The 120,885-nt window shown below is 47.3% G+C and overlaps 1 protein-coding gene across 1 annotated transcript; it reads left to right on the top strand.

Moving 5' to 3' along the window:
- Positions 1–5,190: 5,190 nt before the first annotated feature.
- Positions 5,191–119,261, top strand: UBR4 (ubiquitin protein ligase E3 component n-recognin 4). Its single transcript, XM_056544678.1, has 105 exons — positions 5,191–5,364; positions 13,541–13,638; positions 14,845–14,948; positions 15,218–15,347; positions 17,226–17,365; positions 17,639–17,738; positions 18,004–18,145; positions 18,666–18,790; positions 18,864–18,988; positions 19,071–19,130; positions 19,666–19,853; positions 20,716–20,819; positions 22,600–22,736; positions 22,861–22,978; positions 23,856–24,040; positions 24,127–24,286; positions 24,366–24,451; positions 28,878–29,047; positions 30,096–30,378; positions 30,542–30,668; positions 30,913–30,992; positions 31,076–31,204; positions 31,287–31,469; positions 31,556–31,678; positions 34,233–34,572; positions 36,243–36,340; positions 36,445–36,602; positions 36,684–36,896; positions 37,751–37,852; positions 37,934–38,034; positions 38,971–39,169; positions 39,391–39,579; positions 40,201–40,264; positions 40,344–40,535; positions 41,362–41,432; positions 42,134–42,281; positions 43,466–43,690; positions 43,776–43,946; positions 44,034–44,216; positions 44,896–45,054; positions 45,138–45,290; positions 45,869–46,096; positions 46,178–46,335; positions 46,813–46,984; positions 48,202–48,403; positions 48,492–48,655; positions 49,473–49,689; positions 52,824–53,040; positions 53,785–53,848; positions 59,550–59,684; positions 59,767–59,941; positions 61,519–61,659; positions 61,748–61,869; positions 63,484–63,595; positions 64,078–64,208; positions 64,334–64,511; positions 64,815–64,919; positions 65,179–65,316; positions 68,163–68,331; positions 68,555–68,651; positions 68,731–68,838; positions 69,561–69,677; positions 70,650–70,859; positions 70,982–71,131; positions 71,732–71,959; positions 72,033–72,111; positions 73,562–73,771; positions 73,854–74,022; positions 75,893–76,037; positions 76,757–76,842; positions 77,112–77,199; positions 77,287–77,480; positions 78,215–78,454; positions 78,539–78,677; positions 81,186–81,311; positions 81,399–81,527; positions 82,755–83,098; positions 83,187–83,277; positions 84,238–84,322; positions 85,299–85,426; positions 87,581–87,710; positions 88,397–88,554; positions 88,662–88,771; positions 88,856–88,997; positions 89,124–89,205; positions 90,845–91,018; positions 91,197–91,318; positions 92,381–92,578; positions 93,565–93,645; positions 94,069–94,156; positions 94,246–94,373; positions 94,800–94,907; positions 95,006–95,125; positions 96,429–96,619; positions 98,838–99,011; positions 101,056–101,155; positions 106,519–106,737; positions 107,171–107,284; positions 107,796–107,938; positions 108,092–108,217; positions 108,307–108,501; positions 111,732–111,956; positions 115,379–115,469; positions 116,565–116,727; positions 118,574–119,261. The coding sequence occupies exons 1-105, from the start codon at positions 5,240–5,242 to the stop codon at positions 118,636–118,638; spliced, it is 15,426 nt and encodes a 5,141-aa protein (XP_056400653.1). The 5' UTR covers positions 5,191–5,239; the 3' UTR covers positions 118,639–119,261.
- Positions 119,262–120,885: the final 1,624 nt, after the last annotated feature.

Raw genomic sequence — 120,885 nt, forward strand, 5'->3', positions numbered from 1 at the left:
TAATAAATAAAACCTGGTAATTGGTGGAGTCTCGGTGGTCTCTGCAGTGATTGGTGCATATCGTCCTATATCTTACACATCAGCCTCTGGGGTCCTGGGGAGGGAGAGGACATACTGGTTGTTACCCAGCTTTTCTCAGAAACGGAATGTAAACAGCAGCAGCCAGGGGGTGTATGGCATGGTTCTGCATCAAACAGCGGATGTACAGTGAGGTTCTGCAGCAGAAGTGGGATGTTCGATTAGGTGCAGCAGGCAGGGGATTATGCAGAGGTTCTGCAGCAGACACGGGATTAGGTGAGGTTCTGTGTGTGTGGGGGGAGGGGGGGCGGGATATACACTGAGGTTCTGTAGCAGCCAGGGTGGACTTCCGTGAGGTTCTGCAGCAGACGGGGGATTATGAAGAGGTTCAGCAGCAGACGGGGGAGGGAGGAGGTAATGAAGCAGCCAGGGGGGGATGTACACTTAGGTTCCAAAGCAGTTTGGGGGGGGGGGTGTACAGTGAGGTTCTGCTGCAAGCGGGATGAGCGGTGAGGTATTGCAGCAGCTGGGGGATGTACGGTGAGGTTCTGTGGCCAATTAGGGAGTCACTCTTTTGTCTGTAATCTCTTGTGATCAGGATCCTCACTCCTCATAGACTGTAATCTCTTGTGATCAGGACCCTCATAGACTGTAATCTCTTGTGATCAGGATCCTCACTCCCCATAGACTGTAATCTCTTGTGATCAGGACCCTCACTCCTCATAGACTGTAATCTCTTGTGATCAGGATCCTCACTCCTCATAGACTGTAATCTCTTGTGATCAGGGTCCTCACTCCTCATAGACTGTAATCTCTTGTGATCAGGACCCTCACTCCTCATAGACTGTAATCTCTTGTGATCAGGACCCTCACTCCTCATAGACTGTAATCTCTTGTGATCAGGATCCTCACTCCTCATAGACTGTAATCTCTTGTGATCAGGACCCTCACTCCTCATAGACTGTAATCTCTTGTGATCAGGACCCTCACTCCTCATAGACTGTAATCTCTTGTGATCAGGATCCTCACTCCTCATAGACTGTAATCTCTTGTGATCAGGATCCTCACTCCTCATAGACTGTAATCTCTTGTGATCAGGATCCTCACTCCTCATAGACTGTAATCTCTTGTGATCAGGACCCTCACTCCTCATAGACTGTAATCTCTTGTGATCAGGGTCCTCACTCCTCATAGACTGTAATCTCTTGTGATCAGGGTCCTCACTCCTCATAGACTGTAATCTCTTGTGATCAGGACCCTCATAGACTGTAATCTCTTGTGATCAGGACCCTCACTCCTCATAGACTGTAATCTCTTGTGATCAGGACCCTCACTCCTCATAGACTGTAATCTCTTGTGATCAGTGTCCTCACTCCTCATAGACTGTAATCTCTTGTGATCAGGATCCTCACTCCTCATAGACTGTAATCTCTTGTGATCAGGATCCTCACTCCTCATAGACTGTAATCTCTTGTGATCAGGGTCCTCACTCCTCATAGACTGTAATCTCTTGTGATCAGGACCCTCACTCCTCATAGACTGTAATCTCTTGTGATCAGGGTCCTCACTCCTCATAGACTGTAATCTCTTGTGATCAGGATCCTCACTCCTCATAGACTGTAATCTCTTGTGATCAGGACCCTCACTCCTCATAGACTGTAATCTCTTGTGATCAGGACCCTCACTCCTCATAGACTGTAATCTCTTGTGATCAGGATCCTCACTCCTCATAGACTGTAATCTCTTGTGATCAGGACCCTCACTCCTCATAGACTGTAATCTCTTGTGATCAGGATCCTCACTCCTCATAGACTGTAATCTCTTGTGATCAGGACCCTCACTCCTCATAGACTGTAATCTCTTGTGATCAGGGTCCTCACTTCTCATAGACTTTAATCTCTTGTGATCAGGACCCTCAATTCTCATAGACTGTAATCTCTTGTGATCAGGATCCTCACTCCTCATAGACTGTAATCTCTTGTGATCAGGACCCTCACTCCTCATAGACTGTAATCTCTTGTGATCAGTATCCTCACTCCTCATAGACTGTAATCTCTTGTGATCAGGATCCTCACTCCTCATAGACTGTAATCTCTTGTGATCAGGACCCTCACTCCTCATAGACTGTAATCTCTTGTGATCAGGATCCTCACTCCTCATAGACTGTAATCTCTTGTGATCAGGATCCTTCTCATAGACTGTAATCTCTTGTGATCAGGATCCTGACTCCTCATAGACTGTAATCTCTTGTGATCAGGACCCTCACTCCTCATAGACTGTAATCTCTTGTGATCAGGATCCTCACTCCTCATAGACTGTAATCTCTTGTGATCAGGATCCTCACTCCTCATAGACTGTAATCTCTTGTGATCAGGACCCCCACTCCTCATAGACTGTAATCTCTTGTGATCAGGGTCCTCACTCCTCATAGACTGTAATCTCTTGTGATCAGGACCCTCACTCCTCATAGACTGTAATCTCTTGTGATCAGGATCCTCACTCCTCATAGACTGTAATCTCTTGTGATCAGGGTCCTCACTCCTCATAGACTGTAATCTCTTGTGATCAGGACCCTCACTCCTCATAGACTGTAATCTCTTGTGATCAGGATCCTCACTCCTCATAGACTGTAATCTCTTGTGATCAGGATCCTCACTCCTCATAGACTGTAATCTCTTGTGATCAGTGTCCTCACTCCTCATAGACTGTAATCTCTTGTGATCAGGATCCTCACTCCTCATAGACTGTAATCTCTTGTGATCAGGATCCTCACTTCTCATAGACTGTAATCTCTTGTGATCAGGATCCTCACTTCTCATAGACTGTAATCTCTTGTGATCAGGATCCTCACTCCTCATAGACTGTAATCTCTTGTGATCAGGATCCTCACTCCTCATAGACTGTAATCTCTTGTGATCAGGACCCTCACTCCTCATAGACTGTAATCTCTTGTGATCAGTGTCCTCACTCCTCATAGACTGTAATCTCTTGTGATCAGGACCCTCACTCCTCATAGACTGTAATCTCTTGTGATCAGGATCCTCACTCCTCATAGACTGTAATCTCTTGTGATCAGGATCCTCACTCCTCATAGACTGTAATCTCTTGTGATCAGGATCCTCACTTCTCATAGACTGTAATCTCTTGTGATCAGTGTCCTCACTCCTCATAGACTGTAATCTCTTGTGATCAGGGTCCTCACTCCTCATAGACTGTAATCTCTTGTGATCAGGACCCTCACTCCTCATAGACTGTAATCTCTTGTGATCAGTGTCCTCACTCCTCATAGACTGTAATCTCTTGTGATCAGGACCCTCACTCCTCATAGACTGTAATCTCTTGTGATCAGGATCCTCACTCCTCATAGACTGTAATCTCTTGTGATCAGGATCCTCACTCCTCATAGACTGTAATCTCTTGTGATCAGGATCCTCACTCCTCATAGACTGTAATCTCTTGTGATCAGGATCCTCACTCCTCATAGACTGTAATCTCTTGTGATCAGGACCCTCACTCCTCATAGACTGTAATCTCTTGTGATCAGGGTCCTCACTCCTCATAGACTGTAATCTCTTGTGATCAGGGTCCTCACTCCTCATAGACTGTAATCTCTTGTGATCAGTGTCCTCACTCCTCATAGACTGTAATCTCTTGTGATCAGTGTCCTCACTTCTCATAGACTGTAATCTCTCGTGATCAGGGTCCTCACTCCTCATAGACTGTAATCTCTTGTGATCAGTGTCCTCACTCCTCATAGACTGTAATCTCTTGTGATCAGGGTCCTCACTCCTCATAGACTGTAATCTCTTGTGATCAGGACCCTCACTCCTCATAGACTGTAATCTCTTGTGATCAGTGTCCTCACTCCTCATAGACTGTAATCTCTTGTGATCAGGACCCTCACTCCTCATAGACTGTAATCTCTTGTGATCAGGATCCTCACTCCTCATAGACTGTAATCTCTTGTGATCAGGACCCTCACTCCTCATAGACTGTAATCTCTTGTGATCAGGGTCCTCACTCCTCATAGACTGTAATCTCTTGTGATCAGGGTCCTCACTCCTCATAGACTGTAATCTCTTGTGATCAGTGTCCTCACTCCTCATAAACTGTAATCTCTTGTGATCAGTGTCCTCACTTCTCATAGACTGTAATCTCTCGTGATCAGGGTCCTCACTCCTCATAGACTGTAATCTCTTGTGATCAGTGTCCTCACTCCTCATAGACTGTAATCTCTTGTGATCAGTGTCCTCACTCCTCATAGACTGTAATCTCTCGTGATCAGGGTCCTCACTCCTCATAGACTGTAATCTCTTGTGATCAGGACCCTCACTCCTCATAGACTGTAATCTCTTGTGATCAGGACCTTCACTCCTCATAGACTGTAATCTCTTGTGATCAGTGTCCTCACTTCTCATAGACTGTAATCTCTCGTGATCAGGACCCTCACTCCTCATAGACTGTAATCTCTCGTGATCAGGGTCCTCACTCCTCATAGACTGTAATCTCTTGTGATCAGTGTCCTCACTTCTCATAGACTGTAATCTCTCGTGATCAGGGTCCTCACTCCTCATAGACTGTAATCTCTTGTGATCAGGACCCTCACTCCTCATAGACTGTAATCTCTTGTGATCAGTGTCCTCACTTCTCATAGACTGTAATCTCTCGTGATCAGGACCCTCACTCCTCATAGACTGTAATCTCTCGTGATCAGGGTCCTCACTCCTCATAGACTGTAATCTCTTGTGATCAGTGTCCTCACTCCTCATAGACTGTAATCTCTTGTGATCAGGATCCTCACTTCTCATAGACTGTAATCTCTTGTGATCAGGGTCCTCACTCCTCATAGACTGTAATCTCTTGTGATCAGTGTCCTCACTCCTCATAGACTGTAATCTCTTGTGATCAGTGTCCTCACTTCTCATAGACTGTAATCTCTCGTGATCAGGGTCCTCACTCCTCATAGACTAATCTCTTGTGATCAGGACCCTCAATCCTCATAGAAACATCACGTGACACATCCCTCCTTTCACCACGTGAACTGTCAGGAATGGCCCGATAGGACAGATAGCATCACATGACCTTCGATCTGTCACAGCTCTGCTCTCACACCAACCTGCCACACAGAAGATGGCAGTCAGAACCGGATGTCACATGTTTACTCTCACGGGTAAAGTCTCACGTCACTTCCGGTAGAAGCTCAGTCACTGTCTGAAGGAAGATGTCGTCGAGCGGTGGCAGCTCGGGCCCCGGCTGGGATGTGGCGGTCCGGCCGCTCCTCTCCGCCTCATACTCGGCCTTTGACATGAAGGAGCTGCCGCAGCTGCTGTCCTCGGTGATAGAGAGGTGAGGAGCCGGGGGAGAGGGCCGGGGGGCCCGGGGCCCAGACAAGCTGTGTCACCGCGGCCATGACAGGTGCGGAGCGGCCCTGACAACCGGGAGCTGGGGGCTCCAGACAGCGTGACGTCATCCCTGACCCCTCCCACCCTGCACCCCATCCTTACCGGGGGTCCCAGGCAGAGGTGTCACCATGACAACCGACATCCTGGACCCTCAACAGCTCCTGACAACCGGGGGCCCGACACAGTCATCCCTGACACCCCCCACCCTGCAGTGGTGACACCCCCAATACTGACTCCCCCAAAAAGGCATATCTGACCCCCTGAACATCTCCTTACAACATGGTGCTCTCCGTATTACCGGGGTCTGTGATCACCCAGCACCCTGAGCCCCCATCACCCCTGACCCAGCACCCTGAGCCCCCATCACTCCTGACCCAGCACCCTGAGCCCCCATCACCCCTGACCCAGCACCCTGAGCCCCCATCACTCCTGACCCAGCACCCTGAGCCCCCATCACTCCTGACCCAGCACCCTGAGCCCCCATCACTCCTGACCCAGCACCCTGAGCCCCCATCACCCCTGACCCAGCACCCTGAGCCCCCATCACTCCTGACCCAGCACCCTGTGCCCCCATCACCCCTGACCCAGCACCCTGAGCCCCCATCACCCCTGACCCAGCACCCTGAGCCCCCATCACCCCTGACCCAGCACCCTGAGCCCCCATCACTCCTGACCCAGCACCCTGAGCCCCCATCACTCCTGACCCAGCACCCTGAGCCCCCATCACTCCTGACCCAGCACCCTGAGCCCCCATCACTCCTGACCCAGCACCCTGAGCCCCCATCACTCCTGACCCAGCACCCTGAGCCCCCATCACTCCTGACCCAGCACCCTGAGCCCCCAGCACCCCTGACCCAGCACCCTGAGCCCCCATCACCCCTGACCCAGCACCCTGAGCCCCTATCACCCCCCTGACCCAGCACCCTGAGCCCCTATCACCCCCCTGACCCAGCACCCTGAGCCCCTATCACCCCCCTGACCCAGCACCCTGAGACCTCATCACTCCTGACCCAGCACCCTGAGCCCCCATCACCCCTGACCCAGCACCCTGAGCCCCCATCACTCCTGACCCAGCACCCTGAGCCCCCATCACTCCTGACCCAGCACCCTGAGACCTCATCACTCCTGACCCAGCACCCTGAGCCCTCATCACTCCTGACCCAGCACCCTGAGCCCCCATCACCCCCTGACCCAGCACCCTGAGCCCTCATCACTCCTGACCCAGCACCCTGAGCCCTCATCACTCCTGACCCAGCACCCTGAGCCCTCATCACTCCTGACCCAGCACCCTGAGCCCTCATCACACCTGACCCAGCACCCTGAGCCCCCATCACTCCTGACCCAGCACCCTGAGCCCCCATCACTCCTGACCCAGCACCCTGAGCCCCCATCACTCCTGACCCAGCACCCTGAGCCCCCATCACTCCTGACCCAGCACCCTGAGCCCCCATCACTCCTGACCCAGCACCCTGAGCCCCCATCACTCCTGACCCAGCACCCTGAGCCCCCATCACTCCTGACCCAGCACCCTGAGCCCCCATCACTCCTGACCCAGCACCCTGAGCCCCCATCACTCCTGACCCAGCACCCTGAGCCCCCATCACTCCTGACCCAGCACCCTGAGCCCCCATCACTCCTGACCCAGCACCCTGAGCCCCCATCACTCCTGACCCAGCACCCTGAGCCCCCATCACTCCTGACCCAGCACCCTGAGCCCCCATCACTCCTGACCCAGCACCCTGAGCCCCCATCACTCCTGACCCAGCACCCTGAGCCCCCATCACTCCTGACCCAGCACCCTGAGCCCCCATCACTCCTGACCCAGCACCCTGAGCCCCCATCACTCCTGACCCAGCACCCTGAGCCCCCATCACTCCTGACCCAGCACCCTGAGCCCCTATCACCCCCCTGACCCAGCACCCTGAGCCCCTATCACCCCCCTGACCCAGCACCCTGAGCCCCTATCACCCCCCTGACCCAGCACCCTGAGCCCCTATCACCCCCCTGACCCAGCACCCTGAGCCCCTATCACCCCCCTGACCCAGCACCCTGAGCCCCTATCACCCCCCTGACCCAGCACCCTGAGCCCCTATCACCCCCCTGACCCAGCACCCTTAGCCCCCCATCACCCTTGAGCCAGTACCCTGAGCCCCCATCACCCTTGAGCCAGTACCCTGAGCCCCCATCACCCCTGAGCCCCCATCACCCCTGAGCCCCCATCACCCCTGAGCCCCCATCACCCCTGTACCCAGCACCCTGAGCCCTGTACCCAGCACCCTGAGCCCTGTACCCAGCATGAAGCAGTCACTGTCCCTGGTCATACATGATGCTGCAGTGTAAAGTATTTGTTTCTCAGTGAACATAGAGATTGTGATTCACCTGTCATGTGACCTCGGCCGTAGAACGGATCCTGGGAGATGGGACGTGATCCTGATTCAGACTGTAGATATACGACCTGTTTGTTATGGTGATCACCGGGCTCCTCACCGGAACATCCCGACCCTGAGAGGTGTGGGTCACAGTACTGGGATGAGGTCTGACTCCCATCATCCTCCATCACTATGTCTGACTCCCATCATCCTCCATCACTATGTCTGACTCCCATCATCCTCCATCACTATGTCTGACTCCCATCATCCTCCATCACTATGTCTGACTCCCATCATCCTCCATCACTATGTCTGACTCCCATCATCCTCCATCACTATGTCTGACTCCCATCATCCTCCATCACTATGTCTGACTCCCATCATCCTCCATCACTATGTCTGACTCCCATCATCCTCCATCACTATGTCTGACTCCCATCATCCTCCATCACTATGTCTGACTCCCATCATCCTCCTCCATCACTATGTCTGACTCCCATCATCCTCCTCCATCACTATGTCTGACTCCCATCCTCCTCCTCCTCCATCACTATGTCTGACTCCCATCATCCTCCTCCATCACTATGTCTGACTCCCATCATCCTCCTCCATCTCTATGTCTGACTCCCATCATCCTCCTCCATCACTATGTCTGACTCCCATCATCCTCCTCCATCACTATGTCTGACTCCCATCATCCTCCTCCATCACTATGTCTGACTCCCATCCTCCTCCTCCTCCATCACTATGTCTGACTCCCATCCTCCTCCTCCTCCATCACTATGTCTGACTCCCATCCTCCTCCTCCTCCATCACTATGTCTGACTCCCATCCTCCTCCTCCTCCATCACTATGTCTGACTCCCATCCTCCTCCTCCTCCATCACTATGTCTGACTCCCATCCTCCTCCTCCTCCATCACTATGTCTGACTCCCATCCTCCTCCTCCTCCATCACTATGTCTGACTCCCATCCTCCTCCTCCTCCATCACTATGTCTGACTCCCATCCTCCTCCTCCTCCATCACTATGTCTGACTCCCATCCTCCTCCTCCTCCATCACGATGTCTGACTCCCATCCTCCTCCTCCTCCATCACGATGTCTGACTCCCATCCTCCTCCTCCTCCATCACTATGTCTGACTCCCATCCTCCTCCTCCTCCATCACTATGTCTGACTCCCATCCTCCTCCTCCTCCATCACTGTCTGACTCCCATCCTCCTCCTCCTCCATCACTATGTCTGACTCCCATCCTCCTCCTCCTCCATCACTATGTCTGACTCCCATCCTCCTCCTCCTCCATCACTATGTCTGACTCCCATCCTCCTCCTCCATCACTATGTCTGACTCCCATCCTCCTCCTCCTCCATCACTATGTCTGACTCCCATCATCCTCCTCCATCACTATGTCTGACTCCCATCATCCTCCTCCATCACTATGTCTGACTCCCATCATCCTCCTCCATCACTATGTCTGACTCCCATCATCCTCCTCCATCACTATGTCTGACTCCCATCATCCTCCTCCATCACTATGTCTGACTCCCATCATCCTCCTCCATCACTATGTCTGACTCCCATCATCCTCCTCCATCACTATGTCTGACTCCCATCATCCTCCTCCATCACTATGTCTGACTCCCATCATCCTCCTCCATCACTATGTCTGACTCCCATCATCCTCCTCCATCACTATGTCTGACTCCCATCATCCTCCTCCATCACTATGTCTGACTCCCATCCTCCTCCTCCTCCATCACTATGTCTGACTCCCATCCTCCTCCTCCTCCATCACTATGTCTGACTCCCATCCTCCTCCTCCTCCATCACTATGTCTGACTCCCATCCTCCTCCTCCTCCATCACTATGTCTGACTCCCATCCTCCTCCTCCTCCTCCATCACTATGTCTGACTCCCATCCTCCTCCTCCTCCTCCATCACTATGTCTGACTCCCATCCTCCTCCTCCTCCTCCATCACTATGTCTGACTCCCATCCTCCTCCTCCTCCTCCATCACTATGTCTGACTCCCATCCTCCTCCTCCTCCTCCATCACTATGTCTGACTCCCATCCTCCTCCTCCTCCTCCATCACTATGTCTGACTCCCATCCTCCTCCTCCTCCTCCATCACTATGTCTGACTCCCATCCTCCTCCTCCTCCTCCATCACTATGTCTGACTCCCATCCTCCTCCTCCTCCTCCATCACTATGTCTGACTCCCATCCTCCTCCTCCTCCTCCATCACTATGTCTGACTCCCATCCTCCTCCTCCTCCTCCATCACTATGTCTGACTCCCATCCTCCTCCTCCTCCTCCATCACTATGTCTGACTCCCATCCTCCTCCTCCTCCTCCATCACTATGTCTGACTCCCATCCTCCTCCTCCTCCTCCATCACTATGTCTGACTCCCATCCTCCTCCTCCTCCTCCATCACTATGTCTGACTCCCATCCTCCTCCTCCTCCTCCATCACTATGTCTGACTCCCATCCTCCTCCTCCTCCTCCATCACTATGTCTGACTCCCATCCTCCTCCTCCTCCTCCATCACTATGTCTGACTCCCATCCTCCTCCTCCTCCTCCATCACTATGTCTGACTCCCATCCTCCTCCTCCTCCTCCATCACTATGTCTGACTCCCATCCTCCTCCTCCTCCTCCATCACTATGTCTGACTCCCATCCTCCTCCTCCTCCATCACTATGTCTGACTCCCATCCTCCTCCTCCTCCATCACTATGTCTGACTCCCATCCTCCTCCTCCTCCATCACTATGTCTGACTCCCATCCTCCTCCTCCTCCATCACTATGTCTGACTCCCACCATCCTCCTCCATCACTATGTCTGACTCCCACCATCCTCCTCCATCACTATGTCTGACTCCCATCATCCTCCTCCATTACTATGTCTGACTCCCATCATCCTCCCCCATCACTATGTCTGACTCCCATCCTCCTCCTCCTCCTCCATCACTATGTCTGACTCCCATCATCCTCCTCCATCACTATGTCTGACTCCCATCATCCTCCTCCATCACTATGTCTGACTCCCACCATTCTCCTCCATCACTATGTCTGACTCCCATCATCCTCCTCCATCACTATGTCTGACTCCCATTTCCTCCTCCATCACTATGTCTGACTCCCATCATCCTCCTCCATCACTATGTCTGACTCCCATCATCCTCCTCCATCACTATGTCTGACTCCCATCATCCTCCGCACTCCCTCACACCTCCGCCCGTCCAGACTCGTGCGTCGTCGCTTATTATAATGTTTCAGTAAACAAATTCTCTGGCGCAGATCCACGGGGTGACGTCTCCGGGATATTATTACACGTCCGGGCTCCAGACTGATACATTGTAACAAATGGTCAGAAAGATTATGTCTGCTCCTTCACAGAGAATTGTGTAGACTGGATACAATTGTAGCAGACCCTCAGCTGTAGGTGCGTACAAGACTTTTCAGCAGCCGGCGGAGCTCTTGGCATTGGGGAGGAATTTGAGATTTAGATTCTGTTCACATTACAGAAATTCTGCTCAAATTCTGTTCTGAAAAGCTTACTGCAGAATTTTTGCAGAATTTGAGTGGAATTTCGTCGGAACTTGTTTGTGCTTAAAACACAGAATTCTGCCAAAGTTCAAAGTCCCATTTAGGAGGTCGGTGGGATCCCGCCTGGAATTCCACAAAATTTAAAGACCTGTTTAATGTTTTTGTGCAATCCGGAAAGCAGAATATCCTCGGTGGTATTTCCGTTCAGTTCGATGTGCAGTAAATGTTGCAGAATTTTCTGGTGAAATTCTGCATGCAAATTCCACGGTGTGAACATAGCCGTATGGCTCGGTCTTATGGGAAGATTCTGTTGCCGTGAGTGGTCGCTATGGGCAACAAGGAGAATCTTCCTAAGAGAATATCGTTCCTAAAGGTTTAAAAAGTTGTTAGACTGGAGACCGGCTCCTCATTCTTGTCCTGGTCCTGTTTGTTTTTTGGGGGGGGACATCTGTGGTTCAGGTCAGGGGGGCCCCTACTTTTTCTCAATGTAAATGTTTTGGTGATTGTAGAACAGGGACTGGTGGTTGTGGTCCTGCCAAGACCGAGGGTTGCGCCAGACTTGGCAGATTAACCCTGTAGATGCCGCAGTCAGTAGTGATCACAGTGTCTATAGGATTGACAGGGGAAGGCAGCTCCCCCTATCGCCCATTGGCAGTACTGCACTCTGATCGTGGGGTCTTGATGGCATTCGGAGGCCAAATCTCAGCCTTCGGGGTCTGCGAGGTATGGAAGTCTGTGAGGCCCATATGACAGGTATAGTATACAGCGGTACATGTACTATTCTTGCCGTCATGTGGCTGTAGCTTCCAGTCCCCTAAGGCAGTATTTTCCAAACAGCGTGTCTCAAGCTGTTGCAAAACTTCAACTCCCAGCATGCCGTTGGCTGTCCGGGCCTGCTGGGAGTTGTAGTTTTGCAACAGCTGGAGACACGCTGTTTGGAAAATTCTGCCCTAAGGTAAAAAAAAATGTAAATATTTAAAAATGATATATAATTAAATAATGAAACATAAAAATAAAGCCCTATATTATCACAAAATAATGAAAAATTAAAATCAAAATAGGTATCGCCGCGTTCGTAATAATTTATACTGTAAAACTATAACGGTATTTATTCCGAACAGTGAACAATGTAATAAAAAATAAAATCCATGCCAAAATTACTTATTGTGGTCACCACAAATAAAGAGGAATAAAACCAATCAAATGGTAGTGTGTACCGCAAAAAAGGTACTGATAAAAAGCACAACGTGTCCCGCAAAAATTAAGCCCTTACACAGTCAGCCGAAAAATCAAAGAATGTGGCAGCACAACATTTTTATTTTTTAAACCTAAATTGTATTTATTTTTTTTGTAGCTCTAGTTCTTATTATAATTTTATATATATATATATTTTTTGTAGCTCTAGTTAGGCCTTATCTTGATGTCACTTAAAGGGGTACTCCGGAGCTAAACATCTTATCACCTATCAAAAGGATAGGGGATAAGATGTTAGATCGTTGGGGTCCCGCCGCTGGGGACCCCCGCGATCTCTCCTGCAGCAACCCCGTTTTTCAGCTACACAGAGCAAGGATCGCTCTGTGACTGATGATGGGTGGGGGACAGAGTATAGTGATGTCAGGGCTCCGCCCCTCATGACGTCACACCCCGCCCCCACAATGCAAGTCTATGGGAGTCATGTCCCCTGCCGCCCGCACCCAGCACTCTTAATGAACGTTGGGTGCTGCACAGAGATAGCGGGGTTCCCAGCGGAGGGACCTAAGCGATCATACAGCTTATCCCCTATCCTTTGAATAGGGGATAAGATGTCTAGGGGAGGAGTACCCCTTTAATGGGAGCTATAGTGCTGAATGCTCAGAAAAGTGACACGTTTCCTCCACTCCCATTGAAGTAAATTGGGGGGGGGGGGGGGGGCTGGTTGGGCAGTGATCCTGCATTTTAGAAGCAGAAATCTGCACTATTTTTTCCTGTGTGAACAGTCCCTTACAGTGGTTCTATAGATTCATCAATGTGTAAGTTTAATGCGTTTGCAGCGCATTTCTCTCCATGCGGATAGCTCTTGTCTGCACTGAAACATTGATACAACTCATCAGCTGTGAAATCAGGACAGGTTCAGGAGGAGTTCTCTGCCCCTCACTCAGGCGTCTATTTCTCTGATTAATTGTTTCTCATTTCATCTGTGATTTACTCTGATTTAATTTCTTTTCAGTGAATCTGAGATTCTTCACCATGACAAACAGTATGAACCGTTCTACTCGTCATTTGTGGCCCTGTCCACTCATTACATCACAACAGTGTGCAACCAGAGTAAGTGTCCCTGCTGTCCACTCATTACATCACAACAGTGTGCAACCAGAGTAAGTGTCCCTGCTGTCCACTCATTACATCACAACAGTGTGCAACCAGAGTAAGTGTCCCTGCTGTCCACTCATTACATCACAGTGTGCAACCAGAGTAAGTGTCCCTGCTATCCACTCATTACATCACAACAGTGTGCAACCAGAGTAAGTGTCCCTGCTGTCCACTCATTACATCACAACAGTGTGCAACCAGAGTAAGTGTCCCTGCTGTCCACTCATTACATCACAACAGTGTGCAACCAGAGTAAGTGTCCCTGCTATCCACTCATTACATCAGTGTGCAACCAGAGTAAGTGTCCCTGCTGTCCACTCATTACATCACAACAGTGTGCAACCAGAGTAAGTGTCCCTGCTGTCCACTCATTACATCACAACAGTGTGCAACCAGAGTAAGTGCCCCTGCTGTCCACTCATTACATCACAACAGTGTGCAACCAGAGTAAGTGTCCCTGCTGTCCACTCATTACATCACAACAGTGTGCAACCAAAGTAAGTGTCCCTGCTATCCACTCATTACATCACAACAGTGTGCAACCAGAGTAAGTGTCCCTGCTGTCCACTCATTACATCACAACAGTGTGCAACCAGAGTAAGTGTCCCTGCTGTCCACTCATTACATCACAACAGTGTGCAACCAGAGTAAGTGTCCCTGCTGTCCACTCATTACATCACAACAGTGTGCAACCAGAGTAAGTGTCCCTGCTGTCCACTCATTACATCACAACAGTGTGCAACCAGAGTAAGTGTCCCTGCTATCCACTCATTACATCACAACAGTGTGCAACCAGAGTAAGTGTCCCTGCTATCCACTCATTACATCACAACAGTGTGCAACCAGAGTAAGTGTCCCTGCTGTCCACTCATTACATCACAACAGTGTGCAACCAGAGTAAGTGTCCCTGCTATCCACTCATTACATCACAACCGTGTGCAACCAGAGTAAGTGTCCCATCTCTCCTCATTACATCACAACCGTGTGCAGCCAGAGTAAGTGTCCCTGCTGCAGACCTTGCAGTGGCTTCATCATTCAGGAGCTAATGCAAGAATATAACCAGTTAGAACAGGTGCAGAACTAAAAGCACCAGCATGCCTCTGTTAATTGATCTGTACATTATATGAGGTTCTACACTGTCATCTTTTCTCTTTACCCCAGTTCCCAGGAACCAGTTACAGTCCGTAGCGGCTGCCTGTAAAGTCTTGCTTGAGTTCTCTTTGCTGCGGCTGGAGAGCCCCGATGAGGCCTGTGCTGTGTCTCAGGTGGGTCCACGTTTACCCTTCACTTTTTATATGGAGGCAGTGTGGGGGAGGGGGGTCTCCTCTGTTTATCTGTATATAAATCAGATGCCTATTGATTTCCGCACTAAGGTCAATTACATTTGAAAATGGTTGATGGATGAGGTCCGCGGACATCTGATCTTCTTTACTCTGGTTCAGTTATTTACATACAGACTGGACACAATATCATCTGTAATGTTGTAGAATATTCTAGACACAATATTAGTGCAATTCTTACATATAACCTGCAGAAGCATCTGATCCTCCTGATCAAGGGCCTGTGTACGGGCAGCAGCCGCCTGGATCGCACAGAGATCATCACTTTTACTGCAATGATGAAATCCTCCAAACTGCCGCAGACGATACAGACGCTCTCTGACGGTGAGTGGGAACGTTTACTGACTTTACAGTTCTACACATTGTTGGCATTTTTTTTTTTTAGGCTCGAGCAGATTTTCGTTTATTCCTCCTTACCTTTTTAGAGCCATAACTTTTTTTTTAATATATTTTTTAATGTGCACATCCCTTGTTTTTTCTGACACCAATTGTACTTTGTAATGACTTACTTCATTTTTCCATAACACATACTCTGAAATCAAACAAAAATATGGCGGGTGTATTTGGTATTGATTGGATTGACGGATTAGAACAGTCATAGGTTTTCCAAGTGGCTATAGAATTATTGTACAGACACAGTTAAATGGCCACTATCTCAAACATTTAAGTTTTTTGTTCAATTCAATAGATCGCTATAAAATAAGTACATTTCTAAATACATTCAATGATTTTTTTCATTAATTTAACTTAGAAATTGCTTGTATAAAAGTGGCCACTAGGGGTCCTCACAAGAGACCCACGCTGACCCACACTCCTGGCCCGTCGGAATACAGCAGGTGAGGGCGGGCTTTAGAAGGCTCTGTACGCGCTCCCGGCCTGTCTCTCAGCACAAGGAGAAACAGGGAGGCATGTATTCCCGTGCCGGGCGCCGTGCTGCAGCTGCTCGTCCATCACAGGTAGTGTCTGGGGCTATAGCTCTATCCCAGTCAGGGTACACGATTGGCTGTGATTTGTAGTCCCATTATGCAATATGTAAGAGGAGCAGAGTATTATATATATTTATTATGCTCTGCTCCTCTTTCATATTGCATAAGATATTGTGTGTAGGGGACTACAAATCCCAGCCAGCCGTGCAATATGTAAGAGGACCAGAGGCTGAGGAGATCCAGAGAGGGAAGGGTTACAGAGCAGTGATTGGCTGACTGCCAGGCTTGCTCCTCATTGACATACAGTGAGGGAGGAAGTTCAGTCATGTATAGTGAGGGCAGAAGAGGGACAGCCCCCTACCTGAGAGAAGATGAGAATCCAGACTGCAACTGATGTTAGCTGTTTTTATTGGAAATATAGGGGCTAAACACATAAAATTTAGATGTACATGATCAGGGTGAGGTACTGAGTAACACATACGTTTTTTATTATTTGGGGGAGATAACAGGTACGCTTTAAAGGAGAGCTCTAGGATGTAACAACTTATCCCCTATCCGAAGGATAGGGGATAAGGGACCGTTGGGACCCTCCGCGATCTCCCGCACTGCGCCCCGACACTCTGCTTGAATGGGGCATGTTAACCACCGCACAAAGCTGCAGCCGCCATGAACCGCCATGCAGCTCTATGGCAGAACTAGAGATCGCCGAGAGCAGTGCTCCGGCTCTCCCTTAGAGCTACATGAAGGGGGCGTGTTGGCTGCAGCTTCATGCGATGGTCAACATGCGCCATTCAAGCAGAGTGCCGGGGTGCAGTGCAGGAGATTGCAGGGGGTCCCAGCGGTCGGATAAGTTGCTACATCCCAGAGTTCTCCTTTTTAAGATAATCTCTCATCGGTATCAATTGCAATAACCTGTTGGTAGAGGTGAGTAGTGCGGGTGACACTGATGACAATAACTACCTGTCCCCGATTCGTAGTCCCGTTACCTTATTTATTTGGGCAGCAGGCTTGGTGCGCAGGCAGAGCTTCAGTAGTGCAGTGACATCACCTCTGCTACTTCTTTGCTGGGTCGCTCGCAAGCAGGTGCAAGGAAGCAGCAGCGGTGACGTCAGTGTGCTTGTGAAGCTCCGCCCATGCACCAAGCCTGCTGCGTGAGCGAGAAAGATAACGGGTACACAGAACTATGGATCGGCGGATCAGATGGTCCTTACATAGTGAGATAAGGGTTTTACTATATTGGGGATGTCTTCTCACCTCTTCTCTCTTCTGTCCATAGTCGAAGATCAGAAAGAAACAGCTGTTCTTCTGAGTCCTGAGTTGCGCCAGAAAGAGGTGAAAATGAACTTTCTTAACCAATTGACGTCTGTTTTTAACCCCAGAGGCTCCTCGTCGTCCTCGACCTCCTCACACACACAGGTCAGTAATCTTCCGGCAGCTTTAGTCCTTAGTATTGTAAAGTGACATTCACTCTCTCTGGGTCTCTCCTTTTTATGTCCTAAACATCCAGCTAGTGTTTTTAAAAAGAACAAAATAAAATGTAAACCGATTTAAATTTGAGATTGTTTTTACATTAATTTTTTATATAAGTCACCTAGATTCTCCAGAATCACAATTAGTAAATCAGTTGAGTTTTTGCTTTCCTTAGTTTCCATATATCTTCTAGTGATCAAATACATTTTTTCGAATTAGGTGGAATCAGAGGTGGATGACACAACATCAGAGCAGGCGTCTGCAGCGAAAACAAAGAGCATATTTATAGCCCAGAACGTGGCCAGTCTCCAAGAACTGGGTAAGATGCATCCTATGCAGATGGACTCATTGCCTCTCATAATATGACAACGTTCTAGATCAGTGGTCTCAAACTGTGTCCCTCCAGATGTGGCAAACCTTCAACTCACAGCGTGCCCGGACAGCCGTTGGCTGTCCGGGCACACTGGGAGTTGAAGGTTTGCCACATCTGGAGGGCCACATTTCGAGACCACTGTTCTAGATGGTAATTATGTCACCTGGGTCATCTTGTATATGTAATTTCTGTGTATCTTCCTGTGCTGTAGGTGGATCAGAGAAGCTGCTTAGAGTTTGCTTGAACCTGCCCTACTTTTTGAGATATATTAACCGTTTCCAAGACGCAGTGTCCGCCAACTCCTTCTTCATTATGCCTGCAACGGTTGGAGATGCCACAGCCGTCCGTAATGGGTAAATAAGCAGCTGTTGAGTGTTCCATAAAATTGCTTAAAGGAGTAGTCCAGTATTAAAAAAACATCTAACCAATCTAAGGATAGAGGATAAGTTTCGGACCCCCTGCGATCTCCCGTATGGGGCCCCTGCTCTCCGGCCACGTGTCGACCACCACACGAAGCGGCGGCTGACACATCCCCTCAATACAGGCCTATGCAGAGCCGGAGATTGCCGAAGGCATAGAGTTGTATTGAGGGGGGCATCAGCCGCTGCTTGGTGCGGTGGTCGACACTACCCCTTCCCGTGGACTGCCGGAGCCCCATGCGGGAGATTGCGGGGGTCGCAGCAGTTGGACCTTAGGGGATACGTTTTTCAAGACGGGAGATCTCTGACGAAGAATAACTTATCTCCTAGGGGATAAGTAGGTCTAAGGATGATGATCAGTAGCACTGTACACCTCCCATGTGTTATACGGCAGTACATCATTGAAGAGTAATGTATACAGGTTGGGTTAATTCTCTGTCCTGACTCTTTACAGGTTTCATTCACTTGTGATTGATGTGACTATGGCACTGGACACTCTGTCTCTGCCTGTAATGGAGCCACTCACCCCTCCTCGGCTAAAAGACGTTACTCTCCTGGCCCTGAGCTGCTTATATGCAGGTAAATGTAGCTTCTCCTCAGTTTTGCTGCCATGACCCTTACACAACCATAACCACTTATTTCGTTTGTGAAGGTGTCAGCGTTGCTACATGCATGGCAATCCTCCATGTTGGGAGCACTCAGCAGGTGCGGACCGGATCTACAAGCTGTAAAGAGGAAGACTATGAAAACGATGCTGCCACCATTGTGCAGAAATGTGTAAGTGTGCGGTCATTGGGCTGTCAGCTGTGCATGGTCACTGCCGGATTAGAATATTAAGTATGCTTCATCTTTGTTACAGCTGGAAATCTACGAGATGATTGGACAGGCAATAAACAGTTCTAGAAGAGCCGGTGGAGAGGTAAGAATTGTGCGCACAACCTGGGTAGGTTCTAGTACACAGCCGATACTCACCTAGCCGAGCTCTCTATCTATACAGACTAGTTCGATTACCTATAGTAATCTGGATAGGGGATAAGATGTCTGATCGTGGGGGTCCCACTGCTGGTTTAGAGAGTCGGGTGCAGTGCCGGAGGCTTGTGACATCATGGCCGTGCCCTGCTCGAGATGTTACGGACACGCCCCCTCATTGCAAGTCTATGAGAGGGGGTGTGATGGCTGTCAAGCCCCCCCCCCCCCATAGACTTGCATTGAGGGGGCTGGCCGTGACCTCACGAGCGGGGCATGACTGTGATGTCACGAGCCTCCGCCCCGCATCGCCAGTCGTCCTGATGTCACTGGATGTCTGGGGTGCTGCAGCCAACATCCAGGGACCCCCCCAATCAGACATCTTATCCCTTATCCTTTGGAGTAAAATCCTTTTAAGTAAAAAAAAAATAAAAAAAGAAAGAAAATTCTTTCCAGTTTTGAATTGTCCAAATTTTTGTTTGTTTTAGCACTATCAGAACTTCCAGCTGCTGGGGGCCTGGTGTCTGGTGAACAGTCTGTACCTGATCCTCAACCTCAGCCCCACCGCCCTGGCAGACAAAGGGAAAGAGAAAGATCCACTGGCAGCGCTCAGAGTCCGAGACATTGCCCGGGCAAAGGAAGGGGTGGGCTCCCCAAAGCTGGGGCCTGGTAAAGGGTGAGTAAGTCATTATTTATCATCATGGAATCTTTTTCTCACATTCATAAGGTTAACCCCTTCACATGTGTGTCACAATGTCAGGAAGTGGAGTACAGAGAAAGTTCAGGTGCTGAACCCACTTCACACACAGCAGGTGTCGGCTGTTAACTACAGCCGACTCCCAACCTTAGTGACTTTGTTTTAGGAAGTCACTCCAGAACCCAGCTGTTTAACTTCATTTATGATAGTCAATGTGATTACAAGATGCAAGGCGTTAAAGGGATACTCCGCCCCTAGAACTCTTATCCCCTATCTAAAGAATAAAGGATAAGATGTCTGATCGCAGGGATCCTGCTGCTGGGAACCCCCACTATCTCCTGCATGCCACCCCGGCATTCTGAACTTTTAGCTACGAATGCTGGGTTCAGGGCTGTTGGAACTGATGACGCACCTCGCCCTCTTGTGGCATCACACCACCCCTCCTCCATTCATGTCTCACGGCAAATATAGTGTGATGTCACGAGGGGGTGTGGTCTGACATCACAACCCCCGCCGTACGAACCCAGCGTTCTACACATAGGGGGAGATTTATCAAAACCTGTCCAGAGGAAAAGTTGCCCAATTGAAAGAAAGAAGCGATCTGATTGGTTGCTATGGGCAACTTTTCCTTTGCACTGGTTTTGATAAATCTCCCCGATACTGTTAAGAATGTTGTGTGCTGCACAGAGATCGCGGGGGAGGAGGGAGGGACGGCTCACAGCGGCAGGGACCCCCACAATCAGACACTTTATCCCCTATCCTTTTGGTTAGGGGAGATGTCTAGGGGCGGAGTACCCCTTTAACATGGAGACCTACTGAACGTCTTTTCTTTTTCCATTAGACACCAGGGTTTTGGCGTCCTGTCAGTCGTGCTCGCAAACCATGCTATCAAGCTGCTCACCTCTCTCTTCCAAGATCTGCAAGTGGAGACCTTACACAAGGCAAGTCATCTGTCTGCGGTGTCATTTATCTATTACAGGAATGAGGAACGGGCACAATGAGTCCCTTCAGAATCTGAACTTGCAAGGGGGATTCTGTTTCATGCAAATACTTTTCATCTTTTAATACAGAATTTGTATAATTTCTTTGTACTTGTAAGTACAATGCAATAATTTGAATAAATAGATGCATTCAGAGGTGTTTATTGCCTTTAATTATATAATGAAAACTTCTGTAACCTTCTTATATACTTTTAAATCTTAAACTTTTTATCTCACCGTTGTCAAGATGTCTGTTCTTCACACATTCATGCACAGCTTCTTGTGGAGTTATTTGATGTACTTTATTAAACCAAAGTCAGAAGTGGATCCAGCAAGAAGTAGTAGAAGTCATTTTATATAAACCGTTCATTTAGAATTCAGTCTTGGCTCTGGCTCCAAAAAGAAAAGAGCGTAAAACTGCCACTAGCTGCAGGTGAATCCTCCCCCTTTTAAGTGCCGCTGTCACTTAGATACACTTTTCACTTGTTTTGACACAGACATGTTAAAAGTTTTGATCGGTCTGGGTCTCAGACCCGGAAGAGCGCTGCATTGCTGTTCACCTTCTGGCTCATAAATTGCTTTGTCTTGTTGCTCCATTATAAGTCTATGCAGCAGCAAGACAAAGGTCGCTATGAGCTGGGCAGTGAATGGCAATACTGCACACTACTTTTGGCTCATTCTTCTGATCTGTGGGGGTCTCAGCACTGAAAACTTTTGGCGTGTCCCTGTGACATATAAAAAGTTATTATTGGTGTCCATTTAGGCTTTGTGCCCATTGAGATACATTTTTAGCCTGTGAATATTAACAAGGTCTTTTGGTATTAGCTTAAAGCGTTACTGTCATTACAAACATTTTTTTAAATGCTTAAATCAGTGTTGTAATGTGCCTTAAGACCTGCATGCATAATAATATGCATGGGTTAATATGTAAAATATATTTTGATCTATGTATCACTGAAATTAGTCTTTCTGAATTTTTCTGAGAGGCTGGGGGTGTTTCCCCTGTAGTATGATGAGCTTCTCCCCCCCCCAATTATTAGGTCTGCACAAGCATTTTTAGATTTGCAAAGCATACTGCCTAAATGAATGCTCTATATAACTCTAATGCAGCCATGTGAAACTATATGGTGAAAAGAAAAAAAACTGCATTTTGTGCAAAAATAAATTAAACAGCTTTGTAACCAAAGTGCCTGCTTTTTATAACCCTGAAGCAGCCGTGTGAAACCTATATGGTGCAAGGACCAAAAAGGCTGGATTTTTAAGGTTCGTTTGCAAAATTAAAAAGACAAATACCCCCTAGTGGCCATTTTTTAAATCTTTTTTTCACATCTTTGGCGATCAAAATTATATTAGGAAAATGCTTAGTTTAAGGAAATACTTAATGGGAAAAAAGTTGTTTCTAATGACAGTAACTCTTTAAAGGAAAATGGTCATCCTGTTCACCCACGCTAAACCCAATATACTGGATTATAGTGTGGGTGAACAGAGGGCAGATGAGGGGTCACTGACTCCTTTATGTACCTTTTTACTCCCACTATAACCCAGTGTATTGGGTTTAGTGTGGGTGAGCAGGATGTCCATTTTCATTTAAAGCAAGCAGAGGTCCTCAAAATGGTGGGATGTGATCAGTCTATTACAGAGTTTGTCAGTCTGCAGTGAAGCGCTGACTGGCTTGGCTCCGCTCAAAAATTTTAAATAAACCTTAGTTACTATCAAAATGTTTATTTCTTTATTAACACAGCAAGCCTGGGATAAAGACGGACCCCTGGCCGAGCTTAGCATCACCGCTCAGAGCACGTCCACCCAGAGAATACAGAGGCTCATTGATTCCGTCCCTCTGACAAACCTGCTCTTCACAATCCTATCCACCTCCTATCGAAAGGTGAGATTTATTTTTATTTTTTCCCCTAGAAAGATACTAATTCACATTTTGAAGCGGAATTGTTGTAACATGTGACCAGGGAGACTGTGGTTAAACGTGTTCCCTTTATAATCTCCTTTTATAGGCCTGTGTCTTACAACGGCAGAGGAAAGGCTCTATGAGTAGTGATGCCAGCGCGTCCACAGATTCCAACACTTACTATGAAGATGACTTCAGCAGCACAGAGGAAGACAGCAGCCAAGGTAACTTTGCACCTCTGTGTCTCACATTAGCTGTCACTATAATGTGACCCTATAGCAGTGTTTGCCAACCAGAGTGCTTGCAGTTGATGCAAAACTGCAACTCCCAACAGCCCATGGCTCGCCAGCGGTTGCAAAACTACAATTCCCAGCATGCCCGGACAGCCGTTGGCTGTCCGGGCATGCTGGGAGTTGTTGTTTTGCAACAACTGAAGGCACCCTGGTTGGGAAACATTGCTATGGATCATTGATCTCCAACCTATGGCTCTCCAGCTGTTGCAAAGGCTGTCTGGGCATGCTGGGAGTTGTAGTTTTGCAACAGCTGGAGGCACCCTGGTGTGGATACATTGCTATGGATCATTGATCTCCAACCTATGGCTCTCCAGCTGTTGCAAAGGCTGTCTGGGCATGCTGGGAGTTGTAGTTTTGCAACATCTGATGGTACCCTGGTGTGGATACATTTCTATGGATCATTGATCTCCCACCTATGGCTCTCCAGCTGTTGCAAAGGCTGTCTGGGCATGCTGGGAGTCGTAGTTTTGCAACAGCTGGAGGCACCCTGGTGTGGATACATTGCTATGGATCATTGATCTCCAACCTATGGCTCTCCAGCTGGGTGCAAAGGCTGTCTGGGCATGCTGGGAGTTGTAGTTTTGGAACAGCTGGAGGCACCATGGTTGGGAAACAGTGATCTATAGAAATAATTAGCATTTTAATTGCTTTCCAGCCAATTTCTTACTTCTACTATTCACCTCCTGTGCAGCATTCAGAGTTCTACCAGTTGTGAATTTAGCCCCAACCGGTTGTCCATTTTGTGACCTATAAGCCGACCTTTCCCAACGTGATATTTTCCTTTTAACGTGTTATTTTGTTCCTGCAGATGATGATAGTGAACCCATCCTGGGTCAGTGGTTTGAAGAAACAATCTCTCCAACTAAAGAGAAGGTGCCCCCACCGCCCCCACCACCGCCGCCTCTCGAGAGCTCCCCCAGAGCCAAAAGTCCGAGCAAACAGAACTCTGCTGGGAACGGCAACATCTTGGCCAGTCGCAAGGACCCAGAGCTGGTATGAATAGTTATTGTTTTTGTTATGGAATACCCTTCCTATCAGACCGTGTTCACATTGGTGAGTTATCTCCTGCTTTTCTCCAGTTCCTCAGCCTTGCCTCCAATAGCCTGAATTTCATCACCAGCTGCATGCTGAATTCTCGCAGCAATTTCATCCGGAACTACCTTAGTGTGTCCCTGACTGAGCAGCACATGTCCAGCCTGGCCTGTATCATCAAAGACGTGGACAAGGATGGACTCAAAGGTGCCCGGTCATAACATATAAGTCTACTTACCTTGCTGGCTGTAAGTTCCTTCTCAAACTTATTTTCTTCTTCTTGTAGGTTCATCAGATGAGGATTTTGCAGTCGCTTTGTACCAGTTTAATCATTGTTTGGTGACTTCTGATCTTCAGTCTCCCACACTACAGGTAAGTCAACAGCACCACATTATAATCTGTGCTGAAGAGTTTTTATTCTTACAGGGGCTTCACTTTCAGAGAAAGTTCACTCTCTAGATTTTTGCACTAAATATCTGTAGCAATTAGAGATGAGCGAATTTACAGTAAATTCGATTCGTCACGAACTTCTCGGCTCGGCAGTTGATGACTTATCCTGCATATATTAGTTCAGCTTTCAGGTGCTCCGGTGGGCTGGAAAAGGTGGATACAGTCCTAGGAGACTCTTTCCTAGGACTGTATCCACCTTTTCCAGCCCACGGGAGCACCTGAAAGCTGAACTAATTTATGCAGGAAAAGTCATCAACTGCCGAGCCGAGAAGTTCGTGACGAATCAAATTTACTGTAAATTCGCTCATCTCTAGTAGCAATATTTGTTTAAAGGGGTCTTCCGGATAAGAAAAAAGTAACACACTGGTGCCAATAAGTTACACAGATTTGATGTTTACTTCTATTTAATAATCCTAATTCTTCCCGTACTTATCAGCTGCTGTTTGCGCCACAGGAATTTGTGTAGTTTTTTTTCAGTCTGACTACAGGGCTCTCTGCTGCCACCTCTGTCCATTTCAGAGTAGGAACAAATTCCCAAAGCATACCTCCTGCTCTGGTTAGTTCCTGACACAGACAGAGGTGGCACCAGAGAGCATTGTGGTCAGACTGGAAAGAACTACACAACTTCCTGGGAGCATACAGCAGCTGATAAGTACTGGAAGGCGCAAGATTTTTCTATAGAAGTAATTTACAAATCTGTATTTTCTGGCACCAATTGATTTGAAAACTTTTTTTCCCCTCCGGAGTACCCCTTTTATCATGTGGATTTGCTTTTGGTTCGCTAGAGATATTACACTATCACCCCTACATTGTAAGAGGTGAAAAGCTGAACAAAAAATTGACATGTTGCGGTGTAAGAATCCGCACTGCCGGTCATTTTCCATTTCACATTGAGTTCTATGTGGATGAGCTGCTGTTTAGAATTTTCAGAAAACTGGCTTAACCTCTTCAGGACATAGGACGTATGGATACGCCCTGAATCCCGAGTCCTTAAGGACCGAGGGCGTATCCATACGCCCGTGGGAATTCCGGCCCCCACCGCTAGCCGGTTGGGGACCGGAGCCGGATGCCTGCTGAAATCGTTCAGCAGGCATCCCGGCATATCGCCCAGGGGGGTCATTATGTCCCCCCATGTCGGCGATCGCCGCAGATCGCTGGACAATTCGGTCCAGCGATCTGCGGCGATTCCGGGTCAATCGGGTCTCCGGTGACCCGGAATTACTGGCTGTTCGGGGCCGTCTCTGACGGCCCCGAACAGCCAGAGCCTGCAGGGGTGAGGTGGCACTGGTGCCACCTCACGATCGCCCTGATTCGTCGGCCGGATTACCGGCCGACCAATCAGGGCGCCTGCTGCGGGTGTCACTCCCGCACCCGCTCCGCCCCTCTTCTGGAGGACGTGAGCGGGTGCGGGAAGACGACCCCCGATGCTGGGGACCCCGATCCCCGGCGCCCCTGTTGGGATCGGGGCCCCAGGAGCAGCTGCGGCGGCGGGACTGACCTGCAGCGTCTGGATCGTTGGAGGTGAGTGACAGCCTCCTGCTGTTGCTTAGCAACAGCTCCCAGCATGCAAAAAGGGCATGCTGGGAGCTGTAGTTATGCAACAGCAGGAGGCAGACCACCACAACTCCCAGCATTCCCTTATGGGCATGCTGGGACTTATGGTTTTGCAACAGCTGGAGGCACATTCTTTCTATGGAAAAGTGTACCTTCAGCTGTTGTATAACTACAACTCCCAGCTTGCACAAACAGCTAAAGTGCATGCTGGGAGTTGTAGTGGTGCATCTGCTGGTTGCATAACTACAACTCCCAGCATGCCCGTTGGCTGTCGGTGACTGCTGAGAGTTGTAGTTTTGCAACAGCTGAAGGCACACTGGTTGTGAAACTCAGAGTTTTTTTTTACCTAACTCAGTGTTTCACGACCGGTGTGCCTCCAGCTGTTGCAAACTACAACTCTCAGCAGTCAATGTACACCATGCACCGTACATGCTGGGAGTTGTAGTTTTGCAACAGCTGGAGGCACACTGGTTGTGAAACACTGAGTTAGGTCACAAACTCAGTGATACATAACCAGTGTGCCTACAGTTGTTGCAAAACTGCAACTCTCAGCAGTCACCGACAGCCAACGGGCATGCTGGGAGTTGTAGTTATGCAACAGCTGGATGTCCCCCCCAATGTGAACGTACAGGGTACACTCACATGGGCGGAGGATTACAGTAAGTATCTGGCTGCAAGTTTGAGCTGCCGCAAACTTTCTGCTGCAGCTCAAGTTGCCAGCGAGAAACTACTGTGAACCCCCGCCCGTGCGACTGTACCCTAAAAACACTACACTAACACAAAAAATAAAATAAAAAGTAAAAAACACTACATATACACATACCCCTACACAGCCCCCCTCCCCTCCCCAATAAAAATTAAAAACGTCTGGTACACCACTGTTTCCAGAACGGAGCCTCCAGCTGTTGCAAAACAACTCCCAGTATTGTCGGACAGCCGTTGACTGTCCAGGCATGCTGGGAGTTTTGCAACAGCTGGAGGCACCCTGTTTGGGAATCACTGGCGTAGAATACCCCTATGTCCACCCCTATGCAATCCCTAATTTAGGCCTCAAATGCGCATGGTGCTCTCACTTTGGAGCCCTGTCGTATTTCAAGGCAACAGTTTAGGGTCACATATGGGGTATCGCCGTACTCGGGAGAAATTGTGTTACAAATTTTGGGGGGTATTTTCTGCTTTTACCCTTTTTAAAAATGTAAAATTTTTGGGAAAACAAGCATTTTAGGTAAAAAAAAAAAAATTTTTTACATATGCAAAAGTTGTGAAACACCTGTGGGGTATAAAGGTTCACTTAACCCCTTGTTACGTTCCCCGAGGGGTCTAGTTTCCAAAATGGTATGCCATGTGGTTTTTTTTTGCGGTCCTGGCACCATAGGGGCTTCCTAAATGCGGCATGCCCCCAGAGCAAAATTTGTGTTCAAAAAGCCAAATGTGACTCCTTCTCTTCCGAGACCTGTAGTGCGCCAGCAGAACACTTTTCACCCCCATATGGGGTGTTTTCTGAATCGGGAGAAATTGGGCTTCAAATTTTTAGGGGTATTTTCTGCTATTACCCTTTTTAAAAATAAATTTTTTTTGGGAAAACAAGCATTTTAGGTAAAATTTTTTATTTTTTTTTTACATTTGCAAAAGTCGTGAAACACCTGTGGGGTATTAAGGTTCACTTTATCCCATGTTACATTCCCCGAGGGGTCTAGTTTCCAAAATGGTATGCCATGTGGTTTTTTTTTGCTGTTCTGGCACCCTAGGGGCTTCCTAAAGGTAACATGCCCCCCAAAAACCATTTCAGAAAAACGTACTCTCCAAAATCCCCTTGTCGCTCCTTCCCTTCTGAGCCCTCTACTGCGCCCGCCGAACACTTTACATAGACATATGAGGTATGTGCTTACTCGAGAGAAATTGGGCTACAAATACAAGTAAAAATTTTGTCCTTTTACCCCTTGTAAAAATTCAAAAATTGGGTCTACAAGAACATGTGAGTGTAAAAAATGAAGATTGTGAATTTTCTCCTTCACTTTGCTGCTATTTGTGTGAAACACCTAAAGGGTTAAAACGCTGACTGAATGTCATTTTGAATACTTTGGGGGGTGTAGTTTTTATAATGGGGTCATTTGTGGGGTATTTCTAATATGAAGACCCTTCAAATCCACTTCAAACCTGAACTGGTCCCTGAAAAATACTGAGTTTGAAAATTTTGTGAAAAATCGGAAAATTGCTGCTGACCGTTGAAGCCCTCTGGTGTCTCCAAAAGTAAAAACACGTCAATTTTATGATGCAAACATAAAGTAGACATATTGTATATGTGAACCAAAAAAAATGTATTCGTAATATCCATTTTCCTTACAAGCAGAAAGCTTCAAAGTTAGAAAAATGCTAAATTTTCAAATTTTTCATCAAATTTACGGATTTTTCACCAAGAAAGGATGCAAGTATCGACAAAAATTTACTACTATGTTAAAGTAGAATATGTCACGAAAAAACAATCTCGGAATCAGAATGATAACTAAAAGCATTCCAGAGTTATTAATGTTTAAAGTGACAGTGGTCAGATGTGCAAAAAACGCTCCGGTCCTTAAGGCCAAAATGGGCTCCGTCCTGAAGGGGTTAAAGCTGCAAGTGACATAAAAGAGAAAATAAAAATGTGCCCCCTCATAAATCCACTCTGCGCTGGTGGTCCTCGCTGTGCCTGTGGCTATGACCTCATTGCCTGCAGCATGTGACCACTGGGGCCTGTGCTTGGCTGCAGTGTCACGTGATTCCCCAGTGAAGTTTGCTTCTTTTTTCTGTTCGGCAGAGCGCTCTTCTGCAGCACCTTGGAATCGCTCCTCTCGGTGAGGGCCCTTGGCCCCTGTACATCCATCCCCAAAGTCTTTCCGTACTGTCACGTCTCCTGTTGCTGTATCAGCACAAGGCTAGCATCCAGGGAGAACCAGACGTACCAGAATGTCTCCGTGTATGGGAGAGGTAAGTGCATACTAGGCTTCTGTAAATGTAGGAGACTGGATTCTTCTGGTGCGGGTCCCTCTGGACATATAACAGACATGTGATGGTTGGAAATATACCGTATATACTCGAGTATAAGCCGAGTTTTTCAGCACGATTTTTCGTGCTGAAAACACCCCCCTCGGCTTATACTTGAGTGAACTCTCCACCTGTCAATCCCTTCTCAGTGGTCTTCAACCTGCGGAACTTCAGATGTTGCAAAACTACAACTCCCTGCATGCTTGGACAGCCATCGGCAGGTTGAAGACCACTGTGGCCCCCCCCCCCCCCCCTTTTGTTTTGTACTCTCCTCCCCTCGGCGGGAAGTTAGGGTGAGCTGGTCTGGGCCATCTATGCTGAAGGGACCGTCCGTGGGGGATGGTTAGTCGTTGCGGGTTGTCCATTTTCACGGGGGGGGGGGCCCCCCTCTTTTCCACTCCGGGCCTGGCCCCGTACTAGTGACGTTGCCTTGACGACGACGCACAGGGACGTTGCGCATTAACGTCCCTGTGCGTCGTCATCAAGGCAACGACACTAGTCCGGGACATGCCCAAAGCACGGAGAAGAGGGCCCCCCGGTGAAAATGGACAGTCCGCAACGACTAACCCTCCCCACCGGATGGTCCCTGCAGCATAGATGGCCCAGACCAGCTCACCCAAGGTGAGTACAAAACAAAAGGGGGGGGGGGCCTGGATGATGACTAAGGCCGCAGTGGTCTTCAACCTGCGGACCTCCAGATGTTTCAAAACTACAACTCCCAGCATGCCCGGACAGCCGATGGCTGTCCGGGCATGCTGGGAGTTGTAGTTTTGCAACATCTGGAGGTCCGCAGGTTGAAGACCACTGATGAAGGGATTGACAGGCGGCGTTGCGTCTTATAGTGGAGTCAATAACTTTTCCTGTTTTTTTTGGGGTGAAATTAGGGGCCTTGGCTTATATTGGGGTCGGCTTATACTCGAGTATATTCGGTAACACATATATTTCTGTCAGATTGTTTCCACTTTGTTTATCCTGTTGATCTTTCATGTAGGTTTGTTGGGACCCTGAAGCAGAATGCCCTCCAGGGCGTGGTACCAGGAGACACTGAAGATGTCAACGTGGATCATCTTCAACTGCTGCTCCTGATCTTTCACAATTTATCAGAGAAGGGGCGCCAGAGTATCCTGCTGCTCTGTATACAGACACTGCAGGACTTGGCCAGTAACCTGGAATCCCAGTTACCAGCTGTTCCCCTTCTCCTTGCAAGATTGCTCCTAGTGTTTGACTATCTCTTGCACCAGTACTCTAAGCCACCCCTCTACCTCTTTGAGCAGGTATGATTTTGGATTAATTTAATTAATTAATTAATGATGTGCATTTAATTTTTTTATTGGGGGGGGGGGGGTAGACACTTCTATGGCTGTAATGCCAAGGCTGTTTTCTCACATTTTATAGTTTTTCCTTTATGTTGATTTTTCTATTTTTATTTTGTCACAGGTGCAATACAATCTTCTTACACCCCCCCTTGGCTCTGGGGCATCACATGACGGGACCGGTCGCACGTCTGCTTTGTATTACGGATTTAAAGAAGTGGAAGAAAACTGGACAAAACACTGCACAACAGGTAAGAGATAATAGAATGGAAATTTATAGGAACCATTACCCCGGCTGTTGTAAAACACAGAGGAGGGTCAGCCGGCCCACCCCTTGATCAATCAGATCCTTGCTCTGGCAGGAGGTGCTACTCTTGCTCCTTCGATGTCAGATATGGAGACCAGTGGAATGGGCGGCAGTCTCCAAGGGTGGGCCATGGGCTCAAGGAAAAGCATTTACTAGTGGGTGTAATTTATGTTGAGTTTGTTTGTTAGATTCGGCCCCACAGCCCCGATTTTACAGTATCCTCACTCAGGAGGCCTCTGAAGATGACCTGCATCGGCTGGATAGTGAGGTGAGGACTTTCTCCTGTGTCCTGGATTACTCCATGATATAGATAAATCTTACACCATCATTTCTTATTCGTATTTGCTGCAGGTGTGTGAAGTCCTCTTCTCCCGAGTGCTGAAGTACGATGACCTGTACACCGCCCTCATTTCTTTACTGGCGGCTGGATCCCAGCTTGACACAGTACGGAGGAATGAGAATAAAAGCATCACAGCCCTGGTAAGATCTGTCATGGGGGTTAGTAAAGAGGTCTCCCCTTTCTGTCTCATGAGCTTATGAAATGTCTTTGTTTCCCCATCAGGAGGCTTGTGCCCTTCAGTATCACTTCCTTATACTGTGGAGGATTCTGGGAATCTTACCACCCTCCAAGCACTACATGAAGCAGCTGTCACACAATGTGTCTGGCCCTAGTGAATGCGAGATTCTTCACACCTTGCGTTGGGCGTCTCGACTCCGAGTCCCATCATACCTGCTCTGGATAAAGGTGAGGGGTAGAGATGGTCTCCACTACTGTCTTGACTGTATAAGTAAAGATCCTTTTTGTGATTATCCTCTGGTATTTGTCTTTAGGATCATCTTGTGAAGCAGGGAATGAAACCAGAGCAAGCAGCGTCACTGACAGAGCAAACCTCAGCCAAATGCAGCACTATCAAATATGATGTAGAAGTGGCCGAAGAGTACATTGCCCGGCAGGTGGGTTGTTTTATTCTAGTTTTTATTTACAGTCGTATGACTTTTAGATCCACTCGGACATCGCGGAGAAGCCGAGATGTCTGAGTACACTGCACATGCGCATCGTGGCTGCCCTGTGATGTCAGAGTGCACTCGGCGACTCGCAGGCCCCCTGTGTAGCTGCTCGTAGCAGTGGATTGTCTCTGTGAGCAGGCCAGGGCATGGGGGGGGGAGGGAGGGTGGCAACAACTGGAGGCACAAAATGGGTCAGGTCACCAGCAGATCCGCAGCATTAAATACGCTCTGGATCTGTTAGATGTGACTTTAACCTTTAAGTACGGCGTCCATTTTAGGACATCTTCAGTCATCAGCTGTACCTTCGTCCTCTGTCAGGCAAAACAGCGTCCTGCCACTTCCCTCGGACCAATCTCCATCAGGCGTCAGCCGCAAGTCCCTCCTCCCTCCTTTGTCATCCTAAAGTCTCTCATCCAAAACTCTGTCATCCCTCAGACGAAAAATCTTCCTGCCGTGTAGCAGAGCCGAGTCAGTGTCGTCTCTCTGCTATACGGGATCTGCTGTACATGCTATTCAATGTCGGCTCGGCTATACAGTGCTGTGCAGTGTCGGCTCTGCTATACGGGTTCTGCTGTACATACTATTCAATGTCGGCTCGGCTATACAGTGCTGTGCAGTGTCGGCTCTGCTATGCGTCTGAGGGAGAATCGTCTGAGGCATGACATCGTTTTGGATGAGGGACTTTCAGATGAGGGAGTTGTGGCTGAAGGATGACGACGATTGGTCCAGCGAGGAGGCGGGACGCCGTTTTGCCGGACGGAGGTACGGCTGACGACTGACTATGTACTAAAATGGACACCGTACTTAAGGAATCTGTCACTAGGTGTATGCTGCCCTGATCAGAGACTCTGAATACAGTAATAGATCACTGACATGTAATGCAGCCATTCTCCAGGGTGAAAGCCCAGATGAATGGCTGCTGAATGACAGCTGACCCGCCTATATGTGGGCAGCTGCAAATCAACGGCCCTTGGGCAAAGGGAATGATCCTTGTGTATATCTAGGACTACTGAGTGTGTACCTAATGGAAGCACTGCTTCCCTGCACTTGGGGTCCTCGACATCATTAATGTTTTAAGAGGAATGTCTGCACAAAACCATGTCCCAGTCATGCATCGTCCCTATATAGTGTTATCACCCCATAGGCAGAGTAATTGCAGGACACCTATAGGGAGCACATGACAAAGAGCCCGGGTCAGCAGGAAATGATCCATTGGTCTGAACCTTCAGTTTGATGTTTATTGTACTGTGGATTGTGCACGTTGCTTATATTGATTTTCCATATACAGTGATCCCTCAACTTACAATGGCCTCAACATACAAGGGTTTCAACATACAATGGTCTTTTCTGGGCCATTGTAACTTGAAACCAGACTCATATGCTATGGAATCTGCGAAACGTGTCAATGGCTGGAAGAACCGACCAGTCAGAATGGATATTTCACTGGTAAAACCCGTGTATTCCTAAAGTGCATGCACTGACTGGTGTCTGGTAGCGCCCCCTACAGTACAGGGAGGTATTACATGTTCTGTATTACTGAAGCGTATGCACTGACTGGTGTCTGGTAGCGCCCCCTACAGTACAGGACGGTATTACATGTTCTGTACTCTTTACCTGTATTACTGAAGTGCATGCACTGACTGGTGTCTGGTAGCCTCCCCTACAGTACAAGGAGGTATTACATGTTCTGTACTCTTTACCTGTATTACTGAAGTGTATACACTGACTGGTGTCTGGTCGCGCCCCCTACAGTACATGGAGGTATTACATGTTCTGTACTCTTTACCTGTGCCAGGGTTAGCTTCTTCTTTGGGCATCAGGTGAGGGCGACTCCATTTTCCTTTTTTTTTTTTTTTTTTTTTTTTTTTTAGCACATTGCGTGTTCTGTACAGGACCCTGAAGAAGCTTCTGTGCGCTACATAGACCAGGGTTTCGCAAAGAGGTTGCCTCCAGCTGTTCCAAAACTACAACTCCCAGCATGCCTTTGGCTGTCCGGGCATGCTGGGAGTTGTAGTTTTGCAACAGCTGGAGGCACCCTGGTTGGGAAACACAGAAATAGAAAGTGATTTACCAGAAGATCTTTATTACTTTTATATGTAAGGATTTGCTTTTTCTATATTAGTTATCTACTTATTTTTCTTTAATCCTCAATTTTTCCTATTTTTGGATGACATTTTGGTGGCTTCAGAACCAATTACCAGGTTTCCATAGAGTTATGGTCTCAACATACGATGGTTTCAACATACAATGGTCGTCCTGGAACCAAGTAATATTGTAACTTGAGGGACCACTCTACTGATCCACATATCGGAGAAGAAACAGAGCCGCTCTAGGAAACTCAGGCCTGAACAATTTGGTGCTGAATTCCCTGCAGACTTCTGCAGATTTTTTGTGGAAAATGTCTGTAATAAAACTACTGTGTGTGAATTTGCCTGTAACAGTTCATCTGTGTGGTAATATTGGGGTTCAACTTTTAATTTGTCTTGATACTTTATTCTAGATCTCAACTTATTGCAGCTCTAATGGATACACGTTTGAACAGCTCCGTAAGGGGCCCAACCTGCAGTGTATTTACACATTGGATGCCATGATCTGCAAAGTGCAAGTGTCCCTGGACGAACATTTCTCTAAGCTGTCAGCCGAGACCGATCCCCACAAGTCTTCTCAGGTCGCCAAGAACCTCCTGCCGGCTGCGTTACAGCTCCTAGACATGTACGCCTCTCTCACCCGCTGTTACCTGCTCCGAAGCCTACCTGAGGAAGGTATCGAGGAGAAGAAGCTGCAGGGCTACGCTGCTGTCATTGCCATTGGATCTTCCTGCTGCAAAGCAAACACGCTGGGTAAGGAAGTCAGTGGGTGTGATCCACAGCAGTACAACCTGGTACATTGAAAGTAAATAGAGATATTACTAGTTAACCAGATCCATCAACGGCAGCTGTAAGTCCATGCAAGTAGCAATATGTTTTTTTTTTTTTTTTTTTGCTTAAACGAGTAAAGAATAAGAGTGTAAATTATGTAATAGGCATATAAGTGTGTGTAAAATACAGCATTATCTTCTGTTTTAATATTTAGGGCAGTGTTTCCCAACAAGGGTGGATCCAGCTGTTGCAAAACTACAACTCCCAGCATGCTGGGAGTTGTAGTTTTGCAACAGCTGGATCCACCCTGGTTGGGAAACACAGCACTAGTATCTGCCCTGTCGTCTGGGCCTCTGCTGTCACCCATACCTGATCTCTCCCCCCAGTCATGGGTCTGTGCACCCTCACATCATGCCCCTAATACCTGCATGTCCTCAGAGCTGCTGTTGCCGCCGCTTCTGATCCCTGACCAGATAATAATCTTGTGGACAGGTAATGGTGTCCACTCCCTAGTATATACAACTCCCAAAGAACATAAGAATAATAATAATGGGGGGGGGAGAAAAAATGAGGCGCTAATAAAACATAGCTTTTAATATATAGGTTAAAACACACTGATTAAACAAAGTGATGTATAGATAAGTGACAGGGCAAAAATGTCAACCCTGTAACTAATGATAGACACAAACAAGGCTGTTAAAATTGCATATGTAGAAATTGCCCCACAGATGCAAAATCCTAATTAAATTGTATGCTGGTAATAAATAATTAGATAGAATTACTAGCTCTGCCCAACGCGTTTCAGCACATTGTTACATGTGACCTCATCAGGGGCTAACTGGCATAAAAAAATACAGTCATTGCATATAGTAATTAACATCAGGGGTAGCTTGATACAATAGCAACCCCTGAGAAGAGCGTGCTGGATGTCATGCACTAGTACTCTATACAGCATAAAGATGACAGGACCCGGACGCAAACAGTTATGGCGTCTATCTGGGATAAATCCTAGCGATGTGTGTATAACCTGCAGTGGCGGGGAGCCTAGCGTACAAGCCGGCTACTAGCACACAATTCTATCTAATTATTTATTACCAGCATACAATTTAATTAGGCTTTTGCATCTGTGGGGCAATTTCTACATATGCAATTTTAACAGCCTTGTTTGTGTCTATCATTAGTTACAGGGTTGACATTTTTGCCCTGTCACTTATCTATACATCACTTGGTTTAATCAGTGTGTTTTAACCTATATATTAAAAGCTATGATCCCTGACCAGGACAGGAATCAGCACCCTCGGTCAGAACGGCAGGACATTTTCCAATAGACAGCATATACAGAGCCATTTCCAGAAAGTACTGACTGCACCCTGCTCCCCTACCACCCCTGAGGTAGAAAGGCACAGCACGTGTAACAGAAGCTTTGCAAACCAAACGCCAGTCTTTCTCTGGGTGGCGGCCAGATCTGTTTGTGGGTTTGCCGTATGACGGCTGTCGGGGCAATATCTGACAATCCAGGTGCCAGCACACAAAACCTGGCACCTGGGATTTGTCGAGCCCTGCCATAGGACCAAAAAAATAAATAAATATATATAACCAACGTTGTATGACCAAGTATTGAATACCTTTGATTACTAATGGTCTTTCCTCAGGTCCCGTATTGATTCAGAATCTCCCTACTGCTGTGCAGACTTTATGTGAGACCTGGAACAACATTCACACCAATGAATTCCCCAGCATTGGATCATGGGTAAGCGGCTCTTGATGCTGATTATAGGATGTTGGTTGTAACATCTTTGGTTACTGTAGATTGTACTGAACAGTTGAATAACACTATAATGTCTTATTTTGTAGCGCAATGCCTTTGCCAATGATACTATTCCATCAGAAAGCTACATTGGAGCCGTTCAGGCAGCCCACCTGGGTACATTGTGTAGCCCCAGCCTGTCGCTCGCTGCTTCCCTCAAGCACGTACTTCTGTCTCTGGTTCGGCTGACGGGCGACCTCATAGTGTAAGTCCTTCTGCAGTATTTCAAGTGCGGTTTATGCAGCTTTTAAAAGATGTTAACCTGGATTATTTTATTTATGTTCAGATGGTGCCCAGAAGATCTGAATTCTCACCAGTTAATCCAGTCGCTGCTTCCTCTTCTTCTGGAGAGCAGCACTGAGAGTGTTTCTGAACTCTGCAGCACGTCCCTGGAGCGAGTCCTCGGCCCCGCAGAGTCCGATGAGTTTTTGTCTCGGTTGTATGAGAAGTTGAACACTGGTTGTTACAATATCCTTGCCCACCACTCTGACCCAAGCAGGTAGGTTCTATAAGAGGATACGTTCTTGATATAAGACCAGACACTTGTACTGTGCTGGATACTGGGGATGTGCAGCTCAACAAAAAAGATAAGACAGAAGAACCGTGTGAGGTTATAGGAGTCCTCCGCCCCTAGACATGTTAGCCCCTATTCAAAGTATGGGGGATAACATGTCTGATCGGGGAAGGTCTGTCCGCTGGGCATGGGGCTTCCATGATCGTGACACCATGCCACGCCCTCTCCATTCATGTCTATGGGAGGGGGCATCAGGGCTAGTAAACAGCTGTCACGCCTCCTCCCATAGACATGAATGGAGGGGGCGCAGCGGTTGTGATCACTTAATCAGGCACGGAGCGGAGTTCGCTCAGTGCACTGGATGACTGTGGTGGGAATGGATAGGGAATAACACATACTTTGGATAGATGATAACATGTCTAGCCACGGAGTACCTCTTTAATTGAAAGGCACTAAATACCAAAGTACCTGATACATAATCTAAACAGTCCCAGGTTCTGTCTGGTTGGTTATCTGGTGAAATTTAATATAAAGGATGACACACGGATCACGAGTCAACAGTCAAACAGTCAAAATACAATAAAAAATTATGGAACAAAAATAATGAAAACAAATCTAAACATATATTAATAAATAAAAAATAAATAAAAAAATGTAAGGAAAAGAAAAATAAGAAAAGCAGTAAGAGTATTAAGTATGTTTGTATTAATACTCTTTCAGATTTTTCTTATTTCTCCTATTTTTTTTTTCCCCTGTTTTTTTTATTTATTTTATTTTGATTGTTCTCGTGGTCTGTAACCTTCTTTTTATGCATTTGTTTACCGTGCTCTCTTCTTTAGTGGCCTGGATGAGTCTATCCTGGAGGAGTGTCTGCAGTTCTTAGAGAAACAGCTCGAGAGCAGCTTGGCTCGGAAAGCCATGGAGGAGTTTTTTACGGAGAGGTAAATGTCCTGACAGCGTGGACGTATTGAGGGTGTGGGATTGGGATTTGCGGCTTATTGTGGTGTCCTTGCTCCGTATAGAGGTGAACTGGTGCAGATAATGATGGCGACTGCAAATGAAGCGCTCTCTGCCAAATTCTGTAACAGAGTCCTGAAGTTGTTCACAAAACTCTTCCAGCTAAGTGAGTAATGTTCTGTGTTTTATTGGTTTACGGTAGTCCAGAGAAGGACCTGTGGCAATTGGTGTGCCTCATCCACTAAAGCAGTGTTTCCCAACTAGTAAACCTCCAGCTGTTGGAAAACTACAATTCCCAGCATGCCCGGACAGCCGTTGGCTGTCCGGGCATGCAGGGAGTTGTAGTTTTGCAACAGCTGGAGGCACACTGAGGTTGTAGAACACGTCACCCCCCTATTGTGTATTGTGCTATAGGATAGTGAAGATATAGTCCAGCAGCACTCGCCAATATAAAATCAGCAAGCTATAAAATGTCATGGCTTGCTGGATTGCTGAATATATAGGGATGTATATTGGTGAGTGCAGAGCAATTGAAGCAATCTGATTGGTTGCTGTAATCAACTGGTCGACTTTCTGGTTTGTCATATCTTCCCCTAGAGTCTATACAGGGTCACTGCAGGGCACGCCTGGATCCAATGTGCTGCTATTTGTGTTCATTTAACCCTCTGCGGTCAGCCGCCCTGCAGTGACCCTGTATAGTCTCTAGGGGGAGATATGTCAAACCTGTGATTGTGATCAGATTGTGTCTTACTGCACATTAAATTATATGTGGATTGTGCCGTCCCAGTCACTTGGTGGAATTTCGGCTGCTTCCAGGATTCTGTAAAAATATAAGACCTTTCTTTAAATTAAATAAAGGAATAAATATACATGTGTGTGTGTGTATATGTATATATGTATGTGTGTGTGTGTGTGTGTGTGTGTGTATATGTGTATGTATGTGTGTGTATATATATATATATATATATATATATATATATATATATATAATATTGTATGTAAAGTGAGAGATTTGACCTTTCTGTATGTAGAATAATAGAGAATAATTGAAGACACTTTTTTCAATGTATATATAAAATAATTTCTCTTTACACTTCAAAAGCTGAGAAGAACCCAAGCCCCAGTCTGCTGCGTCTGTGCGGGACATTGGCGCAGCTCGCCTGTGTGGAGCCATCGCAGCTTCAATCTTGGCTCGTCCGTATGACAACTCCCCCTCCTAAGGATTCTGACCAGGCTGAGATAGTCCAGGAGAACAGACAGCTCCTCCAGCTGCTCACTGCATACATTGTACGAGAGAACAGGTGTGTCTCGCTTACTCCATAGAGCAGTGTTCCCCAACCAGGGTGCCTCCAGGTGTTGCAAAACTACAACTCCCAGCATGACTGGACCGCCGGAGGCTGGTGGGAGTTGTAGATTTGCAACAGCTGGAGGCACACTGGTTGGGAAACACTGCCTTAGCGTCTTATCTTCTGTGTCTTTCAGTTGATCATTTATTGATGGTTATGTTTTGTATGTCCTGTAGCCAAGTCGGGGAAGGTGTGTGCACAGTGCTTCTCAGCACCCTCATCCCAATGGCCACAGAGCTTTTGGCTAATGGAGATGGGTCTGGCTTCCCAGAACTCATGGTGGTGATGGCCACTCTGGCAAGTTCAGGACAGGGTGCTGGGCATCTACAGCTGCACCGCGCTGCAATGGACTGGCTGGCAAGATGGTGAGTCTAAGACGTTTTATTTATTTTATTCTACCTACACATTAGCCAATCATTGTAGTCTATGCTGCACTAGATAAGCAAATAAAAAAATCCCCAATGTGCTTCTTCAAAGCGTTATTGTCATTAGTAAAAAAGCAAAAGAAAAAAATAGGCTTAAACCAGTTTAGTAATGTGCACGAAGACCTGTATGCATAATAATATGAATGTGTAGATATGTAAAATACCTTTTGATATATGCATTCCTGTGCTCAGTCTTTCTTAGTCTTTTGCATTTCTCTAAAGGCTGGGGGCATTTCCCCTAGAACATGATGAGCTCCTCTCTCCCCTGTCACAAGTTCTGCACAAACATTTTTACATTTGCAAAGCATACTGTCTAAATGCATGCTCTATATAACTGCAATGCAGCCATGTTTAGCTATATGGTGCAAGGACAGAAGACAAAACCTGCATTTTAAAAAAATTTAAAAGACAGAGACCCTTAGTGGCCATTGTTTAAACCCTTTTTTACACATCTTAACAGTCAAATGTTTTAATGAAGTATCTTAGGAAAATGCTTAGTTTTTCAGGAAGTATCATTTAACATGAATGCCAAGCAAATCACGTCCCATCTTTCTCTTCCAGTAAGAAATATTTATCCCAAAAAAATGTTGTGGAAAAAGTGAACAACAATGTAATGCATGGAAAGGTGAGAATTGCACACGTTGGCGTCTATCATTGAATATCCTGTTGGAAGAGACAAGTTGTAGCGCTTTCTTTTTCTTTAGCATGTCACCATCCTGGAGTGCACGTGTCATATAGTGTCCTACCTCGCGGATGTCACTAATGCATTGAGCCACAGTGCTGGGCAGGGACACTGCCACCTTCCCGTGGATGGAGAAGAGCGAGCGATCGAGGTGGACTCTGACTGGGTGGAGGAGCTGGCTGTAGAAGAGGACGATTCCCAGGCTGAAGATTCGGTACGTCTGGTGTATATACTTACTGTGAATTATATTGTATATGTGTTATTGGTCAATACGGAGGAATAAAAGGAGAGGATTGGGGCCATACTATTTTTCTTCTTGGCTTTTTTTTTTACCCAAAGATTGACTGACGGCATTAGTGGCTCCTCAGCCATGACTATCCTCTGATCTTTCAATGCTTGAGGCCAATGTTATCAAGACATTATATCTAAGTAAATAGGAAAAGTTCTCAGCTCAGGCTAAGTTCACACTGCCATTGTTCTCCCAATCTTTCTGGATCCGTTCGGTTCTTTTTATTTTTTATGTTCAACTGAGACCGCAGATTCCCAGTGGGTCCCATTGATTTGAATGAGGTCCATTGGGGATCTGCTGTTTTACAGGAGTTTATTAGAGAGAAAAAAAATATAGAACATGTAGTATTTTATTTCTCCACTCTACTCCCGTCCATATACTGGAGCACAAGCGCAGTGTGAATGAGGCCTTAGCGGGGAGTATGCCGAGGGCCAGGCCAATATTTTCGTTCAGCCAGCTCTCTTGTTAAAAAGTTCTAAAAGTTTTATTTTTAACCCATATAAAATTATTTGTATTAATGGCAGATAAAGTACATGAAACATAACAAATAGCTCAGGAGAAGGTACCCCTGATACATCTAACACGTTTCAGGTCGTCCAACCCTTAGTATTTGTAATTAATTGTATTAAATAATCTAATGGCCGACGATCCCTGTTTATTCACGTTACATTGATTGCCAAGTAGTTCATAGGAAGCAGCTTGTATAGCGTTCTGTGCTTTTCTGACAACATGGCTGTATCTTTAATTCTAGGATGAAGATTCTCTTTGTAACAAGCTGTGTACATTCACAATCACTCAGAAAGAGTTCATGAATCAGCACTGGTGAGTCTATTACCTATGGGTTGTTATCATCATGAACGTGTGTGTATCCATCTTCAGGCGCATCTCGCCCAGTAGACTTTAAAGGGGTACTCCGCCCCTAGACATCTTATCCCCTATCGAAAGGACAGGGGTTAAGATGTCAGATCACAGGGGTCCCGCCGCTGGGGACCACCGGGATCTCTGCTGCAGCACCCACCTGTTGTGGCTTCCAGCAGCGCTGGAGGCTCTCATCCTAATGCCTCACGACCACGGTGACGTGAGATCGTGATGTCATGACTCCGCCCCCGTGTGACGTCACGCCCCACCCCCTCAATGCAAGTCTATGGGAGGGGGCGTGATGGCTGTTGAGGGGCGGAGACTTGTGTTGAGGGGCGGATACTTGTATTGAGGGGCGGGGCGTGATGCACACGGGGGCGTAGTTGTGACGTCTCGATCTCACGTCACCGTGGTCGAGAGCCGAAGCTTCCAATGTTTCCAGAAGCCGCAACAGGTGAGTGCTGCAGCCGAGATCCCGGGGGTCCCCAGCGGTGGGACCCCTGTGATCTGACATCTTATCCCCTTGATAGGGGATAAAATGTCTAGGGGAGGAGTAGCCCTTTAAATGTTCTTTTTTTCCATCTACTTGTGGAACGTTTATGGTTATTAGGCAATAAGAGACAGGCAGTAAGCAGCTATACTGACAAAGAATTTCGGCTTCACAGGTATCACTGCCACACCTGCAAGATGGTGGATGGGGTCGGTGTGTGCACGGTCTGCGCCAAGGTCTGCCACAAAGACCACGAAATTTCTTATGCAAAATACGGCTCATTTTTCTGTGACTGCGGGGCCAAAGAAGATGGCAGCTGCATGGTGAGTCAGTGTCACAATTATACGTGTATTATTTATACACACCTTTCATCATTATGTTAACTTCCTTATAAGGTGATTTCCCACACTGTCCCCTGTCTTTACATCCAACCTGATTACTGAGACCCCCACTGAACAAGAGTGTACTCCATTTTGAATGGAGTGGTTTTCATACATGCACACTGCGTCTCCATTTAACTCTACATCCCCCACTCACCTTACTATGTTCCCCCGTTGCGCTGATATCGATGTCCCGTTTTCCGGTCCCCGACTTCATCCGCTTCCTTTAAGTTGAAGAGTCACGTGACACTCGGCATATAACCGCCCGCAGCAGTGTCCCCCTGCGGCCGGTGATACGCTGAGCGTCCCGTGACTTTGACTTAGAGGAAGCGGAAGAAGTCGGGGACCGGAGAATGGGACAATCGGTATCAGCGCAACGGGGGAACGTAGGAAGGAGAGTTAAAGTCTTTTTTTTTTTTTTTTTGGTTTGCTTAGCAAACCGGCCACAGAGGGTTAAAAAAAAAAATTGCATCAGAGTACTTCTTTAATGTGCAGAGTTGAACAGACTGAAGAAGCAAAGCGCTGAAATGAGGGGACTCGGGACCCCCACTTTTGTCAATCGAGGTCCCAACAGTTAGACCCCATCATTCATTTAGCATTGTTTCCCAACCAGGGTTTCTCCAGCTATTGTAACTCCTCCAGCCATTCTGGGAGTTATAGTTTGCAACAGCTGAAGGCACCCTGGTTGGAAAACACTGCTCTACATAGCAAAAGGATGGCCAAAAATGACTGAAAATGAGTAATCTTCCAGTCTTTGATATTGCGATAGCAGAGCAGCGGTGCATACCTTGCCATACCTCAGTCATTGGCAGCAAATTTTGGGATATCTTTTGGCTGTGTAGAGCAGTGTTTCCCAACCAGGTTGCCTCCTACTGTTGCAAAACTACAACTCCCAGCATGCCCGGACAGCCTTTGGCTGTCCGGGTATGCTGGGAGTTGTAGTTTTGCAACAGCTGTAGGCTCCCTGGTTGGGAAATAATGCTGTAGATAGAGGATGTTTATTTATTTATTTTTTTTTTTATTTTTTTTTTTTTCCCAGGGAAATCCAGCTATCCAGCGACCTGTATGATAAAATGCAGAATCTATAATTACTCTTCACATAAATAAAATCTTGTATTATTCCTTAGGCCTTGGTTAAGAGAACTCCAAGCAGTGGTATAGGATCCACCATGAAAGAATCGGCCTTCCAGAGCGAACCTCGCCTGCCAGAAAGTGCCATCCGACACCCTGGCTCTGCTCTCACAGACAAAGGCAAAGTGACAATCAGTGACGGCAAAGGGGACGACGAGAAGCCGAAAAGGAGCAGCTTGTGCCGTAACGTTGAGGGCTGCCGAGAAGAGCTTGTGTGTCAGGTGAGGGGGACGTCATGTGACCCCTCTTATCCCTTGTGGTGGTGACAATGTTTTGTACATAAACATCAAAATGTCTTTCTTGCAGGCAAATGTTTCATTTGCACCGTTGATTCTGGATATGTTGAACTTTTTGATGAGCGCCGTACGGAACAACTTCCAGCAGGCTTCGGCGGTGGGGAGTAGTAGTCGAGCTCAGCAGGCGCTGGACCAGCTGCACTCATTGGAGAAAAGTGTGGAGATGACCGACCAGCTGATGGTAAAGATCACCTAGTACGGGCAGAATGGGACCCCAGAGAGGTGACGGGTCCAGATGTCATTTTGTGTCCGTTTTTGTTCACTGCAGGTCCCGACTCTGGGCTCACAGGAAGGAGCGTTCGAGAACGTAAGGATGAATTATAGCGGCGATCAGGGCCAAACCATCCGACAGCTGATCAGTGCTCATGTACTGCGCAGAGTGGCCATGTGTGTGCTGTCCTCTCCTCACGGCAGGAGGCAACATCTCGCTGTCAGCCATGAGAAGGGAAAGGTGAGCGTCAGGGTTGTGTATATATAAACAGGTGATCGGAGGCCGGTGGGTGGAGGTGATGGTGCACACAGAATCCTTGAAAGGGTACTCCGCTGCTCAGCGTTTGGAACAAAATACTTAGAGCCGGTGCCTGTAGCTCGTGACGTCATAGCCCGCCCCTCATGACGGCTGTCACGCCCCCTCCCATAGACTTACATCGAGGGGGTGTGGCATGACATCATGAGGGGCGCGAGTCTATGACGTCACGAGCTCCTGGCACCGGCTCTAAGCATTCGGAACATTTTGTTCCAAATGCTGAGCAGCGGAATACCCCTTTAAAGGAGTACTTCAGGCTTATCCTGTAGATAGGGGACAAATGTCTGATAGCGAGGAGTCCGACTTCCCGCGTTCGTCCGTTGGCTATCCTGGTCTGCTGGGAATTGTAGATTTGCAACAGCCGGCGGCACTCTGGTTGGTAAACACTGGTCTGCAATGATTCATTGCTTATCAAACCCTGAGCAATAAGCAGTAATGGGCCTGTATATGTTGTTGTATGTCGCAGGCCTCCCTTATGATCCTATCACTGCCCTTCTGTCCCTGTAGGACTGTGAGGCTTTAACTCTGGGCTGAATTATAACTATTGGTCCCTTATTTACTGATATCATTTTATGATTTCCTCCTTTATTCTTTTCTTCCTCAGATCACAGTATTACAGCTCTCAGCGCTGCTGAAACAGGCAGATTCTAGTAAAAGGAAGCTCACCCTGACACGTCTCGCCTCGGCACCGGTCCCGTTCACAGTCCTTAGCCTCACCGGGAACCCCTGCAAAGAGGATTACCTGGCTGTGTGCGGACTGAAGGTGAGTTCATTGGGACATGTTACTAACCATAATGAACACAATTGTTTGTTCCTCATCGCTTCCTTTCTCTTACCGATTCCTAGGACTGTCACGTCCTGACGTTCAGCGGCTCAGGATCTGTTTCCGACCACTTGGTCCTCCATCCCCAACTCGCCACCGGCAACTTCATCATCAAAGCCGTCTGGCTGCCCGGATCCCAGACTGAGCTGGCCATTGTTACTGCTGACTTTGTCAAGGTTAGTAAAACAATATGGAAGCAGTTAGGGCTGCAACGATTAATGTTATCCATAAAAATGTCAACGATTTGCATTATTGCTTGTAAGGGGGCGTGGCCTTGAGGGTTACAGGGCGTAGCTTAGTAACATACTATACTTACTATACTTAATACGTTCTCTGCCTTTTAGCCTCTGTCTGCCACTAAATGTCCCCCTGGTGCAGGGGGGCGCTTCTCCCCAGCAGGGACACTCATAGGTTATCCCTTCAGGTGATGTCTCCTCGTGTTTCTCCCCGTTAACCCTTCAGTTGCTGTCCCTTCTTTTCTCCTCTGTTAACCCTTCTGTTTATGCCCCTTCACTCTTACCCTCTGTTAACCCTTCAAGTGCTGTCCCCTCTGTTAACTCTTCACAATGCGGTCCCCACTTCTTCCCGTCCTCCTGTTAACCCTTCCCTGGTCTCTAATCCCGGTTTATCGAATCAATATTTGGCCAACTAATGGATTTTTACAAATAATCATTCATTGCAGCCCTAGAAGCAGGAGAAATTGTAAACTGTGATGAGGATTTTATCACTGATAGTTATGAGTTATCTCCCTCAGGTTTATGATCTGTCGTCGGATGCTCTAAGCCCAACCTTTTACTTCCTGCTGCCCAGCTCAAAGATTAGAGACGTCACCTTCCTGTTTAATGAAGAAGGGAAGAACATTATAGTGATCATGTCGTCTGCCGGTTATGTCTACACTCAGCTGATGGAGGAGTCCAGCAGTGCCAAGCACGGGCCCTTCTATGTCACCAATGTTCTGGAGGTCTCTCATGAAGACCTGAAGGTCTGTATAGTACAAAGAATCATGGATCTGTTATTTCCCATCTGTTCATTCTCTTTCTGACACTGTTGTCCTCTCTTATAGGATAGTAACGGGCAGGTCGCTGGTGGAGGTGTGTCTGTGTATTACTCTCATGTACTCCAGATGCTGTTCTTTAGTTATTGCCAAGGCAAATCTTTTGCTGCCACCATAAACCGATCATCAATGGAGATAATTCTGCTTTTCCCCATCAACATAAAGAGGTGAGATGACACTATTTTTTGGACCTTATGGATGAATGTGTTCCAACCATTAAGCCTCCAGTTGTTGCAAAACTACTACTTCCAGCATCCCTGGACAACCAAAGGCTGGAGGAACACTGGTTGGAAAACAAGGATATGGTGGCTCAGGAAAGGTTTACATAGCTGCTCTGCCATCACAATATCAAACACAAGCAGATGGCTCATTGGCTATGATTTTTGGGGCAGCCTTTGACTATTTTTAGATCAGTGTTTCTCAACCAGCGTGCCTTCAGCTGTTGCAAAACTACAACTATCAGTGTGCCCAGACAGACTTTGGTTATGTAGAGCAGTGTTACTCAACCAGTGTGCCTCCAGCTGTTGCATAACTATAACATCCAGCATGGCACCCTGGTTGGGAAACACGGATTTAGAGGGAGAAGGGATAATTCTGGGTGCTTAGCTTTTCTTTCCTCATTGATTTTCATCTTTATTACACAGCTCCAATGGAGGAAGCAAGACCTCGCCGGCCCTCTGTCAGTGGTCTGAAGTCATGAACCATCCTGGTTTAGTTTGTTGTGTTCAGCAAACTACAGGAGTGCCTCTTGTCGTCATGGTCAAACCTGATAGTTTCCTCATTCAGGAGATAAAGACTCTTCCAGCAAAAGCCAAGGTAACAATGCTCAATATGGATTTCCTGCTTAATATTGTCTATGGAGCCTTGATAGTGGAGTATTGTGAAGGCTAAAGCTACGTAATGTCATTGGACTGCATGTGAAGTTCCAGGACAGACTGCTTATGTCACATAATATCATGAGGATCATGTCTGACCCCCTCCAGTCCATTGTATGCTTTCCTGTGGGGCAGCTTAATGTGAACCACAGGATAACATCACTTTAAGGGAACAAGAGTGCAATGATATAGTAGGTGAATCCGTACACTGGTTAGGTGCAGTTAGAAACCTCCCCTGACGCACGCTATATCCTCTGTGAGCAGATTGTCTAATGGATCTCCCTGCCTCCAATCACGAGGAGACAGAATGAAGCTGCATCTTATAGGATACACGGATACTCAAAAGTGTATATATAGTTAGGGGGACAGTTCTAGGTCACTAATCTATTAGTCACTACACTTAGCTATGAACCCCCCCACCCCCATCCCTTCTCCCATCAGAAGCATAATCAGAAATGTAAGCTTTTAAGGATAACTGCGGCATAAATTGTGAGGTCCCCCTGTGCCTGGGCTGCAAAATCATAAAAAACAAACTTTAACTCACCTTCCTACTTTCTATGTTGTGGATATATCTAAATCCCATTCCTCCAGTACTGCTGGCTTCTTAGGCTTGAAACGTCACAGTGTTGGCAGTGTATCGCCAGCCGCAGCGATGTCCCACCTCAGCCGGTGATAGGCTGAGCGCACTGTCATGTAAGGAGCCCGGGCCCTGCCTTCTCCCTGCTGCCCGGGCTCCTTACATGACAGTGCGCTCAGCCTATCACCGGCTGAGGTGGGACATCGCTGCGGTCGGTAATACACTGCCTGCACTGTGACGTTTCGAGCCTAAGAAGCCAGCAGCACTGGAGGAACAGGACGCTGATATCTCCGCAACGGGGGAACGTAGGAAGGTGAATTAGTTAGTTTTTTTATGATTTTGCAGCCCGGGCGCAGGAGGACTTAAAAAATTTATGCCACAGTTCTCTTTTAATAGTCGTATCAGAGGGGGAAGAATAAAGATGGCAGACGACCCATGTATGCTGCAAATCCTAAAATAGGCATACACAAGCAACTCCCCAAAAAACACATTTAATATAAATGCAGTAGTGCTTCTCTAACTATGTTAATTTTTGTTACAACATCTAAGCATCAACATGGCTGTCAACCCCTTGTTTGCAGATTCAGGATATGGTAGCAATACGGCACACAGCCAGCAATGATCAGCAGAGGACAACCATGATCCTTCTCTGTGAAGATGGCAGCCTGCGGATCTATATGGCCAACGTGGAGAACACCTCATACTGGCTCCAGCCTTCCTTGCAGCCCAGCAGCAGTATTGGCATCATGAAACCTGTGCGCAAACGCAAGCCGGCGGCTGTCAGTGAGTAGCTTTTACTGTCTCCTCTGCGTTGTAGCTTGAGCAGCAGTTTCTTTGAGGTTAAATGCAGTGATTTCCTTTCCTTCTGAAGTGACACGGGCCTCCAGTCAGGTGACCTTTCCCATCGATTTCTTCGAGCACAACCAACAACTTACAGATGTGGAGTTTGGTGGGAACGACCTGCTGCAGTTATACAATGCCCAGCAAATAAAGCATCGCCTGAATTCTACTGGGATGTACGTGGCAAACACTAAGGTACACAAAATAAATCCTCATATGCAGAATAAATACAGTGACCCCCCCCAACCTACGATGGCCCTGACATACGATCATTTCAGCGTACGATGGTCTCTCAGAGGCCATCGCATGTTGAAGGCAACATTAACATTGGATGCTTTTGTGTCGGGGCCATAGCATAAACAGCTATCAGGCAGCGCAGACTGCTTCAGCTGCCGCCGGATAGCCGTTTACGGTGCCCCGTGTGCTCCGGCGATGGTTTCCTACCTGCCCTCGGGGCTCCGGCGCGTCCTCTTCGGGATCCCCTGCATCATCGGCGCTCTCCATTGTCGTCATCACGTCGCTGTGCACGCCGTCCCGTCATCCAATAGGAGTGGTGTGCGTAATGACGTGATGGCGGCGACGTGAGAGCGAGGATGCCGGGGAAGCAGAGGCCTTACCGGAGCGTCGGGGACACCCCAGGGACGCGGCAACACCGATGGACGGCGACATCCAGGGCAGCGGTGATGGTCCGGAGCGGCGGGGACACTTGAGTATAACCTCAAATACCAGTGGTCTTCAACCTGCGGACCTCCAGATGTTGCAAAACTACAACTCCCTGCATGCCCGGACAGCCGTTGGCTGTCCGGGCATGCTGGGTGTTGTAGTTTTGCAACATCTGGAGGTACGCAGGTTGTAGACCACTGTCATATACTTTACATTGCACGGATCCCTCAACATACAATGGTTTCGACAAACGATGGTCCATTTGGAACGGATTACCCTCGTATGTTGAGGAACCACTGTATAATCTACAAGCTACATCTACAATGATTCTTTGTCCTTTTACCATCAGCCGGGAGGATTTACAGTGGAAGTCACCAATAACAACAGCACCATGGTGATGACAGGAATGCGGCTCCAGATCGGCACACAGGCCATCGAGAGGGCCCCTTCTTACATTGAGATGTTTGGCCGCACGATGCAGCTCAATCTCAGCCGAGCGCGATGGTTTGACTTTCCATTTACACGGGAAGAAGCCTTACAGGCTGATAAAAAGCTCACGATATTCAGTAAGTAAAATGGGGTCGGTCTCCTTAGTGTGTGTGTTCAGTTTTGGACAATCCTTTTGTTTATTGCATTAGTTTATGGACGAGTGTTTTATTGGTAAAAATCAGCTGTGATCTGTGTTGGGCGCCCTTCAGCATCACATCATAGAGATTAAGTCATTGCTCACAATTCATATGCTGATTGAAAATTATCAACTTTCTAGGTCCCCTAGAGAGAGAGAATATTTGTATCCCCTCTCTGCCTTGGCTAAATAGGATGGAAAATGAGACCGATATATAATGAAGCTGGAGAGGGTTCAAAGACAGACAACCTTAGTGATATGGGGAATGGGAGGACTACCGGACCCAGAAAGATCAGAATTAGGCTTCTTTCACATTGCCGTTGTGACATGGCAGCGCGACGTCCACCTGGAAACCCGGGGGAGAAAATATGTGACGTCTTTTTCTCCCGCTACTCCAGTCAAAAAACGACAACGTTGTGACCCCGTCCAGATTAATGGCCATAAAAGCCCCCCCCCAAAAAAAAAGGGGCCTGACGAATGATCTCTGATGGAGCACAACGGCAGAGTGAAAGGGGCCTTTGGGTTGTTGAGTTTAGGAAAAAGATGGCTGAGGGGCTACCTAGTAACTATGTATAATATATCAGGACAGTACAGAGATCTCTCCATGATCTATTTATACCCAGGACTGTATATATAACAAGGAGGTGATCTAATAATATATATAATATATCAGGACAGTACAGAGATCTCTCCATGATCTATTTATACCCAGGACTGTATATATATATAACAAGGAGGTGACCTAATAATATATATAATATATCAGGACAGTACAGAGATCTCTCCATGATCTATTTATACCCAGGACTGTATATATAACAAGGAGGAGACCTAATAACTATATATATATATATATATATATATATATATATATATATATATAATATATCAGGGGGCTGTACAGAGATCTCTCCATGATCTATTTATACCCAGGACTGTATATATAACAAGGAGGAGACCTAATAATATATCAGGACAGTACAGAGATCTCTCCATGATCTATTTATACCCAGGACTGTATATATAACAAGGAGGTGACCTAATAATATATATAATATATCAGGGGACAGTACAGAGATCTCTCCATGATCTATTTATACCCAGGACTGTATATATAACAAGGAGGTGACCTAATAATATATATAATATATCAGGACAGTACAGAGATCTCTCCATGATCTATTTATACCCAGGACTGTATATATAACAAGGAGGTGACCTAATAATATATATAATATATCAGGACAGTACAGAGATCTCTCCATGATCTATTTATACCCAGGACTGTATATATAACAAGGAGGTGACCTAATAATATATATATAATAGGACAGTACAGAGATCTCTCCATGATCTATTTATACCCAGGACTGTATATATAACAAGGAGGTGACCTAATAATATATATAATATATCAGGACAGTACAGAGATCTCTCCATGATCTATTTATACCCAGGACTGTATATATAACAAGGAGGTGACCTAATAATATATATATAATATATCAGGACAGTACAGAGATCTCTCCATGATCTATTTATACCCAGGAATGTATATATAACAAGGAGGTGACCTAATAATATATATAATATATCAGGACAGTACAGAGATCTCTCCATGATGTATTTATACCCAGGACTGTATATATAACAAGGAGGAGACCTATTAATATATATAATATATCAGGACAGTACAGAGATCTCTCCATGATCTATTTATACCCAGGACTGTATATATAACAAGGGGGTGACCTAATAATATATATAATATATCAGGACAGTACAGAGATCTCTCCATGATCTATTTATACCCAGGACTGTATATGTAACAAGGAGGTGACCTAATAATATATATAATATATCAGGACAGTACAGAGATCTCTCCATGATCTATTTATACCCAGGACTGTATATATAACAAGGAGGTGACCTAATAATATATATAATATATCAGGACAGTACAGAGATCTCTCCATGATCTATTTATACCCAGGACTGTATATATAACAGGGAGGTGACCTAATAATATATATATAATATCAGGACAGTACAGAGATCTCTCCATGATCTATTTATACCCAGGACTGTATATATAACAAGGAGGTGACCTAATAATATATATATATATATATATATATATATCAGGACAGTACAGAGATCTCTCCATGATCTATTTATACCCAGGACTGTATATATAACAAGGAGGAGACCTATTAATATATATAATATATCAGGACAGTACAGAGATCTCTCCATGATCTATTTATACCCAGGACTGTATATATAACAAGGAGGTGACCTAATAATATATATAATATATCAGGACAGTACAGAGATCTCTCCATGATCTATTTATACCCAGGACTGTGTATATAACAAGGAGGTGACCTAATAATATATATATCAGGACAGTACAGAGATTTCTCCATGATATATTTATACCCAGGACTGTATATATAACAAGGAGGGGACCTAATAACATATATAATATATCAGGACAGTACAGAGATCTCTCCATGATGTATTTATACCCAGGACTGTATATATAACAAGGGGGCATCCTCTACGTCTAGAGGAAAGAAGGTTTCTACACCAGCACAGACGGGGGTTCTTTACTGTAAGAGCAGTGAGACTATGTAACTCTCTGCCAGAGGAGGTGGTCATGGGGAACTCAATTGAAGAGTCCAGGAGGAGGGGTCTGGATACATTCTGGATAGTAATATTACTGACACTAAGCAAAAACTTATTAGCCCTGTGCCAGTATATCCTGCTGGGAGGAGCCGGTTTCTATCTTTGCCTAGTGTCAACCTTCTAGTGGCAAGCAGCATAATACCTGTGGTCTCCTGTGACCCCCAATGGAGCCGCTTACAGGTTATGCAAAGGATAACCCCTTTAATTGCTCTCATGAAGATGGGTGTTGTTACCTGCACAGTCCTTAGAGGATCAGCTTATTGGACAACAGCTTTTTGATGCCATCTGTAAATTACCTAGTTGAGACAGTGTAAAGTAGTCTTGCAATGTTTAGGGATGTTTTATCCCCTTTTTGTGTGTCTAGTAACATTCTTTTTGTTTCAGTTGGTGCGTCGGTGGATCCGGCCGGAGTCACTATGATAGATGCCATTAAAATATATGGAAAGACAAAGGAGCAGTTTGGCTGGCCAGACGAACCCCCAGAAGAGTTCCCCTCTGCCTCCGTGAGCAGCGTCTGTCCTCCGAACCTCAATCAAGGCAATGGATCCACAGACAGCGAGACAGCGACGCCGCCCTCCACTAACGGCACTGTCATTGAGAGGTGAGCGCCGTTGCGGGTGATACATCTGCCATTATCCTGGGAGCCAGTGATGGGAGCTCAGCACTGGCGACATACAATGATTTGTTCACATTTTCGGGGTTCACCATGCGTTTGAGCCCTCTTCGCTCTCTTGGCTTCACATGTTTTTTTTTTTTTCCTTTTTGTTTTCTTTTGTTGTTTTCTTTGCTCCTCTAAAGTTCTGACCCAGAACCTTTAACCATCTTGGACCGGTTAGTAAGTCTTCCTTACTCTGCACGAGTGAGTGTGCGCACAGTCCCCGCTGGTGTCCCTCCTGCGTTTGTTATAAGGTTTTGGCCCTAAGTGCATGGTGGTGTTGGGGCAACCCATTGATTGTAGGCCAGTCCAGCCGACCATGCTGGTATGTGGGGGGTAATGACTGATGAGCTTCGGGCATGAGTCCGCACATTAACAGTCTGCCAGCCGTGGATCAGACAGGACCCATTGTTTAGGTATAAGTCACAGACATCAAAAGTCCCTGGACCCTCTGGAAATAGCAAGGAACACTACAAAATGCAGTAGTTGGCACAGGCCTGTGGCTTTTAGTGGCTTGGCTTGCATCCCAGTACTTTTTTGACTTTAACCCTTCACCTTTATGACTTACGACCATACGCCTTACTTGATATGCCTTAACACAATGAAGCCATATTCCTGGTGTTGGGCTGTAAATATTAGTATAGCTGACAGTCATTTTCTGTTACATACAATGTCTTATTCTCTGCATAGGTTGGTGGGAAGCTCCCTTGAAGCTCTGGAAAGCTGTTTCGGCTTCGGACCAGTGCCGGAGAAGGTAGGTGGTTAGTGTGATATTATACCAGTCTTTGGCACATGTTCACACGGCCAAAATTCAGCTTTCTTGGTCACTCTATATTGGGGGACACCTTACTGATGGGTATATGCTCTTGCCACTAGGAGGCGCTGACGCTAGGAAAAAAAAGTCGTCTCCTCCCTGGCAGGTTATACCCGCCCACTGGAAGTGAGGTCATCAGTTTTAGCTAGTTTCAGTAGGAAGCAAGACACATCATTTTATTATTTTCTAGTTAAGTATGTCTATTTAAGTTCTTTTTCCTTTTATTTTTCTAGGTTGGGCGACAGGAGCATGGCGCTGCCTGATCTCACACATGCGACAAAGGGGCACGAAACTTAAGAGTATGGGCCGTTAACCCCTTATCGCCAACGGCCAGTTCCTGGAGGTTGTACCCTGCGTCCGGGTCCCCCATTGTCCCTGCTCGTCTCGCTTTGGCAGCGTGGGCGAATGCTGGCTGAAGCCATCAAGCTACTCCAACGTTCTCCCCCTGCTCTCTGCAAGTTTTTATTTTCTTGCGGTCACCTCGTCATGCTGGGAGCCGCCAGCACTTCACTTTCTGAGGCTCTGCGCTCTAAGCCAGCGCCGGAGCCACCTACATGCGAACTGGTCTGCTACAGACCCGCCAGCTCGCTCCTAGCATGCGCCAGGAGCCACCACCTCACCTTTGCGCCAGATTCTGCTCTGTGAACCCGACGGGTGTGCGCACCTGGGGTTCTCAGCCGGCGGGAGTTCAGGGGGTAATGGCGGCACTTAGCTCCGTCCTGGTTCTCCCTCTGAGCCTCCTCTCCAAGTTTGCGCGCTGCAAAGGTCGTTCCCATTACCTTGGAGCTTCTCCAATGCCGCTCCCCACCCCCCTGCTGCGGGGTCTGTAGACGGAGCTGCCCCATTAACAGCCCCTGAAGCAGCAGCCCGGTGGGAGCTCTTCCAGCTGGCCCTCTCTTGTTCCCTGGCTCAGAGCCGTGTGGTGGTTTAGCAGGCGCTTCTATAGCGCGTTGCTTCATCCTGCCACCTCTACAAGGACTGCATGCTTTCTGCTCATGCTGTGGGCATTCTAGCCCATCTCGCTGAGGGGTTCATGCAGGCAGAAACAGCACAGGGTGACTGGCTCCCCAGGCTTCTTTCCTGCCAGGTTTACCACACTAAAAAGTAATTGAATTAAATTGTGCCCTTAATTTCTAGGGTCCCTCTTGTGATATCCAATTGCTATTACAGGCCTATAGTATCTGTTCTTATCAGATTAATATCTGCTCTAGGGACTGAATATGGGGGCTGCTTTACTTGCTTTCGTCATCTTGTACAGGACCTGATATGGCAAATTTCAGGATCCTTTGGAAGTTCCTGGGGATACGGTCAGTGTCTGTTCTCCTCTGCCGCTGGGTGCCGTACCATGTCTGTCATGCCCTTGGCTACAATCCTCGGCTCCTCAGCCTCCCCGATCTCACAGGGGCGGCAGAGATACTATCCATGGCTCCTAGGCCTCCCCTCCCTCCCAAATGCAACAGAATGGCACAGTGATCGCCTATGTGGCTGTTGCCCCCTTTTTCACCAGTGCCTGGAGGTGTACTTGTCCAGCCAGACTGTAGTCTGCACGGTTTCTGCCGCAGTCAGTCTCCCATCTCAGGGCTGCTGTGGGCATGGTCAGGTTCCTATACCTCCCTGCAGGTGTGAGGAATCTGGGTGAGGGTCCCTGCAGTAACACTGGTCTGATGCCAGTCATCCAGCCTTTCGTCTGCTGGGTCTCCTTCACCGCCAGGTCGCCCGTTAGTTCGGCCACACTCCGGTACCCCACTCTCTGTGGGAAGGTTTGGAGGAGTGATCCTGTGCGTTCAGGAATCGTATACCGTTGAGCCACATGGTTGTCTGCATGATTTACTGCTACGTCGAGTCAACTACCATACAGTTCCCACTCCGTGGACGGACGTTCAGGTTACCCACTGTCGAGGTGTAGTTTCGAGTGGGTCTCCCCATGTTTCTCCATGGGCCTTAGACAATGCGCCACATACTGGTTCGCAGGTTCCCTGCTTTTCCCTCTCTACATGACTGACACTCTCACGGCTGAAGGCTAGCAACCCACTTTCTATGTGTGATTCTGAATGCAGGACCCGGTGTGGCCATGGTCCCCATGCCATATAGCCAGACTGTCCTCATGGTTTCTTATCCACCAGGTCTCCTCCCTCTTTCTTGCCGCTCCCGTGACTGCAGTCAGGTGACTTTCCATGTGAGATGGCATGTGGGGGTTTCCTTCAGGTTTCTTGGCCTTTCACAGCAACAGCAGCACTCCCTGTTCCCTTTTCTAAGAGTGCCACGTTGATCTTCTAGGGGCATGGTTGTGACACACTGAGTGCTGAGCCTGTCTTCCAAACTGCCGGATTTTTGGATGTCTGCGGTTTCTTTCGTGCCTGCAGTCTTGGTACCCCACTACTGTCGTGAGGTATTCATGTCTGTGTCGGCACGTTTAGAGCCCACCTTCCCTTTTGTCAGTTGGATGTGCCTCGGACCTTCCTGTAATCTTGTTTCCACAGTTCTGCGGCGGTCAAGCACCTCTGTTCTGGCATGGGGCCTGCTGGGGCGTCGCAGTCGGTTCAGTGACCCCCACCCCCATGCCTCCAGATATCTTAATGGATTCCTATGCAGGGTGGCTCAGGTGCCTGCTCGGTTTCCTTACACATGACCAGACTGGCTCCGTTGGCACCCATCTTGCCCAGGGTTTCACCCCGATGGGGTGTTCCTTCCAACGCTATTGGTTGCTGTGTGTGTGGGGGCTTCTTCCTTGATTTGTAGTCACGTCTTTGCATCTTTGCCCAGCTCCAGTGTCCAGTATTCCGATCCCTATGGGGAAACAAATCCTCAATGTTCTCGCAGAGTTCCCAGGGGCTATGTCCACCCAGTGCTTTGTCCTGTTGCCGTAGGGCGGCATTTCCCTGCTCCTACAGTGCCTGGCGCACTTTGACAATCCCCCATGGGGGATCAGGGTGCTTGGCATGGTCAGTGCCTGAGTTTCATCTCGTCCACCCCTTGTTTTCCCCTCCATTAGGGGGACTTTTCAGCTGGGCGCTTTCTACTGCCAAGATGGAGCCATCTCTCTCTTCCCACTATATAGGTGGGGTATCTGGCTGGGCCCTTGTTTTTTGCTGAGCGCATTCAGAAGAGCCTTTCGCTGTCTCAGCCTGTGTGCTTACTGCCCACTATTGCAGCCTGGCACCTTTTCTGTTTCTTGGTTATTTACTGCTGCTCATGCAGCCTTGGCACTCTCCTCTGTTGGAGGGGTTTATGCAATCATTTATGGCTCGGCGACAGCCTGTCTAGCCACCATCTGTTGTTTGGGTCCTGCCATTGGTCTCCTCCCCCCTCTGCACAATCACCCGGTTAGGGTGTGTTCCTCCTTCCCTTTGACAGCGTCAGTTGCGCTAACCTGACGCCGCAGTCTTCTGGAGTAACCTTCCTGTGCCCAGAGCCTGGGAGTCCCAGCCAGGTTCCCTTTTGTTTCCCCTCCGTTCCCGTCCTGACGGGTTGTTGCTTCTGAGTGCTCTGGTCCGCTCGGACCTCTGGGGTACAAGCTCAATTAGTCTCCTTGTCTTGGACACTATCCTAGGATTCTGTGACGTGCCTTCTTTTCTAGGTCGGCCCTCCTGGTTCCTTGGGCCTTAGTGACGGTTGAGGTCTCGGGTATGTGTAGCGGTCCTGGCCAGAGTTCTCCGTGATCCCATTTATGGGGCGGTCTTTCTGTACCGCACTTCTTCTTGTCTCTGCAGGAATGTTTGTCACCTGGAGCGTTTTGCGGACGTTGGTTTACTTAGCCTTAGGGTGCAAGTCTTCCAGGAGACTCAGGAACCTCCAATTCCCATGTCGGCCGCTCCGGTGTTCCAGGATACTCCTTTTCAGAGTCTTCTGCTCCTTTCTTGCTTGGCCATTTATTCTTCCGTGTCAGTCTTCTAGGTGACTCAGGAACCTCTAGTTCCCATCTCGGTCACTCTGGTGTCCAGGATGCCCCCCTTTCTGGGCATTCCGCTCTTTTCTTGGCCATTATTTCCTTCTGGCTCCTCCTTTGGGGTCCATGTTCTCTCTAGATGGAGGGCGTTATGGTCTTCCGGATTACTCCAGTTGAGCTTTTTCACCTCCCAGGTGCTCGCGGCTGGCCCCTGGTTTGATGTCCAGATCATCGATATTCTGCACCAGGCTTTTCTAGAGCCGGTTTTCTGGTCTCCATGTTATGTGCTCGCCTTCTGCTCAGGCGTACACTGTGCTCTCTGGCGTTTTTCCACCATGTTCTCTTGAATCGGTTAACTCTGGATGGGGTTCTCTTTTTTTGTTTTCCAGTCGGGCTGGCCCTCTGTCTTGTTCTCTGTTCCTTAGAGTTGATTTCCTACCTCCTTCCAGGATGGTTCCGGCACATCTGGCTTCCTAATCGATCTTTTCTTGTCTCTCTATAAGGACCGTAGGTTTAGAGTCTCTACATATATAATGGCCTCTTCCTTTTGGCATCCTAGCCCATCTCCATGGCCGGGGGACCTTCCGGGAGCTCAGTTTCTGGGCCTTGGTTGTCTCTGGCCCGGGATCTCGTCTGCAGGCCTTACGGATGAGTGGGTTCGGTCTCGGGACTGATTCTCTTTCGCCCGGGATGTTATTACCACCCTAGGGGACTGCTTTTCTATGTCCCATCAGTAAGGTGTCCCCTAATGAAGAGCGACTGAGAAAAGGAGATTTTTTCGTACTCGCCGTTAAGGCTGGGTCCACACTACGTTTTGTCCCATACGGGAGCGCATACGGCAGGGGGGAGCTAAAAGCTCGCGCTCCCGTATGTCACCGTATGCACTCCCGTATGCCATTCATTTCAATGAGCCGACCGGAGTGAAACGTTCGGTCCGGTCGGCTCATTTTTGCGCCGTTTGCGCTTTTACAACCGGACCTAAAACTCTTACTCGTAGCCTTGATAGGGGGACACCGCACCCACCCATTTCATTTTTTGTCGGGATATTCTATTCCAGTTATTGTTTTTTATCCGGGATTCTTTTCTAGGGTCCTTCGGAAATATTTTTTGCTTCTCCTACTGCTTTGTGACAAAACTGATGACTTCACTTCCAGTGGGCGGGTATATCCTGCCAGGGAGGAGCCAAATTTTTTTTCCTAGTGTCAGCGCCTCCTAGTGGCAAGAGCATATACCATCAGTATATGTGTCCCCAATGTAGGCTACGAGAAAAATTTTACGGATTTTACGGTGAGTCCCGTTAACTTCAATAAGGGTCTTACCAGAATTCTGGATAAATTTGAAGACCTGTCTTTAAAATTTTGCTGAAATTCCGATGGGCGCAGTGTGTGCAGTAAATTTTGCTTAATAACTTCTCAGAATTCTGCTTAGACCTATCTTGACAGGTGTCTGTTCACACAGCAGAATGTCCCACTGCTTCTAATAGTGTTTCCCAACCAGTATGCCTCCAGCTGTTGTAAAAATACAACTTCCATGCATGCTGGGTGCTTCAGTTTTGCACCAGTTGGAGGCACCCTGGTTGGCAAACACTGCTATGGAGCATTCATCTCGAACCCATGGCTCTCCAGCTGTTGCAAAACTACTAGCCAACGGCTGTCTGGACATGCTGGGAGTTGTATTTTTTAACAGCTGGAGGCACCCTGGTTGGAAAATACTGGATTATACCACGATTTACATTTTGATTTATTTTTGGTTTAGGAGAAAAATAAAGCTTCAGCTCTGGAACTGGCGACGGTCCTGCTCTCCATGCCAACACCCTCCAGTGTACAGCTCCAGACAAAGAGTCTCCTGGCCAGTCTGCACACAAGCCGGTCCGCGTACCACAACCACAAGGTGATGACACGGATTCAGCGGTAGGACGACACCCCTCCGATTTTTGTTACATTTATGTATTTTTAATTCTGGTTCCTTGCAGGATCAAGCGCTGCTGAGCAATGCTGTACAATGTCTGAACGCCAGCGCTCACGATGGAAAGGACCTGGATCCAGAAATATTCCAGAGACTGGTCATCACCGCTCGCTCCATCGCCATCATGCGCCCAAACAACCTTGTTCACTACACAGAGTCCAGGCTGCTTTCAGCAGAGACAGGTGCTTGTATGGGGAATTCCTTTTAGTTCACATGTACAGCCAATTTAACCCCTTAAGAACTATAAGACAATTTCCATTTTTTTATTTTTTATTCTCGGTTCTAAGAGCCATAACGTTTTTATTTTCTCGTTCGGCTCCATTGGAGGACACAGGAACCTTGGGTATATCTTGTTGCCATTAGGAGGCTGACACTAACAAAAAAGATGTCTGCCCCTCCTGGCTGGATATACACCGCCTACTGACTCTGAGCTAATGAGTTTTAGCTTAGTATCAGTAGGAGGCATTTTTTCCTGGGGGACACAGCTCCCACCCGTTGGTTATAAGTTTGTTGACCTGAGAGTCGATTTCCTCTCTGTGGGTTTGTTCGGTAGATTTTTTTGTCTGGGTCTTCTTCAGACTCTCTGTAATGATTTGCCGGTTCATTTACTGTTTGGGACTAAACTGTTTAGATCAGAGTCAGTAGGCGAGGTATATCCTGTCAGAAGGGGACGACTTCTTTATTGTTAATGTTTAGTGTCAGCCTCCTAGTTCCTGTGTCCCCCATTAGATCCTCCGTGAAAGCGTTTTTACATTAAGTATAACAAAAAATCTACTTATTCCATGCACAGACCCATATGAGGGATTGCTTTGTGCGTGTTCTATTGTGCTTTGTAATGACATCACTTATTTTACTATAAAATGTTTGCAACAACCAAAAAATTATAATTTGTGTGAGGGAATCGATAGGAAAAATGTAAGTTTTGCTACTTCTGGAGGGTTTCGCTTCTACGCTGTTCACTTTACAGTTACTCACGTTTCTATTCTTGCGCAGCTTTTAAAAGAAAACAAAACTCAAACTATCTTTGTAGCAAAATTAGTGCGATTAAAATCGCTCTATTCTGACCCCTATAACGCTCTAATTTTTCCATATACGGGGATGTTTGAGGGTCATTTTTTTGGGCCGTGATCTGTAGTTTTTATCTTTACCATGTTTGCATATACCTGACTTTGTAATAATAATTTTTTCTGTGATGCAGCAATTTTGGACTTTTTTGTTCTTTATTTTTCATTTATGTAAATATGTTGATTATCATTTTTTTTTACATCTTGTTTGATAAAATGGGAACATAGAAGTTTATTTTTGTATTGGGAGAGGGGCTCATTCACTTTTATTGTTATTAATTATTATTATTATTATTCTTTTTTTTAAATACACGTTTTAGTCCCCACAGGGGATTATTTATTGCATTCTTTTCATTGCAAATACTGAACATTGCTATGCATAGCACTGATCAGTTATATCTCCAATCAATTTTTCTGGTCTGCTAGAAGGCAGAGAAAAAGAGTGCAGCAGCCATCCGCAGCCAATGAATGGAGCTACAGCAGCCATCTTGACACATCGGGCCCCCGGGATTTCACCACGTATGGGTCGACGTTTGCCTGTCCGCTTCCCCAATAATTCAGATGCTGTGATCAGTATTGATCATGGCGGACATCAGCGGGATCACTGATGTCCGTCATTATCCTTGCGCGACATGGTGATCGTGGAAATACGCAACGTGTCCTCTAGGGGTTTAACATAAAAATCTTGTTTTCAGATATTGACGAAGGCAAAGACGTTGTGAAGACCAGTGAAGGAGAAGACACTTATGCCTTCATTACGCAGCTGGTCAACCAGTTCTGGAAACTACATGCATCTAAACCCAAGAACGCCTTCCTGGCTCCTGCTTGTCTGCCTGGTATGTGGCTTACGGTCCCCCCCCCCCCCCCTCGTCTGTATCAGTTGTCCGCAGATCATTATATATTCTGGTTTTTATTCCCCTGCAGGTCTGACCCATGTGGAAGCGACAGTCAATGCCTTGGTGGATATCATACATGGATACTGCACGTGTGAACTGGACTGCATTAACCTGGCATCTGAAATCTACATGCAAATGTTGCTGTGCCCGGTGAGTGACTGATCTAAGGAGATACTTAATCTTGACTGGGCACATACACCTCAGATCAGTGTTTCCTAACCAGTGTGCCTCCAGCTGTTGCTAAACTACAACAGCTGGAGGTACCCTGGTTTGGAAACATTGCTATGGATCATTCATCTCCAACCCGTTGCTCTCTAGTTGTTGCAGAACTACAACTCTCAGCATGAGTTCATGGACGTCGCTGGTTAGTAACTTCGCTGCTTACTACATAGACCAGTGTTTCCCAACCGGGGTGCCTCCAGCTGTTGCAAAACTACAACTCCCAGCATGCCCGGACAGCCGTTGGCTGTCCGGGCATGCTAGGAGTTGTAGTTTTGCAACAGCTGAAGGCACCCTGCTTGGGAAACACTGCCTTAGATGAGGTTGAACCTGCTTTCTTCTGATGTATGTTGGATCTTGCTAAGGCCATGTTCACGTGAAGGATTCTGTGCGGGATGTCCGCCCGAAAAAGACGGGCAGACATTCCACACAGTTGAAAGTTCCGGCGGACACTAGGACCGCTTGGAAATGCGCCATCTCATAGACGGCAATGCGTTTCTGAGCAGAATCAGAAGTGTACACAGTGCAGCAGAATCTCATTGAAATCAGTAGGATAGGACTCTGCTGCAGCAGAATTTCCCAGTTAAATATTCCTGCTGATTTCCACCGTGTGAACATAGCCTTACTCTCCTTATAGCATTTGTCAGGATACAACATGGATTTTAACACAAAATGGAGATAAGATGAAGGTGTCTGGCATCATCTCTCCCCCCACCCCCCTACAGTGTGCAAATGGGTAATTGTGTGGCCAACTTAGTGTTACTGTCATTTAATTAATGCGGTACTGTTCAGAACGCTGGGGTGGTGGGTCAGAGATTATGGGGGTCCCAGCGGTTGGACCCCCTGCGATCAAGCATCTTATCCCCTATCCTGTGGATAGGAGATATGTCTAGTACTGGGGTATCCCTTTAAACTTTTGACATGTCGCACAGACCTCTCCATGCCAAGATATAGACAGGTGAAGCTGCTCAGTATGTTTGATTGCAGGAGACAGGCTCCATTAAAGGGGTTCTCCGCCCCTAGACATCTTATCCCCTATCCAAAGGATAAGATGTCAGATCGCCGCGGTCCCAACGCCATGACTCCACCCGTGATGTCATGGCTCACGGGCGTGACATCATGGCTCCGCCCCTCATGACATCACGGCCTGCCCTCTTAATGCAAGTCTATGGCAGGGGACGTGACGACCGCCACGCCCCCTCCCATAGACTTGTATGGAGGGGGCGGACCGTGACGTCACGAGTGGCGGAGCCGTGACATAACAATGCTCCAGCCCCTGTATTGCCCGTTATTACGTGCAGAGCGAACTCTCTCTGTGCAGTAATGATAGCTGGGTGCCACAGCGGCGGGACCGCGGCGATCTGACATCTTATCCCCTATTCTTTGGATAGGGGATAAGATGTCTAGGGGCGGAGTACCCCTTTAATACATATTGAACCGGTCTCCGGCATTGAGCGCCAAGCTGCGTGAAGCCGACTGTATCGAACACTCGTACGAGATCTTAGTCTGTGTCGTAGCTTCTAAATTTTTGTGTCTTTCTTCCAGGATCCATCTGTAAGCTTCTCCTGCAAACAGGCCCTCATTCGGGTCCTCCGTCCTCGAAATAAACGTCGTCATGTGACTCTTCCATCCTCTCCACGTAGCAACACGCCAATGGGTGAGAGCCCCCTTATACCTTCAGTGTAGGAGTCATTCAGGTTTCCCTCTGCTTGTCGTGAGTGTTGTCTCTTTGTACATCTCTAGAGTTTATTACCCACAAGCGTTACCCTCGCTCTTGGTGTCACAGCAGTGCATTTTCTTCTCTTGAATATTTACCCTATTTCGTCATGGCGGCTGAGACATACCCACTTCTTCCTTTTTTTACCCTCAAAAGACTGGAGCATCTTGATAGACACCCGTACATCACCATTTCAATTCCCTCTAGGTTGGAGAGCTTGGTTTCCTTCAGGTGTGGCTGTCATTAGGATGCCTCCGCCATACAAGGACCTCTTTAACCGTGAGCACTCGGGTTTCTATCACCCTTGGTTAGGAAGGGTCTCCTTTCATTGTGGTGGTTATATTGGTGTCACACGCAGGCAGCCATGTTGTTTAGCTGGGTGCTGGAGGTCGGGATTTTGACTTGCTGTGTTTCTCGCCCAGGAGACAAAGATGACGATGACGACGATGACGCGGAAGATAAGATCCAGACCTCTACAATACCAAATGGAGAACCTGTCCGACAGCAGAGTCAGGAGCAGAATGAGGTCGACCATGGAGACTTTGAGATGGTGGTGAGAATTGTGTGTACTGACTGGGAATTGCTTTCTAGCTTATTCTTTTCTTCCCCCCCCCCCCCCCCTCCCCCGCTGAGTTTGATGGGAAGAACTAAGTTCTGTTGCCCTTTTAATCTTTTCAGTCTGAGTCCATGGTCCTGGAGAGTGCAGACAGCGTTAACAATGGCAACCCGTCACCTTTAGAGGCTCTGCTGGCTGGAGCCGAGGGCTTCCCACCAATGCTGGACATCCCACCTGATGCCGATGATGAGACCATGGTGGAGTTAGCCATCGCCCTTAGTCTGCAGCAAGATCAGCAACGTAAGTTACAGATTAATGCATTGTCATTTTATCCCTGGCCTGCTCACTAACCCAGTGTTTCCCAACCAGGGTGCCTCCAGCTGTGGCAAAACTACAACACTAACCCAGTGTTTCCCAACCACACACTAACCCAGTGTTTCCCAACCAGGGTGCCTCCAGCTGTGGCAAAACTACAACTCCGAGCATGCCCGGACAGCCTTTTTGCTGTCCGGGCATGCTGGGAGTTGTAGTTTTGCTACAGCTGGAGGCACCCTGGTTGGGAAACACTGCACTAACCGCTCAACCCTGTTGTTGTCTCCCCAGGAAGCAGCAGCAGTGCTCTTGGTCTGCAGAGTTTGGGATTGTCCGGACAGGCACCCAGCTCATCATCTTTGGATGCTGGGACTTTATCGGACACCACTGCATCAGGTAACGGTAGTGCATGCGACCGCATGGGGAATCGACACCAAGTAATGGTGCTGCATGTAAATGCTAGGGAAGAATTCTCCAGCTCTGCTCAGTAGGGATTCAGCGGGTGCTTGCATGGCATATATTCATGTGATGTTGCTTTGCCCTAATAAAGCCGCTGTGTCTCTTGTTGTGGGGGGGGGGGGAGGGTCTTTTGTCCTGCTGGCTCGGTAGTTAGAGACTGTGTTTTTACCTGTAACAGCTCTCCTCATGCTTATAGCTCCAGCATCGGATGACGAAGGCAGCACGGCCGCAACCGATGGTTCCACACTGCGCACCTCCCCGGCCGACCACGGAGGGAGCGTGGGCTCGGAGAGTGGCGGCAGTGCCGTGGATTCGGTGGCTGGTGAGCATAGTGGTACGTCTGTCACCATTTAGTATGATAGGTATGAGGAGTCATGAGAGGGTTAATGTGGCGTGATGTAAGTTGTACCAGGATGTGTGGTTCACCTTCAGGAGACAGGGTATTGCTTTATAGAGTACCTGTCATTTGGGAAAACCTTTGACACGTCCTAGCGACATGTCAAAGGTTTATATCTGCAGGGATCGGAGTGTTTAGACCTTAGAGAACGAGCAGAGAGAAAAGTCTGCGCTGCCGCATGCTCCTCTCCCTGCTCTGTGTCACATGATTGAGACTCGCTCATAGACTTAGGTGGAGATCACGTGACACAGGGTCAGTTCTGAACACTCACATCTCCACCCATCCAAATTTTTGACGCGTCTCTAGGGCAGTGGTCTTCAGCCTGCGGAACTCCAGATGTTGCAAAACTACAACTCTCAGCATGGCCCGGACAGCCGTTGGCTGTCCGGGCATGCTGGGAGTTGTAATTTTGCAACATCTGGAGGTCCGCAGGCTGGAGACCACTGCTCTAGGGCATGTGAAAAGTATTTCCAATGGCTGTTTAAGGATTAAAGGTCACTACTCTCAGCAAACCAAAGATCCGGGTTTCATGTCTCACTTGACCAGCATTATACACTGCTCAAAAAAAATAAAGGTGACACCTAAACACCACAATGTGACTCCAAGTCACTGACACTTGTGTGAGATCCCACTGTCCACTCAGGAAGAACACTGATTGACAATCAATTTCACATGGAACAGACAACACGTGGAAATTATAGGCAATTAGCAAGACACCCCCAATAAAGGAGTGGTTCTGCAGGTGGGGACCACAGACCACTTCTCAGTTCCTATGCTTCCTGGCTGATGTTTTGGTCACTTTTGAATGCTAGCGGTGCTTTCACTCTAGTGGTAGCATGAGACGGAGTCTACAACCCACACAAGTGGCTCAGGTAGTGCAGCTCATCCAGGATGGCACATCAATGCGAGCTGTGGCAAGAAGGTTTGCTGTATCTGTCAGTGTCCAGAGCATGGAGGCGCTACCAGGAGACAGGCCAGTACATCCGGAGACGTGGAGGAGGCCGTAGGAGGGCAACAAACCAGCAGCAGGACCGCTACCTCCGCCTTTGTGCAAGGAGGAGCACTGCCAGAGCCCTGCAAAATGACCTCCAGCAGGCCTCAAATGTGCATGTGTCCACTCATACGGTCAGAAACAGACTCCATGAGGGTGGTATGAGGGCCCGAACGTCACAGGTGGGGGTTGTGCCTACAGCCCAACACCTTGCAGGACGTTTGGCATTTGCCAGAGAACACCAAGATTGGCAAATTCACCACTGACGCCCTGTGCTCTTCACAGATGACAGCAGGTTCACACTGAGCACATGTGACAGACGTGAGTCTGGAGACGCCGTGAAGAACGTTCTGCTGCCTGCAACATCCTCCAACATGACCGGTTTGGCGGTGGGTCAGTAATCGTGTGGGGTGACATTTCTTTGGGGGGGGGGGGGGGGGGCGCACAGCTCTCCATGTACTTACCAGAGGTAGCCTGACTGCCATTAGGTACGGAGATGAGATCCTCAGATCCCTTGTGAGACCATATGCTGGTGCGGTTGGGTTCCTCCTAATACAAGACAATGCTAGACCGCATGTGGCTGGAGTGTGTCAGCAGTTCCTACAAGAGGAAGGCATTGATGCTATGGACTGGCCGCCCGTTCCCCTGAATCCGATTGAGCACATCTGGGACGTCTCGCTCCATCCATCACAGACTGTCCAGGAGTTGGCGGATGCTTTAGTCCAGGTCTGGGAGGACATCCCTCAGGAGACCATCCTCCACCTCATTAGGAGCATGCCCAGGCATTGTAGGGAGGTCATACGGGCACGTGGAGGCCACACACACTACTGAGCCTCATTGGGACTTGTTATAGGGACATTAAATAAAGTTGGATCAGCCTGTAGTGGGGTTTTCCTCTGTGATTTTGAGGGTGACTCCATATCCAGACCTCCATGGGTTGATCCATTTCCATTGATAATTTTTGGTGATTTTGTTGTCAGCGAATTCAACTATGTAAAGACAAAAGTATTTCATACGATTAGTTCATTCAGATCTAGGACGTGTTATCTTAGTCCGCAAACACTGCATAGCTGTCAATGGTGACGGCGCAGTGCCGCACGGTCCTACCGCCGAAGTATTGCGGTGGCGGCCGCCAGAATGGAATCTCTGCTTGCGTAGTTCTGCAAGCGGAGATTCCGTTCATAATCCGTAGTGTGAACATACCCTTACAGATAAGGCAGCCATTTGTATGTGGCCATCAAGAAGGAATTCTTCCCCTATATATGTATTAAACACTATATGATACTTCACATCCTTGTGAAATTATTAGTTAGTCTGACTCCACTTTGGTTAGCACAAGAATTACTCAGACTCGTGATCAGACAGATTTCCGAAAGTCCGATGCCGGAGGTCCTATAGACTTACATGGGACGTTCGGCATCAGACTTCTGCAGCATCCAGATTTCTCGGTCGGTACCATTGGGGGGGACACAAACCCTGGGTATATGCTTTTGCCACTAGGAGGCGCTGACACTAGGCATACAAGGAAAAGTCTGCCCCTCCTGGCAGGATATACCCCGCGTACTGACCCTGAGCCAATCAGTTTACACTTAGTGTCAGTAGGAGGCAGACACAGGTCTAGAGCTCTCTCCAGGCCTGGTCTAGATTACTTGGGAATTTGTAATGTATCCTGCTGCCCGAGTGAAGTGATGGGAACCCTTTAAGTTGCATGTTTTATTTGTTCTTGCATATTTTTTTTATTAAATTTATTTTTTTTTTACCAAAATTAAAGAATGTCTCTTTTCTTTTCAAGTATCAGGTCGCAGCAGTGCATATGGAGACACAGCGGTCGAGGGTCACCCTACAGGACCTGGAAGTATTAGTTCTAGCACGGGAGCGATCAGCACTGCAACCGGACAGCACGAAGGGGAAGGCTCTGAAGGAGAAGGAGAGACGGAAGGTGACGCACATACGAGCAACAGGTCTGCATTACTTTTCAGTCCCATCTCTACATGTGCTATGTCCAAGTGATCAATGCCTTCAGCTAAAGCAGTGTGAATCCAGCTGTTGCAAAACTACAACGCCCAGCATGCTGCCCGGACAGCCTTAGGCTGTCCGGGCATACTGGGCGTTGTAGTTTTGCAACAGCTGGAGGCACCTTTTTTGGGAAACACTGAGCCCGATCAATTTGTTTCTTTACTTTAGACTTCACATGGTGCGTTTAATGCTTCTGGAGCGCCTCCTTCAGACAATGCCGAGTCTCCGCACTGTAGGAGGAGTCCGGGCCATTCCGTACATGCAGGTATAAACCTCATCACGCAGCAGTAGTCTCTCCTTGACGTATTTCCATTGTTGTATCTGTTAACATGACTGTTCTCCAGGTGGTTCTGATGCTGACCGCTGATCTGGATGGTGAAGATGAGAAGGATAAAGGAGCCTTGGATAACCTCCTGGCCCAGCTCATTGCAGAACTAGGTTTAGATAAAAAGGTAAGCTATTATTGTCCGTTAGGGTCAGTCCGCACGGCCTTAAGATTTTCTGCATCGGATTTCGACCCATTGAAGTCAGTGGGCAAGAAAATCTGCTGCAGAAAAAATGACGTGTATCTTTTACATACTTGATGCGGCATTGCTTATGCTGCAGAACAAAATGATTGAAGAATGCTTCACATCTGCAGCATCAAATGAATTCACCATAAGGTTGTATTCACACCTGCGTATTTTCTGCTGCAGATCTGTGTCACCAGATTTTGTTGCTTTCCATTTACTTGAAATCAAATCTGCAGCAAAAATACACACTTGTTTACTAAGGGTAAGGGTACGTTTGCTGGGGCCGATTTTGACATGGATTTTCTGCAGCTGATATGGTGCTTTTTATTTTCTGCTGGTTATTTTATCATTCACTTCCCAGACAAAAATAAGTAGCATAAAATAGCAGTAGAAAATAAACAGCTGAAAATTTGCACCAAAATTCGCAGCAAAATCCGCCCTTGTGAACATGCCTTTAGGGTAGGGTCACGTGCTGTATTTTGCTGCATATTTTGCTGCGTTTTTGCTGCATATTTTGCTACCCATTAAAGTCAATGAGTAGCAAAATCAACTGCAGAAAATATGCATCAAAATACGGCACGTTTGTACCTACCCTTAATAAATGAATACGATGGGTTTATTGATGAACATTGTTAATGTGTCTCTCCATTCACATCACTTAGGACGTCTCCAAGAAGAACGAGCGTACCCCCCTGAATGAGGTCCATCTGGTGGTCATGAGGCTTCTGAGTGTCTTCATGTCTAGGACAAAGTCTGGTTCCAAATCGTCCATCTGTGAGGTGAGTGGAGGCTCACATTCAATTTAACCAGATCCAGCTATAGTTAGGACAGTCAGAATACCCGGCATCTATGCACAGGATAAGTGATGAATGTCTGATCAGTGGGGTCTGACTGCTGAGACCCTCATTATTTAACAGAAATGGGATCCCTGGTTAAGTGTTTTAGCATTCTGACGTGCTCCCCCTCCATTTAACTCCATGGAACTGGCAAGGATACCAGAATACAGTGCTCAGTTAATTTTTCCATCCCCATAGAGTTGAACGTGTACGTCTGACCACCACTCCATTCAACCAGGGTGATAAGGGACGCCTGTTTATGGTGATTAGCGGTCAAACCCTCAGGTGTTGGGGCCTTCCAGTACTTATCCGCTCCTGTATGCTCTACAGAAAGTTGTGTAATTCTTTTGTCTGACCACAGTTCTCTTTGACACCTGACACGGACAGGGGTGTCAGCAGAGAGCACTGTGGTCAGACAACTTCCTGTGGAGCATACAGCAGCTGATAAGTACCAGAAGGATTTAGGTTTTTATATAAAAGTAATTTACAAATTTGTTTATCTTTCTGGGACCAGTTTATTTGAAAACATTTTTCCCTCTGTAGTACCCCTGTAAAGAGTCACAAAATTTGTTGCAGCAGAGGGGGGTCCATATAAAGTAATGTTTTGAAGTGTTGTTTCAAAAATATATTTACTAGCACCATATTTATTGTGGCATTTAATAAATTTGGTGCACATACACATAATAAAAAGTCCCACACTAACCTAATAAATTCCCCCCATGTCTATATTGGGTGCGAACACTCATCATTCAGCTGCACTTTGGTTGGGATTTATAAAGTAGGTGATGCTTGGCTTAGGAGCATTGAGATTCGCTGTTTTTAAGCGGTTTCACTTGGACTAATATATCTCTAAAAACTTGTCTTAAATTGATAAAGCATTACATTAAACCTGTCCTCCAACACCTTCTTTTCCAGTCGTCTTCTCTGATTTCTAGCGCAACAGCGACCGCGCTTCTAAGCTCTGGTGCGGTGGATTATTGCCTTCATGTCCTTAAGTCTCTCCTGGACTTTTGGAAGAGCCAACAGAGTGATGAGGAGCCGGTGGCCAGCAGCCAGCTCCTAAAACCCCACACCACGTCGTCTCCACCCGACATGAGCCCTTTCTTCCTCCGCCAGTATGTCAAGGTAAGAAGCTGCCAGCGATACACAACCCTCCGCTCCCTGTCTTCATGTAGGATTGGGAGGCATCAAGTAGAATTGTTATACTGTGGATGTGCATTGACTTTCCCCCTTTTTCCATCTCCTAGGGTCATGCTGCAGACGTCTTCCAGGCCTACACTCAGCTGCTGACAGAAATGGTTCTCCGGCTGCCGTACCAGATTAAGAAAATTGCCGACACCAATTCCAGGATTCCTCCGCCAGTGTTCGATCATTCTTGGTTCTACTTCCTTTCTGAGGTTGGTTGATAAAGAACTTGTAGCCTCAATAAAATCATCTAGTGCAATGTTCTTGAACAGTAGTCTCAAAACTGTGGCCCTCCAGATGTTGCAAAACTACAACTCCCAGCATGCCTGGGCAGCCTTTGGAGTTTTAATTTTCCCAACTTTGGTATGGATCATTCTTTTCAAACCCATGGCTCTTCAGTTGAAGCTAAACTTAAACTCTGAGCATGCCCTGACAGCTTTTAGCGGTCCAGGCATGCTGAGAGTTGTAGTTTTCCAACAGCTGGAGGCACCCTGGTTGGGAAACGCTGCACTAGTATCTGCCCTGTCTTCTCGGCCTCGGCTGTCACCCGTACCTGGTCTCTTCACCCAGTCATGCCTTTATACACTCCTGTCCCTGTGCACCGTCCCGTCATGCCTCCTCATACCTGCACGTCCCCAAAGCTGCTGCTTCTCTTCTGGCATGCTGGGGGTTGTAGTTTTGCAATATCTGGAGGTTAACAGTTTGGAGATCACTGTTGTTAAGTCTTTGGTATTAAATGTTTTATAATCTGTATAAAATGAACACATATTTTTGTGTAGAGGATTAGTCTGTTTACTTTCCTCTTTCTTCAGTACCTGATGATTCAGCAGACACCATTTGTGCGCCGCCAAGTGCGGAAACTTCTCCTGTTCATCTGTGGCTCCAAGGAGAAATACCGACAGCTCCGGGACCTTCATACACTCGATTCCCACGTCCGCGGCATCAAGAAGTTGCTGGAGGAGCATGGGATTTTCCTGCGTGCGAGCGTGGTGACCGCGAGCTCCGGATCAGCTCTTCAGTATGACACCCTAATCAATCTGGTAAGATATGAGACCCGTGTGTTATCTCTGGGCCTCAGAGAGTGCATGGTCCTGACCAGGTTCTCTGTTTCAGATGGAACATCTCAAAGCCTGTGCCGAAATTGCCTCCCAGCGAACTGTGAACTGGCAGAAATTCTGCATCAAAGATGATTGTAAGTGTCTCTCAGATGTTGCTGGTCTATTGTAGTAGTCCCCGAATTGTTGACATCCAGATATATAAGAAACAACTCGCTCTATACTGAGGCTCTAGATCAATGATGTCCAACCTGTAACTCTCCAGCGGTTGCAAAACGACAACTCCCAGCATGCCTGGACTTCCGTTGGCTGTCTGGGCATGCTTGTAGTTTTGCAACATTTGCAGGTCCACAGTTTTATTGTCAACATATTGTTTGTTAAAGGGGAACTGCAGTACATAAATTCTTATCTTAATCCACAGGATGGGAGATGAGTGTCTGATCATGGGGAGTCCGACCACTGGGACCCCCTTCCGTCTCCTGCCTGGCCACCCCGGCTGTCTTCATACACGGAGCGACCTCCACTCCGTGCACTGATTACTATTGACCACTGCACAAAGCAGTGGCCAACAGACCCCCCTCCATGTATCTCTATGGAAGGTCTGACGATAAAAACCTATGTACTGGAGTCCCCCTTAATGCATTTGTGTTAATGTTAATGAACATTCAGAGGATTTTATGGCTTTTGCAAACACATATGCAGGCACTATGCCGTTCTCTATGTAGGTGTGTAGGTTATGTGAAAATAAAACTTAAAGGTAATGTCACCATTTTATTTTTATAAGAAAGTTAAGGCTGAGAGTGTCTCATAGAAAAGCATGGGCACATATGCATAACACAGGCTAGGGGACATGAAAGGGGGAGCCAGCACCCTGAGGAGCAGTGACCTGTCAAGAGACATCTAGTCTGTTTTTTACCACTCCTCGGACACCAACAAAATGGTGACCGTGGAATTGAAAAAATTACACAACCCCCCCCCCTCTCCTTTTGCACATAGACAAAGGAGGAAGGTAGATGGGTGAGGTCTAATTTGCAGCAACCAGAAAAGTTACTTGCTTTTACCAGATTCCTCATGGTGGTCAACAGTGGGAGATATGACAAGTTATTTAATTTTTCATATTTTGTGACAAGTACTTTTTTTTTTAAATATTTCCAAAAATATTTAAAAAATGTGAAAAAATTATTTAACCTGTAAAAATAAATAATAATCACATTTGGTGACAAGTTCCCTTTAATGTTTGGTCACTAGGGTATGCCATCATTTTCCATGCTCAGGGACCCCCCACGAGTCTGATGAAGAAAGGGACTGCAGTATTGCTCCCGAATGTACAGGGAAACCGAGTTCTACTCCTTTCATGTGAATAGAGCCGGCGGCCCCTTCTTCACAGGATCTTTTGGGGTCCCAGAGGTGCAATCCCCCCACCACTCCAATTATAAAATTATGGCATATCCTAACGATACACAATCACATTATAAGCCATATATTCCCCATTATAAATAATTATGTGCATTTATCCTATAACACTAGTTTTAAATGCCTTTGGGTCTCGTCTATCGTTGACTGATAATCTCCTTTGTTTTCCCTCAGCGGTCCTGTACTTCTTGCTTCAGGTGAGCTTCTTGGTGGATGAAGGGGTGTCTCCGGTCCTCCTGCAGCTGCTCTCGTGTGCTCTCTGCGGCAGCAAAGTCCTTTCCCCATCTTCAGGTTCTTCCGTTCCATCCTCAAGCTCTGGTCAGCCTCAAAGTAAGTCTTCAACCAAGAAAAGCAAAAAGGAAGATAAAGACAAAGACAAGGAAGGTAATGGACTTCTGACTGATCACCTCATTAGCCAATCGCTGCTCTGCCGAATCTACATAGTAAATCTAATGGTGTCTTCCAGGGGAGGGGTCCAGTAGTCAAGAGGAGCAGCTCTGCACCGCACTCGTCAACCAACTAAATAAGTTTGCAGACAAGGAAACGCTGATCCAGTTCCTGCGCTGCTTCCTTCTGGAGTCCAATGCTTCTTCTGTCCGCTGGCAGGCTCATTGCTTAGCGCTTCACATCTACAGGTTAGAATAGTGATCGGGACTTGTTCATTTTTTATTTTATTTTTTATAGTTTTGCAAACACAAAATAATACAACAAATCTCCAGAGAGCACCATAAGAGCACCCAAACTAGACCGGATACAATGCAAAGCTCATAGAGACATGCAAACACAATAGCTATACAGCAGCATAAAGATTGAATCCTTAGGTAAAATGATATAAGCCAGGAAATGGGCCAAATATGAAGCCCCTGGAGTAGAACAGCCCAACAATAGACAACAACACAATCACACACCACACATACACCCAAGAGCACCCTCTGTTCCTCCACATAGATGGCAGTAACCACCCACACTTACTGAGGAGAACCCACATGCTCCGAGGGGACAACTGACTCCCCCCAAAATCAACCATGGCATCCACACCTTATCGAACTTTTTGGGGACTGATATACAGGGTTGTTATACAGCGGGACATACTTAGGACTTGTTATAAAGAAAAAATCCTTCTGGATTGTTTTATGCCAAGTTGCTTGGGGCTCGTTCACATCGCTTAAGGGAACTCCATTGCTAAAAGTCGGGAGTGAGCAGAGAAAAAAATACTGCATGTCTGCTAATTGTCTCTGCTCAACTCCCCTAAAATAATGGACACCAAGTCAAGTCAGTTGGACCTGGTGTTGTGCATTGTGCTGAAGGTCTGTTTGGCTCCTGTTTTTTTTTGTGCCGAACTGACCCTAAATGGAATGGAGTTCAGGGGGTGATGTAAACTTGGCCTTAAAGGAAATCTGTCATCAGTGTCATCTGCACTAACCTATTGGTACAGACCAGTAGCTCGGGTGACACTGATGATAACCATGGGTAGAGGGTCTGCACTTTCGTAGATCTTTTGGTGGTGCCAGTGGATGGATCAGTTCCAGAGTATAGTAGAAAAGTGGAAATCCCAGCACTCATCATGAATAGAATGCAGACGGGATTTATTGCATATACTAAGTATAAACAGGACGCGTTTCGGCTCCTGGCAGGGAGCTGAAACGCGTCCTGTTTATACTTAGGATATGTAATAAATCACGTCTGCATTCTATTTATGGTGAGTGCTGGGATTGCTACTCTTCTACTGATTATAACCATACTAGCCTGTCCCCACTCTGTGGACTCTTTCTTTTGCTATCTTCCACTGTTTTTGTTCTGGAGCCGGCTTTGGGCACGGGCAGAGCTTCCTGACATCATCGCTGCTGTTTGCTCGCAGTGGGACCCAGCATGAAACAGCAGTGGTGACGTCAAACACCTGTGCCCATGTCCCAAGCCAGCCCCGGAACGGAAAAGGGCGAACGGAAACGCAGAACAGGGGCAGGTAAGTATGGTTATCATCAGTGTCTCCTGCACTACCTTTCTGCACCGATGGGTTAGTGCAGGTGACATTGATGACAAATTTCCTTTTAATAAAAATAATAATAATTCTTTATAGTGTACACATTCCATCAGTGTGTTTTGTAGTAAGAAACCAGAGTACACAGGGAAAACTCATGCAAACAAGGGGAGAACATGCAAACTCCCTGCAAATGTTGTGAGCTTTCGCAGTATATGTTGGATTGATTTGTTGTAAAGCCCCTTTATCCACTGAATCAGTGTTTCCCAACCAGGGTGCCTTCAGCTGTCCGGACATGCTGGGAGTTGTAGCTTTGCAACAGCTGGAGGCACATTAGTTGGGAAACACTGTGTTGGATTCACTTGTTAATAAAACATTTCAGAGTTCCTGGATGAATTGTTGCTTTAAGGGATCCAAATCGCTCTCCATATTTCGGTCAAGTGACTGTTCTGCCGTCTGATGTTGGTTAGAATATCATTCATCTTATTCATTCTCATTGTTTAAGTTTGCAATGTCTTTTATCTCAGGAATTCCAACAAGTCCCAGCAGGAACTCCTCCTAGATCTCATGTGGTCAATCTGGCCCGAGCTCCCAGCCTATGGACGAAAAGCCGCTCAGTTTGTTGATCTTCTCGGATACTTCTCCCTGAAGACGCCTCAGACAGAAAAGAAGGCGAGTTCTTGGACCTAACCAGTTTCTAATCTGCTAAAGATGATGGCATTACTTAAAGGGGTACTCCGGTGCTTACACATCTTATCCCCTATCCAAAGGATAGGGGATAAGATGCCTAATAGCGGGAGTCCCGCAGCTGGGGACGCCCGTGATCAAGCACGCGGCACCCCGTTTTTAATCAGCCCCCGGAGCGTGTTCGCTCCGGGTCTGATTACGGTCGACCGCAGGGCCGGCAGCGTGTGACGTCACGCCTTCGCCCCCGTGTGACGTCATGCTCCGCCCCTCAATGCAAGCCTACGGGAGAGGGCGTGATAGCTATCGCTATCCTTTGGATAGGGGAGAAGATGTGTAAGCACCGGAGTACCCCTTTAAAGGGGTACTCCGCCCCTAGACATCTAATCCCCTATCCAAAGGGTTCTGCACCTGGCGTTCGTTTAGTGTCTGGTTCAGCGCTGGAGGCTCGTGACGTCAGGGTCATGCCTCTCTCATGATGCTCCCTCCCATAGACTTGCAATGAGGGGGCGTGACCATGACATCACAAGCCTCCACCCCGCATCGCCAGTCATCCAGCACGGAGCGAAGTACCGTAGCTGAGATCGAGGGGGGTCCCACCAGGACCCCTGCGATCAGACATCTTATCCCCTATTCTTTGGATAGGGAATAAGTTGTCTTGGGGTGGAGTACCCCTTTAATTAAAATGGCGTCTCTTGTACTTTCAGTTTAAGGAATATTCCCAAAAGGCTGTGGAGATCCTGCGGACCCAGAACCACATCTTGACCAATCATCCCAACTCCAACATCTACAAGTAAGTGACCGGCTTCCCTGCCCCCATGGCACATGCTTTTATTTATGACCATGGACCATCTGATCAGTGTGATTGCTGGTATACACACCCTACTCTTGCCTTCAGCAGTCCTATAGCTGGGAATGGAGCCTTGGACAAGCCTACATGATTCCTCTCCATTTACTCGAGCCAAGGGACCACCATTCGCACGATCAGTGGGAGATATGTGATAGGTTTTAATCTTGGAAAAACCTCTTGTAATTTTGTTGTTTTCTTCCTTCTTTTCTCAGCACGCTTTCTGGTTTGGTAGAATTTGATGGTTACTATCTCGAGAGTGACCCTTGTCTGGTCTGCAACAACCCCGAAGTCCCATTGTGTGTAAGTACGAGGTTGGGGGGTTATTTGCAGCAGTTTCATAATCTGGGAGGAATCTCTTAGCAAAAACTTTTTTGTTCTTTTTCCCAGAACATCAAACTTTCTTCAATTAAAGTGGACACACGCTACACAACCACACAACAAGTGGTCAAGCTCATAGGAAGCCACACTATCAGCAAAGTGACCGTGAAGATCGGTGACTTGAAGAGAACGAAGATGGTCCGAACCATTAATCTGTACTACAACAACCGCACCGTGCAAGCCATTGTGGAGCTGAAGAACAAGTAAGAACCTAGAGCTTTGTATTATATACAAGGAGCCATCACTGTACCTATCATTGTTTTACTATAGGGGTCGTACTCCGATATGGCCGAGAGGAACAGTGTTATAAAGTGCGGAAGAATTCTGATAATCAGGATATCAAAGATTCCAAACTACTGGGAACTTTTTTTGCATTTGTACATACAGAGAACCCTGTTTACCATAAAATCTCTTTCTCGGAGGATCCATTGGGGGACACAGCACCCACCCATTGTTCTGGTGTCTTTGGTTCAGTTGTCTGTCCAGGGGTTAGTTCTGGTTATTTTTTTGTCTGTGGTTCCTTCATTGCTGGTTTCCTTTCCTTGTCGGTCCTCTCCTACTGCTTTGGGACTAAACTGGTTAGCTCTGTAGAGTCTGTAGGCGGGTATATCCTGCTGGGAGGGGCCGACTTTCTTTTGTTGTCTAGTGTCAGCAGCATATACCCACGTTCTGTGTGTCCCCCAATGGATCCTCCGAGAAAGAGATTTTACGGTAAGTATAAAAAGTCTACTTTTTTTAGGACCCGCAGTATGTTCTATGACCGACCCCTCCCGCCTGCAACAACCTCATTAGCGCCTACAAGTTTTTTTTTTGAGTCCCGCGAGATCCCAATACCAATACAGGGCTCTACTCCCTTTTTAGCAGGACTATGGGTTTCTTCACATTTTGTGAGGTTTTATTAATAATCGCTCTTCTTTCCTCTCATCCTTTGCCCTAGACCCGCACGCTGGCACAAAGCTAAAAAGGTCCAGTTGACTCCGGGACAAACCGAAGTGAAGATCGATCTTCCGCTCCCTATTGTGGCCTCAAACCTAATGATCGAGTTTGCCGACTTCTATGAAAACTACCAGGCGTCTTCAGAAACTCTCCAGTGTCCTCGTTGCAGCGCCTCCGTTCCTGCCAACCCCGGGGTGTGTGGGAACTGTGGTGAAAACGTCTACCAGTGTCACAAGTGCAGGTGAGAGCCGTCTCTACACACACTCAGTATTTATGGTGGTTTGTTAAATTTTTTGCATGATTTTATTTGTGCGTTTCCGTTTAGATCCATTAACTATGATGAGAAGGACCCGTTCCTGTGCAACGCTTGCGGGTTTTGCAAGTATGCACGTTTTGACTTCATGCTGTATGCAAGACCTTGCTGTGCTGTTGATCCCATTGAGAATGAAGAGGATCGGAAGAAGGTGCGGCTGCTAGAACTCAAGGGATTTCTTTATTGGGGGACACCGATACTGATGGGTATATGCTCTTGCCACTAGGAGGCGCTGACACTCAGCAAAAAAAGTCAGCTGCTCCCTGGCAGGATAGATTTTCCATGCCTTAGGCCAGGTATAGACATCCTTCGGCACTGGAAATGTTTAGAACTACATCTACCATGATCCTCTTTCAGCTGAAATTCTGCCAAAGCATCATGGGAGATGTAGTCCAAAACATCTGCAGTGCTGAAGGTTACCTATGCCTGCCTTAGGCCATAAATACCAGATTGGGGGAGGTCAGATTCCTGGTGCCCCCCGCCGATAAGATTAAAGGGGTTGCAGCACTTCGAGTTTCATGGACCCCTCACTTCCTACCAGGCACTGTGTGCATCTAAATTAATAGGACAAGGTGGAGTCCCTGGTACAGACACTAAAGAATGTATAGAGCTTGGTAAAAAGTGAAGAGGCTGTTGCACTTTTACTAGAACTGCATAGACTTAAATCAGTGTTTCCCAAACATGGTGCCTTTAACTGTGGCAAAACTACAACTCCCAGCATGCCCGGACAGCCGTTGGCTGTCCGGGCATGCTGGGAGTTGTAGTTTTGTTACAGCTGAAGGCACCCTTGTTGGGAAACACGGAGTTATATACTTATGGCCTATCCTAAGCATAGGTCATCATTTAAAAAAAAAAAAAAAGCATTAGTTTCATTTGATTAAAGTTTAGATTAAAGTGTTGTCCAGACATGTCAAAAGTTTAAAATCGCACCAGGTCTCGCTCCGGAGGCCTTCTTTCGCTAGTTACAGCTGGGTAAATGTGTGGCAGCGGTCGCCTCACTTCCCGGCTGTCACTCAAATCCGACCCTTTCACTGCATAAGTGAAAATGTCTGATCTGCTGACCGGCTGGGGAGTGAAGTGCTCGCTTCTTGTGCCCTTCACAAGGTTATAACTCACAATAGCATCAAGTCTCAGGAGTGAGACCCAGTGCAGTCTAAATGTTTTACAGGTGAAGAATGTGTCAAAAGTTTAATCAAATGACAATGACACTTTAAGGGTAGGGTCACACTTAGCACATCAGCAGCGTATTTCACGTTGCAGATGCCAGTCACTAGAGCGAGCTCCCTGCTGCGGCCTATTAGCCCTTTGTGTCTGCTCATAGCAGTGGGTTCCCTGCTGCAGATCTACTGCGTGCAGACACACAGGGCTTACCCGGCTGCAGGGAGCCTTCTTCTAGTGACTATCGTCAGCGCATTCCCAGCTCTGTACGCGCTGCATGTGACCCTATACTCCACATACTCCAATCATTTCTATGGGTGCTCCGATGATGCCCAAGTGCTGTCCTCTGGTCTTTTATGCGATCCCATAGAAATAAATGCTCCTCACCATGTCCATTGTTGGAGATCCCGGGGGGGGGGGGTGTTATCGATCAGACCCCCTGTGATCAGCTACTTATCCCCTATCCTGTGGTTATGGGATAGGTTAGTTTTTGCCATAGTTCTCCTATAAGGACTCTTCCGATTGTATGTAATCGCTAATATTAGTTTCCAAGGCTGGTCCCCCATATCTATATGCGTCTGACATACATTCAATGTTTGCTATATTTTAATTACAACAAGCATTGTTTGATTAGTTGGATATGATAATATAGAAAAAGGGAGGGAACGGTGCAATTAAAACTTAACTTTTATTATATAGATAAAAGTTCACCAATTTGTGTGAACCCACATACCTAAACAATTAAAACTAAGAAAAAGTGCCAGCCAAAGCCGGTTTCACCGGACGTAAATTTTGAATTAATATGAATTATAGCACAAGTAGCACCAGGAGGCGACAATAGCTCCCTTAATCCCGGCGCGTTTCTGCCACGATCGGTGGTCTCTTCAGGGGAATATGAGGTTTTCAAACCAAACTTCTATAGAGCCATTATAATATACAAGGGTAGTACTTATCTGACCAGAGTATATGTCCAGATAGAGATAACAGCACAAACTCATATACTACATAGAAAGTAAACAAACCATATAGTAAATAGCCACACTATTTGGATAAAGACCCCTATGCTTGTGATGTACAAGCACCCTAGCGTGGGTATAATGGGGCAGATCACAGGGCTGCTCCGGATGATATCCACCTGGTGTCAATGATGCCCGGCAGCGCAGCGCTGAGAAGCCAGATAGGCGGGCATCATTGACACTGATAACATGTAGTAGATAACATTTGTAGTTTTTTGGATATGATAAGAGAACAATACACGTTTGCCATCACTGACAGCAAGCAGAGATCTCGGAAATGTTCAGTTGAAAGACTAAGCCCTGTTGGCTGCTCCTATATAACCTGCTCCCCTCCCATTAATGTATCTCATTGGTCAACAAATTATAAATCCATACATGTGACTATTCATTTACCTCCCACACACAGATTGTAGTAGGAGGTAAATGGCTGCTGTAGGAGTCCATGGTTGTGCTGACTTCATGGCTGTCATACTTCTCATATATAGGCGGTCACCAACATCAACACCCTGCTGGACAAGGCGGACAGAGTCTATCACCAGCTCATGGGTCACAGACCGCAGCTAGAAAACCTTCTCTACAAAGTGAATGAAGCCGCCCCGGAGAAGCCGCAGGTATTCATTGCTTCTGACATTCCTTCATAATTCTCCCTTTTGTCTTCAATCATTTGGCGTCACTTTTTATCTCTTCTCCCCCAACAGGATGATTCTGCCAACGCCGGAGGAATAAGCTCCACGTCCGCCAGCGTGAACCGCTACATCCTGCAGCTGGCCCAGGAATACTGCGGGGACTGCAAAAACTCTTTTGATGAACTTTCTAAAATCATCCAGGTAATAGACCTAGTGAAGTGATGTATTGTGAGGAACGTTTGTTGTTGTTAGGGCTGCACAATATATAGCACCACGATTCTTGTGCTATGTCGATATGGACCCCCCCCCCCCAGCAGCGGCCCAGCACCATATCACACACACAGGCTCTGGAGCTCGGCCGCAACCGGAAATCAAATGCTAAGGCAGTGTTTCCCAACCAGGGTGCCACCAGCTGTTGCAAAACTACAACTCCCAGCATGCCCGGACAGCCTTTGTTTATGTAGAGCAGTGTTTTGTAACCAGTGTGCATAACTACATCATCCTGCATGGCACCCTGGTTGGGAGACACTGATTTAGAGTGACAACGGATAATTCTGGGTACTTAGCTTTTTCATTTTATAAAATCCCCCTCCAAATCACAGTACCATTTATGTAAAGGAGATTTGAATAAGTCTTGTTCACATGCTGCAGCCGTTGGCTTCCCGGGCATGCTGGGAATTGTAATTTTGCAACAGCTGGAGGCACCCTGGCTGGGAAACACTGCCACCATACAATGCTCTTATCCTTATGAATTTGCTTATATTGTCTTAAACGGTGTTTCCCAATCAGTGTGCCCCCAGCTGTTGCAAAACTACAATTCCCAGTATTTCTTAGGACAGTATTTTCCAACCAGGGTGCCTCCAGCTGTTGCAAAACCGCAACTCCCAGCATGCCCGGACAGCCAACGGCTGTCCGGGCATGCTGGGATTTGCAGTTTTGCAACAGCTGGAGGCACCCTGTTTGGAAAATACTGTCCTAAGAAATAATAGGGGCGCGGGGGAAACATTAAAAACCCTTATGCTCACATAGCCCGTTCCCTGTAAGTTTGCTGCAGATCCTGTGCGGTCCCGATGTCTTCTCCATGCTCCTGACAACCAGCTTGTCTTGGGACCTTTCCCGTTCAGCCTATCGGTGGCCGCAGCGGTGTCATGTGTCAGGCCCGCGCTTGGCTAAGCAAGAAGGTCCTGTAAGTCCCATAAGACACCTGACCGTACGGAGGAGAACGGGATCTGTGGGGGGAATAGGAAATTAGAGGTTAGGGCATGAAATGGGGGAGGATTAGACATGAAATCAGGGGATTTCACCATTTATATCGAAATCGCAACATTTACCTCCTATAATTGCATTTACGCATTTTCTTCCAATCGTGCAGCGATAGTTGTTGTTCTTGCAGAGTTTTCTGATTCTTGGAAACCTGTTTAATTTCAGAAAGTGTTCGCCTCCCGGAAGGAGCTTTTGGAGTATGATCTGCAGCAGAGAGAAGCCGCCACGCGATCCTCCCGCACCACGGTACAGCCCACGTTCACTGCCAGTCAGTACAGAGCCTTATCGGTGCTGGGCTGCGGCCATACATCCTCCACCAAGTGCTACGGCTGCGCTTCTGCTGTGACCGAGCATTGTATCACTCTGCTCCGTGCCCTGGCCACCAACAGCACCATACGGCACATCCTGGTGTCACAAGGCCTCATCCGAGAACTCTTTGATTACAACCTGCGCCGTGGCCCCGCCTCCATGCGCGACGAAGTGCGGCAGGTCATGTGCCTGCTGACCAGGTAGGATCTCATCACATCTTTCCTAATCTGTTAGTTTTTGTGGTTTTTTGTTTTCCTTTATTTATTGGTCCATTTTACCATTTTCCAGGGACAATCCAGAAGCCACTCAGCAGATGAATGACTTAATTATTGGAAAAGTATCAACGGCCCTTAAAGGGCATTGGGCCAATCCAGATTTGGTAAGTCGGACAATTTACTCGTTTATAACCATTTACAATCAGGTCTTTTACAGATCAGTAATGGTCCGATCAGTCCCCCCCCCCCCCCCCCCCCTAAAATGAAAGGTTCCCGTACCTTTTCGGCTTTGTCGTCAAGCAGGAGCTGTGCAGAGAACTACATCTCGGTGCCATGGACATAAATGGGCCTTTGGCGCTAAGTTAGGGTGGTACCATGTAAATGTTATATGAATTATTGGTAAAAATGAATAATCTTTAGGTCACTATATTCAGTATTCTATTAAAATGCCTTTAATCCAGCATTAAAGTATAGGATAATTCCTTCTAAAAACAGCACCACCCCTGTCTTCAGGTTATGTGTGGTATTACAACTTGGATCCATTCACTTCAATGAACTGGGCCGCAATACCACACTCTGCCTGAGAACAGGGGGTGGCGCTGTTTCCATTAGAAATCAGCTCTGTTTTCCGATTTCTGGACAGTCCCTGCAGGTCTTACCTTTTGGACCCTTAGCTGTATGCAGAATGGGGGATCCCCGTCATTACATCCAGGCTGGAAATGAATGGAAAGGTGACCATGTGCAAATCTCCTTTCCTTTACTATATAAATTACAGAGACTGAGTGTTTTTCTTAACTCCCATAGAAGTGAATGGATGGAGCTGTGGGACCCCCATCTATCAGACATTTAGTGGGATTACCACTTTAATAGGATCCCGTTCAGGCCAAGTTATCAGACGTTCCAGGTTACTGAAAATTTCTGATATCTACTGAGTGACTTTATTTTAAATCAATGTATTGTGTCTAAAACAGTGTCTCCCAACCAGTGTGCCTCCAGCTGTTGCAAAACTACAACTTCCAGCATGCCAGGACAGCCAACAGCTGGAGGCACACTGGTTCGGATACACTGCTCTAAAATGTTGCAATTCCTGTTATAGTTTTAAATAACGTAACTTTGTATTCCAGGCCAGTAGTCTACAGTATGAGATGCTGCTGCTTACGGACTCCATATCCAAGGAGGACAACTGCTGGGAGCTTCGTCTGCGCTGTGGTACGTACTAAACCACATGATATAGAACAGTGGTCTTCAACCTGCGAACCTCCAGATGTTGCAAAACTACAACTCCCAGCATGCCCGGACAGCCAAGGGCTGTCCGGGCATGCTGGGAGTTGTAGTTTTGCAACATCTGGAGGTCTGCAGGTTGGAGACCACTGATATAGAAGATGTTCTGTATCCTATTGTTCATGCAGAACTTAAAGGGGTATTCCAGGAAAAAACTTTTTTTTTTTTAATATATATCAACTGGCTCCAGAAAGTTAAACAGATTTGTAAATTACTTCTATTAAAAAATATTAATCCTTTCAATAATTATCAGCTGCTGTAGTTGAGTTGTTTTCTGTCTGGCAACAGTGCTCTCTGCTTTCATCTCTAGTAGAAGAGGTTTGCCATTGGGTTTTTCTTCTAAACTGGGCGGTTCCCGAGACAGGTATCATTAGAGAGCACTTAGACAGAAAAGAACAACTCTACTTGAGCAGCTCATAAGTACTGAAAGGATTAATATTTTTTAATAGAAGTAATTTACAAATCTGTTTAACTTTCTGGAGCCAGTTGATATATAAAATTTTTTTTCCTGGATAACCCCTTTAAGTTCTGCATGAACAATAGGATACAGAACATCTTCTATATCAGTGGTCTCCAACCTGCAGACCTCCAGATATTTAAAAACTACAACTCCCAGCATGCCCGGACAGCCGTTGGCTGTCCAGGCATGCTGGGAGTTGTAGTTTTGCAACATTTTTTTTTTTTTTCCCTGGATAACCCCTTTAAGACAGACAGAAGTGACATTATTATGCTGTTGTATTGCAGAAGCACGAAATAGTGTTTATGGGGGGGGGGGGGGCGCATGAGTCCGCACTGTCCTGACAGGAGCAGGGCCTGTGTGTTTAATCATATGTATGTATATATATATATGTATGTATTGTCATGTTCTTTGTATATTTATTTTAACCTGTTCTCCACCTCACAGCGCTGAGTCTCTTCCTGATGGCCGTGAACATCAAGACCCCCGTAGTGGTGGAGAACATTACATTAATGTGCCTGAGAATCCTACAGAAGCTTATTAAGCCTCCCACCCCAACCAGCAAGAAGAATAAGGTAAGACCAGCGTTAGTCCTTGGGATAGTCCTTTTATTATAATGTATTCTTTCTGTGCCCCTTTATTATATACTGTTCAAAAAACTAAAGGGAACATAACCAACACAATGTAACTCCAAGTCACTGACACTTGTGTGAGATCCCACTGTCCACTCAGGAAGAACACTGATTGACAAGCAATTTCACATGGAACAGACAACAGGGGGAAATTATAGGCAATTAGCAAGATAACCCCAATAAAGGAGTGGTTCTGCAGGTGTTGACCACAGACCACTTCTCAGTTCCTATGCTTCTTGATGTTTTGGTCACTTTTGAATGCTGGCGGTGCTTTCACTCTAGTGGTAGCATGAGACGGAGTCTACAACACCCACAAGTGGCTCAGGTAGTGCAGCTCATCCAGGATGGCACATCAATGCGAGCTGTGGCAAGAAGGTTTGCTGTGTCTGTCAGCGTAGTGTCCAGAGCATGGAGGCGCTACCAGGAGACAGGCCAGTACATCAGGAGACGGGGAGGAGGCCGGAGGAGGACAACAACCCAGCAGCAGGACCGCTACCTCCGCCTTTGTGCAAGGAGGAGCAGGAGGAGCACTGCCAGAGCCCTGCAAAATGACCTCCAGCAGGACACAAATGTGCATGTGTCCACTCAAACGGTCAGAAACAGACTCCATGAGGGTGGTATGAGGGCCCGAGGTCCACAGGTGGGGGTTGTGCTTACAGCCCAACACCGTGCAGGACGTTTGGCATTTACCAGAGAACACCAAGATTGGCAAATTCACCACTGGCGCCATGTGCTCTTCACAGATAAAAGCAGGTTCACACTGAGCACATGTTACAGACGTGACAGAGTCTGGAGACGCCGTGGGAACGTTCTGCTGCCTGCAACATCCTCCACCATGACCGGTTTGGTGGTGGGTCAGTAATGGTGTGGGGTGACATTTCTTTGGGGGCCGCACAGCCCTCCATGTTCTTGCCAGAGGTAGCCTGACTGCCATTAGGTACCGCGATGAGATCCTCAGACCCCTTGTGAGACCATATGCTGGTGCAGTTGGGTTCCTCCTAATACAAGACAATGCTAGACCTCATGTGTCTGGAGTGTGTCAGCAGTTCCTACAAGAGGAAGGCATTGATGCTATGAACTGGCCGCCCATGCCCCTGAATCCGATTGAGCACATCTGGGACGTCTCGCTCCATCCACCACAGACTGTCCAGGAGTTGGCGGATGCTTTAGTCCAGGTCTGGGAGGACATCCCTCAGGAGACCATCCCCCACCTCATCAGGATCATGCCCAGGCGTTGTAGGGAGGTCATACGGGCACGTGGAGGCCACACCCACTACTGAGCCTCATTGGGACTTGTATTAAGGACATTACATAAAGTTGGATCAGCCTGTAGTGGGGTTTTCCTCTGTGATTTTGAGTGTGACTCCATATCCAGACCTCCATGGGTTAATGATTCCCATTGATAATTTTTGTGTGATTTTGTTGTCAACGCATTCAACTATGTAAAGAGGAAAGTATTTCATACGATTAGTTCATTCAGATCTAGGACGTGTTATCGCAGGGAGACCTTTATTATTTTTAGCAGTGTATAATACAATCTCTCTGTACCCTGTATATATATATATATATATATATATATATATATATATATATATATATATATTATTCCCTTTCTGTGCCCCTCTATTATATAATACAAGCTCTCTGTACCCTGTATATATATATATATATATATATATATATATATATATATATATATTATTCCCTTTCTGTGCCCCTCTATTATATAATACAATCTCTCTGTACCCTGTGTATATATATATATATATATATATATATATATATATATATAATGCCCTTTCTGTGCCCCTCTATTATATAATACAAGCTCTCTGTACCCTGTATATATATATATAATGCCCTTGCTGTGCCCCTCTATTATATAATACAAGCTCTCTGTACCCTGTATATATATATATAATGCCCTTTCTGTGCCCCTCTATTATATAATGCAATCTCTCTGTACCCTGTGTATATATATATATATATATATATATATATATTATGCCCTTTCTGTGCCCTCTATTATATAATACAAGCTCTTAGAGCCTAGTATACAGGTTCCATGTTCTCGGCATCTTTTTGTTTATATTTCAGGACGTTCCAATGGAAGCATTAACTACAGTAAAGCCGTACAGCAATGAAATCCATGCACAGGCCCAACTGTGGCTGAAGAGGGATCACAAAGCGTCATATGAAGCCTGGAAGAAATGTCTCCCAGCCCGAGGTAAGATGGCCGAATGCTACACACATTTAACCTTATGTTCACTTATTCGTAATAGATACAGAGTGGGCACATAATGGTTATGGGTGCGGGGGGGCACATAATGGTAATGGGTGCAAGGGGGGCACATAATGGTAATGGGTGCAAGGGGGGCACATAATGGTAATGGGTACCTGGGGCGGGCGGGGGCACATAGTGGTTATGGGTACCTGGGGGGTGGGGATCACATAATGGTAATGGGTACCTGGGGGGGGGCACATAATGGTAATGGGTATGGGGGGATCACATAATGGAAATGGGTGTGGGGGGGGGCACATAATGGTTATGGGTGCGGGGGGGGGCCACAATGGTAATGGGTGCGGGGGGGGCACAATGGTAATTGGTACAGGGGGATCACATAATGGTAATGGGTACGGAGGGATCACGTAATGGTGCGGGGGGGCACATAATGGTTATGGGTGCGGTGGGGGGCACATAATGGTTACACAATGGTAATTGGTACAGGGGGATCACATAATGGTAATGGGTTCAGGGGGAGGGGATGGGTCACATACAGATGTAAAGGTTCAATTGACAATCATTGGGTGCAGTTATACAGTTCTATCATGAACAGCGGTTACATTGTAGTGAATGCCCTTGACGTCTGATTTTCTATACAAGCTGCATTTATGGTTTCTTTACCTTTACAGGTGTAGACAACAGTGGTAATGCACCAAGTAAAGCTGAGCTGCGGCAGATGTATCTGCAGGAGAAGTATGTGTGGAAGTGGAAACAGTTTTTGAGCAAGAAAGGCAAGAGGACGACCCCGCTGGATCTGAAACTGGGACATAACAACTGGCTCAGACAGGTGAGGGCCGTCTCTTGTTACCGCTGCGTTCCATGTCTATTTTCATCCTCATTTCTGTCTTGCACCTTTTAGTATTTGGTGTTAACCCTTTTGCCTTTCACACCCAGGTGTTGTTCACCCCGGCCACACAAGCCGCCCGTCAGGCCGCGTGCACCATTGTTGAGGCGCTGTCATCCATTCCGAGCCGCAGACAGCAGGTCCTGGACCTTCTCACCAGGTGGGTGTTGTAGGATATATTCTCATTATTATGGGATATATAAGATGTCCGTTCTTGTGCTGACATGAGGCGGTTTACTTGCAGCTATTTGGATGAACTCAGCGTTGCTGGAGAATGTTCTGCAGAATATCTCGCTTTGTATCAGAAGCTCATTAAGCCCGCTCATTGGAAGATCTACCTGGCAGCACGGGGCGTGTTACCGTATGTTGGGAATCTCATCACTAAGGTAATGGATTCCGCTCAGAATCCTGACCATACGCCATATTCCAATGTAAATGACAGGGTATTCCGACAATAGGGCCCTCAGTTATTCATGGATTCTTATACATGAACGTGTTCCCTCTTCCTTTAGGAAATTGCCCGTCTTCTGGCGTTAGAAGAGGCGACGCTCAGCACAGACCTGCAGCAGGGATATGCTCTGAAGAGTCTCACAGGTAAGACATTAGGACATGCTCCTGTGATATTCTTCGGGTTTTAACCCCTTAAAGGGGAACTCCGCTGCCCCAGCGTTCGGAAGCAGGCTGCAGGGGTCATGACATCACAGCCATGCCCCTCGTGACGTCACGCCATGCCCCCCATAGACTTGCATTGAGGGGGTGTGGTGTGACATCCCTGCCACCTGCACCCGGGTGCTGCACAGAGATTGAGGGGGCAGTTTCCAATGGCGGGACCCCCGGGATCAGACAACTTATCCCTATCCTTTGGCTAGGGGATAAGTTGTCTAGGGGGCGGAGTACCCCTTTAACAATAACGCGTCTTAAAAGACAGGATTACACAGTGCTGGGCGGTATGGCCTAAAATGAATATCATGGTATATTTTTTTATCACGGTATTACCGCCTGTCCCCCACCCCGCGTGCGGGGTCCCTGTGCCCACTAGCTGTGTCAAATGTGCCCCCCGCGAGCGCGATCGCTACCATCACCGCTAGCGGGGTCCCTGTGCCCACTAACTGTGTCACAAGAATGCCGAGCGCGGCTCTGTTCCCCGTCCCTGTCAGCTCTCAGGGTATGGGAACAGATTTAAAAGCCTTGCGCGCAGCTAACGTAGCTCCTAGCGCTGCCTACGTTAGCCCTACGCTATTAGTGTAGTGCTGCGCCTGCGCAGTACTACGTTAGCCGCGCAAGGCTTTTAAATCTGTTCCCGTACCCTGAGAGCTGACAGGGAGGGGGAACAGAGCCGCGCTCGGCATTCTTGTGACACCGTTAGTGGGCACAGGGTCCCCGCTAGCGGTGATGGTAGCGCTCGCGGGAGGCATTCTTGTGACACCGCTAGTGGGCACATGGATCCCGCTAGTGGTGGGGATTGATCGTGCTCGCGGGGACACTGGCTGACAGGCGCAGTGGGGGGACATAGTAAATGGATTCGCTTCTGTTATTTGGCCACAGAAGCACACTGGGACAAGTAAGGGCGCCGCGCTGGGCTCTACAATTCATCCGGAGGGTGGGGGAGGGGCCCGACCGGTATAGCGGTATGGGCAAAAATCCATACCGTGGGAGAGAAAAAAAACGGTATCCAGTTCATCCCGGTATACCGCCCAGCACTAATTACACACAGGACCACTGTTAGGGCAAACTTATGGCAATTGTTTGCATTATTTGTTAGCCCTGTGATGTGTTTACGTTAAAATATAAATTGCTGAAATATTCATGGCCATAAATTGTACCAAAACAAAGGAGAATTTGTCCTAGATCCACATGACAGGAGAGGAGTATGTGATTATTGGGGTGCACCCCATTTTCATGATCACTAAAGTGGTCCCAGGGGTCAGTCCCACCAGTCCTTGGTAGCGGTCCTGTGTATAGGTGATACATTTTGGTCTTTTGACCTGTTTAAAGCTAAGAAACTCCTCAGGGGTTTACAGGGAGTGACCAGTTTTGACTATTTCTTTGTCTTCCCATTGACTAGTCGATTGCAGGTATCAGTCCCTGCGGTCATCCCTTTGTAGACAAATCATTATTTTTTGGGAAACGTCCTTGAGAGTGAGAGTCAATAGTGGTCTCAGGGGACCCATCCTGTGACTGTGCAATATCCAAGTTCTGACATAATGTCACATTTGCCTCATCTGACCCTCAGGTCTCCTCTCTTCCTTCGTGGAGGTGGAATCCATCAAGCGTCACTTCAAGAGCCGCCTGGTTGGCACCGTGCTTAATGGTTACCTGTGTCTCCGGAAGCTGGTGGTGCAGAGAACCAAGCTGATTGATGAGACCCAGGACATGTTACTGGAGATGCTGGAGGACATGACCACAGGTAACCGCTCACTCTCCTCCATTACTATGACTCATGGCTTTGCGGGTTTCTTCAGAGACCTCTTCATCATGCAGATAAGCAATTGTGGTCTGATGCTTCTATTGAATGTAACAAAGTTCTTGGTATAATGCGATGATCCACGTTCACTATAAGTATCTTGTTTTCTTTCTTCCTGCAGGTACCGAGTCAGAAACAAAGGCTTTCATGGCCGTTTGCATTGAGACAGCCAAGCGGTACAGCCTGGATGATTACAGGACGCCTGTCTTCATATTCGAGAGGCTGTGCAGTATCATATACCCGGTGGGTGGTGGGAGGAATTACGTCTCATATCTATCTGTATCAGTGTTTTCAAAACAGTGTGACTACAACTCCCAGCATGCCCACACAGCTAAAGCTGTTCGGGCATGCTGAGAGTTGTAGTTTTGCAACAACTGGAGACATATTGTTTGAAATACACTAATCTATATCATTGTTTTCCAAACAGTATGTCTCCAGTTGGTCCGGACAGCTAAAAGCTGTGACTGTGCGATATCCAAACAATGGGATATTGGAAAACAATGATATAGAAATGAGAGAGATCAGTGTCTGTCTGTTGTGCCTCGTGTCTGTCTGTTGTGCCTCGTGTCTGTCTGTTGTGCCTCGTGTCTGTCTGTTGTGCCTCGTGTCTGTCTGTTGCGCCTCGTGTCTGTCTGTTGCGCCTCGTGTCTGTCTGTTGCGCCTCGTGTCTGTCTGTTGCGCCTCGTGTCTGTCTGTTGCGCCTCGTGTCTGTCTGTCGCGCCTCGTGTCTGTCTGTCGCGCCTCGTGTCTGTCTGTCGCGCCTCGTGTCTGTCTGTCGCGCCTCGTGTCTGTCTGTCGCGCCTCGTGTCTGTCTGTCGCGCCTCGTGTCTGTCTGTCGCGCCTCGTGTCTGTCTGTCGCGCCTCGTGTCTGTCTGTCGCGCCTCGTGTCTGTCTGTCGCGCCTCGTGTCTGTCTGTCGCGCCTCGTGTCTGTCTGTCGCGCCTCGTGTCTGTCTGTCGCGCCTCGTGTCTGTCTGTCGCGCCTCGTGTCTGTCTGTCGCGCCTCGTGTCTGTCTGTCGCGCCTCGTGTCTGTCTGTCGCGCCTCGTGTCTGTCTGTCGCGCCTCGTGTCTGTCTGTCGCGCCTCGTGTCTGTCTGTCGCGCCTCGTGTCTGTCTGTCGCGCCTCGTGTCTGTCTGTCGCGCCTCGTGTCTGTCTGTCGCGCCTCGTGTCTGTCTGTCGCGCCTCGTGTCTGTCTGTCTGTCTGTCGCGCCTCGTGTCTGTCTGTCTGTCTGTCGCGCCTCGTGTCTGTCTGTTGCGATATTGACAGGAATTCATGTACTGATCATATGTTGTGTCTGTTCATTAGGAGGAGAATGAAGTGACCGAATTCTTTGTGACCCTTGAGAAAGACCCACAACAAGAAGATTTCCTCCAGGGCCGAATGCCAGGGAACCCGTACAGCAGCAATGAGCCAGGAATCGGACCTCTCATGAGGGACATCAAGAATAAGATCTGCCAGGATTGTGATCTAGTTGCCCTGCTAGAGGATGACAGTGGGATGGAGGTGAGTAGATCACTTAGTGACATGCCAAAATTTCTCCGTGGGGGTCTGGGTGCCAGGATCGCCACCTATCCCTAAAATGAGGTAACAAGCTTTCTGCTGAGTGATGTCTGTCTCTGTAGAAAGTCTGTGAGTCGGTGTGTTCAGTGAGCAATGGGAGACCACACTGGGGAGGCCACAATGGGGAGGCCACACTGGGGAGGCCACACTGGGGAGACCACACTGGGGAGGCCACACTGGGGAGGCCACACTGGGGAGGCCACACTGGGGAGACCACACTGGGGAGACCACTTCTGTTCATTGCCGGAGGTCTCAGATCAAAGACCCCGCCAATGAAAACTTCTGGGACGTTTCTATGACATCAGAAAATTTGTTTAAATGGGTACTCTGCCCCTAGATACCTTATCCCCTATACAAATGACAGGGGATAAGATGGGACCCCCGTGATCTCCCTGCTGCACCTGGCATTAGTTTAGAGCGTCAGGTGCAGGGCCGGAGGCCTGTGATGTCACGGCCGCGCCACGCTTATGACATCACGGCTATGCCCCCTCAGTGCAAGTCTATGGGAGGGGGCGTGGCCGTGACGTCACAAACTGGGCACAAGCCTTCGCCCCGCGTCGCCAGTCATCCGGCACGGAGTGATGATTGCTCTGTGCACCCAATGTCAGGGGTGCTTAAAATGTAAGTGTGTATTAAAAGGGTACTCCGCTCCTAGACATCTTATCCCCTATCCTTTGGAGAGGGTATAAGATATCTAGGGGTGGAGTACCCCTTTAACACACACATTTTAAGCTTTTTTGGAATCTGCACTGCTTATCTTCAGCAATTCTGCTTCCTGTGAATATGATGTTTAAAGCTTCACTTACATTTTCAGTGTAGCTTTATTTTAGTTTTTTCTTGATTAGTGACTGCTGCTCTAGGACATTGCGGCGTAAGAATTATTTTCAGTCCAGTAGTACCAATATCTTAACCTTTTTGTCTTGTTCCAGCTTCTAGTGAATAATAAGATCATCAGTCTAGATCTGCCGGTGGCCGAGGTGTACAAGAAGGTTTGGTGTCCAACCAATGAGGTAAGGCTTGTTCTGATCTGTATAGGGCAGCCTTAGCCAATCATAGCTCATCTCACACTGAACTGCTCTTGGCTGTGTGTAGCAGAGTGAGGGAGGAAGTTCTCCCCTTTATGGCTTCACATGATGTCACACCTGCTGGGGAACGCCCCTTCCCAGTCTGTGAATCTGACTGAGCAGAAAATACAGAGCAATATCAAGGTAGAAAACTAACAGATAATGCAAATAAATGCAGGGGGTGGTTTATCATGATGGGGGCAGTAAACTGGGGGGATTATAAAATATAACAAGATCATGACAGGTTCTCTTTAAATATTTTCAGGGTTGTCCCTACACGATCTCATGGCCTTTATTAGTGGTCTTCCCCCTGCAGCCTCCTCCATGCCCTGATAGACACTTATGTTGCCGTTTTCTTCCTTGTTTCAGGGGGAACCAATGAGAATAATCTACAGAATGAGGGGTCTTCTAGGAGACGCAACAGAAGAATTCATTGAGTCGCTGGACTCCACCACAGGTAGCATTTATAGGGGAGGAAATAGTTAGACATTGAAGTTTTTATAAACTGGATGGAGAACGAATTGTTATTTGTGTTCTTATTTTAAGACGAGGAAGAAGATGAGGAGGAAGTGTACAAGATGGCGGGAGTCATGGCTCAGTGTGGTGGACTGGAATGCATGTTGAACCGTCTGGCCGGCATCAAGGACTTTAAGCAGGGACGTCATCTCCTCACGGTCAGTCTCTTGGCTTACATGTGGGTGTGTTGTTGACTTAAAGAGGTACTCCGCCCCTAGACATCTTATCCCCTATCCAAAAGCAGACATCCGGTGCACGGAGCGAAGTTCGTATGACTGGTCATGCGGGGCGGGGGATCGTGACGTCAAGGCCACGCCCCCTCAATGCAACTCTATGGAAGGGGGCGTGCATAGACTTGCATTGAGAGGGGCGTTGCCGTGACGTCACGAGCCTCCGGCGCTGCACCCGAAGCTCTAAATGAATGCCGGGTGCAGCGGGGAGATTGCAGGGGTCTCCAGCTATGGGATCTTATCTGATGTCTGTCTCATAAGATGTCTAGGGGTGGAGTACCCCTTTAAGGTTTGCAGGAGTTTACGTGTCATGGATGAGCTTTGTGCATTGACTTTACTCGTCCTCGTGTACAGGTCCTTCTGAAGCTCTTCAGCTACTGCGTCAAGGTGAAGGTGAATCGCCAGCAGCTGGTAAAACCCGAAATGAACACCCTGAATGTAATGCTGGGCACCCTGAACCTGGTAAGACCCCAACTGACTGGTGTAGAATTGTAAGTAGAATTAGCTCATGTAGAATTAGGAGAAGCCGTTCTGTGACTTATAGTCGTCTTTTTCTCCAGGCCCTGGTGGCAGAACAGGAAAGCAAAGATAGCGGCGGCGCGGCTGTAGCTGAACAAGTGCTGAGTATCATGGAGATCATACTGGACGAGTCCAATGCTGAGCCCCTGAGCGAGGACAAGGTGAGAGGCATCAAGGTTCTTGTATCCAGCAGCCATTAAAGGTTCACTACTATATGTTTTTATTGGTAGATTGATATGATTTATGGTAAACCTCTTAACCTCTTTATCAATGGAACCTCAAAATTGCTTAAAGGAGTACTCCGGGATAGGAAAACCTATCCCCTATCCTATCGCTGGGGCCCCAGCAGTCAACGGCAAGGGGGCGTGTCCGACCACTGCATGATGCGGCAGCCGACACGCCCCCTCAATACATCTCTATGGGAGAACTGGAGCGCTGCATTCGGCAGTCTCCACCTCTGCCATAGAAGTGTATTGAGGGCATGTATTTAACCCCTTAATGAAGGAGGATGTATATTTACATCATACGCCGGCACCCGCGATATGACACCGCGTCATAACTGGACGGTCCCAGCAGCCATCAACAGCCGGGACCCACGGCTAATACCGGACATCACCGATCGCAGTGATACCCGGTATTAACTCTTCAGACGCGGCGATCAAAGTTACCGCATCTGAAGTGAAAGTGAAACCTTCAGGTGTTTTGTTGGTGCTGTACATCCTTACAGCCACTAGGTGGCACCACAAACTTACAAGAGATCTGCTGCAGCCTCTCAGTGCTGGCCGAGCGGCGCGTATGACTGACATGAGTGGAGTATTCCTTAGGTCGGTTTCACACCACGTTTTTGCTATACAGTTCCCGTATACGTTTTCAATCTGAAAACCGTACAGAACCGTATTGAAAACCGTTTGCATTGACTCTCCGTTGAAAACCATACGCCAAAAGATGCATCAGGTTGTGTCCATTTTGCATCCTGTATGGGTTTGTCAGTTTTTTTCCCGTATCTAAAACCGTATCCTAGCACGGTTTTTGGTGTTGGTGAAAAACCGTATTGAAACATATACGTATTTTTATTTTATTTTTTTTTAACATGGGAACCGTACAGAACAATATGTGCGTACGGTTGCATCTGGTTTTCACCATATGGTTTTTGACTTTGCACAGTTTTTTTTCTTGGGATTTTAATCAAACAAGTGAAACTTTATTCATAATGAAATGAACAGTTAAAAATTTATACGTTTTTTTTCTTAAAAAAACGAATGCAACCGGACATCATTTTTCAAACCGTATATGGATTAAAATTTGTACACACATTTTGATAGTTTAGTCAGGTTTTAAGGAATCCGTTTTTTTTTTTTAAATCAAAAACCTGATACGGGAACTGTACTGCAAAACGTGGTGTGAACCCAGCGCACATTACTTGTTCCCGTCAGCTGATATGACATTTAATTTCTTCATTCTCAGGGGAACCTGCTGCTCACCGGGGATAAGGATCAGCTGGTAATGCTGCTCGATCAGATCAACAGCACATTTGTGCGATCGAATCCCAGTGTCCTGCAGGGCCTGCTGCGCATCATCCCGTACCTGTCCTTCGGAGAGATGGAAAAAATGCAGATTCTGGTGGATCGCTTCAAGCCGTACTGCACGTTTGAGAAGTAAGCCTGGTTCTTAGGACCTTATAGTTAGAGTGGCCCTAAAATGGGCAGCATCACAAATTCATGCCAAGATGGAGAAATCATTCAAGTATCTGCTTGAATCATTGGGTCAAACACAGGACTGTGGATAAATACTGCTCAAGGGGCTCCTAAGGCCGTATTCACACTGTTTTTCAGGTGTATTCTGCTCCTAATTATACAGTGACCCCCCCCCCCCCCCCTAGCATATGATCACTCTCAGAGGCAGCATCAACATACGATGCTTTTGTATGTCGGGGCCATCGCATAAACGGCTATCCCTCAGCGCAGACTGCTTCAGCTGCCACCGGATAGCCGTTTACGGTGCCCAGTGTGGTCCACTGACGATCACTTACCTGTCCTCGGGGCTCCGGCGCGTCCTCTTCGGGAGCCCTGCATCATCGGCGCTCTCCTCCAACGTCATCACGTCGCTGCGCACGCCGTCCCGTCATCCAATAGGAGCGGCGTGCGTAACGACGTGATGGCGGCGACGGAGAGCGAGGCTGCCGGGTAAGTAGAAGCCTTGCCGGAGCGTTGGGGACACCACGAGGACGCGGCGACAGCGATGGACGGCGACATCCAGGGCAGCGGTGACGGGTCCGGAGCGGCGGGGACACGTGAGTATAACCCTCCAATGCCAGTGGTCTTCAACCTGCGGACCTCCAGATGTTGCAAAACTACAACTCCCAGCATGCCCGGACAGCCGTTGGCTGTCCGGGCATGCTGGGTGTTGTAGTTTTGCAACATCTGGAGGTCCGCAGGTTGTAGACCACTGTCCTATACTTTACATTGCACTGATCCCTCAACATGCGATGGCTTCAACAAAAACGATGGTCCATTTGGAACTGATTCCCACCGTATGTTGAGGGACCACTGTACATATAAGGGCTCGTTCACATTGCCATCGGAATCCACTATTCGGAGTTCCCTCAGCAATCCGGTCAAAACGATGGGAGTTTATTGGAGAAAAAATAGTGCAAGCTAAATTCCTGTAAAATTACCAGATCACTGACGGACCCCATGCAAGTGAATGAAGTCCATCGGGACCCGGTACTAGCCGTTTGCATCCGACACATTTCTGGGTCCAATCAGCTCAAAAAAAGAAGAAGAAAAAAGCTGATTGGACCCGTGACAGGTCGGATGTGAACCTAGCCTAATATGCCTAATTTTACCAGTGCATATTCAGTGTGTAAGTGGCAACCTATCCATTCTGTCTGTATTATGCACACATTACATGTCCAATGATAAAACATTCATAATACATGTGACGTACATATTAAATACCAACCTGAAAAACAAATATGTAAAAAAAAAACTATTTAAAATAAGCATAAAAACGGTTATAAATGAAATAATGCCCTGAAGAATGCACAGAGAACGTGTAGATCAGAAGCATTTCTGCCTGAATATTCCTGTTTTTATACTCATGTTTTGCACCATGTGAATGTGGCCTTAAGATAATTGCTTGGATTTGCAGTGGTCTTCAAACGTTGGACCTTCAGATGTGGCAACACTATAGCTCCCAGCATACCAGACAGCCAGATGATATCTAGATGTGCTGGGAGTTGTAGTTTTGCAACATCTTGAGGTCCATAGTTTGGAGACCACTGACCTAGACTCTAAATCTAGCGGCACTGCGTATGAAGTTTACAGTCTAGGTCCGTTTGGTCCTGTGGTCTTCCACTTATTGCAAATGTTCAACTCCCAGCACGTCCAGAAAGCCAACTGCTGTCGGTGCATGCTGGGAATTGTAGTGTTGCAACATACGGAGGTATTTCAGGACTTAGAGGAGATCTGCAGCCACAGGATAGGGGATAAGTATCTGATTGAGGGGACCCCCCCACAATCTCCTGTATAGGGGCCCCAGCTCTCCCAGGCAGAAGGCGTGTCGGTCGCAACATGAAGCCCCCTGCATGTATCTCTATAGGAGAGGTGAAGTTCGTGCATCCCGCCTCTCCCATGGAGCAGTATGGAGGGGACGTGTCCTTATCCTCAGTGAGAACAACACGCCCAATAGCTGCACAGAGCCGCGGCAGTGCCAGATACGAGAGATCACTGGGGGTCCCAGCAGTCAGACCCCCCTCAATCAGACACTTACCCTGTGGATAGGGGATAAGTGTCTAAGACTGCAGTACTCCTTTAATCCAGTCTAAGATTTAACCCTTAGAGTTCTTGGGAGTAATGTTGTCCCCTCTTTCAGGTATGACGATGAGCACTGCACAGATGACAAGGTGTTCCTGGACTGTTTCTGTAAGATCGCTGCCGGCATCAAGAACAACAGCAATGGCCACCAGCTCAAAGACCTCATCCTTCAGAAAGGGATCACACAGAACGCCCTGGACTACATGAAGAAGCACATCCCCAGCGCAAAGAAGTGAGGACCCCGCACCACACTCAATTATAAGGGGTTTCCATGTATAAAATCCATCACCATATCACAATAGCATTTATGTGAAGGAGATTTGAACAAATCAGGTCCACATGCTGCAGCCGTTGGCGGTCCGGACATGCTGGGAGTTGTAGTTTTGCAACAGCTAGAGGGAATCTGGTTGGGAAACACTCCCCTGAGCAATAACTAATAGTAGCCTTAGGCCTGTCCGGGCATCTTGGGAATTGTAGTTTTAGGGGCACATTAAACCAGGACCAGGCTTTAGGAATTTCAGGAATTGTACAAGTTAAATTTGTTGCCGCAACCATATAAGACTAGTACATAAAATTCCGAATGACTGGTTTCCTTCCGCAATACTTTGACCTACTGCATTACATGGATATCTACATCATAACAATCCACAACTTCCTTTGTCACGATCCCTCCCAACAGGATGAAAATACAACTTCTCCCAATATAAACACACTTAAAATATAGCAGCGCCATTATATACGCCTCTGCGTTGTATTCATTTTGCTGTACTAGAATTAATTTCTAATCAGTACAACAACAAAATACAACGTAGAGGCTTCAATCCCCTGCTGTACATTGAAAATACAAGGCTGAAAACACAGGAAGATGTGGACTGATACAATGTAGGTTATGTAACAGTCCCTATTTATGTGGACTGATACAATGTAGGTTATGTAACAGTCCCTATTTATGTGGACTGATACAATGTATACCCAGGTTATGTAACAGTCTATATTTATGTGGACTGATACAATGTATACCCAGGTTATGTAACAGTCCCTATTTATGTGGACTGATACAATGTATACCCAGGTTATGTAACAGTCTATATTTATGTGGACTGATACAATGTATACCCAGGTTATGTAACAGTCCCTATTTATGTGGACTGATACAATGTCGGTTATGTAACAGTCCCTATTTATGTGGACTGATACAATGTATACCCAGGTTATGTAACAGTCTATATTTATGTGGACTGATACAATGTATACCCAGGTTATGTAACAGTCCCTATTTATGTGGACTGATACAATGTAGGTTATGTAACAGTCCCTATTTATGTGAACTGATACAATGTATACCCAGGTTATGTAACAGTCCCTATTTATGTGGACTGATACAATGTATACCCAGGTTATGTAACAGTCCCTATTTATGTGGACTGATACAATGTAGGTTATGTAACAGTCCCTATTTATGTGGACTGATACAATGTATACCCAGGTTATGTAACAGTCCCTATTTATGTGGACTGATACAATGTAGGTTATGTAACAGTCCCTATTTATGTGGACTGATACAATGTATACCCAGGTTAGGTAACAGTCCATATTTATGCCTGTGGACGGTCCCACTATAGCCAGAACCTTTTGTTCCGAGGACCAAAACATGTTACTTTGAATTTTATATAGTAGCCTAATATGCCGGCTGTTATATCCCCAGATATCCCCTAGATTCTATACAAACTGGTTGTGGTTTGTTACTGATTGAGAGCATAGCCATTTACACTCCAATACCGATCACTGCTAAGAGTTTTCCTCAATGTATCTAGTTTGGGTAATCATATGGATGGTAAATACATCAGACGTACATCACCAAAGGTCTGGAGTTCAGGGATTATCTAGACTGTTGTAACAAATCTGTTGTGATAAGAGATGGTCATGATGGGATTTCAGTGACAGCAAGCAGTGATGGTTAGAATGGCGAGAATAACCAGTTACTTAGTCCTATGTGAATACATTCTGCGTCTGTGTAAGGTGCGTTCACATCTTGTTTTGTGCATCCCTGACGGACACCATTTACTTCATTGAGCTCATGAATTTTTGCTGCAGTTTTCAGTCCTGTTCAAAAAATGGAAACTAGTTAACGCTGATCGGCTCATTTAAGTGAATGGAGTCCGGCAGGGGGTGGTTTTATATATGTCTGTAGGGTGTGTGTGTGTGTGTGTATATATATGTGTGTGTACACCAGATTGTTCCTGCAGCCTCCTTACCTGTCTCTTGTTTCCTTTTAGTTTGGATGCTGATATCTGGAAGAAGTTCCTCTCCCGGCCAGCCCTTCCCTTTATTCTGAGGTTACTTAGAGGATTAGCTACACAGCATCTCCCCACACAGGTGAGCATCTGTTCCCCCTGTACACACAGGTGAGCACCTCATCCCCCCCCCACACAGGTGAGCATCTCATCCCCCTATACACACAGGTGAGAATCTCATCCCCCTATACACACAGGTGAGCACCTCATCCCCTTATACACACAGGTGAGCACCTCACCCCCCCCCCCCCCACACAGGTGAGCATCTCATCCCCTTATACACACAGGTGAGCACCTCATCCCCCCCCACACACAGGTGAGCATCTCATCCCCCTATACACACAGGTGAGAATCTCATCCCCCTATACACACAGGTGAGCACCTCATCCCCTTATACACACAGGTGAGCACCTCATCCCCCTATACACACAGGTGAGCACCTCATCCCCCTATGCACACAGGTGAGCACCTCATCCCCCTATACACACAGGTGAGCACCTCATCTCCCCCCCCCAACACACAGGTGAGCATCTGATCCCCCTATACACACAGGTGAGCACCTCATCCCCCTATACACACAGGTGAGCATCTGATCCCCCTATACACACAGGTGAGCATCTGATCCCCCTATACACACAGGTGAGCATCTGATCCCCCTATACACACCGGTGAGCATCTGATCCCCCTATACACACAGGTGAGCATCTGATCCCCCTATACACACAGGTGAGCATCTGATCCCCCTATACACACCGGTGAGCATCTGATCCCCCTATACACACAGGTGAGCATCTGATCCCCCTATACACACAGGTGAGCATCTGATCCCCCTATACACACAGGTGAGCATCTGATCCCCCTATACACACAGGTGAGCATCTGATCCCCCTATACACACAGGTGAGCATCTGATCCCCCTATACACACAGGTGAGCATCTGATCCCCCTATACACACAGGTGAGCATCTGATTCCCCTATACACACAGGTGAGCATCTGATCCCCCTATACACACAGGTGAGCATCTGATCCCCCTATACACACAGGTGAGCACCTGATCCCCCTATACACACAGGTGAGCACCTGATCCCCCTATACACACAGGTGAGCACCTGATCCCCCTATACACACAGGTGAGCACCTTATCCCCCTATACACACAGGTGAGAATCTCATCCCCCCCCCCCCCCCCTATACACACAGGTGAGCATCTGATCCCCCTATACACACAGGTGAGCATCTGATCCCCCTATACACACAGGTGAGCAGCTGATCCCCCTATACACAAAGGTGAGCAGCTGATCCCCTTATACACACAGGTGAGCATCTGATCCCCCTATACACACAGGTGAGCATCTGATCCCCCTATACACACAGGTGAGCATCTGATCCCCCTATACACACAGGTGAGCATCTGATTCCCCTATACACACAGGTGAGCATCTGATTCCCCTATACACACAGGTGAGCATCTGATCCCCCTATACACACAGGTGAGCACCTGATCCCCCTATACACACAGGTGAGCACCTTATCCCCCTATACACACAGGTGAGAATCTCATCCCCCCCCCATACACACAGGTGAGCACCTCATCCCCCCCCCTATACACACAGGTGAGCGCCTCATCCCCCTATACACACAGGTGAGCGCCTCATGCCCCTATACACACAGGGGAGCATCTGATCCCCCTATACACACAGGTGAGCATCTGATCCCCCTATACACACAGGTGAGCATCTGATCCCCCTATACACACAGGTGAGCATCTGATCCCCCTATACACACAGGTGAGCATCTGATCCCCCTATACACACAGGTGAGCATCTGATCCCCCTATACACACAGGTGAGCACCTGATCCCCCTATACACACAGGTGAGCATCTGATCCCCCTATACACACAGGTGAGCACCTGATCCCCCTATACACACAGGTGAGCACCTGATCCCCCTATACACACAGGTGAGCACCTGATCCCCCTATACACACAGGTGAGCACCTGATCCCCCTATACACACAGGTGAGCATCTGATCCCCCTATACACACAGGTGAGCATCTGATCCCCCTATACACACAGGTGAGCATCTCATCCCCCTATACACACAGGTGAGCACCTGATCTCCCTATACACACAGGTGAGCACCTTATCCCCCTATACACACAGGTGAGAATCTCATCCCCCCCCCCCCCTATACACACAGGTGAGCATCTGATCCCCCTATACACACAGGTGAGCATCTGATCCCCCTATACACACAGGTGAGCAGCTGATCCCCCTATACACAAAGGTGAGCATCTGATCCCCTTATACACACAGGTGAGCATCTGATCCCCCTATACACACAGGTGAGCATCTGATCCCCCTATACACACAGGTGAGCATCTGATCCCCCTATACACACAGGTGAGCATCTGATTCCCCTATACACACAGGTGAGCATCTGATTCCCCTATACACACAGGTGAGCATCTGATCCCCCTATACACACAGGTGAGCACCTGATCCCCCTATACACACAGGTGAGCACCTTATCCCCCTATACACACAGGTGAGCACCTTATCCCCCTATACACACAGGTGAGAATCTCATCCCCCCCCCATACACACAGGTGAGCACCTCATCCCCCCCCCCTATACACACAGGTGAGCGCCTCATCCCCCTATACACACAGGTGAGCGCCTCATGCCCCTATACACACAGGGGAGCATCTGATCCCCCTATACACACAGGTGAGCATCTGATCCCCCTATACACACAGGTGAGCATCTGATCCCCCTATACACACAGGTGAGCATCTGATCCCCCTATACACACAGGTGAGCATCTGATCCCCCTATACACACAGGTGAGCATCTGATCCCCCTATACACACAGGTGAGCATCTGATCCCCCTATACACACAGGTGAGCATCTGATCCCCCTATACACACAGGTGAGCATCTGATCCCCCTATACACACAGGTGAGCATCTGATCCCCCTATACACACAGGTGAGCATCTGATCCCCCTATACACACAGGTGAGCACCTGATCCCCCTATACACACAGGTGAGCACCTGATCCCCCTATACACACAGGTGAGCACCTGATCCCCCTATACACACAGGTGAGCACCTGATCCCCCTATACACACAGGTGAGCACCTGATCCCCCTATACACACAGGTGAGCATCTGATCCCCCTATACACACAGGTGAGCATCTGATCCCCCTATACACACAGGTGAGCACCTGATCCCCCTATACACACAGGTGAGAATCTCATCCCCCCCCCCCATACACACAGGTGAGCACCTTATCCCCCTATACACACAGGTGAGCACCTTATCCCCCTATGCACACAGGTGAGCACCTTATCCCCCTATGCACACAGGTGAGCACCTGATCCCCCTATACACACAGGTGAGCACCTCATCCCCCCCCCCCCATACACACAGGTGAGCGCCTCATCCCCCCTATATACACACAGGTGAGCGCCTCATCCCCCTATACACACAGGTGAGAATCTCATCCCCCTATACACACAGGTGAGAATCTCATCCCCCTATACACACAGGTGAGAATCTCATCCCCCTATACACACAGGTGAGAATCTCATCCCCCTATACACACAGGTGAGCACCTCATCCCCCTATACACACAGGTGAGCACCTCATCCCCCCCCCCCATACACACAGGTGAGAATCTCATCCCCCTATACACACAGGTGAGCACCTTATCCCCCTATGCACACAGGTGAGCACCTCATCCCCCTATACACACAGGTGAGCACCTCATCCCCCCCCCCCCCATACACACAGGTGAGAATCTCATCCCCCTATACACAGGTGAGCACCTCATCCTCCCCCCCCCCCCCCCCCATACACACAGGTGAGAATCTCATCCCCCTATACACAGGTGAGCACCTCATCCCCCCCCCCCCCCATACACACAGGTGAGCGCCTCATCCCCCTATACACACAGGTGAGAATCTCATCTCCACCCCGCGCAGGTGAGCACCCCCACCCCCCTCCCCCAACACACACGTGAGTGCTCCAGCTACTCCAACCCATGACTACATGTGACTGCACGCCGGATCATACAAGTTTTACAGTGGTTTTTCACACCATTGCAGTAATATTCAACCCCTTTGAAGATGTTCCCACAAAAAGATGGATTTGTTTTCATTTGGCACTTTCCACCAGACTGAACTTTTTCTCCCACATTCAATGACGTCCATATTAATAGATAAAAATGATAGCTTGTATATGTGTCTGTAAACAGTCACCGAGGGAGAGGCGTAGAAACAAAAACAGGCTTGGTATCACTGCACTAGTCATGTATACATATCTGACATGTACATTAAATCAGTGGGTGTAGCTGTAGTTTATAGAATCAAAAATATACACAGCAGTACAAAGTATTTCAGGAGAGGAGTGTACTGATCATGTGGAGGTCACAGGGTGAGAGTTATATAGTGGAGGAGCAGGGTCCACAACAGTACAGAGTATTTCAGGAGAGGAGTGTACTGATCATGTGGAGGTCACAGGGTTAGAGTTATATAGTGGAGGAGCAGGGTCCACAGCAGTACAGAGTATTTCAGGAGAGGAGTGTGCTGATCATGTGGAGGTCACAGGGTGAGAGTTATATAGTGGAGGAGCAGGGTCCACAGCAGTACAGAGTATTTCAGGAGAGGAGTGTGCTGATCATGTGGAGGGGTGAGAGTTATATAGTGGAGGAGCAGGGTCCACAGCAGTACAGAGTATTTCAGGAGAGGAGTGTGCTGATCATGTGGAGGGGTGAGAGTTATATAGTGGAGGGGCAGGGTCCACAGCAGTACAGAGTATTTCAGGAGAGGAGTATTCTGATCATGTGGAGGTCACAGGGTGAGAGTTATATAGTGGAGGAGCAGGGTCCACAGCAGTACAGAGTATACAGGAAAGGAGTGTGCTGATCATGTGGAGGTTACAGGGTGAGAGTTATATAGTGGAGGAGCAGGGTCCACAGCAGTACAGAGTATTTCAGGAGAGGAGTGTGCTGATCATGTGGAGGTCACAGGGTGAGAGTTATATAGTGGAGGAGCAGGGTCCACAGCAGTACAGAGTATTTCAGGAGAGGAGTGTACTGATCATGTGGAGGTCACAGGGTGAGAGGTATATAGTGGAGGAGCAGGGTCCACAGCAGTACAGAGTATTTCAGAAGAGGAGTGTACTGATCATGTGGAGGTCACAGGGTGAGAGGTATATAGTGGAGGAGCAGGGTCCACAGCAGTACAGAGTATACAGGAGAGGAGTGTACTGATCATGAGAGACCACATAGTAAATAGAATGAGATCTCCAGCAGCACAAATTGTTCTGATATTGTGGAAGGTCACAGGGTCGATCGTCCTGCCGTCTACGTCTTTCATGTCTGGTGTGTCTCAGATCCTCAGCCTTCATTCCTCATCATCTCTATTATTTAGCAGGCTCTTATTGGTACAGACTCCATCACAAACCTTCACAAGCTAGAACAAGTGTCCAGTGATGAGGGGATCGGGACCCTCGCAGAAAACCTATTGGAAGCCCTTCGGGAACATCCGGATGTCAACAAGAAGATCGATGCCGCAAGGAAGGAGACTCGAGCCGAGAAGAAACGTATGGCCATGGCGATGAGGCAGAAAGCACTGGGTACCCTGGGCATGACTGTGAGTGATAGAGAAATATTACGTGTTCAAATACTGTCATACACCCTGCACGGAACATAATGAAGATAGAACATATAAAAACAGGGCCATGTGCTGACCACGAGCCTCTGGTTTACTCAGTCTATAAACTGATAGCACTTTATGCCTGTGTTTCCCAACCAGGGTGCCTCCAGCTGTTGCGAAACTACAACTCCCAGCATGCCTGGACAGCCTGCGGCTGCCCGGGCATGCTGGGAGTTGTAGTTTCGCAGCAGCTGGAGGCACCCTGGTTGGGAAACACTGCTTTATGCAATAGAATAAATGTGTGAGCTCTGTGCAGACACTGAAGAAGGAATCTGTATAGAATGTCAGCTCTGAAGCTGCAGAACTGTATTTACCTCCCTCATCTACCGACCATCTATAGATCTGAAGGTTTCTTTTTTTTCTCCCACAGACTAATGAGAAGGGGCAAGTGGTGACTAAGACGGCCCTACTGAAGCAGATGGAGGAACTGATAGAAGAGCCCGGACTCACCTGCTGTATCTGCAGAGAAGGCTACAAGTTCCAGGTACCTTGAGCACTTTCCTCTCCTCTGGGGGGTGTATCTGAGCTCTCTCCTCTGGGGGGTGTATCTGAGCTCTCTCCTCTGGGGGGTGTATCTGAGCTCTCTCCTCTGGGGGGTGTATCTGAGCTCTCTACTCTGGGGGGTGTATCTAAGCTCTCTCTCCCCGGGGGGTGTATCTGAGCTCTCTCTCCCCGGGGGGTGTATCTGAGCTCTCTCTCACCGGGGGGGTGTATCTGAGCTCTCTCTCCCCGGGGGGGGGGGGGGGGGGGGGGTGTATCTGAGCTCGCTCTCCCCGAGGGGTGTATCTGAGCTCGCTCTCCCCGGGGGGGTGTATCTGAGCTCGCTCTTTCCTCTGGGGGGGTGTATCTGAGCTCTGCTCCCCCCGGGGTGTATCTGAGCTCTGCTCCCCCCGGGGTGTATCTGAGCTCTGCTCCCCCTGTGCCGGATTAGCAGGGATCTCCTTGATATTCGGGCGCTGGTTTGATCTATGGATGACGATATTTGTGTTTTGCAGCCCACCAAAGTTCTCGGCATCTACACGTTCACTAAGAGGGTGTCACTGGAGGAAGCAGAGAACAAGCCTCGCAAACAGCAGGGATACAGCACAGTCTCACACTTCAACATTGTGCACTACGACTGTCACCTGGCGGCCGTGAGGTGAGATCATCATCATCCAGGGGCTTAGGGCCGACCCTTTTTACAGGATTTGTGCAGGGAGTGATTGTACCTCCAGCTCGGGATCATATGTAATGTTCTATATAAACGTTGGGGTGCAGCATCTTGGGGTTTACACTTTTCCCTCTCACACAGGTTAGCTCGTGGTCGGGAGGAATGGGAGAGCGCAGCTCTGCAGAACGCCAATACAAAGTGTAACGGCCTGCTTCCTGTCTGGGGCCCCCATGTTCCGGAGTCGGCCTTTGCCACGTGTTTGGCCAGGTGAGTGTCTGTGGTTCTGTAGCCTGATACAATGTAACTGCCCGACACCATCTAACTGGACTACAATTGTATCTCAATCTCCTTCACAGGCACAATACCTACCTCCAGGAGTGTACGGGGCAGCGGGAGCCCACCTACCAGCTCAACATCCACGACCTGAAGCTGCTCTTCCTGAGATTTGCCAACGAGCAATCGTTCAGTGCGGATACCGGGGGCGGGGGAAGGGAGAGCAACATCCATCTCATCCCTTACATCATACACACCGTGCTTTATGTCCTGAACACGTATGTATCACTGTGCTTTATGTCCTGAACATGTATGTATCACTGTGCTTTATGTCCTGAACATGTATGTATCACTGTGCTTTATGTCCTGAACATGTATGTATCACTGTGCTTTATGTCCTGAACATGTATGTATCACTGTGCTTTATGTCCTGAACACGTATGTATCACTGTGCTTTATGTCCTGAACATGTATATATCACAGCTGTTTACACAGCGAGGCTTCATGCTGGGGCAGCACAGTAACTACAGACTGTAATAGTGTCAGCTGATGACTACAGACTGTAATAGTGTCTGCTGATGACTACAGACTGTAATGGTGTCTGCTGATGACTACAGACTGTAATAGTGTCTGCTGATGACTACAGACTGTAATAGTGTCAGCTGATGACTACAGACTGTAATAGTGTCAGCCCATGACTACAGACTGTAATAGTGTCTGCTGATGACTACAGACTGTAATAGTGTCTGTTGATGATTACAGACTGTAATAGTGTCAGCTGATGACTACAGACTGTAATAGTGTCTGCTGATGACTACAGACTGTAATAGTGTCAGCTGATGACTACAGACTGTAATAGTGTCAGCCCATGACTACAGACTGTAATAGTGTCTGCTGATGACTACAGACTGTAATAGTGTCTGTTGATGACTACAGACTGTAATAGTGTCTGCTGATGACTACAGACTGTAATAGTGTCTGCTGATGATTACAGACTGTAATAGTGTCTGCTGATGACTACAGACTGTAATAGTGTGTGCTGATGACTACAGACTGTAATAGTGTGTGCTGATGACTACAGACTGTAATAGTGTCTGCTGATGACTACAGACTGTAATAGTGTCTGCTGATGACTACAGACTGTAATAGTGTCTGCTGATGACTACAGACTGTAATAGTGTCTGCTGATGACTACAAACTGTAATAGTGTCTGCTGATGACTACAGACTGTAATAGTGTCTGCTGATGACTACAGACTGTAATAGTGTCTGTTGATGACTACAGACTGTAATAGTGTCTGCTGATGACTACAGACTGTAATAGTGTCTGCTGATGACTACAGACTGTAATAGTGTCTGCTGATGACTACAGACTGTAATAGTGTCTGCTGATGACTACAGACTGTAATAGTGTCTGCTGATGACTACAGACTGTAATAGTGTCTGCTGATGACTACAGACTGTAATAGTGTCTGCTGATGACTACAGACTGTAATAGTGTCTGCTGATGACTACAGACTGTAATAGTGTCTGCTGATGACTACAGACTGTAATAGTGTCAGCCCATGACTACAGACTGTAATAGTGTCTGCTGATGATTACAGACTGTAATGGTGTCTGCTGATGACTACAGACTGTAATAGTGTCTGCTGATGACTACAGACTGTAATAGTGTCTGCTGATGACTACAGACTGTAATGGTGTCTGCTGATGACTACAGACTGTAATAGTGTCTGCTGATGACTACAGACTGTAATATTGTCTGCTGATGACTACAGACTGTAATAGTGTCAGCTGATGACTACAGACTGTAATAGTGTCTGCTGATGACTACAGACTGTAATAGTGTCAGCCGATGACTACAGACTGTAATAGTGTCAGCCCATGACTACAGACTGTAATAGTGTCAGCCCATGACTACAGACTGTAATAGTGTCTGCTGATGACTACAGACTGTAATAGTGTCTGCTGATGACTACAGACTGTAATAGTGTCTGCTGATGACTACAGACTGTAATAGTGTATGCTGATGACTACAGACTGTAATAGTGTCTGCTGATGACTACAGACTGTAATAGTGTCTGCTGATGACTACAGACTGTAATAGTCAGCCCATGACTACAGACTGTAATAGTCAGCCCATGACTACAGACTGTAATAGTCAGCCCATGACTACAGACTGTAATAGTCAGCCCATGACTACAGACTGTAATAGTCAGCCCATGACTACAGACTGTAATAGTCAGCCCATGACTACAGACTGTAATAGTCAGCCCATGACTACAGACTGTAATAGTCAGCCCATGACTACAGACTGTAATAGTCAGCCCATGACTACAGACTGTAATAGTCAGCCCATGACTACAGACTGTAATAGTCAGCCCATGACTACAGACTGTAATAGTCAGCCCATGACTACAGACTGTAATAGTCAGCCCATGACTACAGACTGTAATAGTCAGCCCATGACTACAGACTGTAATAGTCAGCCCATGACTACAGACTGTAATAGTCAGCCCATGACTACAGACTGTAATAGTCAGCCCATGACTACAGACTGTAATAGTCAGCCCATGACTACAGACTGTAATAGTCAGCCCATGACTACAGACTGTAATAGTCAGCCCATGACTACAGACTGTAATAGTGTCAGCCGATGACTACAGACTGTAATAGTGTCTGCTGATGACTACAGACTGTAATAGTGTCTGCTGATGACTACAGACTGTAATAGTGTCTGCTGATGACTACAGACTGTAATAGTGTCTGCTGATGACTACAGACTGTAATAGTGTCTGCTGATGACTACAGACTGTAATAGTGTCTGCTGATGACTACAGACTGTAATAGTGTCTGCTGATGACTACAGACTGTAATAGTGTCTGCTGATGACTACAGACTGTAATAGTGTCTGCTGATGACTACAGACTGTAATAGTGTCTGTTGATGACTACAGACTGTAATAGTGTCTGCTGATGACTACAGACTGTAATAGTCAGCCCATGACTACAGACTGTAATAGTCAGCCCATGACTACAGACTGTAATAGTCAGCCCATGACTACAGACTGTAATAGTCAGCCCATGACTACAGACTGTAATAGTGTCTGCTGATGACTACAGACTGTAATAGTGTCAGCTGATGACTACAGACTGTAATAGTGTCTGCTGATGACTACAGACTGTAATAGTGTCAGCCCATGACTACAGACTGTAATAGTGTCTGTTGAGGACTACAGACTGTAATAGTGTCTGTTGATGACTACAGACTGTAATAGTGTCTGCTGATGACTACAGACTGTAATAGTGTCTGCTGATGACTACAGACTGTAATAGTGTCTGCTGATGACTACAGACTGTAATAGTGTCTGCTGATGACTACAGACTGTAATAGTGTCTGCTGATGACTACAGACTGTAATAGTGTCTGCTGATGATTACAGACCGGTCCCCATAAAGGTTTAGTATCAGATACACTATGACCTGATTGTCATCTCCTTCTTTATTACAGAACCCGCGCCATATCCCGTGAGGAGAAAAATGTCCAGAATTTCCTAGAACAGCCCAAAGAGAAGTGGGTAGAAAGTGCCTTCGAGGTGGACGGACCCCATTACTTCACAGCCCTTGCGTTACATCTCCTCCCTACAGAGAAGTGGAAAACCATCCGCATAGAAGTGCTGCGCCGGCTTCTCGTGGTCAGCCATGTGCGGGCCGTGGCACCCAGCGGGGCCAACAGGTAACGACTGCAATAAATCCTGCGCAGCACAAAGAGGTGAATTGTACTGTACGCAGGAGTCCAGGGGGGGGTTACCACTATAGACACTTATCCCCTATATTGTAGATAAGTGCTTCACAGGGAACCCCGCAATTCCCAAAATAAAGCAGCAGGGTGCAGACCCGACCTATAATGCTGCGCTATCTTCGGTGCTTAAAGGGGTACTTCACCCCTAGACATCTTATCCCCTATCCAAAGGATAGGGGATAAGATGTCTGATCGCGGGGGTCCCGCCGCTGGGGCCCCCCGCAATATAGCATGCGGCACCCACCTGTTTCTTGTCCGGAAGCGCTGGAGGGTCTGGGTCCCGACCACAGGAACGGAAGTCCGTGACGTCACGACTCCACCCCCGTGTGACATCACGTCCCGTCCCCTCAGCATTTGCAATAGCTGGAGGCCCCCTGTTTGGGAAACTCTGCTGTAGATGGACATAAGCGCAATTCAGCTCCCCATGGACATAAGATGAAAGCACTAGTTCTGCTGTCAGTTATGTCTCCCGCACCCCTTCATGCACACTCAGCTCAGCCATGCATGCATGTGTTTTAAAGTACAGAGAAATGCAACCCTTTCCTGCTGCAACACCTGCCATCAGAGGAGAATTGGGAGGCCCCATATACATAAGATCAGTGTTTTCATGCCCGGAGTTGTAGTGAGAGAGATAAATAAAAAGTATTTAGTCAGCCACCAATTGTACAAGTTCTCCCCCTTATAAAGATGAGGCTGTAATTATCATCATAGGTTATAACCTCAACTATGAGACAGAATGAGAAAAATCCATAAAATCACATTGTCTGATTATTAAAGAATTTATCTGCAAATTATGGTGGAAAATAAGTATTTGGTCAATAAGAAAAGTTCATCTCAATACTTTATTTCCCCTTTGTTGGCAATGACAGAGGTCACATGTTTTCTGTCTTCACAAGGTTCTCACACACTGTTGCTGGTATTTTGGCCCATTCCTCCATGCAGATCTCCTCTAGAGCAGTGATGTTTTGGGGCTGTCGCTTGGCAAAGCAGACTTTCAACTCCCTCCAAAGGTTTTCTATGGGGTTGAGATCTGGAGACTGGCTAGGCCACTCCAGGACCTTGAAATGCTTCTTAGGAAGCCCCATTCATTCTTTCCTTTACATGGATCAGTCGTCCTGGACCCTTAGCAGAAAAACAGCCCCAAAGCGTGATGTTTCCACCCCCATGCTTCACAGTAGGTATGGTGTTCTTTGGATGCAACTCGGCATTCTTTCTCCTCCAGTTGAGTTTTTACCAAAAAGTTCTACTTTGGTTTCATCTGACCATATGACATTCTCCCAATCCTCTTCTGGATCATCCAAATTCTCTCTAGCAAACTTCAGACGGGCCCGGACATGTACTGGCTTAAGCAGGGGGACACGTCTGGCACTGCATGATTTGAGTCCCTGGCAGCGTAGTGTATTACTGATGACAGCCTTTGTTACTGTGGTCCCAGCTCTCTGCAGGTCATTCACTAGGTCCCCCATGTGGCTCTGGGATTTTTGCTCACTGTTCTTGTGATCATTTTGACACCACGGGGTGAGATCTTGCGTGGAGCCCCAGATCAAGGGAGATTATCAGTGGTCTTGTATGTCTTCCATTTTCTAATAATTGCTCCCACAGTTGATTTCTTCACACCAAGCTGCTTGCCTATTGCAGATTCAGTCTTCCCAGCCTGGTGCAGGTCTACAATTTTGTTTCTGGTGTCCTTCGCCAGCTCTTTGGTCTTGGTCACAGTGGAGTTTGGAGTTTGACTGTTTGAGGTTGTGGACAGGTGTCTTTTATACTGATAACAAGTTCACACAGGAGCCATTAATACAGGTAACGAGTGGAGGACAGAGGAGACTCTTACAGAAGAAGTTACAGGTCTGTGAGAACCAGAAATCTTAATTGTTTATTGACCAAATACTTATTTCCCACCATAATTTGTATATAAATTCTTTAATAATCAGACAATGGGATTTTATGGATTTTTTTCTCATTCTGTCTCATAGTTGAGGTTATAACCTGTGATGATAATTACAGCCTCATCTTTATAAGGGGGAGAACTTGTACAATTGGGGGCTGACTAAATAATTTTTCCCCACTGTGTATATGTATATATATATATATATATATATATATATATTTATAATTTTTTTTTTTTTTTTTTTTTTTGCTGAACTTGGCAGAAACCATTCTGATCTGCTCGCACGCTCACACAAGACGTCTCGGGCCTTACATTCTCCCCCCCGAGGGTCCGTGTCACTGTTGCCCAGTAATTTTCGCAGCCTTAACAATTGGCTCCTGGAGCTGGTGAAAATAATTAAGAAAACATGTGGTTATACTGGAGCAGTGATAGATTGGAGCGGCGGGGACATCCCTGGGATTCCTGCGCTGGGCGAGTCCGTGCGCGGCAGACGTCTCGCTCTGTAGGTGTGGTATTACCTAACCAAACAAAGCGATTGTGTGCGGGGAGGTGATGGATCGCTTTAATTACTTTCTCTTCTTACTAAATCACAATTAATAAAGTCTTCCCACTAAACGACTATTATGGGCGTCCGATCCCTGCATTTACAATCCGCTTGATTCAGCGGTGTATGAGGGCGGCCATTTTGTTTTTACATTTTTGATTTTCTCCAGTATCAGGACGCTGATAGGGGCGCGATCTGCAGTATATGGGGTTTTATTGCTGCTTGTGTTTGGGGGTGATAGATTGATGCAGTGTTTCCCAACCAGGGTGCCTCCAGCGGTTGCAAAACTACAACTCCCAGCAAAATTAACCCCTTCACTACCCTTCTGCAACTTCGCATGCCAACAGACTGCACGCCAGGCCTGTACTTAAGTCAGTTTCCTAACCAGGATGCCTTCAGCTGTTGCAAAACTACAACTCCCAGCATGCCCGAACAAGCGGTGCTTCATTGCATTTCATTACTGTAACTGGGTCATGTGATCATCAGTCTGACCCACCGCTTTAGTGTGTTTAATGTAGTGTTTTCCAACCAGAATGCCTACAGCTGTTGCAAAACTACAACTCCCAGCATGCCCGAACAGCCAGCGGCTGTCCGGGCAGGCTGGGAGTTGTAGATTTGCAACAGCTGGAGGCACCCCTGGTTTGGAAACACTGATCTATACTATATACTACTGTATAGTCCAACATGCTGGGAGTTGTAGTTTTGAAACAGCTGGAGGCACCCTGGTTGGAAAACACTGCATTAAGCACTGTGATATTTTTTTGTGGGTCAGACTGGTAATCACATGACCCAGTTACAGTAATGAAATGCCTTAATGCGATGGGTGTCCGGGCATGCTGGGAGTTGTAGTTTTGCAACTTCTGGAGGCACCCTGGTTGGGAAACACTGGATTAATGTCATGTTGTACCTTTGTGTTCTCCACAGATTGACAGACAAGGCTATGAAGGAGTATTCCGTGTATCGCTCCAGTCTCCTCTTCTGGGCCCTGGTTGACCTCATCTATAACATGTTTAAGGTAACAAATGTAGACCCTGCACTGCTCTAAAGGGGGTCTCCAAACTAAGGCCCTTCAGATATCGCAAAACGACAACTCCCAGCGCGCACAGACAGCCAGTGACTGTTTTGCAACATCTGGAGGGCCGCAGATTGGAGACCACTGTAAACAGTAGATTGCAGCAGCGCTCTTGGTCAAAAAATGGAGACTCTTAGCGCACTTTTTGATTAAAACGTGTCCCCCCATCCACCACGCGGAGGGTGCCTCATTTCGGATGGGACCCTAACACTCACTCACCTCTGCTGGGCACATGGCCTCTGACTGGGTGACATGCAGGATCCACTGTCAATTTATAAAACCTCCTGTAAACAGGTAGGAGTGCACAGCTACGGAGGGGGTGTTACTTCCCCTAAATTACATAGCAAAAGCAAAAACCTAACACACGGGTGCACGCTGCTGTGGCAAATAGAGTATACAAAAAAGATGGTTGCAGCAGCACTCCAGGTCAAAAAATGGAGGCTCTTATCGCACTTTTTGATCAATACGTGAAAATGAGTGTTGGGTTCCCATCCGAAATGAGGCCGCCTCCGCGTGGTGGATGGGGGGGACAAGTTTTGATAAAAAAGTGCGCTAAGAGCCTCACTTTTTTGACCTGGAGTGCTGCTGCAATCCTCTTTTTTTTTTGTATACTCTGTATTTGCCACAGCAGCGTGCACCCGTGTATTAGGTAGCTGTGCTGGATATTTTTTGATTTTGGAGACCACTGTGTGCCTGATACTGATAAACTATGATTGATAGGACTCGCTGGTGACCAGCTGAATATAGGGGCACCCACACACACATATATATATATATATATATATATATATATATATATATATATATATATATATACAGCTTATAGATGCTCCGATCTATTTAAAGGGGTCTTCCAATGAACATGGCTCATGGATAGGTAATGTGTGTCTGATTATTGGGGGTCCCTGATGACGTCCACTGGATTACTGGGACCCCCTCCCTGGTCACTGGTCTTCTGGTCACCACCTCCTCTCCTCTGGATTATCAGAGGTTAATGATTCCTGGAGACATCACGTGAATTGTTTTTCTGTTTTGCAGAAGGTACCGAACAGTAACACAGAGGGTGGCTGGTCCTACTCGCTGGCAGACTACATCCGGCTCAATGACATGCCCATCTACGAGGCGGCCGACCGGGCGCTCAAGACCTTCCAGGACGAGTTTATGCCTGTAGAGTCCTTCTCCGAGTTCATGGACGTCGCTGGTTAGTAACTTCGCTGCTTACTACATAGACCAGTGTTTCCTAACCGGGGTGCCTCCAGCTGTTGCAATACTACAACTCCCAGCATGCCCGGACAGCCATCGGCTGTCCGGGCATGCTGTGAGTTGTAGTTTTGCAACAGCTGGAGACACCCTGGTTGGAAAACACTGCATTAGGCACAGATTTTTTGTGGGTCCGTCTAGTGATCACATGACCCAGTTCCATTAAGGAAAGGCATTAATGCAACGGTTGTCCGGGCATGCTGGGAGTTGTAGTTTTGAAACAACTGGAGACACCCTGGTTGGAAAACACTTCATTAGGCACTGTGATTTTTTTTTTTTTTTTGTGGGTCCGACTAGTGATCACATGACCTAGTTACAGTAAGGAAGTGCATTAATGCAACGGTAGTCCAGGCATGCTGGGAGTTGTAGTTTTGCAACAGCTCGAGACACTCCGGTTGGAAAACACTGCATTAGGCGATGTGATTTTCTGTGGGTCCGTCTATTGATCACACGACCCAGTTACAATAACAAAAATGCATTGATGCAATGTCTGTCTTGATATGTTGTGAGTTGTAGTTTTGCAACAGCTGGAGGCATCCCAGTTAAAAACACTTAATTAAGCACTGTTATTTTCTGTAAGCCAGACTGGTGATCACATCACCCAGTTACAGTTGGAGACTGTCAGGTCAAGTTGGTAGATCTGGGCATGCTGGGAATTGTAGTTTTGCAGTAACTGAAGGTACTCTGGTTGGGAAACACTGACCTACACGAATACCAGGACCCCCAGGCTGCCCATTGCTCCCCTGTGTCCAACAACCCCCCCCCCCCCCCCCATCTCCATGTTTAATATGCACATGCTCCCCAGACGACTGCATGAACACGAAATGTGGCTATACACAGTGCTGTACTTAGTTTGTTACAGTGTATCAGTCCAGCTCACAGAGGTTTGTGTAGACTGGATACATTGTAACAGACCCTCAGGGCATATTCTGCACATTGCAAAACTTTCCTTTTTTTTTTTTTTTTTTGTTGCTTGTTGTTCTTATTTTTGTCCTGTTGTTTTTTTTTTGTTTATTTATTTATTTTTTTTAAATACTCAATAAAAAAAATTGTAATCAAGAAAAACATACAATGAAAAATAAACAAAAAAATGCCATGACCGACCGCCACCTAATACAATGCAAAGACATTTTTAAAACAAACAAAAAAAACTTAAAATATTATTTCTTTTAAAAAATAAATTAATTAAATGTATTTAATTAAATTAATTAATAAAGCTGAGCACCCGACCGCCCCAACCCCACCCTTTTCAATTAACAAATCTAACCCATAAACTGGGTGAAAAAACAATATGAAAATCGAGACTGGAGTATCTACCTTTTAAAGGGGTATTCCGGTGTTTTTTTTTTGTTTTTTTTTAAAGTTGTTCTGGGGCCCTAGGAAAAAAAAAAAAAAAAAAAGTTACCTACCCCTGTTCCCCCACAGGTCTCACTGCAGCTCCCATTCACTTTCTTACGGTCCACTGCAGTTTTTCACTGTCTGACATTAGTTCACAATGTTTTCCAACAACGGCGCCTCCAGCTGTTGCAAAACTACAACTCCCAGCGTGCCCGGACAGCCAACGGCTGTCCGGGCATGCTGGGAGTTGTAGTTTTGCAACAGCTGGAGGCACACTGGTTGAAAAAAACACTGCCTTTAGGGTAAGGATGAGAGTTTTCATTGTCTTGATGTATAGAATTTTTTATATTCACTGAAAGCAAGCAGAGGATATATAACTGATATTTAAATGGAAAGTTCTGCAACCTTCTAACAAACTTTTTGTGTTTCTATTTCTTCTTGTTTTTCAGGACTTTTATCTGAAATCAATGACCCGGACGACTTCCTGAAGGATCTCCTGAACTCTGTGCCCTGAGCTCCACTCGGGACACTCCACGTTCCCCCCCTGCAGTCTCAGTAATGTGTGTTTTCTTTCCTCCATCTTGTATTTTTGGTGTATGGGGGGGGAGTGCAGGGCGTTACCCCCACGGTCGTCATGAGCTGACACCTCGCATTCCCTCCGGTACGGATTTATTCTTTTATATATAAGTTTTAGAGTCCATCGCGCCTTCCGGTCAGACATTTTTTGTTTTTTCCTTCTTTTCGCCCCTTTTTTTGTTTGGTGTGTTTATGATTCCAATTTCGGATATAGATGTAAAAGCCAAAGTGAGCGGCGGATTTTGGAGCGGAGACCGCCGGCCAGGATCTGGACCTTCCCCCGACTGCATGAAATGTTCAGCCCACCAAAGACACATTAATTGCATGCGAAAAAAGCCCAGCGTCATGTGACAGCCACAGAGGGGTGTGTCCCATCCCTTGTTGTCATGGTGACACCAATCATTGCCACATGTGACAATCTGTATCAGGCGGAGCTGAATCTGCCCGAGGCCGCGTAGACCGCGCTCTGCACGTGCGCCGAGTGGCTCCGCAGCCGCTATCAATTAACCTGTCACTAACTCGCTGTTGTCTGCTTGATACAATAAAATCTCATAAAGCTTCCGTTTCCTGAGTCCTCGGAGAAGTCATTGAGCGGCGGCGATTAGAGTCAATTCGTCCTTCGCGTTCATTTCATCACCGCCGGCGATCGCAGAATTAACCCTCACTGCAAGGTAATCACCGGATTGGGGTTATATTACGTAAATCCGAGCTGGCGTGTGGCAAAATGCATAAATAAGATTTCCATGATGATTTACAAGATCTCTGTTTGCTGTCAGTGAATGTGAATGTTCATCCACATACTGGATACGTCTTGACAGCTGAGGGTTTGTTACAGTTGTATAAAGTGCGCACAGCCTTTTGCGAGGCGAACACTGCGGTAGCACAAATCATTTTCCGGTTCTTATAGTTTGTTACAATGTATCAGTGGAGGCAGGTAGCAGGTGTCTGTGTAGCTCATTGAGGACTGCCTAGATCTGTGATTCCCAACCAGGGTGCCTCCAGCTGTTTCAAGACTTCATCTCCCAGCATGTGCGGACGATCAAGCTGTCCGGGCATGCTGGGAGTTGTAGTTTTGCCACAACTAGAGGCACGCTGGGGGTAGAAGAAATCAGCCATGCTTTTCTAATCCTGTATAACCTTTAGAGACCTTTACAAGTACTCTGCTTGCTGTCTAAGAATAGAAGAGCTGAAAAATCTATCTGGAGCTGCTCCTCTGCACACAGCTGAGAGTTTGTTACAATTGCTTCCAGTCTAGACCATTCTGGCTTGATACATTGTAACAAACTTACGGGAGATTTTTTTGCTACTGATGTGTTTACCTCCCAGTAGATTGGATGCAGTTGTAACAAACCCTCAGCTGTGAGTGTTGTACGCAAGAATGTTACCATTCACTGACTGGGATCTTGTAAATGGCGATTAAAACGCAATGGGAACGAGTTTACCAAGACTGGTGTTCATGTGCCCAGCGAAATCCCGCTGCTTGGATTGGGCAAATTCAGATACAGTGTTTCCCAACCAGGGTGCCCCCAGCTGTTGCAAAACTACAACTCCCAGCATGCCCGGACAGCCGTTGCATCAGTGCAGTTCATTACTGGAACTGGGTCATGTGATCACCAGTCTGGCTTACAGAAAATCACAGTGCTTAAGGAAGTGTTTTTAACTGGGATGCCTCCAGCTGTTGCAAAACTACAACTCACAGCATGCCTGGTAAACCGTTGCATTAATGCATTTACTTAATGGAACTGGGTCATGTGATCACTAGTCGGACCCACAAAAAAATCACGGTGCCTAATGCAGTGTTTTCCAACCAGGGTGCCTCCAGCTGTTGCAAAACTACAACTCCTTGCATGCCCGGACAGCCGTTGGCTGTCCGGGCATGCTCGGAGTTGTAGTTTTGCAACAGCTGCAGGCACCCTGATTTGGAAACACTGCCTCATTAAATCTGTCCAATCCAAGCAGTGTTAGTGATTTGCATTGAAATTAAGTTATTAGAGCGGCGGTGTTGGTGCCGATGGGCAGGAGTGTTCCGAAATCTGCTTCAAAGCCTTGAGGGTCTGCAGGCGCTTTCCCTGCCAGGAGGAGGGTGGGGAGGAACCTTTGCCTGATTCTTCTGTCTAATGAAGTTTACAGCGATTAAAGCCAAGTTCTCTGGAGATACAAGCAGATCCGGGGCGGCCACGTGCGT

Source organism: Hyla sarda, chromosome 10, assembly GCF_029499605.1.
Source record: "Hyla sarda isolate aHylSar1 chromosome 10, aHylSar1.hap1, whole genome shotgun sequence".
Lineage (NCBI taxonomy): Eukaryota > Metazoa > Chordata > Amphibia > Anura > Hylidae > Hyla > Hyla sarda.

Excerpts from the sequence above, each read along its gene's own strand:
- UBR4 (XM_056544678.1), top strand. The coding sequence starts at position 5,240 with ATGTCGTCGAGCGGTGGCAGCTCGGGCCCCGGCTGGGATGTGGCGGTC. Across the intron at positions 5,365-13,540 it reads CTGTCCTCGGTGATAGAGAG|TGAATCTGAGATTCTTCACC; the intron begins GTGAGGAGCCGG and ends ATTTCTTTTCAG. Across the intron at positions 89,206-90,844 it reads TGCTCTGAAGAGTCTCACAG|GTCTCCTCTCTTCCTTCGTG; the intron begins GTAAGACATTAG and ends TCTGACCCTCAG.